General features: G+C 40.8%; 3 protein-coding genes across 3 annotated transcripts; 1 reads left to right on the top strand and 2 right to left on the bottom strand.

Annotated features, from left to right (window-relative positions):
- Nucleotides 1–27,015: 27,015 nt before the first annotated feature.
- Nucleotides 27,016–40,366, bottom strand: zbtb25 (zinc finger and BTB domain containing 25). Its single transcript, XM_051919779.1, has 3 exons — nt 40,223–40,366; nt 31,405–31,591; nt 27,016–28,564 (listed from the first exon to the last, which is right to left on the bottom strand). Exons 2-3 carry the CDS (start codon nt 31,575–31,577, stop codon nt 27,421–27,423), a joined length of 1,317 nt encoding a protein of 438 aa, XP_051775739.1. The 5' UTR covers nt 31,578–31,591; nt 40,223–40,366; the 3' UTR covers nt 27,016–27,420.
- Nucleotides 40,367–48,687: 8,321 nt separating this feature from the next.
- On the top strand, nt 48,688–80,496 carry zbtb1 (zinc finger and BTB domain containing 1). The gene is made up of 2 exons (XM_028821736.2): nt 48,688–49,026; nt 77,608–80,496. Exon 2 carries the CDS (start codon nt 77,632–77,634, stop codon nt 79,705–79,707), a length of 2,076 nt encoding a protein of 691 aa, XP_028677569.1. The 5' UTR covers nt 48,688–49,026; nt 77,608–77,631; the 3' UTR covers nt 79,708–80,496.
- Nucleotides 80,497–91,498: 11,002 nt separating this feature from the next.
- si:dkey-248g15.3 (uncharacterized) lies at nt 91,499–106,381 on the bottom strand. Its single transcript, XM_028821155.2, has 5 exons — nt 106,233–106,381; nt 101,236–101,295; nt 100,422–100,438; nt 97,073–97,093; nt 91,499–91,762 (listed from the first exon to the last, which is right to left on the bottom strand). The coding sequence occupies exons 2-5, from the start codon at nt 101,249–101,251 to the stop codon at nt 91,592–91,594; spliced, it is 225 nt and encodes a 74-aa protein (XP_028676988.1). The 5' UTR covers nt 101,252–101,295; nt 106,233–106,381; the 3' UTR covers nt 91,499–91,591.
- Between the last annotated feature and the right edge of the window lie 37,798 nt (nt 106,382–144,179).

Raw genomic sequence — 144,179 nt, forward strand, 5'->3', positions numbered from 1 at the left:
GGCGGATGGATGGATGAATTATTCCGCTTATTTCTCTGATTTTTTTTCTCCTTTTTAGGGATTTCAGTATATGCGGAATTCATTTTCGTAATTGGTTTTCATATCTAGGGTCACTTTCAGTGTGTTAAAAATATTTTTAGTCTGGGCACACCACCATTTTCTTTTTCTTATGTCTGCATTGCTTGTGGTTGCTATGCACGTTTCTACCATGTGACAAAGGGAGGTCACAACCTGTGATGTCATGCGTGTATTAGTGTAAAGCAGGGATGTCCATCTCCAGTCTTGGTGGGCCGCAGTGGCTGCAGATATTTCATTCTGACCATTTTCTTAATTAGTGAGACGTTTTTATTGCTGATTAACTCGTTTTGCCTTCGTTTTAATTGACGTGACTCGGGCCCCTTAGTTGTTTCTTTTTCCTTAATGAGCAGCCAAACAATAATGAGACACAAAACAGGCCACCACATGAGCAACTAATTTAAAAATAAAGAAAGGTGAAGGTCTTGGTCATGTTGGTCTGCTCAGGTCACCAAAATATCTTGACGGTGGTCTTAGAAAAAACAGAAAATCAGCAGTCTGCTGTGGGAGAATGAGAGCAGCAAGACGTCATGATATTCAGTAACGGCTTTAATTAACAGCAAGAATCGGCTTCTCATTAAGAGACTGGTTGGAGTTTGATGTTCCAATTTAGCTGATCATCTGTCGGCTCGTTTCACTCCTCATTTCTGTTTGGCTGTCATTTAACGAAGAAAAGAATCAATTCAGCGGAATGAATCTTTAAAAACAGGGCTATTGAAATGAAGGGACAAGGAGTTAATTAGCAGTGAAAACTGATTAGGAAAAGGGTGAGAATGAAAACCTGCAGCCACTGCGGCCCACCAGGACCGGCGTTGGACACCCCTGGTGTAAAGGTTGGTTTTTGCCATTGTCAACGTATCTGGATTTGTAGTAGTAGCTTTGTGAGCTGCATTTGATTAAGTGGCAATGGATTCCAGCGCCTCATTTTTGACTGTGATTTTGGTTAACGGACTGGTTTAGGTACACTATAATAGGAATGACACAAGAACTGATACTTCAGTACCCCATGGTGCCTGAAGGGGGCGCTCCAGCTCCCCAACACCTGACACAGACAGACACAGGCACAAGTCTCTGCAAACAAAAGGCTTTTTATTTTGCTGTGGGAAACTCTTCCCAGTCATTTCTCACCACCAAAGCTCGGCACAATCAAGCAGCACACAGCAATGCCCTTTTACTTCTCTCTTCTTCTTCTCTTTCTCTCACTCACTCTCACTCTCTCTCTGCCTCCACTACTCCCAGCAAGCTTCATCTCTTTCCTCCTTGCTCTCTGGTTCCTGGAGCTGAGGCTACTGGCTTCTTTTATCTTGTACCCGGGAGTACTTGTGGTGTCCTGCAAGTGTGGTCTGAAAGTGCTTCTGGGTGAGGGGAAAGCCCAAAAAAAGCAGGGCTCAGCAGTCCCTGCAGTACCCCCTGGTGACACCCACAGATTCCAAGAGGGCTGAGCTGCAGAACTCCATGTCTTATGGTGCCCTGTGGGAATCCATGGCGCTATAGCAACCCAGGGAGGCTGCCATCTAGCGATCCTGTGCACCCTCTCTCCCCCAGTCCTTTCCTTAAGAAGACCTCCCAGCTGGATAAGTCCTCCTGGTTGTCCACCACACTCATCAATATTAAGCGCTAATTGCTTCTATGCAGGACTGTATGCTGGGCTCATTCGCGACTGCAAGTAGACAACTTACTTTGGAAGACATTAATAGTTGTGGAAGAATGTAAGCCACAGTATTGTAATTTAACAAAAGGAGGTCATTAATAGCATTAATGCTGATCCAGTGCTTTAAGTTGTGAATGTTAGTTAAAGCAGTCTACAGTTTTTATAGCTTGGAAATCTTCCCCCCACTCTTGTCATTCAATCAATTAATGCCAACCTGCTTCCTCCATGCCAACAAGAGTTAGGTCATGTCTGGTGACCTTCAGTTTTATTGCTTGCAGGGATCATTAATTGTCTTATCAGTAACTTCCGACCCTTAAACTCCAAAATACAGGGTGGCGCCAACTGGGTGTTGGCGACTTGGCAGTTTTTTGGTACCAATACAACCTCGTTTACAGAACCCCTTGCCATTAGTTACAATGAAGCGGTGGAGTGGTGTGCAACGAGCGCTCGCTGTGAAGGCCTTTTATAAGAATGGTGACAGTGTGACTGCTCTGCAAAGGGCATTACCAGTTAGGACGTCCTGATCGTGTCCCATCTGCTCACACGATTACAACATGGGTGTGTAATTTCAAAGAAACGGGTTCAACCTTAAAAAAAGAAGTCCCGAAGTCGGAGCCACTTCACATACTGCCCAACAATCGATGGCAGCTATTCGGCGACTGTTTGAAAGGCGCGTCATTTCACGCAACGGTGACATTCTATGGCCTCCGCGATCCCCAGATCTCACTGTTTGTGATTTTTTTTGTCTGTGGGGACATCTTAAAAGCCAAGTGTACCGCACGCGTCCTGCAACCATCACTGAACTAAAAAGGAGGACTGAAGAGGAAACCGCTGGCATCCCTCTTGACATGTTAGGTCGAGCAATGCATAATCTCCACAACAGGCTGTCAGAATGTGTGCGGAGAAATGGACAACACCTTCATGAGGTTCTCTTCAAAACATAAAATGAATATTGATTCCCATCATTAACTGCATATCCTGTACAAGACATTTCATCACTGAATGTATTTTGTAATGTGTTTATTTGTACATTGCACGTCAATTGGTGCAATCCCTGCGCCAGCCTATACTTATAAAGATTCAGATTTGGTTACAACTTAAAGAAAATAACTAGTGTGAAACTATTTAATATAACTTTACTTATCCATCCATCCATTTTCCAACCCGCTGAATCCGAACACAGGGTCACGGGGGTCTGCTGGAGCCAATCCCAGCCAACACAGGGCACAAGGCAGGAACCAATCCTGGGCAGGGTGCCAACCCACCGCAGAACTTTACTTATTATAACATTACTTATTGTTAAGCAACCAAATTTATTTTCCTAGCGATAGGATTTAAAGTGAACAGAGCAGAATACAAACCCTGAACAGAGACATAAATAAACACAAAACAAATTGAGCGTATATTCAGCCCCATAGGTGAGTAGAAACTACATATGAAAATGGAATTGCAGTGATGATAACAGAGCATCACATCAACTCATGTTGAAAAGAACACAGCAGAGGTCACGTCTGGAACCGTTTTGTGTTTGAGGCGAGTCGGCATCTGATTGCGGGAATCGTATTCATACTTCCTACTCGTCATGTGACCAAAGTCAAACTGACCAATCAGATTAGTCAGAGGGACTAATGACCAATCAGATTAGTCAGAGGGACTGGACACACACACACACACGCACCTTAGTGTTTTATCATGGTGTAGATATTCTATTACAAAAAAAAGTACAATATTGTTCACTCAAATAATGGAGGTACATTTAATAATAAAAAAAAATGTTTAATGGGATTTTCATTTAAAACAGATATCACAGGTCTACAAAAAAATATTTTTTGTTTGCTATTGGGAAATTCCAACCAGCTCTTTATTAAGATTTTACACTGATTTCAAATGTGAAAATCGGCGTTAAGCTATCAGGTCAGGTTTTTGAAATACACATCATTGACATCTTGACACGTTTGAATATCAATATGCAGCGCATCCAGAAAGTATTCACAGCGCATCACTTTTTCCACATTTTGTTATGTTACAGCCTTATTCCAAAATGGATTAAATTCATTTTTTTCCTCACAATTCTACACACAACACCCCATAATGACAACGTGAAAAAAGTTTACTTGAGGTTTTTGCAAATTTTTTAAAAATAAAAAACTGAGAAATCCCATGTCCATAAGTATTCACAGCCTTTGCTCAATACTTTGTCGATGCACCTTTGGCAGCAATTACAGCCTCAAGTCTTTTTGAATATGATGCCACAAGCTTGGCACACCTATCCTTGGCCAGTTTGGCCCATTCCTCTTTGCAGCACCTCTCAAGCTCCATCAGGTGGGATGGGAAGCGTCGGTGCACAGCCATTTTAAGATCTCTCCAGAGATGTTCAATCGGATTCAAGTCTGGGCTCTGGCTGGGCCACTCAAGGACATTCACAGAGTTGTCCTGAAGCCACTCCTTTGATATCTTGGCTGTGTGCTTAGAGTCGTTGTCCTGCTGAAAGATGAACCGTCGCCCCAGTCTGAGGTCAAGAGCGCTCTGGAGCAGGTTTTCATCCAGGATGTCTCTGTACATTGCTGCAGTCATCTTTCCCTTTATCCTGACTAGTCTCCCAGTCCCTGCCGCTGAAAAACATTCCCACAGCATGATGCTGCCACCACCATGCTTCACTGTAGGGATGGTATTGGCCTGGTGATGAGCGGTGCCTGGTTTCCTCCAAACGTGACGCCTGGCATTCACACCAAAGAGCTCAATCTTTGTCTCATCAGACCAGAGAATTTTCTTTCTCATGGTCTGAGAGTCCTTCAGGTGCCTTTTGGCAAACTCCAGGTGGGCTGCCATGTGCCTTTTACAAAGGAGTGGCTTCCTTCTGGCCACTCTACCATACAGGCCTGATTGGTGGATTGCTGCAGAGATGGTTATCCTTCTGGAAGGTTCTCCTCTCTCCACAGAAGACCTCTGGAGCTCTGACAGAGTGACCATCAGGTTCTTGCTCACCTCCCTGACTAAGGCCCTTCTCCCCCGATCGCTCAGTTTAGATGGCCGGCCAGCTCTAGGACGAGTCCTGATGGTTTCGAACTTCTTCCACTTATGGATGATGGAGGCCACTGTGCTCATTGGGACCTTCAAAGCAGCAGAAATTTTTCTGTAACCTTCCCCAGATTTGTGTCTCGAGACAATCCTGTCTCGGAGGTCTACAGACAATTCCTTTGACTTCATGCTTGGTTTGTGCTCTGACATGAACTGTCAACTGTGGACCTTCTATAGACAGGTGTGTGCCTTTCCAAATCATGTCCAGTCAACTGAATTTACCACAGGTGGACTCCAATGAAGCTGCAGAAACATCTCAAGGATGATCAGGGGAAACTGGATGCACCTGAGCTCAATTTTGAGCTTCATAGCAAAGGCTGTGAATACTTATGTACATGTGCTTTCTCAATTTTTTTATTTTTAATAAATTTGCAAAAAGCTCAAGTAAACTTAGAATCGCCAATCCATCCATCCATCCATCCATTTTCCAACCCGCTGAATCCGAACACAGGGTCACGGGGGTCTGCTGGAGCCAATCCCAGCCAACACAGGGCACAAGGCAGGAACCAGTCCCGGGCAGGGTGCCAACCCACCGCAGGGCACACACAAACACACCCACACACCAAGCACACACTAGGGCCAATTTAGAATCGCCAGTCCAACTAACCTGCAATTGCTGAGCGCTTTGAGTAGTGAGGAAAAGCACTATATAAATGCAAAGAATATTTATTCCACTAATTAAAAATGAATAATTTGGAAATAAAATTAATAATGGCAAGGTAAACAACTCGCAGCTGTTAGTAGCATGTGGCATCCCTAGTAGAATTTATCAAAATGGTTATCCATCTTTACTGTCCCGTCACCCTAGTTGTCCAAGACCTGGAATATCATAACTAAAAAATGGGACGTGCGGGACGAAAACGCTTTTCAGATTTGCAGTCAGCAAGTGAAATTTGTTAAAGAACAGGTGAATGCTTGTTGACCAGTGCATTGTAAGATTTCACTGGTATTGGTACCAAACAAGAATTCTGGCATCACGACATCCCTGCACCGTAGTTTTCACTTTGACCCAAGCCCACCTCCAAATGTTGTGTAGCGTACGGCCAGGGCTCTTGCCCGGCTGGGAAGCATCCCCCGGAACGCTAGGTGGCATGCAGCTGTGCCTCAGACTCCCGCAGGGCTTCATGGGAGTTGGAGTTTGGTGCAGCCCTGTTAGGATCCACAGGCGCTGCCCTTATGGTCAGTTCTTCCACCACATCCGGAAGTGCTGCCGGAAACGAGTAATCAGGCACCTGGAGTATTATAAAAGGAGCCAGCAGCCACTACTCGGAGAGCCAGAGTTGGGAGAAAGGAGACAAAGCTTGACCCGAGGACCGAAGGAGGAGAAGGAAAAGAGTAAAAGAAGGGGTTCATTGTTTGTGCGGTGCTTGTGCTTGGACTGTGTCATACTTGTGGGCAACGGGGAAAAGAAAAAAAAATAAAACTTGTGTGGCGAGAACTTGTGTCCCACGTGTGTCTGTGTCGGGTTCAGCTGGCGGTGCCAGCCTGGTGGACCACACATTGTTTTCCTTGTTTTCTGTCTCCTGGTCCTTTTTAAAACGACTTGGCTCTCCAGTTTGCCAGATGTACAGACGCAGTCCAGTCCAGAGTTGCCCAGGGACCAGAGGACTGTCAAGTAGGCTTTTGTGACTTAATAATAATAATAATAATTCATTACATTTATATTCACATCTCTCTGCCTTAAACTGTCATTCGCTGTCCTAATGCTTTGTGTTTGTCTTGTTAGTATCTGATCAACAGGACTCACTCAAACAAAAACACAAAAAAACAAACCGAGACATCTCCTAACGCCACTTAAAAAGAGCAAAGTGTGCCACGTAGTGGTGACAAACTATCAATCTCACAAGCCTTCATCAGGGAGCATCTGCTCCTGGAAAGTAAAGATGGGACCATCACACTGCCGGGTGACACATTCTCTACGCTTCAGATTCTTAGAAATGCACTTGGACAGATTGCTAGCGCCAGTGTAGTAGAATGTGAGAAACACTTACAGCCTCGGTGACGGCGGAAAGTCTGTTGTGCTTACACAGAACTGAAAAGTGCTAAAAATGCCCAGTTTATTAATAGACAGTTTGACATTATATACAGCACAGAATGGCGGAGATGTGTCTATTTTAACCAGCAAGCAGACGCGTCTTTATGATTTGTATCACATATGTGTACAGGGTGGCATGCATCTCCAACAGGGCGGTTGTGTTCTTTATTCACACACACACATTTGGGACTTTCATTAGTTGTCAGTTATAATCATCAACATTAAAAGAAATAAACATTTGAAATACATCAGTCTGTGTGTAATGAATGAATCTAATATACAAGTTTCACTTTTTGAATGGAATTACTGAAATAAATCAACTTTGTCATAATATGCTAATTTTATGACCAGCACCTGTAGTTATTGTGCAAAAAGTGTTTTGGTACGCTCTCCACATTCAAGAATCAGAAACAGAACATCCAAATAGAACTCACATAAGATAATGCTAAAGCTCCAACAATCAGTGACCCACTGAGGGATCAACTCCCAGCCTGAAATAAATACACGAGGGGGCCGTCCCTCAGCAGTGACATCAGAGTAGCCCCGCCTCTTGGAGTACCAATCACAAAGCCAGTGCCTGAAGTGGGCTGCTACTACTTCCCCATTCTACCCTTATGAATACTGCCAGTTAATTTATGCATACGGGCACTTCACCCCACAACCAACTCTTGTGTCCTTTCCCAGAGTTCCTGCAGTCCCAAGTGGAAATCTCCAACCCCACCTCCCATGAATTCCTCTCTCTGAATTTTTTCTATATATCAGCATGCACTTTCAGACCTACAAGGGGGATATCAGTTTCAATAGCCATCAGACACCACACACCAACCAGAGGGTGCTGCCAGCCAGTTGGCGTAGCCAGCTTGCTGAAGGGGCCCCAAGTGCAGTGCCCTGAGGTGGGCCCCTACTGTCTAGCATAACTCTTATACTAGTTCCTAGGGGCCGGCTGGGCAGTGGTGTCACGCTGGTGACAAACAAACCAGCTCTCTAAATTCATCCATCCATCCATCCATTTTCCAACCCGCTGAATCCGAACACAGGGTCACGGGGGTCTGCTGGAGCCAATCCCAGCCAACACAGGGCACAAGGCAGGAGCCAATCCCAGGCAGGGTGGCAACCCACCGCAGGACACACACAAACACACCCACACACCAAGCACACACTAGGGCCAATTTAGAACCGCCAATCCACCTAACTTGCATGTCTTTGGACTGTGGGAGGAAACCCATGCAGACACGGGGAGAACATGCAAACTCCACGCAGGGAGGACCATGGAAGCGAACCCGGGTCTCCTAACTGCAAGGCAGCAGCATTACCACTGTGCCACCGTGCCACCCAGCTCTCTAAATGAAATTTGAAATAACTTTTTAAATCGCTTTATCACAGCTGCTGTAAGTTAACAAAAATAAAATAAATTGTGATGTGGGAGATGTGGGTAGTATTACTGGTACATAAATATATGTAAAATGTGGACCTGCTTACTTTTCTAAGACAACTTCCAAGACAACTTTGAAAAGTGAAAGAGGGCAGCACAGTGGCACAGTGGGTAGCGCTGCTGCCTCGCAATAAGGAGACCTGGGTTTGCTTCCCGGGTCCTCCCTGCATGGAGTTTGTATGTTCTCCCCGTGTCTGCATGGGTTTCCTCCCACAGTCCAAAGACATGCAAGTTAGGTGCATTGGAGATCCCTAGTGTGGGTGTGTTTGTGTGTGCCCTGCGGTGGGCTGGCGCCCTGCCCAGGGTTTGTTTCCTGCCTTGTGCCCTGTGCTGGCTGGGATTGGCTCCAGCAGACCCCTGTGACCCTGTGTTTGGATTCAGCGGGTTGGAAAATGGATGGATGGACTCCCGGGTCCCGGGTCCTCCCTGCGTGGAGTTTGCATGTTCTCTCCGTGTCTGCCTGGGTTTCCTCCCACAGCCCAAAGACATGCAGGTTAGGTGCCTTGGCGGTCCTAAATTGTGTGGGTGTGTGTGTGTGTGTGCCCTGTGGTGGGTTGGCGCCCTGCCCAGGGTTTGTTTCCTGCCTTGCGCCCTGTGCTGGCTGGGATTGGCTCCAGCAGACCCCTGTGACCCTGTGGTTAGGATATAGCGGGTTGGAAGATGACTGACTGACTTTGTGAAAGAAGATGATTAAAATATAATGTAAGCTGGAAAGTAGAAACATTTCTGTGCTATAGAATGAAGCCATTTCATTTTGTAACAAATTCAAACAACAACACTGGCTGACAGGATACTACTACACAATCGACCTGTTTTACACAAGTTCTGAGTAAATGGACATCATAAAGTGGTGACGCTCACAAATCCTCACAGTAGTGGCACTAATGCACAGTAAGCCATACTAAGGTACGCAATAAAATGGATTACAGATATGTTAAACTGTTAAAGTTTACAAAAATGAACTGACTGACAAGTCACAAATCATATTACTAAAAATATCACTTCTTCTTTTTCTTCTTCTTCCAGCTGCTCCCGTTAGGGGTTGCCACAGCGGGCACCTTAAAATACTCGCTTGTTCCATAAAAGTCTCAGTAATATTTAACACGTCAAGTTGTCTGACTCACTCGTTTTCGATTGAGGGTACATCCAAGCCACTAAGTTTATCTGGCTACATGGTGAGAACGATTGTTCACACGCAGCAACAGCCACTGGTATAGTCAGCAGTAACGTGTAAGCCTTGCAAACATCACTGGAAGTAGACGACAGCGCACGGTGATCTATCAGCGACAGTTCAGCTACTTTGAAAACAGTTGATTTGGTTGACAGGATCGATTGAAAACATTCATGAAATGACAACAACTGAGCGGAAAACGCCGGTGAAATGTCGGTGCTATAGCGTTCAACGAGAAGATCGGCAGCAACTTACAATTCGTCGTCAGAACTGATGGTCACAAGACATTGAATGTGAAGCCAATGCATCAAGACTGTGAAACTCCTGTTTTAGTTAAGTTATTAAAAATTAAAAAAAACAAAATCTATACGGCCCTGAGTGAGCCCCCCAAAACTTGTAGGCCTTTGTGCTTTGCACAATCCATTGCTATGCCAGTGCCGCAAACTGTTATTTTGTACTTCAATCACTGCACAAAACACAAGGAAACTAAGAAAATATGCAATACGTACCTACTGTCACACACGTGCGCATGGGAGGCAGCGAGAAGGACCAAAAGAAGGTAATTCCACACCAGGCCAGGGGGTGGCGGGGTGTAGTAAACCTTCTTCTTATTACTCTGCAGACCAGACACGGGGAACTCTGCCTGACATTCTGGTTCCGACCTCCAAGAATGTCACTTCCAGTTCCGGGCCTCAATGACGTCACTTCCACCGACCTGCCTTAAAGGCAAGACAACCTCCACTTTGTATTCAGTTCTGTTTTGGACTCAAGCTGTAGACCTCTCGGGCGGCACGGTGGCGAGAGGTTGGGATACCTGGGGAACTGGGTTCGCTTCCCGGGTCCTCCCTGCATGGAGTTTGCATGTTCTCCCCGTGTCTGCGTGGGTATCCTCTCACAGTCCAAAGACATGCAGGTTAGGTGCGTTGGCAATTGGTGATTCTCAAATGGCCCTAGTGTGTGTTTGGGTGTGTTTGTGTGCGTCCTGCGGTGGGTTGGCGCCCTGCCCAGGATTGGTTCCTGCCTTGTGCGCTGTGTTGGCTGGGATTGGCTCCAGCAGACCCCCGTGACCCTGTGTTCGGATTCAGCGGGTTGGAACATGGATGAATGGATGGCTGGATGTTCACCTCTCTCTGTTGCCAGATCTCCATTACTGCAGCCTTATTCAAGTATATGGGTGGCTGCCCCAAAACTCTTTTGGTGTCAAGGTCTATTCATTTTACAATACGTACATACTAGAAAATAAATATAACAACATTTACATACTAAAAAATTATTCAAAAATAACAATAAAAAGGAAGATGTACATACTGTATATACTCGCATATAAGTCAGGTCTTGAAACCCGAAAAATAGATCATAAATTCAGACCGCGACTTATACGCCGTTCAAAAATGCGACACTTACATTTTCTTTTATATCTTCTTGCTTCCTCTAATCTCGCACCAGCTTCTCAGACACATTGAATTTTGTTTCAGCAGCACAGTTACCAATTTCTTTCGCCACTTCAACGACTTTTAATTTAAAACCAGCTTCATATTCTCTTCTGATTGAACGCTCCATCGTAGATAAGGGATGCTCCTACGATAAAGGAGTATGAGGGTGTGAGATACACAAAACACAAAACAGTGAAAACGTCACTCCAGAATAGTTCGGGTATTACTGTGTGGTCACGTGGGCACAATACATAGAAAAAAAGGGTGTGTGCTTCGAGGTTACTCTCTCAGGTGGGCGTTAACATATCGTAATCCCTTGGTCCAATAGCGTGAGTTTTCCACATTCGACTTATATGACCGACATTATAAAATACCAGAAATTATACGATAAAATCAAGCCCCAACTTATCCGTGGGAGAACTTAAACGCGAGTATAGACGGTATATCAGGAAACAAACTGCTGACTTGAACATCACACTGGTCTTTTTCTAGTGTACAGTATGGACCAGTTTCAGATCCACAAGTGTGAGCAGCCCAGAGACTCCATTGTCCTATCTCTTGCTTACATCAGGTGTGCCGGTCTGAATTTTCCACTTGCGAATTTAGTCAGCAAGAAATGTTTCCATTAAGGCTTGTACTTTGATAAAAGATCATGGCAACACGTAACCACCAAAGAATTTTGAACAGGAGGTTTAACTTTGAGACACATTCAGGTTAGGGGTTTTTGAATGAAGTTAACTTATAGATAGACACCAGACCAGGGGTTAAAAGTAGCAAAGTTCAGTGCATTTCTGTTTCAAAGGTGAAGATTACAGTCAAGAGGGGAAATTATTATTATTACAATTTACAATACAATTTATTTTTGTATAGCCCAAAATCACACAAGACGGCTAACCGTCACCACTTGCCACTGTGCTAAATGTGTGACCTGGGATGTGATGTGATGCCATACAATACAATACAATACAATTTATTTTTGTATAGTAGCCCAAAATCACACAAGAAGTGCCGCAACGGGCTTTAACAGGCCCTGCCTCTTGACAGCCCCCCCAGCCTTGACTCTCTAAGAAGACAAGAAAAAAATCCTAGTAGGGAAAAATGGAAGAAACCTTGGGAAAGGAAGTTCGATGAGAGACCCCTATCCAGGTAGGTTGGGCGTGCAGTGGGTGTCAAAAAGAAGGGGGTCAATACAATATACTGTAATACACAAAACAGAACAAATCCTCAATACAGTATAAAAATAAAAATTTTACAAGTATGGACCAGAATTTAACAGTAGATGATATCCCATAATATGATTTGGATTTGTTCAGAGTCCTGGAGACCTCGGCCATCAAGCTGCCACCCCCTATTGGCCATTCCACAGCTGAGACAGCGCTGGGCCAGCCAATCCGATGAAAGGACCCCTCTACCCAATGATTCCTGCCATCCTCCATCAGAGATGACTTTACCTTAGGCAGGCAAAACAACTTCGGTGGGCCGTGGCACCAAGTGCCACATGTGAGTACCGAGAAGAGAAACAGAATAGGTGAGGGTTAGTAACAAATTCTAACTATCATGTTACTTATGGGGCAGCATGGTGGCGCAGTGGGTAGCGCTGCTGCCTCGCAGTTGGGAGACCTGGGTTCGCTTCCCGGGTCCTCCCTGCGTGGAGTTTGCATGTTCTCCTCGTGTCCGCGTGGGTTTCCTCCGGGCGCTCCGGTTTCCTCCCACAGTCCAAAGACATGCAGGTTAGGTGGATTGGCGATTCTAAATTGGCCCTAGTGTGTGCTTGGTGTGTGGATGTGTTTGTGTGTGTCCTGCGGTGGGTTGGCACCCTGCCCGGGATTGGTTCCTGCCTTGTGCCCTGTGTTGGCTGGGATTGGCTCCAGCAGACCCCCGTGACCCTGTGTTCGGATTCAGCGGGTTGGGAAATGGATGGATGGATGGATGTTACTTATGTTTTAGTGTTAATGACTAACAACAGAGATGCAGTCTGTACAGTTAATCAGCAGCTCTAGTCAGGGTGTGCTAAACTGAAGTTGTGAGTTTTGAAAGCTGAGACTGAAGGGGCATCTCTTATAGTAGCGGGCAGACCATCCCACAGTTTAGGGGCCCTGTAACTAAAAGCTCGACCTCCCACTGTTATTTTATTAATCCTTGGAATTATAAGCAGACCAGCATCTTGAGATCTTAATGTGCGCTCTGGTTTGTAAGTCATGATAAGTTCAGACAAGTAAGCCTGACTTCGGCTATTTAATGCTTTTATTATATTTATATGTTAAAAGGAGGATTTTGAAATCTGCCCTAAACTTAACCGGGAGCCAGTGTAAGGATTTAAGAACTGGAGTTATGTGTTCGTATTTTCTTGTTCTTGTAATAATTCTTGCAGCAGCATTTTGGATTACTGGAGGCTGAATAAAGAACAGTTTGAACATCCAGTGAACACCGCATTACAGTAGTCAGTCCTACTAGAAAAAAATGCATGAATTAATTTCTCAGATTATTATTAATTATTATTATTATTACACAGGGCACTGCATGGCAAGGGGTTTCCTTAATGCTCAGAAATAAAAATTGTGTCTTATCTACATATATTCAGTGACACAGGATGATTTTATCTTATACGAGTTGAGACATAATAATAACCGGACTGGGCTTGGGGCTTTCCTGGAAAACTGTCTGGAGGTCGGCCGGATGTGAAGACCTATATCCCCTCCTACATGCGCTCTCAAACCGCCGACTGGCTTGGTACAGTATATCCTGTGAAGAGCCCCATCAGTATTTGCACAACAATCGCTACACGGGTTGCCGTGATAATGTCGGGTGAAAAAAAAATCGAACAATGAATCAATATCAGATTTCTCACAAATTTTCTCTTTTTCCGTAAAGCAGACAAAAACATTCCTGTCCTCAATCCTCCTCCCTATTCGCTCAGTTTTGCTCCCTGTGATTTTTACTTGTTCCTAAAAATCAAAAGTGACCTGAAGGGAACACGTTTTTTTTGAATGGTTGAAGTGAAGACAAACACGGCAAGCCTGTTGAAAAGCCTCAAACAAGAAGTCTCCCAGCACTGTTTCAATCAATGGAAGATACGCATGGAGTGGTGGAGATCGGGAGGGGAGGATAGAGAAGGTGATAATGTTTAGAATGCTGGAATTCACCAAGAAATATTATTTATTTTACCAATCCAGTTATTTTAGTGTCTCATTTCGTATATAAACGTCTATGGGTGGACGTGTGTGTCTGTCTGTCTGTCTGTTCGACTCGGAAGTGCGAGAGTACAACATGAAGCTCAAAGAAAGCAACTCTGTCGCCAAAGTGGAACTGCCGAGAAAAGAGAAACTCACTTAGTTGCTAATACACAAGCAGGGCGAGCACATCGGCAAAATGAAACCTCTGAGGAGAGAGAAACTCGCTTAGCCACTGATAGACAACATGTCGGCAAAACGAAGCCACTGAGAAACGAGAACCTCACTTAGACGTTAATGTACAACCGATGCGATTGATTGATTGATTGAAGTGCCAGAATCCATGGTTTCGAGAAGCCCAGGCTTTATTACACAGCTAGTCTAATATAAAGACAATTGTTAGCAACCTTTTAATATTCCCTAAGAAAAATGCCAGTAATGCAGAAAAGCAGGCAATGGGAGAAAGAAACTATTTCTTATGGCTCTGAATATTTTCCATTTTTAAAGCAAATAAAAAACAATTCACATGCAGCGTGCCCTAATGCTTAAGGCTTTCGACTTAATTTCGACTTAAATCCCACGATTGCTACTGTGGGACCCTGAGCAGGTCACTTCAACTGCTCATCCTCTAACTGGGAAAAACAACAAAAGGAGTGTGAGCAGCTGTATTTCTCAAATGTTGTAAGTTGCCTTGGATAAAAACGTCAGCTAAATAATACGTAATAATAAAAATAAATGTTTCTGATTATAAGTTAAATAGGTATAAACACAAATAACTGTCATGCAAAGAGAATACATTAGAAAAAATGGCTTGGTTAAGCAGACTGTATTATATTTGATTTGCCTTATGCTACCATAAAGGATGTTCTGCAAACCAAATATAATTTAAAAGCCATTTTCAGCAAATAGAAAACATTCTTCTGTCATCCTCTGAGTTGCCAAGCCTAAAAAGTGACAAGAGATTACACACCCGCGTCATCTTAATTCACTTACTTTGATATTTATTTATATACTGCAGCTGATGCCTTTCTAACGCTGCTTCCTTATCACGAGTGCACACTGCAATGTCTCCATAGCTCTCCACCCAAATAACACAAACTCTGAAGCACCACAGCCACATTATGGTGCTCGGGTGGTTAGATCTTCGACTATACGGCTTCATTGTCTTTGGTTTCTAATCCTGGTCTGGTCACTATCCAAGTTTCTTCCACATTGCACCACTCTGTCACAACTTGTGCCATCTTTTCATAAAAACACTACTCTTCTTAGGTCACCTGTGCTGATTAGGTTGATTTTTAAGTCTACATTGGTGGGTGTATGTCATGCAGTGGCTCACTCAAGTGTGGTGGACGGCCGGAGTCCTTGTCCTTGTCCTGCTGGGAACCCCTGACCATGGAAGGACTTGTGGAGAGGGTATTTCCAGGACAGTTTCTCCCCCGGGCTGATAGAGGGCAGCCCCCTTGGTTTCCAGCGGGAGCTCAACCCTGTTGGAACCCGTGACCACCGCCCTGGGGGGGCGGGTGCATGAACATTTCCAGGACCTTATTTGGCCACACTTCTGCCACGCCCGGAAGCTCGTTTGGCACCTGGAGTCCTTCTGGGTGCCCTTTACAAAGGGGCCAGTCCCCACCATTCTTGGGCCAGAGTCGGGAGGAAGAGGACAAAGCCTGAGGAGGAGTGGAGGTGGATGGACTGGCGGCAAGAGGAATGATTGTGTTTTGCCCTGTGCATTGTGCTGTGGGGAGCAGGGTGAAACGCCCCCCATTTGTAAATAAACGTGTGTGTGTGTGGCAAACTGGTGTCCTGCCTGTCTGTGTCCGGGTTGGCTTTCACACTAGATAGACCCCATCTTCAAGGGACCTTAAAATGGAATCAAGCGGCACATGTTAAAAGCACACCAGTGCCTTTTACTGCTTGGGAAACTCTTCCCCAAAGCGTTTCCCAAAACCACAGCCACAAGTACAGAATAATACAGCACACAATGACTCTTCTTTCATTTCTCTTCCAGTCTTTGCCCACTCCGCTCCTCCCAGCAAGCTTCATCCACCTTCCACCCAACTCTGGCTCACCTCTGTGAGGCTGGCAAGTCCAACCCGGAAGTGCTTCTGTTCTTCTGCCCATGTGGTCTGTAAGCACTTCCAGGTTTGGCAGAAATCCCATGCCATGCAGCTCCTCAGTCTTTGCAGCGCCCCCTGGCGGCATCCACGATGCCCAACAGGGCTGAAGTAAAACACTCCAAATCCCATGATGCCCTGTGGGAATCCGAGGCACCGCTGCAGCCCTGGGGAGCTGCCATCTAGCATTCTGGGGATGGGCAGTGCCCTAAAGAAACCACCTTCCCCCATCCGTCCATCTCTTGGGCATCTCAGCTGGAGCTCACAGGATAAAGAGAAGCAATTTCATGATTTTTTTTGTTAGCTTAATTACTAGTGTGATACTTTATTGTTATGCTTTTTAAATTATTCATTTATTTCTTTATATTTAATTCAACTATAGCTGTAATGTATAACCAAATACAGTAAATCTATTTCTTGAATCATTATACTGGCTTTCATTTAAATGTGTTTAAGACCAATTTTTAAATAATTTTCTAATATAAATTCATAAAAAGCTTAGTTTCTATCGAGTTTACACAACTTCCTAATGCCTGTACTCAACATCAATGTTGAGAGTCACATTGTCTTAAAAATGCCAAATTTAATACCACCACTTGAGGTGGCACAGCAACAACAGAGACAAGTCCTTTAAACTCTGAACAGAGATTTCCGCTTGGCGCTGATCACAGACACTTTAACACAACTGGTCACATTACTTTTTATAATTATAGCAGCTCTTGAGGCCGAGAGAACAAAGAATTGAACGTTCTACTTCTCGTCTTGATGTCATATGGTAGCACTTACTGTGACTATCATTTGATATACAGATACTTAAAAAACCTACTTTGTATAAAAATATCAGTACTCATGAATACGATTTCACTTTCAATTCATTCTTTCCAGTTCAGTGTCACCGATGGACAGAGCCTACCCTGGCGACTTCGGGTTCAGGGCAGCAGCGAATCCTAGTCAAGTATGCCAGTCCATCAGTAGGCAAACTCACAAGCGCAGCCACACTCACTCATACGCTGTTGATTTGCAGCTTCCAATAAAGCTAACATAGAAAGTTTTATTTAAAAGCCTGGTCAATTTACATATTTTGTATGTAGTAAATACAACTTTGACAGCAAACAGACTAAATTTTGAAAATTTAAATGTACAGTTTTGATAGACTAAAAAAATATAAAAGAGCAAAGGTGGCATTTGCAGGTTTGGCTACCCTACTAAGTCAGCATTAACACTCCCCTCGGCACAAATCACAGCTTGACGATGCTTTCTGGAGCTAGCTAGTTCTTGAATTCTTGATTTTGACATTTGTCCCAGTTCTTCTTTGCAGATCACTCCCAGAACTGAGATATTCTTGGGCCATCTTCCATGCAGAGAACTTTTAAGATCTACCCACAGGTTTTCAAAGGTGTTCAAGTCTGAGAACAGCAAGGGTCATCTCCGGTCCTGTTCAGCCTACATACATCGGACTTCCAATACAACTCGGAGTCCTGCCACGTGCAAACGTTCGCTGACGACACTGCTATGGTGGGCTGCATCAGGAGTGGGCAGGAGGAGGAGTATAAGAACCTCATCAAGGACTTTGTTAAATGGTGCAACTCAAACCACCTACACCTGAACACCAGCAAAACCAAAGAGCTGGTGGTGGATTTTAGGAGGCCCAGGCCCCTCATGGACCCCATGATCATCAGAGGGGACTGTAAACAGAGGGTGCAGACCTATAAATACCTGGGAGTGCAGCTGGATGATAAACTGGACTGCCAATACTGATGATCTGTGTAAGAAAGGACAGGCCGACTATACTTCCTTAGAAGGCTGCCGTCCTTCAACATCTGCAATAAGATGCTGCAGATGTTCTATCAGACGGTTGTGGCGAGCGCCCTCTTCTACGCGGTGGTGTGCTGGGGAGGCAGCATTAAGAAGAGGGACGCCTCAGGCCTGGACAAACTGGTGAGGAAGGCAGGCTCTATTGTAGGCACGGAGCTGGACAGTTTGACATCTGTGGCGGAGCGACGGGCGCTCAGCAGGCTCCTGTCAATCATGGAGAATCCACTGCATCCACTGAACAGGATCATCTCCAGACAGAGGAGCAGCTTCAGCGACAGACTGCTGTCACCGTCCTGCTCCACTGACAGACTGAGGAGATCGTTCCTCCACCACACTATACGACTCTTCAATTCCACCCGGGGGGGTAAACGTTAACATTATACAAAGTTATTGACTGTTATACCTGCCTTGCACTCTCCACCTTGCACTTTTTAACTTGCACTGCGTTTTTATCACTCTTTAATTTAATATTGTTTTTTTTATCAGTATGCTGCTGCTGGAGTATGTGAATTTCCCCTTGGGGATTAATAAAGTATCTATCTGTCTGTCTATCTATCATAATTTTCTGCATGACAAAAGACTTGTACACGTATTTATCCATTCAGTATTTTGAACTTTTATCAATAGTACAACCTTAACAATACATTTCCAAAGTCAAAATAAACTATTTTCTGTAGATATTTAACTGAACACGACAAACTCCAAAGTAAGTGTTTGCCTAAGTATTCAAGCCTTACATATTAATACTTTGTTGAGAACCGTTTTGCTGCAATAACAGCCTTCATTCTTTTGGGTATGTAAGTGTATCCCAGTTCTGCACATTATGATTCTTTCCCATTCTTATTGGCAGAACTGATCAAGATCCTCTAGGTTGGTGTCATGGTGTCCCTAGACAGCAGTTTTCAAACAGTGCCACAGATTCTCAACAGTGTTAAGATCAGGGTTTTGACTTGGCCATTCAACAACATTCACCTTTCAGTTTCAAAGCCATTCCAGAGTCGCTTTGGCCTCACACTGAGGGTCCTTGTCATGTTGAAAGATGAATCTTCTCCTGAGCTGCAGGTTCAGAGCAGACTGGCACACGTTCTCCTGCAATATTGTGTTGTATTTGTGTCCATCCATTGTCCTTTCGACTCTGACAAGATCCCCAGTCCCAACACATGAAAAGCATCTCCATAGTGTGATGTTGCCGCCATCACATTTCACCGCAGGTATGGTGTTTCTTGAAGCATGGCCAGTGTTTGTTTTACGCCACACTTATTTACTTTGAAATATGGCCACAAAGTTCTAGTTTGGTCTCATTTGACCATAAAACCTTCTCCCACATCTTAACTGGGTCTTTCTTATGCTTTGTAGCAAATGCAATAGGTGCTTCTATGTGGATCTTCTTAAGGAATGTCAGCACTGCAGACGTCTGAGAGTGACGGTTGGATTTTTTGTGGCCTCTCTCACCAGTCGACATCTCACTCTGATGTTTAGTTTGGAGGGACGGCCTGTTCTAGTAAGAGTCGGGGTGCTGTGAGGAACCTTCTACTATCTGATGATGGATCCAACAGTTGTGCAATGGGATACTCAAACTCTTTGATGTTTTTTGCAGCCACTTCCTGCCACCTTGTGCATTTCTATTAATTTGTTTCTCTCACCAGCTGACTGCTCCTTTGTCTTCATTTTTCAACAAAGACAATGGCCTTACAAAGGGGGTGTTTTATATCCAGAGAGATATAAAGGACTCACAAGTACAACCTCATTATGTTTAAATATGATTGTTAAATGACCGTCACCTTTGTGTTGTGTCACACACATGTGCTTAGGGGACAGTCAAAAGGCTCAATCGCACATGAAAGAACAAAGGATGGGGGACTGGAACGAGGCACTAATGCTTTTCTCTCCTTCATTCTGCAGAAAAACAACCGAATGAAACAAATCCTACCAGTCAACACATCCCATCTATACAAAATAATAATAATAATAATTCATTACATTTATATAGCGCTTTTCTCAGTACTCAAAGCGCTAAGACTTCTCGTCCAGCTCCGTGGAGTCACCACACTCCCGGACTTCTCCCTGATGACTTTTTTACTTCCGCACCTTCGCTTCTGACGTCATCTCCGGCCACCATGATCAACGTCAGCTCCACTATTCTCCACGTGTCCTCCCTGTTAATTGCACTTCTTTTACTCTCTGTATAAAAGAGCAAAGAACGAACTTTATTTTGTTGTATGTTTTGATTAATTTTGACCTTGATTTTGAACTGGACCCTACAACCAGTATACAGGGAGACTCCCCAACCCTTTACCTGTGTCTCTGTGCTCTTATTTTATCACAGTTGTTTGTGATTAATTTGTCATTTGTGTAAATCTGGATCTTCCAAAACTTTGGAATTTGTCTTCTTCAGTTAAATATCTACAGAAAATGGTTTACATTGACTTTGCAAATGTATTGTTGCATCATAAGAGTTCACATTAAAAATACTGAATGGATAAATATATGTACAAATCTTTTGTCATGCAGAAAACTATGATGACTTTCAAGGGGATTAAATACTTTTGCACACCACTATATTATAATACTTTCATCCTTTATGTAGTTTTTAAATAGATAAACCTATGTTTATGTTCACAGTGTCGTGGATTACTCAAATGCTGAATATAAACACACTACCGCCATATTCAGACCCATCCACTTATTCTCCAACCCATTTATACATTTCTGGGTTTTGGGGAATCCACGCACATCTCAGAAGCTTTAGGCAAAACGTGAACATTGCATGCAAAACTCTAAATCTAGAATTCACAAATAAACAGTCTGTAAGCAAAGATCTTCTAACAATATTGTTATTTCCCTCTTGAATGATAGCTATGAGTTGCATAGACAAGGCAATCTGTTATCTAAAACATTCATTTGCAACAAACCCCATTTTTCTCCATCTCTTTGTTAAAGTTTCAGTGGTGGGTTTACGGAGCACCAGCCAGTTCACACGTCATTCTGCTCCTAAAAGATGGAAGGAACAAAAGCACATGCTATAAGAGTCTAGGAGATTTATTTGCACAATTGAAAAGTTCTAATGTGAAATAACATTAAAATGTCCACTGCACTTCTTAAAAGAAAACTATTTAAGGCAACCAAAACAGTGAATCCAAACGTTTTGAACCATAAACTAACCGAGTATAGTAGAGACTTATGGAATTGGTATTGTGTGTTAGCAAATGTCCTCGATAGCTGCAGTTTTAGAGACTGCAGACTGTCACTCTCATATGACAAACAATGCGCCAAGCCCTAATCAATGAGGGTCTTAATAACAGATTTATTACATTTGTAGCAGCACAATTAGTTATCATTTTGTGGTGATAAAGAAATTATAATACACTTCTCCTGAATCTGCTGTCTTGAAAAGCAAGTATGCGAAGTGAGACGTCATTTACCACTTTGATGAACAAAAGTAACAATCTGACGACACCAAATCAGTGACTCAGAATGCTTAAAATATATACGTTTCGGAAATAAATAAATATGGGCTTATTACAAATAACTCAAACACTTTCAAACATTTACTGTGAAAAAACTAAGAAATATTTAAAATACTGCACGTGCAAATAAAGACAACTACTATAATAAGGCCTAAAGGTATTTAATCTATTAACTCTTAACTTCATCTTTGTTTCTAGTATACTTTTGCAATTTAATGTTGCTATAGCTGAAGATACAAGTTATTTTTAATCCATGTTAGAGAGCTCACCTGACAGAACACTCATAGTACCCTCAGTAATCGTCTGTTAAGTTTACGTATTTGTCTGCTCAGTTAAAGGGAGACCCCCTTAGCCCAAAAAGCTACTAGAAGGTTCTCTTACCAAACAGCTTCCTTAGCCACCGTCAATATCTGCTGCACCTTTTTAGTTAATGTGCCATCAAATCTGAAAGCGTTCAGAGACCCTCCATACAAGCATTAACCATCCACCCATTTTCCAACCCGCTTAATCCGAACACAGGGTCACGGGGGTCTGCTGGAGCCAATCCCAGCCAACACAGGGCACAAGGCAGGAACCAATCCTGGGCAGGGTGCCAACCCACCGCAGGACACACACAAAACACACCCACACACCAAGCACACACTAGGGCCAATTTAGAATCGCCAATCCACCTAACCTGCATGTCTTTGGACTGTGGGAGGAAACCAGAGCGCCCGGAGGAAACCCACGCAGACACGGGGAGAACATGCAAACTCCACGCAGGGAGGACCCAGGAAGCGAACCCAGGTCCCCAGGTCTCCCAACTGCGAGGCAGCAGCGCTACCCACTGCGCCACCCCAAGCATTAACCAAATATGTGAAATTGGTATTTGTTCAGTTTGTATTACAACACCTGAAGCAAAATATTGTAGCAAGGTGTTAGTAGCAGTTTATTACAAATATTTTGGAAAGGAAAAAGGAATGAAAATCGCTCAGGGCAGTCTGAAAATAACAATGACAAACTGAAAACCCCGAATAGAGCAAAGAAATGCATAATCATAATTCTGCAAGCTTTTGCTCCTTACTTTTGATCCTGTGTTGGCTACAAAATGTTGTGAAATTTGTCAGTAGTGTATAGTCCGTAAACAAATTGATTACAGTGATCCCTTGCTATATCGCACTTCGCCTTTCGCGGCTTCACTCTATCGCAGATTTTATATGTAAGCATATCTATATATATAAAAATGGAATGGGTGGGTCGTCGGGTGGGCCTTTTTTTCATTCCGTCGTTTTTTCGACGTTTTGAAAATGTAGAATGATTATTTGATTTTTTTGTTTTTATTTGATCGTGTCTATGTAGCCGCCGTCGTAATAAAGTATCGCTAAAATCGTCATTTATCGTAATTTATTTTTGACGTATAACGTCGCCGTCGTCGAGGTCAGTGATACCAGTGCAAAAAATCTGCTTACGGTTGAAAGACACGCCCTACTCACTGGACAGTTAAAAACACCAATCAAACTAACGATGACATCAAGTATTACCCAATCAAAAGTAGGAAAGGAGGCATCTTCATAAAATGCGTGTGGGATGATTTGCATGAGACGCTGCTTTAAAAAAAAAATGATAAAAAAAATACGGGATAAATCCCGTCCAGTATTGATTCAAAACGGGACGCGCAATTTCATTCTCAAACGCGGCACGATTCCGTATTTTAAAGGACGGGTGGCAACCCTACAGTGCCAGGTAACCACCCATACAATCACATTGTGATTCAGACTAGGAATGCAATGAATGTAATTACCCCGATCTACATACAAGGCGAAAGTCTTGCAACATTCAAAGATGATGGTTTGGGATAAGTACACCATACAACATAAAAGAGCTTATGAAGCCTTGAACCGAAAAAAGCAACATCTCAGAGATCGTAAAAAAAAAAATAGGAGGTAATGTCGTTTTACTCGCTGTAGATTTTAGTCAAACATTACCAGTTATTTCACGAGGGAGACCAGCACATCAACTCAACGCGTGTTTAAAATCCATGCTTCTCCCACGCTCGGTTATATGTCGCGTGTTCTCGGGTAGGTGCACCAAAAAATGTATACATTTAAGCATGTAATGGGCAAACAAAAAATGAGGTATACCCGAAGGCACAGCAGTAGTACTTAATGTAACTTTACTTCTTAAATGTTAATGTTTTACTGTTTAATAATTTATACGCTTCTTATATGTTGTTCAAATTCTTTTATCAAAATACCACTGACAGCGCAATGCACGATAACATCGAGTGAATACACCATACGCATCCGCCCACGGCTGCCCTGCTGTGCGCAGATAGGACTTGATTGTACAATAAAATAAAATAAAGATAAAAAGACTAAAACAATCATCACCCATAAAGCGGATAGTAGACGTGACGTACTATATGTGTACCACATTTCAAGTGTATAGGTGCAACGGTTTGCGAGCTACAGGTCATTTAAAATCCTGGACAGACACACAAATTGCCACGGTAGCAAATTACAGAAGAAGATTTTACTGTTTAATAATTTATATTTATATGAAATGTGCTTCTTATATATTACTTCATATTCTCATATGATAATGATGTTAATGTTTATATTGATTTCTGTGTTATTAAAACTGCATGTATGTGTGTATATGTATATATATATATATATATATACTAGCAAAATACCCGCGCTTCGCAGCGGAGAAGTAGTGTGTTAAAGAGGTTATGAAAAAAAAAAGGAAACATTTTAAAAATAACGTAACATGATTGTCAATGAAAGCCCGTTTCACTCAGTAAGTCTTATGTGTGTGTTTATGTATGTGTGTGTATATATATGTACATGTGTATATGTAGATATGTATATATATGTATATGTATATAAATGTTTATGTGTGTGTATATTATATATATAATATATATATATATATATATATATATATATATATATATATATATATATATATATATATATATATATATAAAAGACAGCAACAGTTATAACAATGACAACACAATTACATTGACAATCATGTTACGTTATTTTTAAAATGTTTCCTTTTTTTTTCATAACCTCTTTAACACACTACTTCTCCGCTGCGAAGCGCGGGTATTTTGCTATATATATATACGAGCTGTATATACCCGGCGTTGCCCGGGGCAGAAGTAACCTAATCGGTCAAACACTTACATATATACCAAAGTAAACCTAATCGGTCAAACAGTTACATATATAAAAAAAGCGAACCTAATCGGATAAACAGCTTCATATATACAGAAGCGAACCTAATCGGACAAACAGCTAATCTATATACATAAGCAAACCTAATTGGTCAAACAGTTACATAAATACAAAAGCAAACCTAATCGATGAAACAGCTTCATATATACAGAAGCGAACCTAATTGGTCAAACAGTTATGCATGTGCAGAATAATTTTACAAAGATTATGCGTGTTAACAATCATTAAAAAGAAAAGATTGAGGAACTCTTCTTCTATATGTAATGAAGCTGGATGAAGCTGACTTGACGAAGACGTAGGTGGCATAGATTGGTTTTTCTAAAACAGAAGAAAAAAATGAGTATCTATTATTATTTTAAATTAGAATGAAAATGAGAACCTTGATTAGAGATAGATTATCCGTATTAAAATATGTGCATGAATAAACTTTTGCTAACTCTCTAGCAAAAGTTTATTCATACAAATTGGCATGGGATGGCTTTGTGAAAAAGTAAAAATTAGATAAAAATAAATTGAGAATGCGTACTTCGATTTGACTGAGATTATCTGTAATGATGAAAAAAAAGTTTAGTATGTTTTTTTTTCCATACGGGAAGGATGTAAAACCTTACATAGGCACCCTTCAGCCCGTACTGAAGGGTACTGTCAGATTCTTACTGACTAAAAAACACCCTTTTTATTCCACAGCTACCCCAAAAACCACTATTAGGCATTACTTTGGGGTGGCAGTAGTTTAGTTATGAAACAGCTGGGTCCTGAAAAAAATCTGTCTTATTAGTGGCTTCATCACATATAGAAGAACAGTTCCTCAATCTTTTCTTTTTAATGATTGTTAACACGCATAATGTTTGTAAAATCATTCTGCACATGCATAACTGTTTGACCAATTAGGTTCGCTTCTGTATATATGAAGCTGTTTGACCGATTAGGTTTACTTTGGTATATATGTAAGTGTTTGACCGATTAGGTTACTTCTGCCCCGGGCAACGCCGGGTATATACAGCTCGTTTAAATATATATCGCGGATTTTTTGCTGGTTCACGGATTTCTGAGGATAATGGGTCTTTTAATTTCTGGTACATGCTTCCTCAGTTGGTTTGCCCAGTTGATTTCATACAAGGGACGCTATTGGCAGATGGCTGAGAAGCTACCCAACTTACTTTTCTCTGTCTCTCTTGCGCTGACTTTCTCTGATCCTGACGTAGGGGGTGTGAGCAGGGGGGCTGTTCGCACACCTAGACGATACGAACGCTCGTCTAAAAATGCTGAAAGATTATCTTCACGTTGCTACCTTCTGTGTGCAGCTGCTTCCTGAAGCGACATGCTGCACGGTACTTCGCATACTTAAAAGCTCAAAGGGCACGTATTGATTTTTGACTGTTTGTTTTCCTCTGTCTCTCTCTCTCTCTCCCTGCTCCTGACGGAGGCGGTGTGAGCTGCCGCCTTCAACAGCTTTGTGCCGCGGTGCTTCGCATACTTAAAAGCCAAACAGATTTGTTTGCTTTCCTCTCTGTTTCCTTTGAAGAGGAAGATATGTTTGCATTCTTTTAATTGTGAGACAGAACTGTCATCTCTGTCTTGTCATGGAGCACAGCTTAAACTTTTGAAAAAGAGACAAATGTTTGTTTGCAGTGTTTGAATAACGTTCCTGTCTCTCTACAACCTCCTGTGTTTCTGCGCAAATCTGTGAACCAAGCATGACAATATAAAAATAACCATATACACATATGGTTTCTACTTCGCGGATTTTCTTATTTCGCGGGTGGCTCTGGAACGCAACCCCCGCGATGGAGGAGGGATTACTGTAATGACAACTTTCTTCCTTCATCACCTAGAAAACTACAAAAAAGTTTGGCACACATGATTTTTCAGAGAATTCATAAATATAAAGAGAATTCATAAGTAAAACATATTCATAATGCATACATATTGTAACCGATTGCTTCAGGCAATGTAAGAGTTAAATATTAAAAGGCTTATGCCTGCACTTTTTCTTCTCTTAATCTGGGATGCCACCAATATTTACACACCAAAGGTTAAGAATGTGACCGGTAATTAAGAGGTGGTCACTCCTTTGGCCAGATCGTGAAAATGCCTCTCAAGTCAAGATAATGGTGTTGATGGGTAGAAAGCAATTATTTCCATCAGAAAATTGTTAATGCCCACTAAGCACAAGAAAATGCTGGTGGTAGAATCAACAAGACAGGAATGGAGGAGTTGGGTACCAGGAGTCAGATAATGATGAAAAATGTGCAAAGTGAGGTAATCTTGTGTCAAGAAGCATAATAAATACAAGGCTCCACCAGACTAACAACGTTCACTTCATTGAACTGAGTCGGCTTTGTGCTCTATGCAATAAAGTCTAATTCTGATTGCTCATCCGGAAACTCTGCAGGTTTTCTCCCAAACGAGAATGAGGTTTTCTCCACGACACTTTTAACAATGAAACAAAAAATAATGTTAACAACAACTGAAGAACAAGGAACATCCTGTACAAATCAGATTTCAAGAACACTGCAGAACATACAGAATCTTTGCTCCACAGATGCAAAGAAGATGGGTGCACACACCTTATGAAAATTGTGTCTTTATAAAAAGCAAATAGTTTCATAGAATACAGCTTAGAAACATGAAAAAGAAACAGTCAGAGAAAAGAAGCCAAAAGAGTCTATAGAAAAGTCAGGAAACAATTGGTCGTAAGTATTTCATTTTAATAGTGGGACTAAAAAGGGGTATATGGCATGGGTCTGCTTCATTCTACAACAACAGTGTCAATGCTTTCTTGTGAAATCTCAGAGTCCAAAGAGTAGCAAGAGCTGAGGTTGTCCTGGGAGTCCCTAGCTGCTTCTTCTACTGTGCACTCACCTTGATTTTCACAAAACTGCTGAGATGCTTGGAGCAATTGAGTGCAAAACCGGTTGTACCTGTGATAGCGGGAATGTTTACCGGTGTGAGTGTACATGTGCTCCTGCAACTGGCTCTTTTGAGAAAAACGAACACTACAAATTGCACATGCAATCTTGCGCTTCCTGGAGTAAGGGCTGCTGCTTTTAAGTTCTGCGCCCAGCTCCTCATTCGGCAGTGATAGGGTCTGACTTTGCTGCATGGAGTCCTCCAAGCTACCACAGCTCGGCTGATCTAATAGGTAGGTGCTCTTGTTGACGAGGAACTGCTGCAGAGGGCGATCTTCCATGCTTTGCAAGTCCTCGGCCATTTTCTGAACTTCTCCGAGATTGTTGTTTTCCAGGATTGCAGCAGGTACCCCAAAGGGAAGGGAGCCAGTTGCATGTGTGTAGAGATGCTCCCGTAAACTGTCCCTTGAGCTACACCGCTCTCCACAATAATGACAGTACAGTGCCTTCAGTGTATCCTGATAAACAGCTGAGGCTCGACTCTCTTGGCTTTGAGGGGAGGTGGTCTGAGATTCTGCAGCCAGATCTGGATCCACCTTCTCCTGTTTTATGGTGACCAAGAGATTTTCCTCTTTTGATTTAACCAACGATGGGCCATGTGGGTTTGGCACCTGGGAGTCAGAAGTAGGTGTATCTAGCCCTGTTGTAAGTGACTGTTGAACAGGCCAGTGATTAACCTGTGTGCTAGATCGCTCTTCGAGTCCTCTCGACAGATTTTCCTTTAACCCTATGTTCTCTTTGGTGGCCATTTGTGATGATATCTGAATGCCATAAAGATTAGACATTTTTACTGTATCCAAATTCGCATCTTGACTATTCTCGTTTGTATTTCTGTAAAGTTGGTAAGCATGAAGAAATTTTATTCCTTCCTGTAAGCGACTCTGGTCAACCTGCTGCTTCGGTCCAATTCCTGTGTACATGATGTGTAGTAAGTAACTGAAGATGTCCGGTTGAATGTCGGTAGGCTGAATTTTAATGCACTCACTGTTAAAATATAAAAGATACCATTTAAATGGCATTAGCTAGAGACTAAAACAATAATTCATAAATTTTCAGTTAATGCAAGAGAAGAAGAACTCTCAAACAAATTACAATAAGTGGTCATTTAAAACAAAATTCGGACTCACATATTAAAACAAAGGAGAAAGAAAATCTTATATTATTGCAATTTCAGCAACAGGACTATTTCAGGTCTTTAAGGGCAAGGAGAAAAAGTAATAACAGTCTGATATAAAAATAAAATGCGCATTTATTGGTGTGGGCTCATGGGGAACCACAAAGCCACCTCCCACACATCAAATTGTAGAAAACGTTGGGAGGTCAAAGCCAATAATGTGTATTAAAAGCACTTATTTGTTATTCAAAAATTCAAGTTCTCTGACACATGTCCAAAACAAGTATGCTTTACTTTCCAAATAAAAATATTGCATCTATGTTATATAAATATTTCATTAAAGTGCCCATAAACAGAATATGCTAATCTCCTAACAAAAAACACTCGTTTGTATTGAGCCCTGCAGAGGATTAGTTCCCCGTTGGGTTGGTACTTGCCTTGTACTTGATGTTGCTGGTGCAGGATTCGGACTACTGCGACCCTGAACTGTATTAAGCAGGTTTGGTAATGTATAGTTGGACATTTGCATTTCAAAACTCAATAACCGTGCTGGATAGATGGACAGACAAACAGACACCTCAACAGTCAGAAACATCTTTATTGATCCCCAAAAGGAAATTCAGCATAACACAAAGTCACAGGAAAAACAGTTTCTATACTGAAGTAAATATAGAAATACCAGTTCTGCAATTCCATCATTTTCTGTGACATTCTTATCACCTCTTTTAATCCTAGCTATTCAACTTCTTTTCTTGCAGGTATTTGCAATTCCTTTTTATTATTTTTCAAAGCTCAACTTCTGATATGTTGAGTTAACAGAACTGCATCAATCACTGCCTTCAGAAATCTCAATAACTTTATATACTGCACATACCCAATGTGCCTAAATCATTAGGGAGTACAACCCGCTGCTTGTAGAATACAATTGTGGTCTCAAACACTCACACATAAACTGAAATATTCTAACCCTACAGCCATTTATTAGCACTAAAAAATATGCTAGAAAACGTCTACATAAAGGAATGAACATTTGAAAGTCTAGATGAAAGTTTGAGAAAGCTACTTATGTTGTATTACTAAATCATAATATAGCATCTTCTTAAATAATACGCTACTGTGGCTGTCCATTTGTCTGCCCAGGATTTTAAATCACCTCGCAAACCCTTTGACCTTTTGACCTGAAATTTGGTACACATATACTATGTGACGTCTACTATCCACTGTCGGGTGATGATTGACCTCCAAGGTTATTCCTCTTTTAATTTTCATTTTATTTTATTGTAGAATCTACTCTCGGAAGCGGGCAGGAGGGAGGCCGTGCAGCGCATGTGTATGGGCGGCGTTCTCATCCCTACCACCTTTGCCGTCACTTCCCTTACCTCTTCATATCTTAAATCATTCTTGAGGCAGATTGAAGACTTAAGTGTCAGCTTAAGTAAAAAATTAAGGAAAATGTACTAAGTAATTGCAACACAAACACGGACTTAATCAGTTTTAACGTGAAAAGATGCTGACGTAAGAATGAAGAAGCGGGCCGCTAGGGTGGAGAAAAGAAGAGCTGCTCAGGAAGCAGCAAGCGTATCAACCTCTGAGCAAACAAATGCTAAATGTACAGAGAAAGAGTCTGACGACTATGAATGCTCAAGTCAGGTGTATTCACTGCACGTTATCTTGCAGTGCACCGTTACTGGTAATATATAAAATCCAACGTCTGTCTGTCTGCCTGCTTTTCACGAGAGAACTACTTAACGGATTTAAATAGTTTTTTTTTCTATAATCTGCTTGAACATTCCGGTTGATCTTGCGACTTCTCTCATCACGCTAAGAATCATAGTTCGCTTGCTGGAGAGATATATTCATGCTAATCCGAGACAGAGGTTGTGGGCTGAGGGGATGGGGAAGTGTGACGTTAGGAGTGGGGAGCCAGGCAGGACCATCCTCACTGAGTCAGTCTACCTCTGCTTTTTGGTGTACTCTGCCTCTGCTTAGCTAGCGATACCTGTTTGTTTATTGATTTTTAAAGTTTGTCCTGTTTCGCCACTACTCGGGTGAAGCCGCAGGGAAAGGCTAGTATAACATAAAAAGGACACACACAAAAAATATTTAACTAAAACAAATGAGTACTGCATGTAAGCAGTGGTAACCTATTTAGTTTGAACAACTGGATGCATACAGAATTGTTTGAAATTCAGTGTAATATTGATTTTGGTATATCCCTGCAAAGAACATTTAGGGTAGTTGATTCTTGTATGCATTTCTGGACCACTTTGTCATAAGAATGTTATTACATAAAGCCGTATTTTTACATTTTCTCAAATACCTTTAGCACTATTCAGACATATGACATAGCAACTGGAATAAAGCAATTAAACAAATTAACTGTTTTATAAACCACAAAAGCTTCAAACCCAATTACATTCTACCACCAATCAACACATCATACAGAAAGAATTGTTACATTTTGTTGAAGGCCAGTAATGTTTATTCTCACAAGTTAACCAGTTTTCTGGCATTGACACTCCAGGGACCCACTGACCTGAAATTTTTAATAATCAAATTGAAATTTTCATCACCATTAAACATTACAATGAGCCAACAACATGCATTTCTCAAATAGTAATGACTCAGATGGATGGATACTGTATGATCATTGTTTGTAGCCAATTTCTTTCTAGCACAAAGAACAATTATCATACACAGTTTCTCTAACCTTGACTGGTGGATGAAGATCATCTTAAAGTAGTTGGAGAAAGCAGCCAACACCGCCCGATGAGCTTTAAAGTAAACATTTCCGATTGCCACAGTGCAGTCACACAAGAAGCCAAACTCTCTCTGTATGTTGAGCTGCTGCAAAAGTACAAGACTGTGACTGGACATGTCCATGGTGCCAAGGTCTCCTGCAGTAAAGTAAGAAAAATTCAACATCGACATCATTTTAATTTGGCACTCTAGGCAAGGAAAACAGGCTTTCCAAATCAGCAACAGAAATTACAGAAAACTGTACTAATGTTGAGAATCTTTTCCCCATCTGATTCATATATTGACTCATTAAAAATGTGTATTCTAGTCAACTTAAGTGATTTATGCACATGTCCCCTAAAGCCTTAAACCTCTATGATCTGTAGTGTTCTGATTATTTCATAATTTAGGCCATCATATAAATCTGATTCCCAGAATCAAAATAACCAGATAAGAATATAAAAGTATCAATAACAATATCTTTCTTGCACAAAAAACAGTCCTAACACTCAGGAGGGTCTCCTGAACTTACTGCACTTAACAAAGTTGAACTTCATAAAGCAAGTCTTCAGATTAATCATTTATATGCACCCTTGATCTAATCTCACCTAGCTGCTTTTACTTTCAAATACTTGACAGTATACTATACATTGTATACTATTGGACAGAACTGGGTATTTTTACAAGTATCTTGAATATTGTTTTTGTCAAACCTCTTCTTAAGAAAAATAATTTTAACTGCCAAGTGTCAGGCAATTTTACACCTACTTCCAATTGACCCTTTTATGTGAAATTCAAGAAAAAGTCATTTGAAACAGTTAATTACTTGAATAACAAATCTATTTAAAAAATCTGTTTATCTATTCTGACTCATTAAAAATTGAATCTAATCTATTATTATTATTGTGTTGAAGCCTTTATCCAGGGTGAGATACAACACTTGAGGTACATTTCTTTTGCTTTTCTAGTTGGTGCACAGGCACACAAACTGACTTGCTCGAGGTTCCCCAGTGCCAGCAGCAGGATGTGAATCCACACCCTCAGTGCCTGAAGTCCAAACTTCAAAGCCTTAGTCAATCCTGCCTGCCTTACTGTACCAGAAGACGGCTGCTTTTGACACTCAGATTACAATATTCTTATTCACCAATCAGCTGGCCTCTCTGGCAATTCCTTAAGAGGTTTTCTATCACATATAACTGGGACACCATCATTTGTAAGTTTAGATGACGGTCAATCAGAGTATACAGTATGATACAGAGTGTGATGTGCTACAAGTATCAGTCCTTAGCAACAAGAGCGGTGTTTAGGGTTGGCAAGTGGGGCGACTGCCCCAGGCCCCACGCCTAAGGGGGTCCTACTTTTGAGGTCCACGTGTCCCATTCAAGCGGATTTGTTAAGTTATATTCTCCAGTATATATATATACTTGAGATTCTTCTAAGAGGAAACCTTTAAAAATCTCTCTTCATGGTCAAATTCCGTATATGTACGTCTTTGAAAACATTCCACAGTCCGAATATTAATGCACAAAATCACGTATTGCTAATGATAACTGGCTGAGATATCACTATGACATCCTGCATATCAAGACTCAGCGTATACTTGCAATTTGGGTACTTTTCTAGAAGAGGCCCTGCTAATTTCCGCATGACACCGCATCGCATTTCGCACTGTCGTGGTATCGTCATGAATTATGAATTGCACTTTTTTAATAGGTTATATTGTTATATTTTGATAAAGTCAGCGTATTATCATGCAAAAATTTTGCTGAATACTGTAATGAGAAAATCCAGTGTATGTTAACAGTATTTTTATTAAATTCACATGCAAGTTTGTACAGTCCATACATACCGATAACATGATGTAACCGGCCCCGAGTGAGGTTGGTCAGCCCTAGGGCCCGCACACCCCTAAGGCCGCCTCTGCTTGGCAAATTGCTGTTCTGGTTAAACCTGCTCTCCTTTAGTAAATTCATAAAATATAAGGTTAATTTCCATAATTGTGCAGTCACATGGAATTCCCCAGAAGCTCCTATTCCCATAACTGAAGGTCAGTCTGCCATCATGAAGCAGATGAATAGTAATTTTCCTAAAATTACCACAGAAAAAACAGAAATTCAGCAGTTTGTCTATAATGAAACAAATAGGAATCTAAAGAGAATTCTTGGTCATCCACTGTAGCATTAGAAATAAAGTCAGAAGTAAGAATGTTTATGACAGCTTTGATACTAAGTGAAACTTCAAATCCCACATTATGATGAGAGTTTTTCCATTTAACATAAAAGGTGTCATTTTGCTTGATTTTTCATTACATACATTTAACAAGTAAAAACCTGAATTCAGCCCTGTCACTACTAGATGCTGAGACATTCACACACACTGTTTTTAGCCATCTGCTACAATGTACTTTTCACAGAATTGCCAAAGAAAGACATAAAGCTTCTCCAAAATGTAGAGCAAGAATTTTAATTAAAAATTTGAGCAGATGAGAGGATAACACCAGTTTTATCCACACATCAATGGTTTCCAGCACCTAGTAGGACTGATTTTAAAATACTCTGACTGCACCTTTGTGTATTTCGGACTGCCCGCCTCAATAATCCAGACTGTCCTCTGTGATCTTCAAGAGGCGGCCTTCTCGATATACATAGATTGAGTATAAAACGACTAGAGAGGCAACTTCTGCTTTTATGCAGTACAAATTTGGAATGCATCACACAACAGATAAACGCCAAGCATACACTACTGAACATTTGAAAAAGATGCTTAAGACATATTTTTTCAGATTGGCTTCTACATAATTATTAGCTCTTGTTTAAAAAAATGTTAAGAATACTATTTACATACTGCAATTATACTAGCGCAGAGTTTGCTTAGCACTGTTGGCTTGGTTGTTCATTCAAAGTATATTCAAATGTGTCACAGAATTTGTGATGGTTAGCGCTGTCTTTTGTTAAGAACTCCTTCTCTTTTCTTATTTCTCGGAATCCTTCTGGTCTACTAGGAGTCAACGCACGGTTGTCAAAGTTTTCCAGCAATCCTAGGTAACGTGCCAATGGCATAAAGGACAACACCACTACTGCAACTCCAGCATCATCAGATCTCCACAATTTGATTACTGATAATGACTTGGATAATTCACACGTAGAACACCCTGGCAGAGATGGGTGGACGAATGACCAAGTTTGACAAAGCCTTGTAGTTTTGAACCACTACAGACCGTGGCGCTACTGATGTCAATTTTCTTGAGAAATTTGTCTCCCTCTACTTTTCCTCTACACCACCAAAACTTTTTAAAAGAAAATAAATGAATGACTGCATCATATCATACATTTGTCAGATACATATACTGTAGGTAACAGTTTTTAAAAATATTTCAGTTCCTCTGTATGTTTTATTTATTTTAGATTTATTATTATTGTGTGTTCAGTAGTTTTCATTTTACAAGTATCTATTTACATTTTTATAAATTAATCTTAAGACATTTGGTAATGTATTTTCATGTGTAAAGTGCTCTGACACGCATTCATTGCATGAAATGTTTCATATAAATAAATCTACTATTATTTTTATTATTATTACTACCACCATATGGGTTACCCAGCATTGTCTGAGTGAGAAAGCAGAAGCCCAAAAAGTGATTACAAACGATATATTACTAAACACTATTACTCTTAAACTTGTTGCATTAATACATAGCTATTATTATTATCTGTGCATACAATATGCTTGCTTCTTCTTCAAAGAACCCCAAATTACAAGAAATAATTCTAGAAACAATATGGCCCCACCGAGGTCCATGCTAAAAGCAGTGATGGAAATAATTGATTATGATGGCTGGGAAGTGGATCATGGATTTCATGGCTGAAAGATAAGCATGTTAATGATCACACCGCCATCCAAACCAGCATAACTCTGTTTCTGTATCGATAAATCACACTGTAGTACTTCTTGCCACTCATTCCAACTGAGCTGCACCAACATACCACCACAAGAACAAGGCCATAAGTGACATGCTGGCATCCTGACAAATGCTGATGAGGTCCTGTGCAGCAAATTTCAAGCCTGTGACTTAAAAAACAAAGCCACGCTTAAAGAATAAACTAACAAGAAGAGATTGTCCTTTACACACTGCAAAAACCAAGCTAAAAACTTGAAATGGGAAATGTTTTGCTTGTATTTAGCAAAAAAATAATAATCTACCAAAGGGGTAAGCAAAATTTACTTGACAGGATTTTTAAAGCAAGCTAAATAATTGTAAATACACATTTTTCGACAAGTCAATATTTCTTACATTAAGGAAGACTAGACTTAATGTCATAATTTAAATACTTTGCACTTGGCTTAGATTTCATTTTTTGCAGTGCAGATGTATAGATTTTTTATGGATAGGATGGCAGTACCTCTGTAATTGCTCAGAATCCCATTCTAAAAGCAGTTACCATACAGTAAATATTTCGTGTTAGAATTTCTTTGTACTCTGTACACATGACAACCACAACAACCCTATAAATACAGGTAGTTAAACCTGCACACCTAACTGCAATGGAGCACTGTTTTTAATTATCTTGGTAATTAATTGATATTATTTAGTTTAACTTGCTGCATTTCTATAGCAGTTATTTGAGTCTTTCTCATCAACTTTACTACAAATTAAGATGTAAATATATTAAATAACATAACTCCCCCTTGAGGCTACGAGTGACAGGATGGCAGATCTTGAACTGGATAAAGATAGTTCATAAAAAATTGATTGATTCAGAAATGTACTGTCTTTGAAGTTAGAGGTGGATAGTTTTAATTCTGACATCCATAAACTTTTTAAATGGTGTAATCTTGTCTACATGCGAGTGTTCCCATCTTCTAGCCTAAAAATGTCCAATAATGTCCAGAAATAAGGGTTTCATAACTTTTGATACTACAAAATCTTACTATTATCTAGGGAAAGGTTGCGCTTTTTTCCATTGTTGCTAAGATAGGCTTTAGCTGTCCATGGGCCTCAATTATAATATGTGATTTAAACAAACTATTATACAAAAATAAAAACTCTTCAATACAGTTTGCACAGTATTTTCAATTACTGTAGTGAGCTCTGGAAAACTGTGAAAACTATGAAATCTAAGAAATGTCTTATCAGTTAATTCCAGATCTTAAGATAGTTTAAACTTTTTCTTGGTTGAGGTCATATACAGTGGTGTGACAAACTATTTGCCCCCTTCCTGATTTCTTATTCTTTTGCATGTTTGTCACACAAAATGTTTCTGATCATCAAACACATTTAACCATTAGTCAAATATAACACAAGTAAACACAAAATGCAGTTTTTAAATGATGGTGTTTATTATTTAGGGAGAAAAAAAATCCAAACCTACATGGCCCTGTGTGAAAAAGTAATTGCCCCCTTGTTAAAAAATAACCTAACTGTGGTGTATCACACCTGAGTTCAATTTCCGTAGCCACCCCCAGGCCTGATTACTGCCACACCTGTTTCAATCAAGAAATCACTTAAATAGGAGCTGCCTGACACAGAGAAGTAGACCAAAAGCACCTCAAAAGCTAGACATCATGCCAAGATCCAAAGAAATTCAGGAACAAATGAGAACAGAAGTAATTGAGATCTATCAGTCTGGTAAAGGTTATAAAGCCATTTCTAAAGCTTTGGGACTCCAGCGAACCACAGTGAGAGCCATTATCCACAAATGGCAAAAACATGGAACAGTGGTGAACCTTCCCAGGAGTGGCCGGCCGACCAAAATTACCCCAAGAGCGCAGAGACGACTCATCCGAGAGGTCACAAAAGACCCCAGGACAACGTCTAAAGAACTGCAGGCCTCACTTGCCTCAATTAAGGTCAGTGTTCACGACTCCACCATAAGAAAGAGACTGGGCAAAAACGGCCTGCATGGCAGATTTCCAAGACGCAAACCACTGTTAAGCAAAAGAACATTAGGGCTTGTCTCAATTTTGCTAAGAAACATCTCAATGATTGCCAAGACTTTTGGGAAAATACCTTGTGGACTGATGAGACAAAAGTTGAACTTTTTGGAAGGCAAATGTCCCGTTACATCTGGCGTAAAAGGAACACAGCATTTCAGAAAAAGAACATCATACCAACAGTAAAATATGGTGGTGGTAGTGTGATGGTCTGGGGTTGTTTTGCTGCTTCAGGACCTGGAAGGCTTGCTGTGATAGATGGAACCATGAATTCTACTGTCTACCAAAAAATCCTGAAGGAGAATGTCCGGCCATCTGTTCGTCAACTCAAGCTGAAGCGATCTTGGGTGCTGCAACAGGACAATGACCCAAAACACACCAGCAAATCCACCTCTGAATGGCTGAAGAAAAACAAAATGAAGACTTTGGAGTGGCCTAGTCAAAGCCCTGACCTGAATCCAATTGAGATGCTATGGCATGACCTTAAAAAGGCGGTTCATGCTAGAAAACCCTCAAATAAAGCTGAATTACAACAATTTTGCAAAGATGAGTGGGCCAAAATTCCTCCAGAGCGCTGTAACAGACTCATTGCAAGTTATCGCAAACGCTTGATTGCAGTTATTGCTGCTAAGGGTGGCCCAACCAGTTATTAGGTTCAGGGGGCAATTACTTTTTCACACAGGGCCATGTAGGTTTGGATTTTTTTTTCTCCCTAAATAATAAAAACCACCATTTACAAACTGCATTTTGTGTTTATTTGTGTTATATTTGACTAATGGTTAAATGTGTTTGATGATCAGAAACATTTTGTGTGACAAACATGCAAAAGAATAAGAAATCAGGAAGGGGGCAAATAGTTTTTCACACCACTGTACAGTAAAGCTTGAGCCTCTTATAGTAAATTAGGACACAACAAGAGAACCAGCCCTTGGTAAGACACCAATGCACAGCATGACAAACTCATACTGACACATAAAAACACATTTGCACAAAATCAATTCAGAGTCTTTACTTTATTTTTGGAATGTGCCCTTGAAATGTTGGTGGAAACTGATGCTTATATACTAGGTGGAAAAGGCTCATTCTAAACTAGAATAGGATGCCTCAAAGCTTCAAAATTAAAAATAATAATAAAAATAATATTACTACTACTACTAATAATAACTTAACATTTTCAAATTGCTGAATCCAATTCATCAATTCACAGGAGGCCAGGTACAAAACAGGGACCAGTTCTGGATGGGGTTGCCAGTACATCAGTGGGCTTGCACACAAGCACACTTAGGCTGCAAAGGGTTAATCTAGAGAGTCACCAATTAAAATAACATGCATGTGATGTTTTTATTGCGAATAATATGGGGCGGGATGAACAAACGGTGTACACTCCTCCATATTCCTATGTCTTCTAACTACCAACTAAAGCACTGTTTGTCTCTCTCTCTGTACAATTGTTTGCCTTCCTATCCTGTCTCACCTCATCGAGGGAAAGTTAAAGCTGGGATGAAACGGCTATTCCAGAGAAAATTTTAGATATATTTTCCTACATTACTGGGCCCCCTGTAAAGTTCTATAATGAGCTCCTTCTATCAACCCCAGGTGTACCTACAGCCCTGTGATACTTTTCTTTATTAAAGAGTAAGCTGGATTTTGAAACTGCCGTTCAGCCTATCCTCTGCTTCACTGAGATGTTTGAGAAAGGCCTATTTTCCAGAGTATCTTTTACATATCAGTATTTCTCATGTCAAAAGTACCATAATATAGAATTATATAAACCAATAACACAAAACTCACTGCAGGTTAATAGTGTAAACATGAATATAAGAATCAGGCAATTGAACCATTTTACAGTAAATGCACAAGTCATACTGAACATGATGGGTCTGCCTATACTAAAACGTGAAGTACGAGTACAAACAGAATAAACCACTTACTTAATTGTAACACTGTCAGTGATCAGAAACGAAGCTGTAACCTTTCAGATTCAGTCCAACTTACTCCCTAGGCCACAATACCTGCCAGTAAATGTCTTCTCTTCACTTTTACATCTACCTGTACTGACAGAATGTGCTCTATCCTTTATAGATTTATTGTGTGCATTGATAAAATCTAAACATTATACGACAATGGCATGAAAAATTAAATAGATTTAACTATATATGATACCAAATCAGCATATTCGATTTCCAAAGGGAAGCAACACAGGGCATAATTCTTGCAAAAAAAAAAAATGTGTGGAAGGAAAACAAAAACAGCAACAGAAGCATCAAAGGCTGACAAAATCCACACAAGTTAACGGCTCGATTTCCTAGAATAAACTGGCCGGAAGTGGCCGGCAGCTCGTTTGCATTATCTGAGGCCGCTGCACGCTGATTGGTTGCACCTGCCATTACAAAGCATCCTCTTATTCTGCACAACGCCGTCAATATAAAAATTTCAACTTGTAATAAATAGAGGATTGGCATCTTCCTGGCATAATGCACATATATAATATGCGGAAATTATAAGGTGATGAGGCGCTGCTAGACTGCGGTAGCGTGTCATGAACGTTACAGCGTGCGCCGCCAACTTCTCTCTCATAGAAATTGCATCTGCAATTAGAATGGAAACAGCGGTGCAACGCTCTTTAATTAACGTGCACCCCATCTCAAAAGTGCTTGAGCGGCTGTGATTATCCCGACTCATTATTAACAGCAGAAATATTTCCTTAAGTGCAACAAGCCCAACTAATTAGTAAGCATACAAAAAAACGTTATGCATTTGTTCTAAACCTTCACGTAAACAAATGCTGATATTTTTTGATCTGATTTATAAAGTCGCGCAATAAAAATATACCCATGCTTTGAGAGAACAGCACAAACCAGTGGTTATCGATTTTCCGCGCAAAAAGGTGCAATTCTTACCCCCCGCCGTGCCGTTGACAATACGGAATTGATGCGCGTGTGTGCGCCTGATCTGCGGCGCGACTCTCGCGCGGCCCTCTACCGCTCGGCGTGGCAGGCGCTCCCGCGCTCTTGATCCGGGTCAGTTTGCGCATGTGCGACAGTCGCGCGCGCGTCACTCAGCCTGTGAGCTTTAGCTCTGAAGTTCACCAGGGGAACTAAAAGTAAGACAAAATAACACATTTAACGTGGCCTCAATTCATTGTCTATGTGACGAAGATTATACGGTAATCCAGCCTTTCTTATTTTATTTCATTTCCACTGTATTTTGTTCTCAGTCCATCCTATTTCTCGTTGCAACTAGCACTACAGACATTTTACTTTTATTCTACTGCCGAGCATGTTATCTTCATAATGTGCTTAATTATAATCACGTTAGCCTTTTGAAAAACCCTTGTGATGACGTGTGCGATTAATGTTAAAAGTTTTAGCGAGTCAGGGTGCGAAACTGAATTGCATTAAGAAACGTAAGGAGTGCCTATTAATTCTAAATTGTGCAAGTGCACCCAGAATTAGACTGACATCCCCCTGCAATGTGCCATGTGCGTGCAATGCCTTAGCTCTGTACCCCCAATGAATGTATGTGAGTGAGGCACAGCATTAGAATGACATCCCATCTTAATATCTGTATGTGCTCTCTGCATTAGATGTATACCCCAAATGAGTACGTGACTGGGCACAGCCATGGATAGATATCCCACCCTTGGTTTGTTCAAGCATTGTGCCTGATGCTGCTGGGCTAATGAGGCCTTCAGCCCTCTGCCACCTTACAATGAAAGAATGAAGTTAATGAAATGGATGGATAAAACATTTCATTGTTACAGTGTGTAAGTCTTTCAGGCAGGTGGAAATGCTACCTCACACTCACTCCAAGAATACATTAACTGTATTTTGGATTTGGAATGTTACAATATATATTTGTCAGCAATCATTTTACCATGTCAGAAAGGATTTTGTAGTCCCAGCGGCGCTATTATTAAAACTGTGCATAAATGGAATGGAATCCTGGCAAATGTAAATGTTTATCCGGTCATCTAATTACTCAACCTGCATTATCCAATTGTAGAGTCCTGAAGAGCTGAAGTCTGTTCATCACACCTGAACGCTCAGCAGGAACAGACCCTGGGCAGGGTGCCAGTTCAGCACAATGGTCATTATCCACTACTATGTACAATTCTCAAAACATATTATTATAGTAAATACAGGTGCTCCCATAGATAGACCTTGTGCATTTTGTAAGTTACAATTTCTATCTTCATAATCTCTGGTTTTCTAGAGTCTGGTCTCATTGACTTTTTGGGAAAATGTGGCAAGCTGAATGGCAGAGGTATGAAAATATGAAAATAGTATCTGAATGAAAGAGGTGCAGGCAGGTAAAAGATGTTTATATAATCTATGAAAGATCATAAAGCTTTGCCACAAATATCTCCAAGTAATACCCCCACTTCTTTCTGTATGCCATTTTTAGCCGAAATATCCTGTGTTGCCCAAGTATACTATATTTGTATAATGTGTTAAGGTTAGAAAGCAAATATTGATGTTTTTTTAAAGTACTGACCCTTTTGTTACTGCTGGCTGAAATGCAAGTGTCCCATCTGTCATCTACACTATCTCTCTGATAACTATCAATTTCTCTGACCTCATGTGATCATTCTTGGAATTATTAGCATACCCTGTACTCATCACTGTCATCTTATCATCTTAAGATGTTTGTTCCCTTTCTTAAAAAATAAAAAAATATATATTTTGTTCTGGTATAACAACTTCATGCTATCTTTATATTTTCCTATCCTGCTTCCTCGTTGCAAGGCTCTTTCGATATAAAGGGAGAGTAGAATGGACATGACTTTATTTTTGACATTGTGATATTTAAGTAATCCTTAGGGTGATTCCAAAGACAATATTTTTATTGGGTGCACATACAAATAGGTTCTTACTGCTGCAGACACAAGACCATGGCATATGCAGTTGTCTGTGTGAGATAAAGATGGATGTCATTCATTACCACTGGTGAAAGCATTTTGGTGTGAAAATGTAGTTTTGATTTTGGCCCCCATAAAATATTTTACTGTAATTATCAAGTCAAAAACTGCTAAAACATATAGTTATGGCGTATTATGTTGGCTGTTTAAACATACATTGTTGCTTTGTTTAGTGCACATTATTTATTATTCTTCAGGTTTTGTTTTTATTTACCCGACAACTATATAATAGGAAAAAAGTTAGTTCATTTTCTAAAACACTTAACCATCTTACGGTTACAAAAAGTGTTGCTGGGTAGTGCCTATTTAAGCAGCACTGAGTGCCATACAGAATCCAGATCTGCACTGGGCATAACGCTCACGCACACAGATATTAATAATACTTTTTTTCATTTATATAGCGCTTTTCTCACTACTCAAAGCGCTCATACTCACATCAGGCCAATTTAGTGTCATCAGTTAAACTAACACACATGTCTCTAGGATGGAGGAGGAAAACCCATGCAATCATGAGAATAACATGCAAATTCCACACAGACAGTGCCCAGGCTAGGACTGGAATCCATAACTGCGTCAGTGCTATCCACTGAGCCATCATACCACCCACAGAGTGAAACAGAAGATTTTTAATAAATAAATGGCTATAGAGATACTTTAATTTAGTGTCATTTAAAAGGTGGATCATGCTATGTGCACCTCATTCCATTTTCTTTCTGCACTAGTGATATCCACATCTGTGAAATAAATACAATTAAATGTAAAATCTAATTGGCTTACTATTGGTTATAGCGGAATGCTGACGTGCATGGGCTGTCCAAAATCCCAACAGCTGAAACACAGAAACAGTGACCCAGTGTCTAGTCCAGGGGTTGCCAACTTGGGTCCTGGAGGACCATCATGGCTGCAGGTTTTCATTCTAACCCTTTTTTTAATGAGTGACCTGTTTTTGCTGCTAATTCACTTCTTTTGAATTCATTTTATTGAGTTGCTCTTGAAGACTCAGACCCCTTAATTGTTTCTTTTCCCTTAATTAGCTGCCAAACAATAATGAGATACTAAATGAGCCAAAACAACTGGTGCCCATCATACAATATCTGAAAATAAAGTAAGATGAAGGTCTCAGGAATGCTGGTCTGCTCAGATCCCTAAAACATTTTACCAGTGCTCTTAGAAAAGAGCAAATGAACAATTTCGGAAATGTCTGCTATTGCACAACGAGAGCAGCAACAAGCCATGGAATTAAAGAACGGGTTTAATTCACGACAAGAATCGGCATCTAATTAAGTAACTGGTTGGAGTTTGACGCCCTGACTTAGCTGGTCTTCTGTTGGCTCACTCACTTCACATTTCATTTCTGTTTGGGTGCCATTTAAGGAAAGAAATGAAGCAATTCAGAGGAACGATGAAGAAATTCAGGGGAACAAATCTTAAAAAAGCAATTTACTTACAATGAATTCACAAGAAGTTAATTAGCAGCACAAACAGGGCACTCATTAAAAAAAGGGTTAGAATGAAAACCTGCAGCCATGGTGGTCCTCCAGGACTGGAGTTGGCGACCCCTGGTCGGTCTGGGTGCAAATTGGGAGGCTTTTAGGACAAGCTTCCTTTGCAATTGTGGTGAAATGCAAATCAAACATCTAGGGTCAAAGTTCCCCGACAGTTAAAAGATAGGCAGGACAAAGGTGCAAGGATTTGTCCATAAATGAGAAACTAGGGATGTGCAGAGTTCTTAAACACTTTGCCAGCATCATTATTTGTACTCTGGAGCTTAACAGTTTTCCAGTATATTTTCAGATAATGATTTAAAACTCTATTAATTCTCTTTCTATTATGCCATGGTCCTCTAAACCTCTCAGTCTTTTCACTTTCAATGAATTCTTACTAGGCACACTTCCACTTAAAAGCCTAGCACACTACAGAATACCATAATTATAAAAGCATATGCAATACAAACCCAAGACCTCATCTTGAAGCATAAGAGCAGCCTCATACAGTATATACAGTACCTATAAATACAATTCATCATTATTTGAGAAGAGTTGTGTTGTGACAGAACCTCTTCTGCAGAATAACAGGTACAGTATGTGCTATGAAGAACCAGTTTGTTGCTGAGGGTGTATACAAATAAAATGGATAGTTCTCCTTTTAAGCAAGCCAGCATAGTATTAAGCAGTCAAATAATACTATGACCCCTAATGCAAACCCAAACAAATTATATGAAAATTGCATTTAAAGACACCCTAGCCAGCAGCCATATTTATTCAACCATTTAATGTAATCATTTCCTGAATCTGCCTGACTCACCTTGGGTCAAATGGAAACTGGAACTTAACACATTTAAGTTTTTCATTTAGCCAGCCATATTGTGTATAGTAATTTACATATTGAGCATTAAGACAAAACATCTTAAATAAACAAACAAACAGTTTAACTATGCAACCACAGAATTACAAGTCCTGCCACATATAAAATATATATGTCCAGTTCCTTTTCCTACTTGGTGGCGCAGTGGTAGCGCTGCTGCCTTGCAGTAAGGAGACCAGAGTTTGCATCCCGGGTCCTCCCTGTGTGGAGTTTGCATGTTCTCCCCGCGTTTGTTTGGGTTTCCTCCCACAGTCCAAAGATATGCAGGTTAGATGAACTGGTGATCCTAAATTAGCCTTAAGTGTGGCAGAGGTCTGTGTGTGTGTGTCTTTGCCCTGTGATGGACTGGTGCCCTGTCCAGGGTTTGTTCCTGCCTTGCACCCTATGCTAACTGGGGTAGGCTATCCAGCAGACTCCCCATGATCCTGTTCAGGACTAATCGGGTTAGAAAATAACTTGACTCTTCCTACTTTTTCCCAATACTGTGTCATTTATAAAAACATAAAATAATTATTTAAAATTGTCAGCCCACTTAATATGGACATCTATGAGATGGAGGAATAAACTTGGCTATACAAAGAAAACCCAAGGAGGATTCAGGTAGTGTTCAAGTTCAAGTGTACTGTCATGTGTACACAGTACACAGTGACAATAACACAATACCAACACGAATAATTATATCATTTTTCACTATCTATTTACCATTGTTGAAATTGCTCATCATTTACACATATTACAAAAGTACAAACTAATTTAAAAAAGTAAAACACAAGGAATAATATAATCAGGCCACAAAGAAGGAAAAAAAAACTCACAACAGACGGCACCTGCTTCTTCAGTTGCTATATACAGTAAATAAAACATTGATTACAAATTTGAACACTGATGAAGAGCAGTATACACTATATAGCACTATGTTTTATAAATGCAGTATATACAACATCTCTTAATTAACCTTATTGCTATTCGGTTATAAACTGTGCAGTTAAAATGAGCCTCACATTTTGTTATTATACACAGGCAATAATAGTTTACCACAGTGTAAAACTCAACTACCATATGAAAAGACTGGTATTTTACATTCAAAATTTTGAGCCTCTATGAAAGACAATCTAATATTATGTTATTAATATACAAAGGCCTTTTTATATATTAATACCATATATTTTCATGCTACAGTGTTTTTTGTTGCCCAGCCGCTATTTAAATGTTTGATATTATTTATCCATCCATCCATTTTCCTCACCCACTTATTCAGGGCAGGATCACAGAGAAACTTTAGCTTCTCCCAATAAGCATCAGATGCAAAGTAGGAACAATGATTGAATGTTTTAAAGACTTAGCACTGAATGTTCCATAAATTCTGGCTTCATGGGAATACACTGTAGATATTTGAGCAAACAGATTAAAAATACAATAGCTTTTCACGAAAACTGCTACACAGACCTCGAGCGAAGGTGGAAATGATTTTTGCTTGCCAGTGGCCTTAGCCAAAGACAGACATCTTCACGATTTCACTACTGTCATCCTAATAAACCTTGATACAGACAGCTTTCTGTTGATCTAATGCACGAAAAATTCAAGGAAGCTGAGAAAATTATGAACTAACCAGGAACAGATTGGCTGAGAACCCCAGCTGAAAATAAAAGTAGTGTTCATATAATTGCATGTTTAATTATCTATAATCTAGGGGAGTTTAATTGAATAAATATTCCGTAAGCACACAGTTATAGAACACACTGGCAGTTTATTAGGATGTATTATGGTATATTTCAGTTTCCCTACAGTTTGTACATCATGCCTCATTTAAAACAGGCTGGTATGTTTCAACTGAGTAAAAGGTCAAGCTCTTGTGAAAGACGCACTATATTACTGTATGCATGTTTTGTTTTGTTTTTGTAATCCTGTGACACTCATCTGGATTAAAGATGTTTAAAAATTGCTATCATTCTACATTCCAAGGCTTTGTTCTTCTGATGCCTTATAAAAATAGTACTTTCTATTGTAGAAAGGTAACCTCTATAAATGTTTTTCCGTTACACGTTATAGCTAAGCTACTAGAAATCAATGCCTTTCTAACAAAGATACCTTAAAAATTTTAAAATATAACCAAGGCATTACAAGTGTTTCTAATAGCTATTACAGCTTGAAATGACTGATTTTTAATGTATTATTTACATATGGCTTCATTCCCCCATTTTCAGCATCATCCCTTCAGTGTCCTAATGGTCAACTCCCTTAGCTTATCCTTAGTTAGGCATATGCTGTATAAGTGCTAAGTAGTTATTAGAGAAACCTTTGTAATTGCATTAGCAGCTTTGAAACCTGTTATTCTGTTCACTTGGGTTGCAAGGTATCAGCATTGCTAAAGTTAAGTTTTTGTCAGCTATTCCATGTAACACATTGCCAAGAAACTGAAGATTTCATACCAAGGCGTCTATCATTGTTTTGAAAAAACAAAAAAGAGGACAAACTGGATCAGAGCAGGACAGAAAAAAAAACACGGGGGGCACAAATGCCCAAGAGGATAAGGACATAAAAGTCAGTAGTTAGAGAAACAAAGGCCTTACAGCTCCACCTATGGCTTCTTCATTAAATACACACCAAATACCAGTGTCATCTGCAACAGCAAAAAGACGATTGCAGGATGCTGGCCTTAGAGGTTTGGCATTTTCTTTGAAACAGTTTCTAAAACTAGCAAATAAAAAGAATACAGCGATTGGACAGAAGATGACTGGAAAAGTGTATTATGTCCAGCATCCCATAATTGTCTTTTCTCTGTTGCAGATGACACTGGTATTTGGTGTGTATTTTAGGAAGAAGCCAACTGAGGACCTGTAAAGCGTTTGTTTCTCAAACCACACACTCTGATGTCCTTCTCCTCTTATGGAGCTGTGTATCTGAGCCTTCCCCTTCTTTTTCTATTCTGGTTAGGCCCAGTATGGTATGTTCTCTTAAGACAATAAACACTCCTTTGTGTGAAATCTTAAGTTTCTCAACAACCTGACAAATGGAGCAGCCTTTTTTCTAAGGGGAAAAAAAACTTCACATTTCTTGAAAAATCTGTTTTCTTTTGGCCATTCCTGAACCCAGAACTCATCTTTAGGAATGCCAGCACCTTGCAGTTCAAGTGAACAGAATAATAATTTTCAATGCTGCTAATGAAATTACAAAGGTTTCTCTAAAAACCAAAAAACATTTTAAGTGCCTAATTAAATATGAGCTAGGAAAGATGACCATTAGGGTACTGAAAGAATGACTGTTGAAAATGGTGTTACGTGAATAGTAAATTAAAAATCAGGCATTTCAAGCAATAATAGCCATTAACAATAGCCATTTGTAACCCTGTGATGCTCAGCTGTACAGTATGAAGGATTTTTTAAGAATGTAATGTTTTCAACATTCCAAGACAGTTGTTCAGATACTTAGTAAAAAATTGCATTTTCTATTGAAGAAAGGGTACATCCATAAACGTTTTTCAGTAACACTATGCAGCTATATAGCCATTTTACAAAATAGTCTTTGGCTAAACTTATTTCTGTTCTTTGGTAAGGTGTACATTTTATTTTGAGCCTAACATATGCCATATTATATTTCTTGTCATTAGGTATTTTATTAGTTTATAAAACTGCATTTAACTTTGAAAGTTTAAATATAAAACATTTAAATCTTATTTTATATTGATTGAAAGTTAAAAATTTAAACCCCGTGAAAGTAAATATACAATTACTTTATATGCATAGGCACTACTTAAACAGTCCGTTTGATGACATACGGGCAACATATTTCGATTAAAAGTTCAAACACGTGAGAGCGATGCTATACATCGCCTATGCCGTCTTCGAGTTTAAGAGTCCGATGCCATCTTTACATGCCAACTGCAGCCTGTCGCACATGTCTGCTTGTGAGCTTTCTCAACACGCTTCCACGCCGGCACAGCACAGCGCCGCACGGCTTCGCTTGTGCTGTGCTCCTCTGGCGTGACTCCCCGTGAGTCGTGCCGGTCACACGCACCCAGCGCAGTGCGGGGAGGGCGCTGTCAGGCACTCACTCCCTCCCTCGCGTTGAACCCTTGGCAGAAGGCGGCTTCTTCGCACGCGCAGGCGGGGGTCTTCTCTGCTGGGCCGTGCAGGAGGGGGCAGATTTGCGTGAGCGGGGCTGGATCCGGCCCAGCCAGCCTCAGTGCGGTGATGTGAGCCGAAAGCGGCTGTGCGGAAGTTCTTTCATCCGTGTGCTGCAGGAGGGGTTAGTCTTTCTGCGATTATTGTTGCCGCAACTTTGCGCCTAAGGGGGCTAAACAGAATTAAAAATAAAGTCCCGCGGAAGAGACGCAGAGCGGGATATCTTCTGCGTTCACCTTAGCAACCATTCCACCGGGTAAGTGTGCCAAGCAGCCTGGGCGATTTGTCTGGTATTCGATGCCATCGCGGCCTCGTCTTTTTTTCTTTTTTTTATGTAACGAGAATGCGGGAAGTAACGCGCGGGGGTGGCAGTGCGTGAGGCACGACTCGGTCCGCAGCGCGCGAGCCCGCCAGTCAACGCATGTCTCTTCTACCATCAGGATTCACATTTAAACCGTTAGCCCAACGGCACGCCTGTGGAAGCGAAGCGTGAGATACTTGAGAAAATGATACGGACATCATAACTCAACGAGAAGGCGCGCGCTAGCTGCACTTTTAATGACTTTTTTTTTCGGTTGCGGTATGATTGACAGCTCTCTTGCCCGCACGAGTCCATCTTGAAGAGGCGGGCCAATGAAAACGCGCGTGGGCGGGACAAAGAGGCAGTCTTTAAAAAAAAAAAAGCCCCTTTGTAAACTCGTATTTAAAGTTCATCAGTAAACTTTTAGCAGGGTTGTCACTGTAAGGAATTCGTGCGGCCGCACCCTCTTGTCACCGCTTTTGTCTGCGTTTTAACATTGTTGCTAGCCGAAGACCCTGTCGGACAACAGCTGCGGTGGGCAGACCCTTTGGCACCTACATTTACTGAAAGTCATTCGCGAACAAAAAAAAAAAAAAGGCGTGCGCCTTCTTTGTGAGGGCGGCTGCGCTCAGCTTCGCTGCCGTCGTGCTAAATAATTAAAGGCTCAAGCTGCAGTGCGAGCACGCCTTCATTCGGTCACCGCAGGGCGGGGCGCGTCCAAAAATAGCTAGCTCTGGCATGTGCGTGTGTTTGGGGGAGGGCAGAATGCGAGAAGCACGTTGGGACCGCCATCCCCTTGCTTGCCCTGCGCCGCGCGTTTGCCCACCCGATTGAAGGCATGCGTGTACGAAGGGGTGGGGCCAAGCCAAGGCCTCGTGCGTTCCCGCCCAGTGACGTCACGGCAACTGTCGCTGTTGTTAGAGGACCGCAGAAGCTTCACAGAGTTAACCAAGTCATCATTTTAGAATTATTTAAGGTAACTCTTTGCTGGACAGCATCTGCGTAATAAATAATAAAAAAGAAAGTTTTCACACTTTAATAAATGTTGAATACTATTTTTCTCCATTATATTATTTTTAGATTCTAAAGGTAAAGGATTTTTTTTTTAATTTCAATTTGATTGTATGCATTTGAACTTTTAAGATAGCATTTATATATATATATATATAAATAGGTAACTCATCTGGATGCTTCTTAATAGAAAAATACATTCAGCTATAATTCTTTTAAATTGCAGAATGTTTTTGAGTTAATAACATTTTAGATGGATCTTTGTTTCTTCAAGGGGGAAATGTGGCATTTTACAGAAGCTCTTTAAATAAATACATACATACTGTAAATAGGCAGATAAATAAATATACAAAAGTACACATACACTTTGGTCTGAACTAACACCAGAATGACTATAAAGTAGGAAAATTAAAATGAAAGAAAAGTTCTGACTTGGCAATCCCAGTCCCAGTGAGGCGCTATATTGGTGTTGGTATAAAGGACCCCCTTAGTATTTCTTGATACACATCTGCTCAGTGATTGATTGGCTAAAAGCTAGTCAATCATTTTCTTACCCACTTAGTCCTGAACAAGGTCACGGGGTCTGCTGGTGCCTATCCCAGCCAGCATAGGGTGAAAGTACTGTACTCAGTGTTAGTGTGTTGGAGAGAGGATGTGCAGCATTGTTCATAATGGCACTCATTTTTGTTTATTTACCTTCACTATGACCTCCAGGGGTCCAGAGTGCATCCTGTAAGTGAGCTTGCCCTTCTAATTAGCTTGTTAATTCAGTGGGCCTCTCTTGAAGTGATGTTACCAGCCCAGCACATCTCAGCTTAGAAAATTATAAGTAAGCCCGCGATTCGCTAGTGAATCGGAAATCCAAGAATGGCAATCAGTTTCTGTTCCGTCCATATCATGGAGGGTGGGTGCGTCAGGGGAAATGTCATTTAATTACATAAGCATATCCGTAGTAAAGCGGTCTCGTTTTGTGGAGACGTGATTCCGTTGCCTTTGCTGACACCGACTGTTGGCAGAGTGGAGCACAGCAAGTTCAGTTTACAGGCTGTGGTGTTCATGTGCGAGCCACTGAGTCTGGGAAGCCGCTGGGTTAGAGTCTGTGACCGTGTTTTGGGAAGTCGCTGCGTTTGACTCTGGGGCGGTTCGTGTATTGTTTTTTTCCATCTGGTGTCGTATCTGTGTTTTCTGTGGCTGGACTGTTAATAATGTATTACTGTAATACTGTAATGTGATTCAAATATGCTGTGTAGTCTGGACCTTTGTGGATTCCGTACTGTAATACTGTAATGTGATTCAAACATGCTGTGTAGTCTGGATGTCTGGGGATTCCATACTGTAATACTGTAATGTGATTCACATATGCGCTTAATCGTTTCGTTTTTGTTTTCTCCGTGGCTGTGTTGTTAGCTATGGGCTCGGATTTGTATTTCCGTCAGTTGAGCTGTTTCGTTTTTGAGCCGTGACTCCTTTGCCTGGGAGCTGTTTCGTGCGCTTCATTTGTCTAGCGGGTGTGTTTTCTGTGGCTGTGTCATTAGCTATGGGCGGGCTCATTGCAGAGCTGCAGTGCGCGTGCGCTTCGATGCGCCCTGCGTCCATAACCTTCGGTTAGTAATATGGATACTGGCCATCACAGGGTTGTAGAAGATGTGAAGGATGTCACTACACACATTAAAGGAATACAGTCTCCAAAGGAAAAAGAGCCTGCTTTGCCTCTTCTTATATAATATATTTGAGTTCCAAGACCCGTCCAGCCTGTTAATAATGTGGACCCCTAAGTACTTGTTGGAATGGACCACATCCACTCCTTGAACAGTAACCAGACATAGAGGCTCTTTGGTGTAGCAAACGTCAATAACTAGTTGCTTGGTTTTGCTGGTTTTGCACATCAGACCAACAAACATGAACTTTTTAGCACTTTATGTGTAGTAAATGAAACAACCAATTTTAGATACTCTTCCTACCAACTTACAAGGCTGTAGATTACAGAATCCACACAACCTGTCATTACTGGTGATATTGGTTTACTTACTGGGAATATTTATTTAAGTTTGTGGCTTTTTTTTAACTGGATATGCCTTCCTAGTTGCGTGTGAGATGCTCCATAATCATTAATGATCATATTGTGCCTGAAAACTCACCTTTTCTCTTCCATATTTGTAGACTAGCATAATTAGCAATTACACTGATCTGGAAAAAAACCACACTGTTCAAAAATTGTAGATTTTTTTTTTATAGATTTAAGGGTGCAGAAGAGAAAAAATATTTAATTATGTAGACATGAAAAAATATAGAAATTACAAATGTAATTATTGTGACCTGTACGGGGCGTAGTAGATCCTCAAACACTAAACACAACTAGACCACACACAACAAGCTCCGGCCTTTTTCTGTTCTTACCTTCTCCTTTTCCTTCCTTTCCTCCAACTTTCCTCAGGTGAGTGCCACCCTATTCCTGTCTAGACTGCAGCTTTTATTAACCTGGATCCAGGAGTACTTCTGGTACCACAACATTGCACCCAGGAAGGACTTTCATGTCAGGCAGAACCTCCATGAAATAGGGGGATTCCTCTCCTGGCTGCACCCTCCTGAACTACAAGTCCCATGCAACCCCTGTGTGTATCTAAACTGGAAGCATGCTAGAGGAGCCTTGACACCTATCATTCTGAGCAACGAACTGTTCTTAGCTGGCAGCCTACCCCAGTTCATCTCTCCCCAACTGGGAAAGAGAATAGGAATTATCCTTGCTGGGGTATGCATCCATACATGCTGCTTTTCCACAACAGCCTTCCTGCCAAGTAAGAAATGACTCCATCCCAGTCGGGATGTCAGTCCATCCATTATCGCTATCACATTGTTTTAAATATAATTAATGCTTACAAAAAGTAGACACTTGGTAATTTTTTCCTCCTTTTATACTGGCCATACACTGTGTGATATTTAGAAATGGTGGCCTAGCCACTACTCATACTGCAGGATAGAGTTGCTAATAGTACAGTATATAAGCTCAAACTGCACAAACTATTTCAGTCCAATTTACATGCCATAATAGGTACTCAGAATATACATGTACATAGCTTCAAAAGACAGTTTTTAATCATTGGCATTTTGCAATAAAGCTTTACTCTTTAAAAAGAAACAATAGGCACAGGTATCTCAAAATTTCAACAAAGAAAACAGCTGCGTTGCTAGCTCTTGATGTACTGTGCTCTGAAAGTACAAAGCGAAGAAGAAGGTGTAACTAAACTCGCGGAGGGTTGGGAATGTACAGACAATATTGTCAGTTTATCTTACAGAATGAGATAGAGGTATGTAATTTACTGTTGTCTGTGTTTATTTTGACATATTTTCCCTTGATTTAACCTTCTGTTCCACAGTTTAAAACTACAAATCAATTAGTTCAGACGCAATTAAAGCACACATTGCAGATTTTTATTTAAGGGTATTTGCTGCAATTGGCTCCAGCAGACCCCCGTGACCCTGTGTTTGGATTCAGCGGGTTGGAAAATGGATGGATGGATGGATGGTATTTGCTGCATTTCGGTCACACCATTTAGAAATCACAATACTATTTATACAATACCTCAAACGCCCTCTCCCCCCCAAATTTCAGGGTGCCATAATGTTTGGGACACAGCAATTGCAAGTCCATTAAAGCTGTCATATTTAGTACTTTGGTGCATATCCCTTGCATGCAATGTTGTAATGCAATACAGTGTTGTAATTTCTACATGGAATGAACAAAATGCATGCAAATTTTCCTAAATGAAAATCTGCCATGTGCACTTTAATCACATCTGAATTGTTTGATTTGTAATTTTAAACTGTGCAGCAGTGGGGAAAATCAAGGAAAAATGCGTCTTTGTCCCAAATATTATGGAGGGCACGGTATGTAATTGCTAAACTCCAAGAATGTGCATTAGAAAGAAGAAAATAAACAATAAATACATGACACCGTAAATATTAATACATATAATGGCAGCAGTAGTATGCATTATAGTGTAAAAATATATTTATAATAATAATAAATATAAGCATGCATTCACATGTCATATGAGAATTGACAGTACGATATTATTTAAAATGCAATTAGCCTACAGAAAGAAGCTCCCCCCTCAGTCTCTCTGAACTGGTCCACAGACAGTGGTTGCATTTCTCTAACAGCAGCACAGAGCAGAGGCCATTGTTGGAATGGCAGGCATATCTGATAATTTTCCTTGTCCTGATCCGTCATCACTTGGTGTAGATGTTTTGGAAGTTAGAAGGAGTGCACACCCAGTGATACATTCACCCAAGCACATCAGTCTCTGCACAGCCTTGTTGTCCTGCTGCGTGCTGTTTCCAAACCAGACAGAACTTCCTCTTTTTCAGGATATCTTCAATGGTGGATATGTAGAAAAACCTTAATACTGAGGGCTAGTGAGAAATTTTTGAAATGGAAATGATGTTGTATTGCCTTTTTTTGCAATTAATGGATAAATTGTAATTTAGTTCCTTGTGAAGAAGTTAATGTTGTTTGTTTTGTTTGTTTTAACTAGCACCCTTCACTCAATTTTTGACCCTTGTAATCCAATTCAGTCATGTGGCACAGGAGCGTATTCTGGCAACGTCTACTGCAAGACGGGTTCTATTGTAGGGCATGCACATGCATACATTCACCGGCCTAATCTACATGTTTTTATGTTATTGGAGGAAATCTTTAATATTCAACAACAACAACATTTATTTATATAGCACATTTTCATACAAAAAGTAGCTCAAAGTGCTTTACATAATGAAGAAAAGAAAAATAAAAGACAAATAAGAAATTAAAATAAGACAACATTAGTTAACATAGAAAGGAGTAAGGTCCGATGGCCAGGGTGGACAGAAAAAACAAAAAAAACCTCCAGAAGGCTGGAGAAAAAAATAAAATCTGTAGGGGTTCCAGGCCACGAGACCGCCCAGTCCCCTCTGGGCATTCTACCTAACATAAATGAAATAGTCCTCTTTGTAGTTCGGGTTTTCACAGAGTCACTTGATGCTGATGGTCATACACACTTCTGGCTTTTAATCCATCCATCATTGTTGGATCATCATGGTGCTTTGGGTAGATGGTGGTGGCACATGCCACCATTCAAGGAATTCAAGGAAAATTATGTTCATATCATGGAGAACATGCAAACTCCACACACAGAAACTAGGCCAGGGTTCAGACCCTGTCTTTTCTGGCAGCGAGTCAGCACTGCAGTGTTAGCAACTGTAACACCACGGCGCCCAAGCAATTTAAATTGAGTAAGCAAAAGCTGCTTGCCTAGTAAGATGCACTTGTTTGCAACTTGCCAATAAATGTCATGATCCGCGTCTTTCTTGGCAAATGAGATACAAGCATTTTAAGTTCTTCTTGGTTAGCAGATTTTTCTGCTTTGCTACAATCTATATTTGCCTACTGTTTTTCTGATTGAGTTATTTAAAATACCTCAACCTTTGCTAAAGTCACTCCTTTTTGACTTTTTTTTTTTTTAAAGATTCCCTACTCTCCTAAGTGTCTTTCCTACCTGTAGATTAGGGGTCTCCACATCATTCAGTGAACTCCCAGAGAATTAGAAATAGCTTTGTAGCCGTTTCCAGGTTGATAGATATCAAGAACTTTTTATTTTTTCCTGAACTTTTCAGAAATTTCCTTTTATTGTGGCATTATGTGGTTGCTGATTGTTTATATTGGCAACATGACACTAATGGTAGGGTCAAAATAAGGGAGGTTTATACTGAGAAGGGCTTCCTGTAATCAATCCTTGCTGTTTTCAGTCAGCTGACTGTAATTATCCCTTTAATTGAGTTGATTTAACTAGGAAGCATTTTACTTTTTCACACAGTGCCAATTGCTATTGTATAACTTTGTTCATTAGAGAAATTAAACAAGTTGTACACATGTGTTTCTTTTGCACTTAGTTGCTCTTTATCTACGGTTAGATTTTGGCTGAAGGCCTGGAAACATTCTGTGTCAAATATTTGAAATAACAGAAGAAATCAGTGAGAGCTAAATATTTTTTCACAGCATTGCATTTATTACATCACATAAACTGAATGATCATTATGAAACATTAACAGTACGATTCATATGATTATTATTTTGCAAACGGAAATATTATTGCTTTTCCCAGGTTGAATATATACTGCCTTGAATAACAGAATGAAACTCATAATTGCAGTATTTTTAAGGCAGCCCAAGACAACCTTGCAGACGTCAGCAATATGTGGATATGTCTTTCTTTTGTTATAAACTAGCTGTCTCCCATGGCTCAGCCCACATAGTAGTCAAACAGGACAGTGAGGTGGGCCTTGCCCTGCTTCCCACTCCTGACGTCATGTTTCCCCCTCTCCTTGGCCTGCAGCCTTTGTCTCGGATTAGCTTTTAATATATCGCTCCTGCAAGCGAACTATGATTCTTAGTGTGATGAGAGAAGTCGCAAAATCAACCGGAATTTTCAAGAAAATTATAGAAAAAAACAGATCTAAATCCGTGAAGTAGTTCTCTCGTTCACTATCTAAGTACAGTAATCCCTCCTCCATCGCGGGGGTTGCGTTCCAGAGCCACCCGCAAAATAAGAAAATCCACGAAGTAGAAACCATATGTTTATATGGTTATTTTTATATTGTCATGCTTGGGTCACAGATTTGCGCAGAAACACAGGAGGTTGTAGAGAGACAGGAACGTTATTCAAACACTGCAAACAAACATTTGTCTCTTTTTCAAAAGTTTAAACTGTGCTCCATGACAAGACAGAGATGACAGTTTTGTCTCACAATTAAAAGAATGCAAACATATCTTCCTCTTCAAAGGAGTGCCCGTCAGGAGCAGATAATGTCACATAGATAGAGAAAAGCAAACAAATCAATAGGGCTGTTTGGCTTTTAAGTATGCGAAGCACCGCGGCACAAAGCTGTTGAAGGCGGCAGCTCACACCCCCTCCGTCAGGAGCAGGGAGAGAGAGAGAGAGAGAGAGACAGAGAAAAACAAGCAGTCAAAAATCAATAAGTAATCCTGTTACAGTATCTGCATTTACAATTTACATGCTCCTAACCTTGCATCACCCATTGAGATCTTTTCTGTTTACTTTGGCAGATAGATGCAGCATATCTGTGAGCCTGCTATTGCCCCATACAGACGCGGAGATCACACTTTGGGATGCTCTTTGGCATGTTGTCCCATTGATGGAGGTCCCAAGAGAGTTTACAAACCTCACATTTTCTTGAATGAGTGCTGCATTAATAGGAATGTTTCTTGAACAAGCATCACTAAACCACATAAAAACGGCTTTTTCAACGTCTTCAAATGCAGCAGTTCACATACGTTTGTAACCCGAAATTTTTCTACTTTTTTTGGTCTTGTCTTTCAAGAAAGTTGACAGTGTTGATGGCGAAATTCCGAATTCACTGGCAACGTCTTTTTTCTTTTTGCAGCAATCGAGAGCTTTGTTTTTTTTTTCTAATATGAACTGTTATTGTTTTTCCGTGTCTGCCGTTTCTATAGAAGGGTGACAATGAGTTAAATTCCAATGGATGTTTTTCAAATGTTGATGAGTGATAAGCAAAACGTATCACTGAAAACCACAGGAAACAAAAAAGGCAAAAAAAAAAAAAAATAGTACAAGGAAAGTTCGAAGAAAGAAAAAAAATGACAGTGTTTCTGTTTGGGGATCGTTGTGCACAACTGAGCTGCGGCCACCGAACTAACTGCTCTGTGGATGATTCATTCAGGCATTTCAAGGTCTTTTGTGCACTTCGTTATAATGAAAGTATCTGCTGAATGTACTTCATAGTAACGAGATTTCTATAGACTCGTGTCATATGGGGAAGCTGTTGGGACCATAAAAAATTTTGTTGTAAACATATTCATTATAATGGAATTTTACCTGTATATATATATATATATATATATATATAGATTTAAAAGCTTGGTGAGCTACAGTAAGTGTAAAAAAAAGTTACAGTGTTGATCTACTCTTGGAATTTAAACTTGAACTATCAGGTATTAAATATTAAAAGAAAACATGGCCTAGGCATTGGGGTTTTACATTTTTTATAGGAGAGAGTTAGTTGGATAAGCAATATTTCTGTTACTTTATTAGTTATTATGTATTTAAGAAGTGAGGACCAAACCGTTTTTCCAATGTCTTCTTAAATATTTCAGTAAGACGGCACAGAGATTTCATTCACAAGGTGCTTCGCAAAGTACTTCATTGTAAATATTTTGGTCATAGTTAAGGGCGACTTACTTGGCAACACTGGGTACAAATCCGTGGAATTCTTTTGAGAATAATCCAGTAACCCCAGAGGTAAAACGGCCACTAAAGCTAGGAATGAACCTGGAAACCAGAAGTTATGAGGTGACATTGGACAACACTGCTGCATTTGAAAATAAAAATACATATTTTATAGCCAGCCTTTTGATATTGACCATACAGGTGTGAGTGGAAAGGAGCAAACAGCTTTTGTTACATGCGTATTGTCGTTACTGCTGGATTGTAGTGACATTCTATAAATGAGACAAATAAGAAGCAGCACTGGGGCATATTGCATATATCACAGTTAATTCACAGAGACTTGAACTCACTTTCCTGTTTATTGTTGTCTTCGTGGAATGTGTACGCTCTCCAACTCTGCTGGAGTATTTTCCAGATTCCCAGTTTACATATATGTAGGTTAAATGATGATATTAAATATCTTGATGTGCGTGAGTGTAGTTGTTAACATGAGGGTGCCCTGTAATGGACTGGTGTCCCGCCTACAATTTGTTCAGGATAAAGTCGATCCTGGTGAGGTTTCATGGAATAGTCAGGTTGATAAAGTGGTTGGTGCAAACTGTAACCAAGAAAGCAAGTTTTTAAAATTAAAACAAAATACATAAATAATGCAAAGGGACTATGTGGTCCTAAAAACTTGGAGATCAATATAATTAATCATTTTTTATACCAGGTTTTCTTGTTCAGGATGTTTAAATGGCAGTAATCAGCATTCACAAAATACTAGGGCTTTTTTTTCTAAAAAATCTTAATGAACTGGCATTGAAACAAGGTGAAAATTGAATGCCATCAATAGTTAAAAGCAGAAATTGGCCACCATTATTCAGTTGATATTTGTGCCACTGCTACCCTCAATATTCATTGTCATTGTTATGCCCATTACATTTTACTATTAAAATTTTGTAATTTGAGTGTTGAGAAAATATCTTTTGGTGGTTAAAAGCTGTCTATTATTTAATTAATCATCATCCTCTTTAATATAATCCCTGTGTGCGTCCATGTGTCCGTGTGTATGTGTCTTTTGGTGAAGTGCGCATGCGTGGGGCACTCTTTAATAAAGGACATCATTGCTGGGGAGAGTTCTGATTGGGTACTTGTGGCCGCGCACATAAAATCTGTTGGTGGGGAGACGCCACACATACAATAATCAGCTGCACACCAGCACAGATTAAAATACTTGCTGGGGAACTGCACAGTACTTGCTGGAGAGACGCCACAGCCACGATTATCAGCTGCACGCCACACATTACATCAGTTACTGGGAAGACTCTGCTGATTGCCCACTGTTGTGACAGAAAATTAAACGCATATTATGGACAAGACGGAAGTACAGGGAAGGGCGGAATGAGTGACAGAGTCACCGGCCTCTAGCAGATGCTTCAAAGGCCGCCTGACACGTCACACAAGACAGAGAGGGAGGGACCTTTAAAATATTGCGCGGCTGATCCAAACGGATTTCGGTAAATGAGGTAACAACTAAAACATAAGGCACGAAAAATCCAATCGAGTACTGAGACGCGGAGACCAGCTTCCCCAAAGAGGTGGGATCAGTGTTTGTTATTGTGCAAGTGTTCACTCTGAGGATGTCAGATTTGCGATTAAGAAGCTTGGCTCAGTAAAGTGTAAAGTGTCAGTCGCTGAAGGGGTTTTCCTAAATATACGAATTTTCATGATATTACAATAGGATGACTTTTAAAAGTAGATTTATTTTCGCGCACATAAAGTCCATTGCTGGGGAGACGCCACACATACAATAATCAGCTGCACGCCAGCACAGATTAAAATACTTGCTGGGGAACTGCACAGTACTTGCTGGAGAGATGCCACAGCAAACTAAAATAAAGAGAGGCAGGATAGGAGATCTTCAAACAGACACAACACATCAATCCACAGCCACAGAGGAGAGGATAAATGTAATATTAATTATACTTACTGTATTGTCATATACGTTTCTATTTTATTTTTATTATTATTTTACTTTAGGCTTCTTGCAAAAATATTTTTGACAAAAAAAAAATTAAGAAAAGAAACAGAATGAGTTCAAGGTCCCTTGCCATTCAATATAGACTGTTCCTACTAATGTTTATGCACTACTGTTCTAGCGCCCGTTATTGTAACGGGCTTAATGTCTAGTATTATATAAAATGATATTGTAGAAAAAACACACTTGTCACTTCAAATGTTATCCTGTGTTTATATAAAGACAGTAATTGTTTCTTCATGGGATAATTGGATTTTTGTCTTAACTCAAAATCAAAATCCTCTGGATATTTTCCAGAAATGTATGTGCTTATTTTACTGTTATATATTTCATGCCTAAAATTGCTGTAATAATTCCTTTATTATTTTATATCATTCTTTAGAACCCCTATACCTCTTAGCCTAAGGAGTGATTAAAATCCAAGTATATTCCAGATTTACTCAGGGCTTTAAATGTAGTTGATATTCCAGTGTTTTTACTTTCTCCTATACGAAGTATAAGGAAAGTATTGGAATCGTTGAAATATTCAATGTCAAGATTTTGATGAATCTCAACATTTTAGACCTCCCTGAGTCTGAAAATACCATTTTTGGAATTCTGTCTGTGTGTGTGTGCGTGTGTGTGTGTGTGTAAACACCATAACTTGAGTACTCCTTCAGTTAGGTCAGCCAAATTTTGCATACAAATATTAGGTACGAAACATAGATTTCTATCAACTTTTGAGCTATTTCCGCTATCCAGAAGTGGTACCTTACCTTTTATTCATGCAGCTGCAGAGTTTGATTTATTCAACTTGACTTTTATAATAATTGTTCAATATATTATCAATTTGATTTGATTTGTTGTTGTTTAATGTACATAATATAAAAAATATAATCATTGTCCTGCGGTTTACTCCTCAAGTATCTGAGTATACGAGAAAGTCGAGGGGAGAGCACTCCCGATTTCTTCTTATTGCTGCTGATTGATGCCTTTGAATTACAGTGTTTTATAAAATCCCATGCTGTCACTTCTACTGATGGTACTGAAAAATATGAGTGCTATAAGTAAGTCTTAATGGAGTGAGTGGTTGTTTGAGGTCTTTGTTGTTGCTGACCGCTTTTGAGGCACGAAAAGCAAAGCTTTGTTTACCTGTTCTACTTTTGGTGATTTCACATATTCACAATTTTACAATTAATTTTAGAGTCAATAACCATTTATATGAAAGGTGTGTTGCATTCATGTTTTTGTCAGTAATTACATTTAAATGCTTTTTCAGCAAAATTGCCTGTATGCCTGAATATCTTGTATGATTCCAGATTTGTTCTGCTGGTCACAATATGGTCACTTTTCTGTTATATATACAGTGTTTGGAATTGGAATGTAGCTCTTGTGTGACCCCTTTGAGTGACAGATCAAGAAGAGATCTGTTTACAGTTTTATTGCTATACCTACAATGTACCATATTCATGTTATTGGAACAGTATGACAGCTTTTGAAAACGTTTTTGAAAACAATGTTAAGTATTTTCAGAGGTTCCTTGATGAGTTATGGAACAAGAAACAGGGGAAATCATAAACATTCCAATTTCCTACTATGTCAAATTAACAGATTTAAATCTACTATATTTATCTTATACATTAATGTTAAAAGATACCCAAAGAATTAATTCATCCCTCAATATATAAATCTGCTTAATCTAATTATATAGTCTTGCAACTTCAAGGCCCATTTAGCACCAACCCTGGTGAAGACACTTTTACACGGCGGGACACATTCATAGAAAGTTTCTTACTCTAAGCCAAGCTGGAATCGCCAAATAACCTAACGTACATGCCTATAAAATGTGTTAAACAATACTCTGCTCGTGGCTGGGCGGTGCTGCTATTTTCCGCCCTCCAACATATCTGAATATGTTAACCTATTTAAATAGAAAATTAAAATGACGTATAGAGAAAAATTAAGATAAATTTTGTATAGATGTATTCATATATAGAGAAACAGCAATAATTTTTCACATATAATTATTTATAAGCATCGACTAGACAAGAATATAATATAGACGCACTGATAAGCCGTGTTCTTATTATTAGTTTAATATCAGTACGCTGCAAAAACCAGAACCAGTGCGGTGTACAAGTGATAGATGGAGATGTTTTCTGCGCAGAACAAGAACGCATTTGGATTGATAACGAAACAATCTTGTAAATTAGTTGTTTATCTTCCTAAAAATTATTATCGGTGTAATGTTTAGGTTTATTTTTGTTATTGCTTCATAAATTTCAACTGCTGTGTCTGATGCCATCACAGAAGGACAGTCTGAAAATTATTTTTGAAGCATTTGTGGATAAAAATCAGAGAATTTGACTTTTTTCATTCCTGAGTGATATTTTTCCAAACCCTGCTGCTTACACATGAATTGTACTGAGCCTTTTGGCCAGTAATGCCACCCCCTGAAATGTGACGCCCACCCACCCCTTTCTACGCCACTGCCAAAAATTATAATTTTTTTTATCTGTTGCTTACCCAGCGTTGTTTGTAATGATGGCAGAGAAAAACATTTAACCTCATGCTTTCAGGGAGGACGGAGATAACAAAATTCCTGACATAATGAACTTCAACCGTATCTGCGTGGGTTTCCTCCCACAGTCCAAAGACATGCAGGTTAGGTGCATTGGCGATTCTAAATTGTCCCTAGTGTGTGCTTGGTGTGTTTGTGTGTGCCCTGCGGTGGGCTGGCACCCTGCCCGGGGTTTGTTTCCTGCCTTGCGCCCTGTGTTGGCTGGGATTGGCTCCAGCAGACCCCCGTGACCCCGTAGTTAGGATATAGCGGGTTGGATAATGGATGGATGGATGAACTTCAATAGGTACACATTAAACAGCAAAAAAATACCAAAACACCCATGGAAAAGAAAAATCTCAAATTACTCATGTTGCATAATCCGCATATCAGGTATGCAGTCATGTGCTTATAATGCTCCAAAGACATGGCTAAAGAATTGTTTACGTTTGGAAAATCATCTTGTGAATGAGAGGAGAATGCATTCATCATGGTGGGCGCACTGTAATCAGCACATGCTCCCAACCTCCTCCTCGCCTTGCCCATCATACATTACTCAGGAGCCATGCCCAGTAATAGCCTGTTTTTTGGCTACTATGACGCTTCATGTGATATCAGCATTATAGAGGGTGGTCTGAGAGGGGTGTAAAATTAGAGATTAAAAATATAAACAGACCCAGTGAAAGCAATATTAGTTGGGCAGTATACCTCGTACAGTATGTGTGCATATGCACGGTGCTTAAACAGGCAGACGGGTCAATTGACAGGTGCAGGTTCATAAACTGCAATTGAAAAACCAGGAAGTGTAGCGTCTGTGTCTTAATTGCTAACAGATGAGGGGAGGAGTGGATCTTCAATTTAAAAGCTTCATCAAAAATGAATGCCAACCTGGCCACCTCATTTAATTGAGAGGCAACAAAAAAAAAAAAAGCAATAAACTTTAAAGAAATAAACAGTCGCTCAGGGGCAGGAACGAATAGCCAATCCGGCTTTGTTTCAGTAGGCATGACTGGGGTGCTTTGTCTTGTTGAAGGCTCGCGTCACAAAGTAATAATAATTCATTACATTTTTATAGCACTTTTTTCACAACTCAAAGAGCTTTACGCTGTGAGTGGGGAGCCACTTCAGTCACCACCAATGTGATGCGACGGCAGCCATTTTTGTGCCAGTAGTTTCACCACACATTAGGTTTTAGGTGGCAGAATGGTGAGAGACAGTTAGCCAGTTAGTGACAGGGGATAATTAGGGAGTGACGGATAATTTAGGCAGGATATTGAGATAAACCCTACTGTTTTTGAAAGATGCCCAGAGATCTTTTATGACCACAGAGAGTCAGGACCTCGGTTTTACATCTCCTCTGAAGGATAGCACCATTTTTACAGTAGAACATGTAAAATGTCTCTGTCACTGCACTGGGGCATTGGAATCCACACATTGACCACAGGGTTAGCGCCCCCTCCTGGCCTCACCAACACCTCTTCCAGCAGCAACCCAAGCCTTTTCTGGTTGGTGTTCCAACTGCTGGCTGGGCCTGAACATGCTTATCTTCAGGGGGATTACCTGTTCTGTAGTGCAGGTGGTATGGCCGCTGGCCAACTGAGATGCCTCCTTCTGGGGATGGCTCCTGCTTGGTATGGGTGGGACGTTTTGGAGTGACGGGAGTGTGGTCAGTCTTCTCTAAGCTGCGAAAGAAGAGACAACAACAACAGCACCCTCTCTCATCTCCGTGTGTTATTGTATACCTGATCAGAGCCAGCAACAACAACAACATTTATTTCTATAGCACATTTTCATACAAACACCTTTATAATGCACTGGTGAGGCCTCATCTTGGGTACTGTGTGCAGTTTTGGTCCCCAGGCTACAAAAAGGACAAAGCAGTGCTAGAAAAGGTCCAGAGAAGAGCAACTAGGCTGATTCCAGGGCTACAGGGGTTGAATTATGAGGAAAGATTAAAAGAGCTGAGCCTTTACAGTTTAAACAAAAGAAGATTAAGAGGTGACCTGATTGAAGTGTTTAAAAGTATGAAGGGAAATAATACAGTGGATTGAGATGGTTATTTTAAAATTAGTTCATCAAGAACACGGGGACACAGTTGGAAACTTGTTAAGGGTAAATTTCGCACAAACATTAGGAAGTTTTTCTTTGCACAAAGAACAATAGACACTTGGAATAAGTGACCAAGTAGTGTGGTCGACAGTAAGACATTAGGAACTTTCAAAACTCAACGATGTTTTTTTGGAAGAAATAAGTGGATAGGACTGGCGAGCTTTGTTGGGCTGAATGGCCTGTTCTCGTCTAGAGTGTTCTAATGTTCTAAATGATGGAGCTCAAAGTGCTTTACAGGATGAAAAAAGACAAAACATAAAAATAAAATTAGGCAAAACTAATTAACATAGAATAAAAGTAAGGGCCGATGGCCAGGGAGGACAGAAAAAAAACAAACAAAATCTACAGGGGCTCCAAGGCCACAAGACCACCCAGCCACCACTAGGCATTCTACTTAACATAAATGAACTCAATCAGTCCTTATGGTTTTCAGGCTTCCTAAGGAAGAACTTGATGATGATGGTCATGTGGACATCTGGCCTTCAATCCATCAAGATAGGAACAGCATGGTGCTTTGATAGGGTGGTGGTGGCGCAGATCGCCACCACACAGAAAACCGGAAAAAAAAAACAGCAAGGTGATCTTCAGTCACACATGTGTGACACCAGCAATCTGCTTGCATTTTTCTTTCTTACTTTTTGACACTAAAATGGCACACTTACCCCAAAGCCAGATAAGTCCAATATATCACAATACGTTTTTATTGATTTAAAATCATTGGAAGGATGATTATAGAATGTAATCACAAAATACCAATTGAATTGACACAAAATAAATATTATAGTCTGAGTGATAGCCCGTGTTATTTGTTGCAATTGATCACCTGCCTTTAAAGAGGCCAATCTCTTCTGCAACTCATGCATTATTCTTCATTATTCATTTTTTTCTCAAAGCAGCGTCTAGCTAAACCAGTGGTCTCTGGCTTATTCCATTTATTACAGTGTTTAGATGTCTGATTTACTTATTGCAACAAATTCACTAATCGTCAGATTCCTGGGCTGAAGTACTCAACTGTATGTACTGTGGTATGTAATGGGCAAAATCACTAGAGCATGTGAGACATACATGGGTGCAACTGGCACTTATTTGGAACATGACAGGAGAAGGTTCTGTATGAGGGAATAAACAGCAGTGGTGCTTGGAAAGTATGATTTAAAGTCAGTGTACATAACTGAGTACCACCCTTGTTTCTGGAGCCCAGGAATCCAATTCTCCAGAACGGAAGCCAATTTTATTTCCTAAAGATGCAAAATATTGGCAGTGAGTCTCAGTCAGAAGATGGTGGGCCGTTACTCTTTATAGTGCAAAGCATACTGCCTGGGTGTAGGTCGTGGACTCTTATCTATAGTGTAGGGCTCTTGTTTAAGGGTGGCACCTATAAAAAGTCGCTGGGGACTTAGCATGGAGTTATTTAACTAAAACAAAAACAAAAAAAAAAACTATGGTAAAGGTTATTCCCACGCTGAAAGAAAGAATGCTTCACATTCAACATTTCTGTTTTGTAGCCTTAATCAGCTGAAATGTCACATCGCTAACCTAGTTTCCTTTTTCAGTGTGGGAATAACCTTTGCTTTATTTTCCTTTTGAAGGTGCTTTTCACTCAGCCCATTTAAAAAAAAAAAAAATTTACATGAAACTTGTCTCTTGAACTTGCTTGGCATTTCTAGAATACGACATACCGGAGAGCAGCATAGCGGTGCATTCCGCCCAGACATGCAAGTGAGATTTTCACTGTTACTGCTACAGTACTGCTGTTTGATATATTAAAGAGACTTCACCAAAGAACTACACTGGTTATACCAGATCCTGCTTAATTAAATTAAGATAATTGTTTGTATTTTAGTTTTGCTGCCAGGACTCTTAATTTCTATGTTTTCAGTATAAGTGTTGTATTTTTCTCATTACGCATCAGTTTGTGAGTATCATTTACAAGTCTCAAAAGTACACATTTAACATTATGGTTAATTCATTTGGTTCATCTTATAGTTTTCTGAGGCTGTTTTTTCCATCATGTTAGAGCTGGAGAATTTCCAGTGGGCATAAGTCAGGACACAGTTGTACACTCACATTCTTTCTCTTTTTCATACCAAGCCAGTTTAGAATGACCTTTTTTTCCTTTTGAAGATGCACACTGAAACACCTTTTCACTAATTCCATCCATTTTCTTAAACCGCTTATTCAGTACAGGGTAGTGGGAAACCTGGAGCCTATCCCAGAAGTCACAGGGCACCAGGCAGGAACAGCTCCTGGACAGGGCGCCAGACCATTGCAGGGTGAACACACACACACACACACACACACATATTGGCCAATTTAATATTATGCATTCACATAACCTGCAAGTCTTTGGACTGTGGGAGGAAAATGGAGCAAATGGAGAAAACTCGTTTGGATATGGGAAGAATATGGGAACTCCATGCTGGCAGCACCCAGACACAACCCCCAGTCTTCTGATTGTGAAGCAGCAGCGCTAGCACGGTGCCACTGTGCTGCTCAAAACTTTATATGAAAAATTGTAAAGTACAATATACTGGAGAGTGGAGATATGTTGGGTGTTGTGCAGAGTTGTAAGCAAGATTATCCCTGTACTCTGTACAGTACATATGTAGTAATACTAATAGATAGATAGATGTGAAAGGCACTATATAATAGATAGCTAGATAGATGTTAAAGGCACTATATAATAGATAGATGTGAAAGGCACTATATAAAAGATAGATGTAAAAGGCACTATATAATAGATAGGTAGATGTGAAAGGCACTATATAAGAGATAGATAGATAGATGTGAAAGGCACTATATAAGAGATAGATATAGATAGATAGATATAAAGGCACTATAAAAGAGATAGATAGATGTAAAAGGCACTATATAATAGGTAGATGTGAAAGGCACTATATAAAAGATAGATAGATAGATGTGAAAGGTACTATATAAGAGAGATAGATAGATGTGAAAGGCACTATATAAAAGGTAGATAGATGTAAAAGGCACTATATAATAGGTAGATAGATGTAAAAGACACTATATAATAGATGGATGTAAAAGGCACTATATAAAAGATAGATGTGAAAGGCACTATATAAGAGATAGATGTAAAAGGCACTATATAATAGATAGATAGATGTGAAAGGCACTATATAAAAGATAGATAGATGTAAAAGACACTATATAATAGATAGATAGATGTGAAAGGCACTATATAAGATATAGATAGATAGATAGATAGAACATTATCCCCATAGGGAAATGTGCCTTTTTACAGAAGATCTTTAAATAAATAAATGCATAAATACGTAGATAAATAAATGAATATACATTTACACTATGGTCTGTGCTCACACCAGAATGACTTAAAGGCAAGAAAATTTAAAAGATAGAAAACCTCCAACTTGGCTGTCACATTCATATTGAGGGATAATGCAGGCTTATTGGTGTAAATTGGTAATAAAGGAGCTACTGCTACTACTACAAGTGCTGAGTTAAAGAAGAGTGTCTGAAGACTGAAACCACTGATACAAGCTCTAAAACTCAAATGCTGGTTTATTAAATTAATAAATATATTTAGGTTTTAATTTGCTGCCATGCCACTTATTTGTATGCTATCTGTATAAATGCTGCATTTTAATCATTAAACAGGAGCTTATCACTATCAATTATGAATCTCAAACTACATGTTTAACATTCTGGTTAGTTAATTTGATCAATATTTTTAATTTTCCAAGGCAGTGTTTATTCCATTATGTGGGAATTGAAGCATTTCCTGGTAACAGATGGAATAAGTCAGGACACAATTGTGCACACACACACACACACACACTCTCTTTGTCATAACAAACCAGTTTAGAATTGCTGGTAAATGTGCATGTCTTTGGGTTGTGGGAAGAAAAACAAAAACTTTGATGAAAGCTGTATGAATGCAAGCACAGTGTAAACTCCACTTAGGCAGTTCCCGGGATGGATGCTTTTTATGTTACAAAGCAAAATAGTTTTAACAACTTCATGCCATGCTTGTTATGAGCAGTCCCACTTGTGGATCTGATGCCAACGCCTCTTGTTTAACAGCTTCTCCAGGCGCTAAAGGAAGTGTCACGTACCCCGGAAGGCTTCTTTGTTAAGTACGAGGGTGGTGATGTCATTACTCAAGCTGTGACAAGCTCCAGTTAACATTATAATTCCCCACTAAAAATCTTCTTTCTGGCCTTGTTTCAGGGGTGTCCAGGTGGCAGTGTAGTCAGAATTTAAAGGCGTGTGAAATGGTGGTCTGTGTGTTACTTTATGCCACTGTTTCCAGGTCGATGGTTGACCAAGCACCCCTTCAGTTAGCGCATGCAGAACTTCACATTTAGGTAGTCCTGTTGGGGTCACTAAGGTGGGGTTTGTCATTTGTTTATTGAACACGTTGTTCTGCTCCCTTTGCTCATCTCATTGATTTTTTTTTTTTAGTAAAATTTCTTTTCTTCTGAATTTTTGAATGATCCTTTACGTTTTATTGCAATTTATATTGGCAAAGAGACGCTACCCCTGTTACAGTAGCTTTCAAGTGTAAATGTAATATTTGGCTTACAAAACAACTTCTTTAGCACACCAAGTGCATGGCAGCTTTTTGGATGTTTTTTATATGTGCTTATTCATTGTTATTTTTACTTTCACAACTATGCAGTAACACTGTTAGTTTCTTTATATAGTGCAATTCTGTTTGCTTTACATAAAAGTGTCTTGCAAAGAACAGGCCGTTCAGCCATATAGCCTTTTAGAACCTAATTAACTTTGTCTGTCCAGAATTACGTTGGCTTTAAATCTTCAAGTCACAAGCCTGCTAACCTCAACTACACTTCTAGATTGCCAGTTTTTTGTGTGAAGCAAGATTCTGCAACATTTATATAATATTTTTAGTTATGTAGCTTCCATTTGTGTTCGTGTGACCTTGTTAAAAATGTTTTTTAACATAACCTCTGGTATCTACTTATTTCCAATTTACATTTATGTACTAGCACAGTGGCGCAGTGGGTAGCGCTGCTGCCTCGCAGTTGGGAGACCTGGGGACCTGGGTTCGCTTCCCGGGTCCTCCCTGCGTGGAGTTTGCATGTTCTCCCCGTGTCTGCGTGGGTTTCCTCCGGGCGCTCCGGTTTCCTCCCACAGTCCAAAGACATGCAGGTTAGGTGGATTGGCGATTCTAAAATTGGCCCTAGTGTGTGCTTGGTGTGTGGGTGTGTTTGTGTGTGTCCTGCGGTGGGTTGGCACCCTGCCCGGGATTGGTTCCTGCCTTGTGCCCTGTGTTGGCTGGGATTGGCTCCAGCAGACCCCCGTGACCCTGTGTTCGGATTCAGCGGGTTCGAAAATGGATGGATGGATGGATTTATGCACTGCTAGCTGTACCCCACGACTCTGCCTGCATAGTAGTGAAACCGGACAAACTTTAAAAATCAATAAAAAAAATTAATAATTTGTATTAAGAAGAGTTTATATTGATAGCTTTCGTATCCGAGGGCCTCTTGCAATATTTTTGATTTTGCTATCAGGGGCAAGAATGTAGCTGTGATCTCTTTGCCAAAAATGTAAAAAGTTGCCAAGGTATCTCTGGCCAAGCGGAAGGTAGGTACGCTCCATCGTCAAACGTTGCCACTGTATCTGATGGTGTTCATCTCTGACGGGAGAGCATCCCCTGCATGGGGAGATTCATGGGAAATTCACATTCTTCAGCAGCAGCATACTGATACAATAAATAATATTAAATTAAAGAATGATAATAATGCGGTGAAAAACAGACAATAACTTTGTATAATGTTAAATGTTAACGTTTACCCCCCCGGATGGAATTAAAGAGTCGCATAGTTTGGGGGAGGAACGATCTCCTCAATCTGTCAGTGGAGCAGGACATTGACAGTAGTCTGTCTCTGAAGCTGCTCCTCTGTCTGGAGATGATCCTGTTTAGTGGATGCAGTGGATTCTCCATAATTGATAGAAGCCTGCTGAGCGCCCTTCGCTCTGCCACAGATGTCAAACTGTCCAGCTCCGTGCCAACAATAGAGCCTGCCTTCCTCACCAGTTTGTCCAGGCGTGAGACGTCTTTCCTCTTAATGCTGCCTCCCCAGCACACCACCGCATAGAAGAGGGTGCTCGCCACAACTGTCTGATAGAACATCTGCAGCATCTTATTGCAGATGTTGAAGGACGCCAGCCTTCTAAAGAAGTATAGTCTGCTCTGTCCTTTCTTGCACAGCGCATCAGTATTGGCAGTCCAGTCTAATTTATCATCCAGCTGCACTCCCAGATATTTAAAGGTCTGCACCATCTGCACACAGTCACCTTTGATGATCACGGGGTCCATGAGGGGTCTGGGCCTCCTAAAATCCACCACCAGCTCCTTGGTTTTGCTGGTGTTCAGTTGTAGGTGGTTTGAGTCGCACCATTTAACAAAGTCATTGATTAGGTCCCTATACTCCTCCTCCAGCCCACTCCTGATGCAGCCCACGATAGCAGTGTCATCAGTGAACGTTTGCACGTGGCAGGACTCCGAGTTGTATTGGAAGTCCGATGTATATAAGCTGAACAGGACCGGAGAAAGTACAGTCCCCTGTGGCGCTCCTGTGTTGCTGACCACAATGTCAGACCTGCAGTTCCCAAGACGCACATACTGAGGTCTGTCTTTAAGATAGTCCACGATCCATGCCACTAGGCATGAATCTAATCCCATCTCTGTCAGCTTGTCCCTAAGGAGCAGAGGTTGGATTGTGTTGAAGGCGCTAGAGAAGTCTAGAAACATAATTCTTACAGCACTTAACAATCTGTAGATGATAATGTCTGCTGAATAAACAGGTATCACTAGCTAAGGAGAGGCAAGGTGCACTCCAACACGTGGCGAGAGGTAGCGCGACTTGAACGGAGGCTGGCGCGTCAGTGAGGAGGGCCCCACCCGGCTCCCTACTCCCGCCCTCCCCCTCTCCTCGGCCCGCAGCCACTCTCTTGGATTCGCGCAAATAAATCGGTGCCACAACCGAACTATAATACTTAGCGCAATGAGAGGAGTCGCAAAATCAACCGGAAGGTTCAAGCAAATTATAGAAAAAAACCCGATCTAAAGCCGTTAAGTAGTTCTCTTGTGAAAAGCGGTCAGACATTCAAACAGACAGACAGACACTGGATTTTATATATAAAGAGATGCTTGTATCAGCTGTTCTTTTCAGCTTAGTTTGCAGTGAGAAGTCAAGCAAAATGACGCCTTTTATTGGCTAACTAAAAAGATGTCTGAAGGAGGGGCCTGAGTTGCCTCGAAAGCTTGCATATTGTAATCTTTCTAGTTAGCCAATAAAAGGCGTCATTTTGCTTGACTTCTCTGTACATTCATAACGGCTAACACAGTACAACACCCTAATATCTTCGTTTGCCTACTGAAATCCTCAATATTTCCTCCTAGCTGATTTCCTTCTTTCATAGATTACATCTTGTAGTTTTCCTTTGACATTTCTCCTACGACATACTGTACCATGGAGACTAAAATTTGGCCTCACAAGTTTGTCATTTGCTTAAGTACATCATCTCTTAATTTCAGCACCAGTTCTGAAGTTTATAGATATTAGCCTTTACTTAACCTTTTTCATTGCTTTTCTACACTGTTGGGTTTTGAGTGAGGCCAACAGGACTTCCGAGTTCTTTTCACAAGTTGTATTGTCTTAACTTCAAACCCAAATTGTGTAATTTAAGTAATGTTTCACCCTCCTATGCGAAAGATTTCACATTTATGTATATTAAACTTCACTTGCCACATATAAGCTCAAATCTGAAGTTTGTCCAGGTTAATTTTTAGCAAATTTGCCAGCAATAAATAATCTGAGGATCCACCTAACTTTGTGTCATTTGCAGCCAGTTTGTATGAACAACTGTAGATTTGCATATGAGCATGTCCTTTGATAATCCCTGCACGTAATCTCCTTTTTTCTGCTTTTTCCCTGTTGTTCATTTTAAATTTGGGTGAAGCCTTTTGAGCATTGGAAGGGAGCTGTAGGAAATTAAGGGGAAGGAGCTGGAAATTAAAGGGAAGGGCATTTAAAATTGAAGCCAGGAAGCACTTCTTTATGCAAAGTGTTGTGGGTCTCTGGAACAAACGACATAGATGTAGTTGAAGCAGAAACCTTGACAACCGTTAAGAAGAATCTGGATAAGTCATTGGGACAGTTTAGCTGTTAGCTAAACATACGGACTTGATGGACTGAATGGTCTTCTCTCGTTTGTCGAATGTCTTTATGTTCTGTAAAAATAAAATGTATTATTATTGTTAGTGGTACAACTTTGGATAACATTCCACTATTTGTTAACTTAACAATTTTGAAGTACCTTCCAAAACGTGAATGTCAAGGGATTGTGTATTTAATGGCTAATAACTACATTGAGAACTCAGTGGTAAATGTTATCTGCCTCCTGAAAATTATATCCTGTTTAATCATAATCTTCTTATATAATACACTACCGTGGCTGTCCGTTTGTCTGTCCAGGATTTTAAATCACCTGTAGCTCACAATCCGTTTAAACTATTGACCTGAAATTTGGTACAGTGGAACCGCGTGTCACGACCATAATTCGTTCCAAAACTCTGATCGCAACCCAATTTGGTTGTGACCCGAAGTAATTTCCTCCATAGGATTGAATGTAAATACAATTAATCCGTTCTGGACCGTACAAGCTGTATGTCAATATATTTTTTTTTAAGATTTTTAAGCACAGAAATAGTTAATTATACCATAGAATGCAGTGTAATAGTAAACTAAATGTGTACAGTAATCCCTCCTCCATCGCGGGGGTTGCGTTCCAGAGCCACCCGCGAAATAAGAAAATCCGCGAAGTAGAAACCATATGTTTATATGGTTATTTTTATATTGTCATGCTTGGGTCACAGATTTGCACAGAAACACAGGAGGTTGTAGAGAGACAGGAACGTTATTCAAACACTGCAAACAAACATTTGTCTCTTTTTCAAAAGTTTAAACTGTGGTCCATGACAAGACAGAGATGACAGTTCCGTCTCACAATTAAAAGAATGCAAACATATCTTCCTCTTCAAAGGAGTGCGCGTCAGGAGCAGAGCATGTCAGAGAGATAGAGAAAAGCAAACAAATCAATAGGGCTGTTTGGCTTTTAAGTATGCGAAGCACCGTGCAGCATGTCGCTTCAGGAAGCAGCTGCACAGAAGGTAGCAACGTGAAGATAATCTTTAAGCATTTTTAGACTAGCGTCCGTATCGTCTAGGTGTGCGAACAGCCCCCCTGCTCAATCCCCCTACGTCAGGATCAGAGAAAGTCAGCGCAAGAGAGAGAGAGAGAAAAGTAAGTTGGGTAGCTTCTCAGCCATCTGCCAATAGCGTCCCTTGTATGAAATCAACTGGGCAAACCAACTGAGGAAGCATGTACCAGAAATTAAAAGACCCATTATCCGCAGAAATCCGCGAACCAGCAAAAAGTCTGCGATATATATTTAAATATGCTTACATATAAAATCCGCGATGGAGTGAAGCTGCGAAAGGCGAAGCGCGATATAGCGAGGGATTACTGTACTTACTTCTTCTGGTCACTCCAACTCCTTGATCGCGCAGCTGGAGCGACCACTTCCTTCTGCCCCACCGAGTGTCGGCCAAAACACCCCTGCTTGGGCTCTCTCGCGCTCTCTCTCTCCCTCTCTCGCTCGCTAGCTGCACAGAGAATGCACAAGGAGAGACTGAACACGTGCGGAACTCTTCGGCGCATATAAACCAGAAAGGACACTGGCTTGTTCGTCACCCAAGTGTGTGGTCGTGAACAGATGCAAATGTTTGGCAAACTTTTTGGTCGTAACCCGATTTGTAGGTGGTCCGAGATGTTTGTGACCCGAGGTTCCACTGTATACGTATACTATGTGACATCTACTATCCGCTTTCGGGGTGATAATTGACCTCCAAGGTTATTCCTCTTTTTATTTTTATTTTATTTTGTTGTAGAATCAACTCTTGGCAGCGGCCAGCATTCCCTACCACCTTCGCTGTCACTTCCCCTACTTCTTCATATCTTAAATCATTCTTGAGGCAGATTGAAGACTTAAGTGCCAACTTAAAACATACTAAGTAATTGCAACACAAACACTGATTTAATCATTTTTAATGCGAAAAGATGCCGACGAAAGAAGAGAAGAAGCAGCCACTAGGGTGGAGAAAAGAAGAGCAGCTCAGGAAGCAGCAAGCGCATCAACCTCTGAGCAAACGAATGCTAAATGTACAGAGAAAGAGGAGGAAAACTAGGAACGCTCAAGTCAGGTGTATCGTGCAGTGCGCCGTTACTAGTAGCACATAATTCTGTTTTCTTTCTTCAGAATTGTTTCTTGCCTTTGGATAGGCTCCAGCTAGCACTGTCCTGGACTGGATTAGGCCGGTCAGCTAGCACGGTCCTGGATTAGGCCGGTTTTGCAGTGAATGGGATGATGCATCACTCTCCATGTTCACAATTCCATGTGAATTTCCCATTGGGATTAATAAAGTATCTATCTATCTATCTATCTATCTATCTATCTATCTATCTATCTATCTATCTATCTATCTATCTATCTATCTTTTCATTGTTTAACCCTCACAATATCTTCAAGTGCTGACTCAGTGCAGTGTCCTCTGGGTCTTCTTTGACCAATCATGACATGCCTTTTTTAGGGCCCCGGATGGCAGGTTTTTCAATCTATAAACATATTTTAATATTGATTGACCATTTTAACCTGTAGTACTGTTGATCTGAAGTTGTGGGAAGGATGACATTTAGATGATTTTTGTGGGTTGTGAACAACAAACCATCCTAAACGCAATGGAAATTCAATTAAATCAATGTTGTGTCAAAACTGACCCAAAAGACATGGCAAGGTTAGAATTTTTTAGAAACTATGCAAAATATGGGATGCTTAACTTCTTTTTGCCGTTGATTAATTTAGGGTAATGTAGGAAAAGTCACAAAGTTTCATACATTCCTGAAGAAGAGACCTGAGTTGCCTCGAAGGCTTGCATATTATAATCTTTTTTAGTTAGCCAATAAAAGGAGTCATTTTGTTGACTTGTCACTACATTCATTATGACTAACACAGCACAACACCCTAGTATCCTGAACAGATGAAATTTAGGGAGCTTTTACTGATTTCAGTTCCAATTCAATCTAAAGGCATTGTAAAAGTTAATATGACCACAATGATCCCTGTAGTTACTGACTCATTATTGGTCAAAACATCAGAAAAATAAGAGTCAACTGTGTACTATTTCCATTGCAGTACATTTTATTTCCCCAATGCCAGCCTTAACACATTTCCTCTCCTTCTTGACCACAGTCTTACTTCTACACAAAATGTCATTTGTATTTCTGAGATTGAATAATATGGCATTGATTACCGGAGTACCATGTGTATAATAATTGCCGTTCTCAATCAGTAATTTACCACACACGTCTCTACCACATCCATGATCCTGTGACGCTGAGTCAGCTTGATTACCCAGTTGTGTGTACATATAGACATCTCTTTGAATTTACCCTTTGATGCCCTGGATTCTTCTCCACAGCTAGTCTCTTACTATTGAGAGACGTTCATGTACAGGGCTGTAGAGTCGATACATAAAACCTTCGACTCCAGTTTCAACTCCTCAATTTATGGCGCCACCGACTCCAACTCGACTATTTGTAATTTAAGACAATACACAGTACTGGTCAAAAGCTTGTGGTCCCCCAGACATTTTCATATTTTTGATAGAAATTGATACCTTTTTATCAAGATACCATTAAATTGATTTAAAAATATAGCCTATGCATTACTAGTGTGTATAATGGCTATTACTGCTTGAAATGACTGATTTTTAAATTTATTATTCACAAACGCCTGCAAAGCCCCATTTTCAGCAGCCATTCCTTCAGTGTCCAAATGGTCAACTCTCTTGGCTTATCCTTAATTAGTCCTGTGTTAACTGGTTATTAGAGAAACCTTTCTAACTGCATTAGCACCGCTGAGACCGGTTATCCTGTTCACTTGTGTTACAAGGGACTGGCTTTCCTAAAGTTCAGTTCCCAGAATGTGCTCCCTGTTGCAGATGACACTGGTGTTTGGCATGTACAGTGAACCCTCGTTTATCATGGTTAATCCGTTCCAGACTCTACCGTGATAAATGAATTTTCGCGAAGTAGGATTCTTTATTTATAAATCGAATATTTTTGCAGTGAGTATAGAAAACCTGTTTACGACCTTCTAAATATGTTTTTTAACATTATTAGAGCCCTCTAGACATGAAATAACACCCTTTAGTCACCATTACACTCGTATTACCCAATATATTAGACAAAATAAGAGAAAATAAGACATATTAGACGTTACAAATATCATATTATCCCCAATGGATATGTGAGAGATTCGTGTGTTTTGTTTGATGAAGATGTGGTTTTGTAGGTCTGACTGACTTGTAAAATGCTGATTATTATAAATGCACGTGAAACTAATAGAAATGATGTTAAAAAAGTGGATAAGTGAATGGATAAATGGCAGGATATTGAACCCCTTATATTTTATAGTGGCTACGACTACGCATTTTCTTATTGGTTTTTCTGTGTTTGTTTTTTCTTTCCGCCCAATAGGAGAAGACCTGCTCCCTTCACATCATGCCCAGGCCAAACCACAGTGAACATGTCCTTCAGCAGCTGAATAACCAGCGAGAATGGGGCTTTCTTTGTGACTGCTGCATAGCCATTGGGGACATCTACTTCCGTGCTCATAAAGCAGTTCTGGCTGCGTGCAGTTCCTATTTCCGAATGATGTTTATCAAAGATCAGCAAGTCATGGCCCGTCTCAACCTGAGCAACTTGCAGATCAGCGCGGAATGTTTCGACCTCATCTTACAGCTGATGTACCTTGGGAGAATTGTGGTGGGGCCTTACGAGTTTGAGGAACTGAAGGCTGCCATGACTTACTTGCAGCTCTATTATATTCCTGAATCCCTTGAGGATCTTAAAGACATCACGGGGGTGAATCTAGATGTATCTTCATGTGTGGGCCCTGCCAACAGTAAAATGCTGTTCGGCGTCCGCATGTATGAGCATCAGAGACGGAGCAGCGGAGAAGCAGAACATGTGCAGCCAGCCATGAGCTCGACATCTACAGTGCAAAGCAGCAGCTGCAGCAGCAACGGTAGCAGAGCAATGGAAGAGATAACCCTTCCCCTGGTGACTCCCTTGTTGGATGGCATGAATGACCAGCCGTGTGACCTGCGTAAAAAGCCTTCTGGGAAAAGCTCAACCTTCAAAGAGCGCCCCAGATTTGGACGAACTTACACCTGCGATGACTGCGGCTTTGTTTTCAGCTGTGAGAAGCTGTTGATTGAGCACATCCTAACCTGCACCAACAGAAAGGCATTTCCAACGGCCAAGCTGGGGACAAGTGGGGATAACGACTTCAGCAAGACTGAGAGCTCTGCTTCAGAGTCTTCAGAAGAGCAGAGCATTGTTTATAAAATGGACGCGGTCTGGCCGGAGCAGAAACCGGATGGCGAAAATCTAAGCGGTGAAACGGTTATTAAAGCAGTCCGACTGGTAGGAGATGGCACCCAACCTTTGGTGCGAAGCGGCCTCCTGGTTAAAAGTGAACCAGAGGAAGCGTCTGCCCTGGATTTGGGAGATATTAAAGTGGTTCAGGTTACTGACAACTGCATGGGTGGCTGCATTCAGAACGATGGGTACAATGTCGAGGCGAAGGATTGTCATTTGTACGTAAAAGAGAAGGAAGTCGGTCGTTCCGTGAAGGACGACAGAAGCGGCGACCTCTTTGAAGTTCAGTTATCGAACAAGGAAAATAAGGCAAGTTTAATGCAAAAGCCGTCTGTAAAGGAAGAAACTGCGGATATAGCCTGCATCACTTGCGAGGTGTGTGGCGTATCCCTTCTGGAGGAAGACCAGTCCTCCCATTACATAGCCTGTCACATGGGCCACATTTGTGCCTGTGGGAAGTGTGGCCAGATATTAATCAAAGGCAGGCAGTTGCAAGAGCACGCCCAAAACTGTGGCGAAACACAGGATCTTGAGGCCGATGTCTTGGTCGAAGAGCCCATTTGCGAAGATAAGCCCTCGTTGGATGACACCGACATGTTTGACAGTGACATCATCAGCTCCTGCCAGATATACAAGGATGGACAATTCGTCTTCCGCTGTCCGCATTGTGGCCAACATTTTGAAAACGAGAAGTCGATTGTAGACCATATCTCCAAGTGCACGGAGCAGGAGCTGCTGAGGAACTCCTTAGTGGAAGAGAGTGAGCGGGACCACCGGAGAAAGCACTTCTGCAGTATCTGCGGTAAGGGCTTTTACCAGCGATGCCACCTTCGAGAACATTATACCGTCCACACAAGAGAGAAACAGTTCACCTGCCAGACTTGCGGAAAGCAGTTCTTGCGGGAACGCCAACTGCGGCTGCACAACGACATGCATAAGGGGATGGCCCGGTACTTGTGCCCTGTCTGCGACCAAGGGACGTTCCTCAAGCATGATCACGTGCGTCACATGATCTCGCACCTGTCGGCTGGGGAAACGATTTGTCAAGTGTGCTTCCAGATCTTTCCTAACAACGACCAACTGGAGCAGCACATGGATGTGCATCTGTACATCTGCGGAGTGTGTGGGGAGAAATTCCGCTTGAGGAAAGACATGAGGAGTCATTACAATACTAAGCACACCAAAAAATTCTGACCTCGTTGTGCCGCGAGGAACATTTGGAAACATTAAATGTGAAAGAGAAACAAAAAAACAACAAAACTGGATGTGTTTTGCACATTCGTGGTAATCAAGAATATCTTTTTTGTTGTATTTTAACATATGACATCTTGTGCCGAAAGCTTTAAACGGTTGCAACAAAGTGAACTTCTGCCCTGCGACTATTGTGGTTTTTAATAAGTAAACTGAGTGGTAGTCCCCTGAGGCTTGGCCTTTAATTCTTCTTGCGTTGTTGTGTTCAAGTGGCAGCTTGGATTGTGCTGGTTTTGGTGATGGCACCCTCAGCGTCACCGCATCATCTGGTGTTTGCTAGGAGGGCCCCCCCCCCCCCCCCGAGTGCCGAAATGTTACTTTAAAAAGTGTCACAAGCTGTCATTCCTTGGAATGGCGCATGTCGGTGCCGTCCCATTATAATTCCCAGCCACGGTGCCATGTTTAAAATGACTGTGCAGTTTCAACGGCCAACGCTGCTCCACTGCTGACTCACCTCAGTGTCTTAGCACCTCTAGGGGGCGCTCCTGCTCAGTGCCACCTTCTGTAGAAAAGCCAACGTCAGTGTCGGTGTGTCCTTCTGTGGGTTCTTGCTGATGTTTGCTGTCATCTGAGGAACTCCGAGTTGACTTTGCCAGCCCTGTCCTTTTATTTTATTTTATTTTATTTGTTTGCTGTCTGCTTCTCTTTTCAACATTTATGTGCCCTTTCTTGGTATCAAAATGAAATGTTCTTAATAAAAATCCAAAAGAGCGTTAGGTGTGAAGCATTTCTTAAAGTAGCCAGTGCCCACCTATGTATTCGTGCTGCCCCCCCTGCCCAATCGCACCATTTAACAAGGACCCTGACGGGCAAGCAAACTGAACTAAACACGAGCTCAAAGGGGGTGCGCCGCCTTCAGGTTATGTAGGAGGTCGTCGAGGGGTCTCTGATGTCGAGTTGTGTGCGGGCAGGTGACTAATAGAGCGTGGTGCAGATCTTGCGACCACAAGGGGGCGCCAGAGAGCCCCAGACACAGTATACCCATCCATCTGTTATCCAACCCGCTATATCCTAACTACAGGGTCCTATGAAGGCTATAAACATTTCCATAACAAAGCTGTAAAGTACTTTGGTTTACAAAGTTAATGAGAAATAATATAGCCCATCATACATGAAAAGGTAGAAAGGTACTAAAATATCCATCCATCCATTCATAATCCAACCCGCTATATCCTAACTACAGGGTCACGGGGGTCTGCTGGAGCCAATCCCAGCCAACATAGGGCACAAGGCAGGAACAAACTCCCGGGCAGGGCGCCAGCCCACCGCAGGACACACACGGGACAATTTAGGACCGCCAAGGCACCTAACCTGCATGTCTTTGGACTGTGGGAGGAAACCCACACAGACACGGGGAGAACATGCAAACTCCACGCAGGGAGGACCCGGGAAGCTAACTGCGCTACCCACTGCGCCACCATGCCACACCACACATTATGTGAATGAAGGACATTTATTCCACAGAGCACCTTTACAGGTCCCTTCACAGCAATGTGCCACAATTATACAATAAATGAATACAATAAGGCCTCCTCCACCGAGTGTTGCCTGTTGACTCATCCGGGCTTCCTGCCGATACTTTCGGGAGGCACGTCTGGGCCATAATGAAAGTAGGGAGTCCCTTCCCCAACATCACCCTCTATTAGAATGCTGGGACCCCGACAGCAATGCACTTCCTGACTCCATATCCCAAGCACCCCTGCGGGTGGTGGCTCTGAGGTTAGGGATCTGCACTGGTAATCAGAAGGTTGCTGGTTCGAATCCCATAAAATGCCAAGAGGGACTCTACTCTGTTGGGCCCTTAACCTGCAATTGCTAAGCGCTTTGAGTAGTGAGAAAACCGCAATATAAATGTAAAGAAATACAGAGCATCCAGAAAGTATTCCCAGCGCATCACTTGTTCCACATTTTGTTATGTTACAGCCTTATTCCAAAATGGATTAAATTCATTTTTTTGCCTCAGAATTCTACACACAACACCCCATAATGACAATGTGAAAAAAGTTTACTTGAGGTTTTTGCAAATTTATTAAAAATAAAAAAATTGAGAAAGCACATGTACATAAGTATTCACAGCCTTTGCCATGAAGCTCAAAATTGAGCTCAGGTGCCTCCTGTTTCCCCTGATCATCCTTGAGATGTTTCTGCAGCTTCATTGGAGTCCACCTTGTGGTAAATTCAGTTGACTGGACATGATTTGGAAAGGCACACACCTGTCTATAGAAGGTCCCACAGTTGACAGTTCATGTCAGAGCACAAACCAAGCATGAAGTCAAAGGAATTATCTGTAGACCTCTGAGACAGGATTGTCTCGAGGCACAAATCTGGGGAAGGTTACAGAAAAATTTCTGCTGCTTTGAAGGTCCCAATGAGCACAGTGGCCTCCATCATCCGTAGGTGGAAGAAGTTCGAAACCACCAGGACTCTTCCTAGAGCTGGCCGGCCATCTAAACTGAGCAATCGGGGGAGAAGGGCCTTAGTCAGGGAGGTGACCAAGAACCCGATGGTCACTCTGTCAGAGCTCCAGAGGTCCTCTGTGGAGAGAGGAGAACCTTCCAGAAGGACAACCATCTCTGCAGCAATCCACCAATCAGGCCTGTATGGTAGAGTGGCCAGACGGAAGCCACTCAATAGTAAAAGGCACATGGCAGCCCGCCTGGAGTTTGCCAAAAGACACCTGAAGGACTCTCAGACCATGAGAAAGAAAATTCTCTGGGCTGATGAGACAAAGATTGAACTCTTTGGTGTGAATGCCAGGCGTCACGTTTGGAGGAAACCAGGCACCGCTCATCACCAGGCCAATACCATCCCTACAGTGAAGCATGGTGGTGGCAGCATCATGCTGTGGAGATGTTTTTCAGCAGCAGGGACTGGGAGACTAGTCAGGATAAAGGGAAAGATGACTGCAGCAATGTACAGAGACATCCTGGATGAAAACCTGCTCCAGAGCGCTCTTGACCTCAGACTGGGGCGACGGTTCATCTTTCAGCAGGACAACGACCCTAAGCACACAGCCAAGATATCAAAGGAGTGGCTTCAGGACAACTCTGAATGTCCTTGAGTGGCCCAGCCAGAGCCCAGACTTGAATCTGATTGAACATCTCTGGAGAGATCTTAAAATGGCTGTGCACCGACGCTTCTCATCCAACCTGATGGAGCTTGAGAGGTGCTGCAAAGAGGAATGGGTGAAACTGGCCAAGGATAGGTGTGCCAAGCTTGTGGCATCATATTCAAAAAGACTTGAGGATGGAATTGCTGCCAAAGGGGCATCGACAAAGTATTGAGCAAAGGCTGTGAATACTTATGGACATGGGATTTCTCAGTTTTTTTATTTTTAATAAATTTGCAAAAACCTCAAGTAAACTTTTTTCACGTTGTCATTATGGGGTGTTGTGTGCAGAATTCTGAGGAAAAAAATGAATTTAATCCATTTTGGAATAAGGCTGTAACATAACAAAATGTGGAAAGAGTGATGCGCTGGGAATACTTTCTGGATGCACTGTATTATTATTATCTGGGTTCCCATGTGCAGGTTTTGGGGAATCGAATTGCTCTCAAGTTCTGGCTTATGCTTGTCCATCCATTATTTTATACCAGCTGGGCGCAACGTTACCTGTTTGTCCAGCCGGCCACCCCATCTGTTGTTCCTCTCGGTCCTCCATGGCCGGGATGCCCTTTCTTATCCTACAGTCTTTAACCTTAGCACCTTGATGTTCTCATTACACTGGACGACAGTTTTTGTTTTTCAGTACTTCCTTCTTGGTGATTATGATAGACATCTGCAAGCTGGACACAAATAGAATTTAAAATTGACTGTGTCACCTAAGAGTTTGGAGAAGCCTGAACTGAAGTTTTATTGAGTTTAGTGTGTTTAATCGCTTAATGATGCTGACACGTTGCATTAGTTCAGCTGAGCCAGAAATGTTTTGCTTCTAATTTTTGCTGGTGTTCAGCATCTGCTGCTTCTCATTGCAGTGTCCAACAATAGTTGGTCAGCATTCATGGATTCCACTTTCCCTGGTTATGCTTTTCCATTGTTGTGATGTTCAGGTGACACTTTCACCACCGTGTTCATCACTGGCTGCACCGAGAGTAGCAGGGAGGAAGTCCAAGCGCGAGTGCAAGAAGTGAATCTTTATTGACGTATCAAAATTTGTGCTTTTGTATGTGTGGTGTGGTGGACGGCCGGGATGGCCCTTCACGATATATTCAGGGGGAGCAGCCCTGGACGGTGCAGTAGATAGATAGATAGATAGATACTTTATTAATCCCAATGGGAAATTCACATTAACCCTAACCCTAACCCTAATTCACATCCACAGTACCCCCCCCCAGACGCTGGATGGCCACCCCCCCCTGGCTTGCAGCGGTGCCTCAGTCTCTCACAGGGCTTCATGGGAGATGGAGTTCTCCACAGCCCTGTTGGGGTCTGGGGTGGCCAACAGGGGGTGCTGCATGGGTGCCTGAGTCCAGCTGGAGACGAATCTTCAGCCCCACCCGGAAGTGCAACCGGAAATGGGTGATCAGGCACTTGGAGCGCTTCTGGGTGGGCCATAAAAGGAGCCAGCAGCCAGCACTCAGGGGCCACAGTCGGGAGGAGGAGGAAGACAAAGCTGAGAGAGAGAGAAAGAAAGAAAGAAAGAAACAAAAGTGTTGTAGTGTTTAGTGCGTGGGACTGTGTTGTGTCCGGGGGGGATTACGGGGATTACGCCAGCTGAAGAAAATAAAAGTTTGTTTTATTTTTATACGTGCCTCCCGTGTCCAATCTGTGTCAGGTCGGGCGCAATATAGCGCCTCTGTTACAGCTTATAGCTTTGTTGTCAACCAGCTGGGCTTGGTTTGGTCTTCTGTAGTTGCCAGGTAATGTTCTTTCTTAGCCCAATATGTACGTTACCTGTCTATGTGTGTCTAAAGAATGCTGATGAGATCCTTCACCTTCTCAAAAACATCCTTTTGAATGCCGTCCGTGCAACTCCTTTGGCTCCACTAGAAGATCTTCAAACCGCATTCCATTGGAGACGTGTGGACCAACGAAAATGCCTTCTTTATTCTTGGTGTCAGTTTTTTCGTGAAAACGTCTGACTCAGATATTGAAATCCTTCACCTTCCTTGGTCATCACTTTCACAAAACGATTCATCAGTCCGAGTTTTGTAGGAGGAGGCAAAAATCTCTTTGTTGGGTGGACATCAGTGATGTGTGGTGAGGTGAGGCACAGTCTCCTTCAGAGTCAGATTTATAAATATACTAGCCGACCCGCGGCGTAGCATATGCTGATGGGTGAACACTTCCTGAAAGACACAGTTGTCCAAATGGGGTGGGTTTGAGGATACGACTGTAAGTGAATGCAAAGTTGGAACTCTGGAGAGAGGGCAGGGAAGCGGGCCCGAGAGGTTTCGGGTCCTAACCGTCCAACGACGGGTCGGCACAACCGGTAACGATCCTTCCGCAGGTTCACCTACGGAACCCGTGTTAGGACATTTACATCCTCTAGATAGGCAAGTTCGATCGTCTGACGCCCATTCCGCCCCCACCATTCTAGTCTGCCGATTTCTTAAGTCCCGTAAGCTGATATACTTCAGCAGGTTCTCCACAAGCTCAGTATAATTCTGTGCTCTGTGACTGTCAAGATGTCACTGAAGACGCATTTCTGACATTCTCATCTCAACTTTTTTTCCACCAAATCTAAGCGATGTCAGAGATGCGTATGGGGAAAGATTTCATCAAGATATGAAGGTGATGGAAAACCGATATCAGGGAAAATTCACTCCGAGCCTGATGGGTGACTACTGTTGGTTCTTGTTAAGAGAGACGAATGTGCAGGACAAGCGCAAAAATGAGGGCCTCCGACATTGTTGGGCACGCGGACCTCACTTTTATATTGAGGTAAATTGACATAAATATACTTTAACGTGTCTCTGGTGTCGTCTTCTGGTTTGTTTTCAGTATAAACACATCAAAATAATTTGGGTGGGACACAGTCCAAATATCGTGTTGATAAATTAATATTCAAAGTGTCAAAACATCGATGTGTATTTCAAAAACCTGACCTGCTAACTTAATTCCGATTTCATATACTGTATGACACCAGTATAAAAAACTTAATAAAGAGCTGCTCTGAAGTTCCCAGAAGCAAACAAAAACATTTTTTTGTAGACCAGTGAATTGGACAAGTGGTTTATGTGCCGCACTTATGGAGCAGCCAGCCTTTTTATGTAATTAGAGTTTTTATAGGACGGCAAATGAAACAACAGGACTTTGTGTGTCTGAGCTGCGTTTCTGGTAGAAGGTCCACTTTATAATTGTATTCTTATAACTCGGATCCTGGAGGTCCACACTGGCAGCAGTGCCACTGTCTTAATTTGTGACCCATTTCTGCTGTTAATTGACTTCTTTTCCCGTCATTTAATTGCATTGTGTGTTTTTTAATACTTAGTTAACTAAATTGCGTTTTTGTTTTCTTTAAAATTGCAGCCAAACAAAAACGAGATGTACAGACGACCAGCGAAGTCCAGGCATCAAACTCCAACTCGGTTTGTTAATGAGAAGCCCATTCTTGCTGTTATTTAAACTCGTTATTTAATTCCATGCCTTGTTGATGCTCTCATTCTGCCATACCAGACATTTCCAAAACTGTTGATTTTCTTTTTTCTAAGAACACCGTCAAATGTTTTGGTGACCTGAGCACATCGATATTACTGAGGTATTATAGGACCCCCCCCCCCCCCCCATGATTTCAGGTTTTTATTCCAGCCAATTCCACAATCAGTAAGTCGTTTTAATTTTTATTGATCTCAGTGTTTGATTTGCTGTCTTTTTCATTTCTTCTCTTATTTTGCCTTCAGAGAGGTGCAGCCAGGTAAGATTTATAGGAAGTTAAGAAATATTTGTATTTCTTGCCATATGTTTAACTTCTTAAACTCTGTTTTGCTGTTTTCTTTTAATCTGCATTACTCTGTGTAGTTGTATCTGAATGCTGACAATTAATGACAAGCAGAGCAGGCAACCAGGCAGAAGAAACTGCTATTTCAATGTGAGACCACAAGGGGGCACCCAAACCCAAGACACAGAATAAACTAAAGGCTCTTTATTCTCACAAGATAGATAGATAGATAGATAGATAGATAGATAGATAGATAGATAGATAGATATGAAAAGCATTATATAATAGATAGATAGATGGATAGATATAATAAAACTGTAAGATAGATAGATAGATAGATAGATAGATAGATAGATAGATAGATAGATAGATAGATAGATAGATAGATATGAAAGGCACTATATAATAGATAGATAGATATAATAACACTGTAAGATAGATAGATAGATAGATATGAAAAGCATTATATAATGATATGAAAAGCACTATATGATAGATAGATAGATATAATAGCACTGTATGATTGATAGATAGATAGATAGATGTGAAAAGCATTATATAATAGATAGATAGATGGATAGATATAATAGCACTGTATGATAGATAGATAGATAGATAGATAGATAGATATGAAAGGCACTATATAATAGATAGATATAATAACACTGTAAGATAGATAGATAGATATGAAAAGCATTATATAATAGATAGATAGATGTATAGATATAATAGCACTGTATGATAGATAGATAGATATGAAAGGCACTATATAATAGATAGATATGAAAGGCACTATATAATAGATAGATATAATAGCACTGTGTGATTGACAGATAGATAGATAGATAGATATGAAAGGCACTATATAATAGATATGAAAGGCACTATATAATAGATAGATAGATAGATAGATATAATAGCACTGTATGATAGATAGATAGACAGATCTTTATTGTCATTGTCACTTTTACAAAGGAACAACAAAATTGAAGGTGCAGTCGACTCGGTGGGAGGCATAAGAGTTAAAAAGACAAGAAGAGAGAAAATAACAACAAACCGAATAGTAATAAAAATACTTAACAAGATATACGAATTGCACTGGCTGACTTTAGGTGTATATTGCACTTTGGGAGAATGATATGGCGCAGTTTTATTTGAGTTCAGGTCCAGGATTGCTTTTGGATTAAAGCTGTTATTAAGGCGGTGTCTCCTGGTTTTCGTTGCTCTGTATTTCTTTCCCGATGGCAAAAGCTGGAAGAGACAATGACCGGGATGTGATGAATCCTGTGAAATGCGGCGTCGGGAGGTGTAGATTTGTTCTCTCCGCTGTCCTGACGGCCCTGTGGAGCGCTTTCCTTTCTGAGGAAGTGCAGCTGCCGTCCCGCACACACAGACATTTCTTCTTTCCAGTAATCAGCCACAATAAGTATACACAATGACAATAATACCCAATTCTTCCTGCTCTCTACCTCCACTGAGTGTTGCCTGCTGCCTCCCGACTCTGACCCTTTGAGGTGAGGTGGCAGACTCCTTATTAGTGGGACCCAGCAATGCTTCTGGTCTCACCCTGTGCCCCTTGGGAAGCACTTCTGGGCCACAGAAAAGTAGGAAGGTCCTCCCGCGAAAGTGCTTTCTATTGATCCCCAGGGATCCCGACAAGGCTGCAATTCCAGACTTCAAGTCCCAAGCACCCCTGTGGGTGTACCGACTGGATTACTGCCACCCAGTGTATGGGGGATGAAGCCAGTCCTGATCCTCGTCTCTTCTCAGTCCCGGCCGGGTACAAATTTATTTCCTTGCCCCACCGGCCAATCCTTTGCATCATCGTGCCGACTTCCCATAATGAAATATCTATGATCTGGCCGGGGTGCCCATTCTTCTCCCACTTGTGTGCTAATTAATAAATAATAGTTGTGATAATTGCCCGGACACCACCAGTTGGAGACCACATCTTTATCCAGAATACCAGAACACACACAAGTCAGTCCCACACAACTCCCACAATGCTTCTAGCCCCAGTCTCCCTTCTCCTGGGCCTTCTCTCTCCTTGTCCCTGGGCCACCTGCACTCTCTCTCCAGGAGCTTCGTCCTGCTCCTGCTCCCGTCTCCAGCTCATTGATTGGACGGAGGCGGCCCCTCTTATCCTCACCCGGATGAGCTCCAGCTGCTCTCCATGACGTCACGTCCTGGTGTGGCGGAAGCATCAGGAGAGCACCCGGAAGCACTCTGGGTGACCCTGGAAGGATTGTCCTCCATTTGTGTGGTGGAAGTAAATAAGTCCCGGGCTCCATGAGGTTCGGGGCGCCCCCTGGCGGTGACCAGAGGCCCCAACGGTCTTGAGCCTCCCTGCTCTCCTTCCGTGGGCCTCTTCTACCCCAGGGTGGTTGCCCCCTCATGGCCTGGAGGACAAATATACCACCACCTAGTCCTTCCAGGCGTCCCGGCCGGGTCTGACCCCCAGCCATGTACGACATACTGTAGTTTAAAAGCACTGAACATTAAAAACTAACAGAACTATTAAAACCAAAATGCATGAATTCTTACCCATCTGACACACACATTCTTGCTCCATCCAGTAAATGTTCACAATTCCCAGTTTGTAATTTCTGGACTGGGATAACAACTTCCTTAACTTTGGCAGGAGTCCAATTAGAAGACAGACCTCCAGCACTAAACTTGAGGACCTCTGACTTAGACCTTCACCTTCCTTTATATTCAGATATTGTACGATGGACACAGATTAGCTGATCGTGTGTTGGCTCCCTTTATATCTCATTTGTGTTAGACTGTTAATTTAACGACAAAAGCAACAATGAGGGCGGGTAGTGGGTGGCGCCGCTGCCTCGCAGTTAGGAGACCTGAGGTTCGCTTCCCGGGTCCTCCCTGTGTGGAGTTTGCATGTTCTCCCCGTGTCTGCGTGGGTTTCCTCTCACAGTCCAAAGACATGCAGGTCAGGTACATTGGCGATCCCCAGTGTGTGTGCCCTGCGGTGGGCTGGCACTCTGCCAGGGGTTTGTTTCCTACCTTGTGCCCTGTGTTGGCTGGGATTGGCTCCAGCAGACCCCTGTGACCCTGTAGTTAGGATATAGCAGGTTGGATAATGGATGGAAGCAACAATGAAAGGCTCTGAGTCTTAAACAGCAAGTCAATTAAAATGAAAAGTTAACCTCTTTGGCATTTTACCGCAAGCGTCTCTCTCTTGAGCGGGTAAAAACGGTTAACCCAGAATGTCTCTCGGCTTCAGCTGTTATGACCCAAATGATGCTCAGGACAACATTCTGCTGCCATCTAGGGGATAAAATAACATCCATCCATTTTCCATCCCGCTGAATCTGAACACAGGGTCACGGGGGTCTGCTGGAGCCAATCCCAGCCAACACAGGGCACAAGGCAGGAACCAATCCTGAGCACATCCGGGTGATGATAAAAGGGGCCGCCTCCCTCCATTCAGGGGCTGGCGTCGGGTGAGGAGAAGGACAGAGCTCGGGTGGAGAGGAGAAGAGGCAGCCTGAAGAGAGGAAGAGGCATCGTGTGAGGGCCTGGACTTTTGGGGAGTTTGTGTGCACCGTGTAAATAATATTATGTATAATAAACGTGTGTGGGTTGAACCATCGCTGTCCGCCTGTCTGTGTCCGGGCTGTTTAAGACACTTCATCCTTTTAATTTTTACAGCCATGCCAGCCTGACGGACTGTGCCAGTGTCAGACTGTAACCTACAGCAGGATTCAAATTCAGGACACTACATCCATGAGATGGCAGCACTAACCACAGTGTCGCCCAGTTCAACAGACCCCACTTTGCTGAATTCTTCTAGGTGGGACATTCCATTCCTGTAGCGCTTATTAAGGGTGCGTGTTAACAGACAGTAACACCATGACTTTCTAATCGCCATCGGCTCCATCACAGCCACTGGCATCATTGGGTCTGGGGGGCTGTGTGTCTCGAGTGTCACCAGCGGTACCTTTCATTGTCCTGCCAGGATGAGTATGGCCACCGGCCGGACTCATCAACGACAAACTCGGAGCAGAGGGCAGACTCTGTGCGTCTGTGTACTTGTGAGAATAAAAGGTGGGCTGACAGATCCCAGAGTTGTGTGTCAGAGACATCCAAAATAAAGTGAAGGCAGTCAGGAGGCCACTTTCAATCCAACCTTTCAGTAACTCCATCTCAGTGTGAAGAAATCAGTTGAAATTGTATGCAAAACTGACCAGTTACTCAGGCCCATCCGAGACCCTATGACCCCCAGTGAAGAACAACAGTGGATGCCAATTTCGGGTGGCCAGTCAGTTTAGCATCCCAGCCAGGTTTCGCCTCCTTTGCCTACCAACCTGGGATGAGTGTGGCTGAGTGGCCAAGGAACTGGAATGCAAAGTGTGAGCTCACAGATTCAGACCCCACTTCTGAATCACTGTGGGAGACATCAGCTGGTAGAAGCCCACATAATGAAAAATGGAAAGGCACTATATAATAAGAAAGTTTATTGCTGTGTTTAAGGTGCCATTGCTTGACTTTGCTTACTTTTTAAGTTACTGCTAATAAATGAATGCTTCTGTGCTGAGCCCTTTGCGTAGTTCTTCCTTCTCAGTGAAATTCATCCTTTGTCTTTGTCTCCCTTAACATAGAAGTCCTCCAAATGTAAAGACTAGCAATTGAAGGAATGCATGGACTTGGTGCGCTTTAAGTGTGTGAAGACGCTCTACACTGTAAATGTAAAATGAATAATAACACATTAGAGTTTCCGTTTGATTGATTTGATGTGTAACTTGTGCAAGAATTTTACATGTCCTCCTGACCTCCCCAGGTCTCTTATAAGGAAGTGTGACCAGTTGAAATAAAGACAGGACGCTCACAAATATACAAAAGTACTGCTTGTGTATTGTAGATAATATTGATATACACTTTGGGGGTCTTTTGTTGGTTTTCTTCCAGTTGGACGCTCAGATCACTCACTTTTTGCCTTTGCCACACTCTTTGCCAGCATGCTCTCCTCCTTTACCATGGCACTTGCCTTCTCCTTCCTTGTGCTCTCCATGCTTGTGCTCCCCATGCTTGTGGTCATCATGCTTGTGCTCCCCATGGCAATGGCCTTCACCGTGTCCGTGTCCTTTTCCCTTTCCCTGTGAGGGGGTAAGAAGAACAAAGGAGTCGGTCACTTTCTCAATATTTGTACTGAAAGGAAGGCAAACGAAATGAGGAAGAGGAGAGAAATCTAGCAGACCAGGCTATGTGATGTGATGAGGAACTATTTGAAACTTTACACAATATATTCAGACAATAACAGAGAAATATTTGATATTAAAGGAATATTGCACCCCAGAAATTATATTTTTTATTTATTACATACCCCATGTAGTTTGCAGTGATGGCAGGGAAAAAATTTAAAACTCATTTTCTCATGCAGAAAGGAAATAACAGATTTTGGTAGAAGAGACATCCATGGCAACCAATGATGGACAACAACAAACTTTATCAAAATGGCCATGAAAGAATCTCACATTACTTGTGTTGCATATTCCACACGTCAAGTCGTCCAGTATTATGCTTGCAACGTACTAAACACATGCATTTTTACTACATAAACATCCATCCACCCATTATCCAATCCGCTATATCCTAACTACAGCCAACACAGGGTGCAAGGCGCCAACCTACCGCAGGGTGCACATGTACACCCACACACCAAGCACACACACTAGGGATAATTTAGGATCACCTAACCTGCATGTCTTAGGACTGTGGGAGGAAACCCACGCAGACACGGGGAGAACACGCAAACTCCACGCAGGGAGCGAACCCGGGTCTCCTAACTGCGAGGCAGCAGCGCTACCCACTGCGCCACCGTGCTGCCCTACTACATAAACAACTTCCTGAAAATTAAAATGTGCTCAGGAGAATTTGGATTGAACCCCCCCCTCTCCCCCCAATTTACTGGGAAGGAGTCCAGCTCAGTAACAGCTTTAAGAGCTAAAATTGCACTTCAAGGGACATCAACAAAAGGTGCACACTGAGAGACGAGTTCAACTAAAGATTAAAAGTTACAGAAGATCAGCTGAAGAAAATACGTGTATATCTGAGATGCTTTTACCAGCAGAAGGTGGTTTGACCCATGACATTTCACAGACCAAGTCAAGTTGGGGAGCATGCACTGGTACAGTGTGTTGCCACACAATGAAACAGCACGGGATCCCAGTTGGCAACCCCCCAGGCAGACACGCAGTCCAGTCCCACCCTTCGGAAATGACCCTCTTATCTGCCACAGCCTGGTGTTACGTGGGCGACCCTTTGGCCCAGTCCAGCCACTCGGGTCCCCAACAATGAGGATCTTACAAGCTGGACCACCCTCGGGGAAACACACCACATGGCCGTAGTGACGTAACTGACGCTCTCTCACAATGCAGGTCATGTGCCTCATTCGGGACTCCATGAGCAACACAAAGTCAAACCAGCAGTACCCAAGGATTCTCAGAAGAGACACAAGGAGTCCAGTCTTCATCTCAGGTCACTGGATAGCGTCCATGTCTCATAACCATATAGCAAGAATGGAAGCACCAGGACTCTAAAGACTTGGACCTTCGTCCTTTTGCCACACACTCTGTAGGTGGATACACCTTTTATTGGTCTGGTCACTCTGATGGCTGTCATACTCTTGTTGTAGCGGATTGGCTTCTTCCGATGGTGTCTGATGTCACTCCTTTTCACTGACCACTGCTAAATAATCCTAAGGTACTCCAGTTGTGCATACAAATATAAAGTAACGACGGGAGGCAGATTTACAATTCAAATGTTCAGGCGTTCTGAGTGTGGCTTGTTGCATTTTCATTCATGAAAATGTTTCCTGGAAATGGTTTACATGACAAATTTTTTTAAAAAGTACCTGCGTACTGTACACGTATTGGAAGACTTGATGTGTGGCTTATGCGACACAAGTGACATGAGATTTTTTTTAAAGGATGTTTTTGATGCTGTTTGCTTTTGTCCATTTTTGGTCAACATAGGTCTGTTCTACCAGAAACTTTGCTATGAAAACGTGAGTTTAAAATATTTTCTTGGTTATCACTACAAACTACATGGTGTAAGTAACATAAAAACAAATTTACATTTTTGGGTGGAGGGTTCCTTTAAGGGCGGCACGGTGGCGCAGTGGTAGCGCTGTTGCCTCGCAGTTAGGAGACCCGGGTTCGCTTCCTGGGTCCTCCCTGCGTGGAGTTTGTATGTTCTCCCCGTGTCTGCGTGGGTTTCCTCCGGGCGCTCCGGTTTCCTCCCACAGTCCAAAGACATGCAAGTTAGGTGAATTGGCGATTCTAAATTGGCCCTAGTGTGTGCTTGGTGTATGGGTGTGTTTGTGTGTGGTCTGCGGTGGGTTGGCACCCTGCCCGGGATTCGTTCCTGCCTTGTGCCCTGTGTTGGCTGGGATTGGCTCCAGCAGACCCCCGTGACCCTGTGTTCGGATTCAGCGGGTTGGATAATGGATGGATGGATGGGTTCCTTTAATTTAATTGAGAATATTACCCCCTGGACATTTGTGTTAGACACCTTCTGCTGTTATGGTAAACATCTCTCGTGTCCTCCACTCTTTTCTGCCTTGCCCTGAACAGGACCACCCATATTTCAACTTACTGAGATCTTGGGCTCAAAGCTGCCCACGGTGATCCTCAGGAGGGGGTACACTGGCTAGTGACCTCTGCTCCTTATTTTTTCCTCTAAGATACAGTAGTCAGTAGAATGAATGTTTATATAGCGCCCTTCGCAGTAGCCTACTGCATAGTAATGCTGTGTGGTGGACTGACTCCAGTCTTGTGCCAGTGCAGCAGCAAAAGTGCGCAGAGAAAAATGTGTGGTGACAAAAGGGCACAGAAATAAAGTGCCATAACAGATGTGCTCAGTGATGTTTACACATTTAAGGAATGGTAAACAGTCCTCAATAATCATTTCTCTATGACATAATCAGCAGATATACCAATCATCCTCAACATTAAAACCACCTGACTAATATTGTGTACGTCCCCCTCATGCTGCCCAAACAGATTTGACATATCAAGACATGGACCCCACAAGACCGCTGAATGTGTCCCATAGTATTTCATACCAAGACACTAGCAGCAGATCGTTTAATTACTGTATGATGTACTGTATGAGGTGGGGCCTCCATGGACCAGACTTGTTGTTCCAGCACATCCCACAGATGCTTGATAGTACTGAGATCTGGGGAATTTGGAGACCAAGTCAATACCATGACCATCAGGGACTACCATTGTAATTTTGTGAATTTTCCCTTGGGATTAATAAAGTATCTATCTATCTATCTATCTATCTATCTATCTATCTATCTATCTATCTATCTATCTATCTATCTATCTATCTATCTATCTATCTATCTATCTATCTATCTATCATTGCCATGAAGGGCTGTACATGGTGTGCAACAATCTTTAGGCGGATGGTATGTGCCAAAGTAACATCCATATGAATGCCAGGATCTAATGTTTTCCAGCACAATATTATCCTGACCATCACATTGCCACCTTCGACTTTCCGTCTTCCCATAATGCATCACGCCGCCATCTCTTCCCCAAGTAAACAACGCACAAGCACACAATCATCCGCACGTTCTAAAGGAAAACAGGATTCATCAAACCAGGCTACCTTCTTCCATTGCTCAATGGTCCAATTCGGCTGCTCACGTACAATTTGTAGGTATTTTCGGAGGTGATCAAGGGTCAGCGACCCGGGCACTCTGACCGGTTGGTGGTTACACAGCAAACTGTAATGCTCTGTGTGTTCTGACACCTTTCTTTCATAGCCTGCATTAAGTTTTTCAGCAGTTTCTTCTACATGAGCTCTTCTACGAGATCATACCAGACAGATCAGTTTTCGCTACCCACATGCATTACTGAGCCTTTAGCATGAATAACCCTTGCGACGGTTCACTGATTGTCCCTTCTTGGACCAGTTTTGGTAGGTACTAACCACTGTGTACCAAGAAACACTATACAAGACCTGATGTTTTTGTCGATTTTTCCTGCTTCTGACAAATCACCTTCAAGAACTGTTTAGTTGGTGCCTAATACATCCCACCCTTTGACAGGTGCCACTGTTACAAGATAATCAATGTTACCTGTCAGTGCTATTAATGTTGGGGCTGATCAGTGTTAATTTAATTTCAATTATGATATATAAGCCTCTTGTGAGTTGTGATTTTACCATTAAAAAGACAGTCTTTATAACTGAAAAGATACAATTTTTATATAAAAAGTAAACTACATATCTCTCTATTATATAAAAAAAATCGTGGGTCGAGACGTGATTTTCTCGGAGACACTTTAACATCCCATGAGACAAGGAGGACAGCTGCTGTACAGGCTTTTAAATGATCGACGCGCAGCGCAATACGCAGATCACGCAGCACAGCACCAGCAGCAGCAGCAAGCCAGCAGCTGATCGAGCATAGAGGAGGTAAAAATAAATGTATTTGTTTCCCATTGTATCACCGATTAAGAGGGGGTTTCGGAGGAGCGACCGCATCTCCTTAGCGTGTGTTCTGCCCCCCTCTTCACAACGCGAGAGGCAGAGACGTCAAGTGGCTGGCTCGTAGCGCGCCCCGGGGGGGTGGGCAAGCGAAGTGAGCAGGTGGCAAAGACCCCTAGTCCATAGAGAAAACAAAAAGCTGTGTAAATAAAAAGCTAAATATAATGTACACATTATGTGGAATCCATTGAAAAAGTCTAATATGTCAGGACTAACTGGAGCAGGCGGCCATTAAGTTGGGCATATCCTGATTTGGACACCTCTAGCTCTGGGGTACAGTATTCACAAGCTTGTCACAAGCAGCAGTTTTCCTAAGTGTCCACTAAATTAAATTTCACAGCGGCTGTCTGAAATGGAAAGAGCAAACTAGTTTCAGCTCTGCTTGAAAGATGGCTCTACTTGCATCCTGGCAGACATAAATTGTGAATACCTGACTGAAAAGGTGATTCGATAACCTTGAATGTGAGCTCAATTGTCACTGCACACTTTTGCCCCAAGCACTTTTGTTGTGCCACTTGCCCTATGCCTGATGCTGCAGGCAGGGGCACTGGCTCCCTGGGACTCCACGGCCTTGAGTAAACCATTTGGATGTTAATGTTGACCGATCACACACAGCAGGTCTGCATTACATGTTGGGAAGTACCAAAATAAGAGTCGTCAACCTGTGTGAATACAAACACATGAAGCACAAGATATCCAGACATGGCACACTCAGCCTACACTAAATAAAATTAATTATAACTTTCAACTTATTTTTGTATAGCGCACTTCACTGAGTGCAGGCACAGAGCAGAAGCTGTTCTACGCTCTCCTTCAGCCTCAAGTGTCACTCAATCAAGATTTGTATATAAAATGATTTATGTGTGCCCACATTAAAAGACAACAACAAAACAACTTCTTACCCCACATCCATGTTCACCGGCCTGGGAGAAAAGGAAAAAGAAAAAGATTAGCTCAAATAATTGGAAACCATTTTGAGATATTGTTTGGCTTATATTTCACTTCCAGTTTCTAATTTCATGTTCTACTTTAAATTTAAATAATTGAAAATTATACAGAGCAACCATTAACAGCATCACAGATAGTAATGGAGTGCAATCCAGCTGCTTAAATAAAAGTTTTATTAAACTGATGCTTATATACAAACTGACCCACAAACCAAAAGTCCAGAGAACAGCTGGGCCCAAAGCTCAACAGGCTGAACAACTTGGAGTCACGCAGGTGTCAGAAGTTGGGGCTGAACTGATAACACTGGATTTCATATATAGCGCCTTTCCATAGTGCTCACCATTTCAAAGAGATTCACAGCTATACCACAATTGTATCTGTATTAATACATTTGGGCTATTGGCAGGTGACTTCAATTATTCTGCGTCACAAGAGGCAGGGATTAAAATTGCGGCTTTAGGATTTAATGAAGTGCATTTTCATTTTCAGTCAGTGAGTCATTATCCAACCTGCTATATCCTAACACAGGGTCATGGGGGTCTGCTGGAGCCAATCCCAGCCAGCACCAGGCACAAGGCAGGAACAAAACCCGGGCAGGGTGCCAGCCCACCACAGGGCACACACACACACTCACACACCAATCACACACTAGGGACAATTTAGGATCGCCAATGCACCTAACCTGCATGTCTTTGGACTGTGGGAGGAAATCCACACAGACACGGGGAGAACATGCAAACCATTTTCATTGTTTATAGTACAAATGAGCAAGATGCTATTGGCTGTCAGAAAAAGGGTCAGGCACGAATGTGCTGGAAGATCGGCAACTCTGTCAGTAAATATGATTTTCAGCCATGTAATTTGACATGGTGCAGCAGCGAGATCAGCAACTGTGATCGGCAAATCTGACATGTCCCATGACAAAAAGTCGCATGGTGTGACATTGGCTTTATTTTACTGTTTCAAATTCAGCTTGGAAGATGTCACTTTAATGTGTACAGTTTCTATTCAGTATTTTCCTCGTTTACACATCATAGAGACACTGCCATCGGTGAACAGGTCCTCAAGTGGCTATTTAAATGAGCACAAAGTTGCACGCGTGTCTGCATCTTGTGCCAGAAGGTGCTACCTGTACAAGAAGCAATGCGGCAGTCTGAGCAAACCTTAGTAACATGTCACACACGCCACAGTGACAAAATATTTAATGAACAAAAATATTTCTTTAATGAAGTTAATGAAAAAAGTATAAAGTGATTCAACTTTCCATTAACCCATCCATTTTCAAAACCAACTTGTCAAGAGCAGGGGAGCTCATTGGGTGCAAGGCAGGAGTGATCCCTGGACAGGGCGAGAGCCCATTGTAGGGTAAAAACACACACACACACACACTAGGGCCAATTTAGCATTGCCAGTCCACCTCTGCATGTCCTTCAAAACACTTAACACCTGATGCCTACATTTTCTAACGTATAAAAATAAGAATGTGTTTACTGTATTTTGTACAATAAGCAGATAGAAAATAAAAAGTTTTTTGTGTTTTCAAAATCATTAACGAAGCTTGTGTAGTTTTTCAGAATTTAAGAATAAGGGGGATGTGCAGGACTGCAGTAACTACAGGGGGATAAAATTGATAAGCCACAGCATGAAGTTATGGGATAGAGTAGTGGAAGTTCAGTTAAGAAGTGAGGTGATGATTAGTGAGCAGCAGTATGGTTTCATGCCAAGAAAGAGCACCACAGATGTGATGTTTCCTCTGAGGGAGTTGATGGTGAAGTATAGAGAAGGCCAGAAGGAGCTGCATTGCGTCTTTGTGGACCTGGAGAAAGCATATGACAGGGTGACTGAGAGGAGCTGTGGTATTGTATGAGGAAGTCGGGAGTGGCAGAGAAGTACGTAAGAGTTGTACAGGATATGTACGAGGGAAGTGTGACCGTAGTGAGGTCTGCAGTAGAAGTGATGGAGGTGGGATTACATCAGGGATCGGGTCTGAGCCCTTTCTTATTTACAATGGTGATGGACAGGTTGACAGATGAGATTAGACAGGAGTCCCCATGGACTGTGATGTTTGCTGATGACATTGTGATCTGTAGCGATAGCAGGGAGCAGGTTGAGGAGACCCTGGAGAGGTGGAGATCTGCTCTAGAGAGGAGATAAATGAAGGTCTGTAGGAACAAGACAGAATACATGTGTGTAAATGAGAGGAAGGTCAGTGGAATGGTGAGGATGAGGGGAGTAGAGTTGGCGAAGGTGGATGAGTTTAAATATTTGGGATCAACAGTACAGAGTAACGGGGATTGTGGAAGAGAGGTGAAGAAGAGAGTGTAGGCAGGGTGGAGTGGCTGGAGAAGAGTGTCAGGAGTGATTTGTGACAGACGGGTATCAGCAAGAGTGAAAGGGAAAGTTTACAGGATGATAGTGAGACCAGCTATGTTATATGAGGTTGGAGACAGTGGCACTGACCAGAAAGCAGGAGACAGAGCTGGAGGTGACAGAGTTAAAGATGCTAAGATTTGCATTGGGTGTGACGAGGATGGACAGGATTAGAAATGAGGACATTAGAGGGTCAGCTCAAGTTGGACGGTTGGGAGACAAAGTCAGAGAGGCGAGATTGCGTTGGTTTGGACATGTGGAGAGGAGAGATGCTGGGTATATTGGGAGAAGGATGCTAAGGATAGAGCTGCCAGGGAAGAGGAAAAGAGGAAGGCCTGAGACAAGGTTTATGGATGTGGTGAGAGAAGACATGCAGGTGATGGGTGTAACAGAACAAGATGAAGAGGACAGAAAGATATGGAAGAAGATGATCCACGGTGGCAACCCCTAATGGGAGCAGCCGAAAGAAAAAGCAGAAGAAGCAGAAGAAGAAGAAGAAGAAGAAGAAGAAGTGCACTTTTACAGAATATCAAAATTTTAAACATGTTATTGTAAGTGAGATTTAAGTTTATACTACGAGCAATTTGTGATGATTTCAGATGTGATGTAAATATGTAGCAGTATGGTTATGACTCTAAAAAAACCCACCTATTTTTTATTGTTCATCTGCACCCAGGGCAAGCATTATGAAGCACTATGAAGTGTTAACGGTAGTTATCTTAAAAGCACAAAGTGGCAAGAATAAAATGAGCACTTGGAGGACTCCAATATCTGTGGCCATAATGTAAACAATCAATGCAGGGGGTCTTTTCTACAACAGAGCTGACCCCAGAGCCCAAAACTGACATTCTTTGTCCCGACGTGTTCATCCCACAGCTGTATGTGCAACAGGAAGGTGAAGTGAAAGAAAACAACAAATAAATGCAATCTCACCTTTCCGGCATCTTTGACTGCAAACAAAGAAGAAAAATAGTGGCGATTAGTTGTGCATTTTATCAGATGGCAGAATATCAATCACACTGACAAACCCATCCCTTAGCAAACACACTCAGCCCAGTTCAGAGTTGTGGGGTCTGTGTGAAGTGGGCCAGTACTCCATGTTGGTTGCACTATCTAGAGTGCACTAGAGATCTGAACTCTTTACCGTTGTACCTCTCAGTTATGCCATTGAGAGTACAGTACCAGGGTTTTTTCCATTCATACTGGAAGTGTTTTTAGTTATGATATGTAGTGCCAACACTTCTCAGAACCTCTCATTACAATAAAACCTGGGAGTTGCCATGAGGGGAGACCAAAGACGTTTAAGCAACATATATCTGTCCATCAATGGTAATCTGACGAAACAGAAACACCTTGAGTACTGACACTGTTATCCTCACTTCAACTACTGGTCTGGAGTCTTCCCCAGCAGCCTTAGGTGCAAGGCCACCACAGGCCTCACACACACCCACATGCACACTCATGGAAAGGGACATTTCCTTTAAAGTCTCCATTTCATGTAACGTTTCCGCACACTGGCAGTGACGGAGAAGGAAATGTGAGGCCACCTCCACTGATAGAAGCACACATATAAAAATAAATCAAATGACCTAATATTGGTAGTCACAGGTTATCATTGTCATCGGTGACAATGACTATCTTCTATGTTGTCATCTATCAGACATGCTGATTTTGGAAAAACATTTCTTTAGAGAGGGTTGGTGCGGGGTGTTGACAGCATATAAAGCTGCGCTGATTCAATTCCTACCTGGTTTGTCACTCATGGTTCTCCTTCTTCTGCTTGGATCTCCTTCTGCTTGGAAAAGAACTGAAAAATAAGAACAGAAAAAGACAGAAGTAAGGGATTGCAAGCCGAATGAACAATACATGACTGGGAGTGCAAAACTGAAATGCCGCAGGCGATTGAGTTGGCGTAAATGGCTGGCAAATGTCAGCTGATGGAAAACAAGAAACAAGAGGCTTCATTAAAGATTTTATATCTTCCACAAATAAATGGACGCATTGTCTCTTTACAAACAGCATGAGAAGCCGAGGAGCATCTCAGTTATTGCACGTTTCATTTATTCGTTCCATTTTCTATTACAACCAGTTGTGAAATGGTGACCCACGGTGATCATGCAGAGTCCAACTAGACTCTGTGGCTGTGATTTTGAGGGCTGACCACAGCACCTTATTTTAGCTGTTGATTCTTAATCTGTTTTCACATTTTGTTAATATGGAGAAAATAATGCTTAAGAGACTGGGTTAGCTCCACTGCCTATCAACTTCAGGGATTGGGGTTCAAATACTGATTATGTGGAGCTAGAATATGTTAACTGATAATTCTAAACTGACATGCACTTGAGGGTGGCCCATTATGGTCTGGTGTCCCATCTGAGATATGGCTGGAGGTGCTTTTGTGTTTTTCTAATGAGCATTTTACCCCTCACATTATTTTTAGTAAAAGGCAAATTCATACAGTGGAATATTTTGGAGAAACTTAAACAAATAAATATATATTGTGAAATGTGACAATAAATAAAACAATGATATATTAATATAAATGAAATGTGTCATGGGGCAGCACGGTGGCGCAGTGGTAGCACTGCTGCTTTGCAGTAAGGAGACCTGAGGTTCACTTCCCGGGTCCTCCCTGCATGGAGTTTGCATGTTCTCCCCGTGTCTGTGTGGATTTCCTCCCACAGTCCAAAGACATGCAGGTTAGGTGCATTGGCCATCCTAAATTGTCCCTGGTGTGTGTGGGCTGGCACCTGCCCGGGATTTGTTCCTGCTTTGCACCCAGTGCTGGCTGGAAAATGACTGACTGAAATGTTTTTGTGGCTTATATCATTATGTACTCATTGAATTATTTTTTCATCCTGAAATATGCAATGAAATGAAAACCCGTCAGAGTTGAAAGGGTGGGCCCGAATGAATACGGCATTTCAATTGGTGAATTGTCTTAGCAGCGAACGTGGACAATATATATATTACCAGTAATATATGGCGCACTGCACACTTGACTTTATCACTCCTAGTATTCCTCTTCTTTCTCTGTACATTTATCATTCGTTTGCTCAGAGGTTGCTGTGCTTGTTCCTTCCTGAGCAGATCTTCTTTACTCCACCCTAGCGGCCCGCTTCTTCTCTTCTTTTGTCAGCATCTTTTCGCGTTAAAACTGATTAAGTCATTGTTTGTGTTGCAATTGCTTAGTACGTTTTCTTTAATTTTTCACTTAAGCTGGCACTTAAGTCTTTAATCTGCCTTAAGAATGATTTAAGATATGAAGAGGTAAGGGAAGTGACGGCAAAGGTGGTAGGGATGAGAACGGCACCCATACACATGAGCCACACCACCACCCTACTGGCCGCTGCCGAGAGTTGATTCTACAACAAAATGAAAAGAGGAATAACCTTGGAGGTCAATCATCACCCCGAAAGCAGAGAGTAGATGTCACGTAGTATATGTGTACCAAATTTCAGGTCAATAGTTCAAACGCTTTGCGAGCTACAGGTGATATCAAATCCTGGACGGACAAATGGACAGCCACAGTAGCGTATTATACATAAAGATATTTGAAAATGTGTCCTATGTATTCCTTCATAAAGTTAAAGCCCTCCTCACAGGCAGGCTGATCCTGTTATGGGTATTTAAGTAACAGCCTCCATGATCACAGTCAGGCTATCATGTGGCTTACCGAGATTAGACTCTAAGCGAGAACCCACCGCAGTTGTGCACATGCATGGTATCACCAGGCTTAACCAGGTACTTCCACAAATCTTGTTTAATCTCTGGTTTTGCTGAGAATTAACGAGCAGCCGCCTCCAGGCGGGAACATCGGGGAGGTGTCATGTTTTTGCAGATGGAATAGGCATCAGGTTTTACTGCTTTCTCCGCCAGGTGTGACTGGTGCTGCTGTAGGGTATTTCAAGGTGATGGAAGCTGTTTGGACTTGCAGGCTCGTATTTATGAATTTCCTGTGCGGCACACCTAGCCACGATCACGCCCTGTGGAGTCTGTCCTCATTATCTACCTCTAGAATGTCAACACAAATTACAAAGCAAAGCTCATAAAACCAATCGGCCCACGCCCCGTTTAAAATGGTGTTGCCCTAGTTCTGCTGCAAAAGAATTTTATATAGCACTTTTTACAGAGATAAAGATTACAAGTGTTACTTTTTTAATGCACCCTCCACGCAACAAATTCCCTTTTATTAGATTTGAGAAAGGCGCTTTATAATTACATTATTGGATTTCTTTAACCCTTCATTTAATATTGGAGATTTTGCTGTGGCATTACATTCGCTTTCTTATAATCTTAGTTGTACTTTATATAACATTGTGTTTAATTTCTTGATAGTATCGTCTGCAGCCTCACAGCTATCTTCATCTTGATTTCTTTCCTTATGCCGTTGATACTAAACGCTCTCACAGAGCCTCCTCCTTATCCAGCCTTTATTTCATAATGCCTTATGACGCCTTATCTTTGTATGCCCTTACATTTAGCGCTGTGCCTTTCACAACAAGCCTCACCTTAAAAGGCTTTCATTGCTTTGCATCTTTGATTACATGCAAGGGGCTCGACTATGGCACAGTGAACAATTCATTTAAGCTTTTGTGCATTTTGTGTGGCATTTGAATGTTCTCCCTGTGCCCAAAGAGTTATTTCTTTGTTACTGTATTCCATTCATTTCCCCAATATGATTGAATGTCCTATAATCTACAAGTGCCCTGTCCAGATTGGGTTCCTACCTTTTTTCCATTGTACTTAACCAGAAACAAGTGGATGTGCAAATGGATGGACTGATGCATTTTATGCAGTGTGTGTCACATCATGTTCTACGAATTATGGCTTCAATTAAAATCTTCCATTCATTTTCTTAAATGATTGAGCAGTGAGAGCTCATCGTGGCAACTCTAGGACCAAACCTTGCATGGGATGGCAGCACGCTCACGCATACTCATTCATTCTGGGCAAAATCATCATCCCTACGTGTGCATCTATGGAAGGAAACTGGCGGAGCCTCAGAAAGACACAAAGAGAACAAGCAGACTCAACACAGATTGTGAGACCTACTTAAGCACCGTGTAGAAGCCCCACATGGAAATGTTCATTGGCCTCATGCATTTTTCTGTTGGTAATGAATGATGTGTCAAAGTCTGCATTGGGCACAAGGCAGGAAAAAAAAATCTTCACAATATGCTAGCCTGTGCCAGGGCACTGTCACTCAGAGACCCACAAATCAATCCTAAAGGAGTCATTTAGAGTTGGAAATCAAACTTCAGCCTGCACATATTTAGCATACCAGAGTACTGTGAGAAACAAAACACATACACACTGGAGGAGAACATTCAAACTCCACACAGGTAGTGACCAGGTCAGCACCAACCCCCGGCGCCTCTTGTCCTAAAGACGGCTATATGTCTGTTTTCTGAAGTTGGAGGGTTGTAAAGAGACAAAGCCAGTTAACTCTGGACAGTTTGAAATGCTAACTCACACCAATAAGAATTTGAATTACCAAATAACTCATTGGGCACATTTTTGGGAACCACGAGGGATATGAAAAGCTCACGGAGAAGGTGAGAACTTGAATACGTCATGTAGATAGTGACTGGGCAAAGAATCATTCATTCATCATTCATTACATTTATATAGCGCTTTTCTCAGTACTCAAAGCGCTATGCACACAGGGAGGAACCAGGAAGCGAACCCACAATCTTCCACAGTCTCCTTACTGCAAGGCAGCAGCACTACCACTGTGCCACCTGTGAATCAAACCCAGAAGTGTGAGGCAGCACCACGAACTACGGCACACTTGCCCCAATAGCAACCATCCATCCATTTTGTGAGCCTAATTTTCATCTGCAGTTTTGTGCTTAGCTGGCGCTCATTCAAGCAGCAATGAGGGTCAGGCAGGAACCAACCCTGGATGGGAGGCCGCTCCTTTGCAAGATGTCCACACTTTATATTTAGACAATTTAGGGCCACCAGTTAACTTTATGCAGATTTCTGGAATGTAGTGAAAGTCCCCAGAAGCATGGGGAGAGTAGGTAAACTCCATATAGACGCCATCTGGGCCAGGGTTCAAAACAAAGGAGTTACAGCTGTGATTCAGCAACACTAACAGCTGTGCCACCGCATGTAACTGGTAACTTGAGATTTTCATTAATTTTGTACACATCAAAAATTAAATAGACAATATAGACCATGTAGTGCCTTTCAATTTAATTGTTATTATAAACTCCAAAGCAGATTCGGTCATTATTTACATATATATATATATATATATATACATATATATATATATATATATATATATATATATATATATATATATATATATATATATATATATTGCCTTTCATCCAAATAGCTCCAATTACACAAAGCACTTTGTGCCATACCTATTTACAAATGCTGCATTTTATGTCGAGCAAAGAACATTAAATGTTGTTTCTGATAAAGTGCCTTTCACATTTATTATTAATCATAAAAATCTGCTGTCAGGCTGCTTTTAATATTGGCCATAATTGCATCTTCCAAAACTAAATGCCCTGATTAGGTGGAGCAGAAAATCTCCGACAGGTCACTAATCAGACATCCCCACAATGCAGCGGCAGCTGCATGTTGTCACAATCTTACTAATAATTTCAGTTTTCAAGGACTGCAGCATGCAATGTCATGTGTGTTTGCCTTTTCAGGGCTCCCATTAATCACAAAAGCAGTAAGGCTGCCACCCTGACCATCCCAGGACGCTGAACTTACCTTTGTAATGTCACTCAAAGCCTCTTTGCCGTTCCCAGTCAGTTGTCTCCAGTATTTATAGAGCCTGAGCTAGGAGATGGAATGCGGTTTAAACAGGCTTCCTGTTGAGTCACGAGTCACGTGTCACAGGCATGGGAGGGAACGGCTATTAAACCAAAAACAGTGTCCTTAGAATTAAAGACGTCTAAAAAAAAAAAGAAAGAAAAGAAAACAGCAAGAAAAAAAAGACAAACGCACGCACGGAGTCTGCCAACTGCCACTGCTAGCAATGAGCATTGTGGAGAGGCTTTGCAAGGCAGGGTGTGCTAAGGCTGCTTTCTTTACAGATTTGCCCCAAGGGGTCATCAGATGCTGGTCAGAAGACATGTCAGCCAGGCAGATGAAACAGGACTCAGGCTGATGGCCCAGGTAAGTAGCTGGCGGCCTATCTGTCAAAATGAGCTGCCCAAGGTGACTGGGTTCAAGATTGAAATGGGGGAATTACAACAATGAAGGTGTGAAAAGAAAAAAATAAATGGGTTGTAATGTGTCTAAATGTGCAGTCCCACATGGGGAAGGGTAGAACCTGAAAACGTCATGCAGACAGTGACTGGGCAAAGAAGTAAACACGGCTCCCTGGAGGTGTGGACTTGCCCCAGTAACGGCCATTTAAGGTAGAGAGTTGCAATCGAATAAGGAGAAACAGTATGGGTATGCCTGTCCTCACCAAAACCAAAGGGGGAAATAAGACTTCCTGCCAGCCTGATAAGTGAAACAAAATTACACCTTTTATGGCCTAACTGAGCAGATTACAAAATGCAAACTTTCGAGGCAGCTCAGGCACCTTCTTCAGCCAAAATGTAAAAAAGAAACTGGAATTACCTGTACACTGAATGCAAATTCAATGTATTCTGTTACACTGACTCCAAGATGAAGCACCAACCACTGACGCTAAATTTTTTTTAAACCACTACTACCAGACTATATACTGTATACCCCGAAATGCATCACGTCCTCATGACACACCTGAAAGGTGAAGGTGGTCTTGCCTTGCTTGAAATTTTCCACCTTTAAGGAATTAACATCCAATTCCTTTGACTAATGCACAGACCAGTTCTTTTAGATCACTTCTGAAAGCAAACCCATAATAAGACCCGTAAGGGGGGTGTAATTAATAAACTTCACCATTCTTATAAATTCCACATGCAAAATGCAGCTGCTGTTATACTGCAAATAAATATGGTGATTAGACACAAGACTATTGGGCACCAACACTCAGGGTGAGGGGCTTAGGGGCAGAGCCCTTCAGTTTCACCGCCAATGATGCAAGGACTGATTGATAACTCATTTTTGTCAGTTTGTCAAAAAGCTTGAGAGGAACAATTGTTTTAATGGCAGACCTCAAGCCAATGAAAAGGAGGAGGCTTCCTGAACAGCCGATTGTAATTACTCCAATAGATGACAGCCTACTGAATTGCAAAGGTGTGGGGGACCTGCAGACACATCAGTAATTATTGAAGGGTGCCTTGCTGCGTGCCTACATGGCGAACATTGAAGTGACCATTCATTTGGGGTGCATACATTAATTATTGTGGGTTCAAGTGCTCTTGGGGTGTAGCCCGGTATATTCTTGTTTGCATCTATTTTTTTAAAAGGCGTTTTCATTCTCCTGACATTTTAGCATGACAGAATTAGGCCATTTCTGACATGAATCTGTCTGCCCGATTATTAAAAAGAAGAATGTCCCTCAGCACACAATTGGTAAACAAGATCAGGTTGTTCCTGCAAATCTGCTTTCTTTCAATAATAATAATGCATATTTGTGTGAGGAGTGCTGCAACGGATGCCAGTTTACATTTACTTGTGAATGACATAAAACATTGGCGTGCACATGAAGGGGGTCATCAGCAAATGATATTGGGATACTTCCCCAGAGGTATCTCATGACAGGGCTGTCTGAAGCGGTGTGAACCTTTGAGCTGAGTGATGAAGTTGTAAAGTGTGCCTGGTTATTCATGAACATGGTGTTACTTTTTACAAATATGAATAACTGCCATTTCTTGTATAATTTTCCATGACAGACATCAATTCATCTATCACTTGGTATTTTCAAGGAGCAGATGACTACCCTGGCTGCAGTCCTGGATGGTGAGCCAGTCTACCATGGGGTAACATTCACACTGGGACAATTCAGAGTCATCAAGAAACCTCATCTTTGTGTCTTTGGGAAGCAGGTGGAAACACAGTATACCCCGAGAAAACCAACCCAGACACAGGGAGAACGTGCAAACTCCACAAAGCTCTCATTTACCTGGAGCTTGAGGTAACAATGCTAACATACATGCCAGCAAACCAATCAAAAGGGGAATAAATGAATAAACTGGCCAGTTTTTGATTTTATACATAATAATAACTTGATGTATCATGTGCATCCTCACAGATTTATGTTTAACTCTTCAGCTTTTGTCCACACTGTTTGTAGTTCAAAGTGAGGATGAGCCGTCCTGCTTGACCTTCATCAAAACAGATGATGGGTCTGAGTCAGCCTCCGGTGAGTTTTATTTCCTTGAATTCATAACTTCATTTGTTTACCTTTTTTTTATGGCCACAGGAAGATGGTGTGTCAAATAGACACAAGGAAGGCACCAACTATGTGGAGCTGCAAATCGCTCAGCTCAGCAAATGGAGTAAACACAGAGCCACCACTCAACAACTCTGTGAACAGTTGGAATAAACCGGTGAAACTAGATGGAAGCACCATTAGGTGGGCACGTCAGATTTTCTTACTGTTCTTCAATTGCTTAAAAACTGTTGAAAACTTTTAAAAATGAACTATGGTAGAAAGATTTTTTTCCAAACTACTTACATTTAATACAGTTTTCCAAAAATAAAGTCATACTCCCATAAACGGCAAGATGTATATTAGCAGCAGACCCAAAATGGTTGGAAACATTGACAAATAAGTAAGGTAAGGAAGTTCTAGTCACTGATTACCACATGCTAGTAAATATTTCACTTTACTCTGCACATGTGACAATACTCATGAAAAAGTAGGATGTTAATAATAATAATAATTCATTTAATTTATAAGGCACTAAACATTTGTAGTAAACCTCAAAGTGCTACATAAAACAATTTAAACAAAGACACAACAAGATAAAAACAAAGATAAAACAATAATTAGAGGCAATTTTGTTAATATGCTTTCCTAAATAGAAAAGTCTTTAGCTGTTTTTTTTAAAACAGCCCACAATCTGCTGTGTTCACAAGTTCTCTGGTAGAATATTCCAGATCCGTGGAGCAGCAACTGCAAAGACTCGGTCACCTATTGTATGAAGTTTGGTCGCAGGGGGGCGAAGGCGGTAGGTATTTGCAAGACAATGGTTTCTTGTAGTGGATTGTAATATAAGAAGTTCCTTAAGATATTAGGGAGCCAATGAAGTGACTGAAGGATTGGTGAAATATGTTCATATTTCTGCACCCTCATTACGATCTTTGCAGCACTATTTTAGACTTGTTGGAGCTTTTGAAGGCTCTTGCTGGGGATCCCAATGACGAGTGCATTACAATAGTCCAGCCTGGAGGAGACAAAGGCATGAACCAGCTTTTTAGCATCACAAAGGGAAAGGCAGGGACGGAGTTTGGCTATGTTTCGAAGATGAAGGAATGCAGTTTTACAGAGGTGATGGACATGTGTATCAAATGACAAATGGGAGTCTAATTTGACACCCAATTTAATAACAGAAGAGGAGAAAGTAATGGTATGACCAGAAAAGGAAATACAATTTATGGAGAAACGAAGTTGACGGGGGGGTGCCAATTAAAAGAGCTTCAGTTTTGGTGCTGTTCAGCTTAAGAAAAGTTCTTGGACATCCAAGCCTCAATCTCATCCAAGCAAGAGGAAAGAGTTGATGGAGGTGTAAAAGAAGTCGAATCCAGTCTCACATAGAGCTGCGTAGCATGTTCTGAAACATGCAGAATCCAAATAGTCCAAATGAAATCTATAGACCCTTTAATCTTTAATTACTTTTGAGCACACTGGAATGGAGAGAAACACACCCACATAATAGGCAATAGACCTTCAATCTTCAAAAACTTATTTTTTAATAGGTAGACTTTTAAGATCACTCTTGGTTAAAACAATTACATTCAATAACACAGGAATATCCACAGTTTTCTTCAAAACAAATCATATAAATCCTTTTAAAAACTCAAAGGTGACATTTTGACACTATTACAATCCGTTTTCCAATATTACAGACAAAGAAAGAGAACTTTCAACTGAAGAGAACTTTCAACTGGAAGTTCTTATTAACTAACTTTTGTTCAAAATTAAAAGGATTCAAGAATTTTGGGATGGTCATAAATATGACAAATTTGATCATTTGAACAATTTTGATGAGAACAGTCCAACAAAGCCTGACAATCCTATGTACGTAATTTTTATATACGTAATTACACCGGATTAGGTTTTGAAGGTCCTTAAGCTTCAACTGTCTACCACACTACTTGGTCACATATTCCATGTGTCTATGGTTCTCTGTGTGAAGAACTTTGTAATGTTTGTGCAAAACTTAAGTTTCTATCTATGTTCCCATGTTCTTGTTGAAAAAGTTAGGTTAAAAGTTATTATTGTTCTATGTACAGAACGGATCAAAATGCAACATGTGACCGCTGTCTAGCTGGAATACGCTAATTCATTTCATAATTATTCTCTCTATTTGCTTAAACTCTAAAGGTTCAACCCCTTCAGTCTGTCCTCATAGCTCATACCTCTCAGTCCTTTAATCAGCCTATTCACTCCCCTCTGGACTTTCTCTTGTGCTGTTATGTCTTTTATTGCAATATGGAGACCGAAACTGTAGACAGAACTCCAGGTGAGGACTCACTAGTGTGTCATATACATACGTATAACCTCCCAACACTTATATAAGTGATATATTTATTTATTATTATTATTATATAACCAAACATGCTATTAGCTGTCTTAATGGCTCCTATACACTGTTTAGATGTAGATAGTGTCACACACGTGTGCATGGGAGGCAACTAAAGGGCCTGAATAAGAGTAATTCCATGCCAGACCAGAGGGTGGCAGAGTGCACTAACTCTTTGTCTCACTTCTCTGTAGACCACTTACAGGAAATTCTGCCTGGCCCCGATGAAGTCACTTCCATCGCCGGCCCCAATGATGCAACTCCCAGCTCCGGTGCCATGGATAACGTCACTTCCAGGTCTCGGGTCTATGACATCACCTCCGGCCCCATTGATGACATCACTTCTGGAACCCCTCAATGACACTACTTCCGGTTCTGGCACTACTGATGACTTCACTTCCACCATTCTCCCTTAAATCCGCCATCTCTGTAACAAGCAAATCAGTTCTGTTCTGGACTCCAACCTGTACACTTCTGTACAATTATTCATTTAAATTTGCAGCCAGGAAATAATATACAGGTGGCTGCCCCAAGTCTTTCTCATAAGGTATACATTCATGTTTCAAACCTCTCACTCAAATCAAACATTATACTTCCGATGCATAAAACTTTATATTTATCCATCTATCCATTTTCCAACCTGCTGAATCTGAACACAGGGTCACGGGGGTCTGCTGGAGCCAATCCCAGCCAACACAGGGCACAAGGCAGGAACCAATCCTGGGCAGGGTGCCAACCTACCGCAGGACACACACAAACACACCAAGCGCCACCTAACCAGCATGTCTTTGGACTGTGGAAGGAAACCGGAGCGCCCAGAGGAAATCCACGCAGACACGGGGAGAACATGCAAACTCCATGCAGGGAGGGCCTGGGAAGCAAACCCAGATCCCCAGGTCTCACAACTGCAAGGCAGCAGCTCTACCCACTGCGCCACCAACTTTATATTTAGATACAGTAAATTTAATTTCACACAAACTTGCCCAAGTCTGAATTCTATCCAGGTCCATCTATAATGAACAGGCTGATTTTATATCATTATGATTGGGATTCCTTCACAAGTTATGCATGTAACAAAAACATAGACACAAACACACACACACAGAGGGATGGACAGAGATACACACACAGAGGTTTCCCTGAAAAATTCCAAATTACAGTAAGGGTACATAAAATACTCTGCAAATTTGGAATCAAATCCTTTTGGATAAAAGTTCTTTCTCCTATATCATGTACAGGGAAGGCATATTTGGTAAACTGCACGTTTTTAATAAATTATTTTGTTCAAAATGGGAAATCCAGTATGCTCAGATTGTGATAAGAATTTTAAATTTGAGCTGCGATCAGTCAATCCGTTACCAATTTATCCAAGACACTGACACACACATATAAACACACTCACTGGCAGAAATTAAGACAAAAAAGGCCAAATAGAGTCCAGTCATGTCTACAAACTGTAAATCTAGCAAATATGTGAACTAGACAATTTGTCACCTTTAAAAAAAAGTATGGAAAGCCATTAAAAAAACAATTCTAGGTTTAACATACAGAGTAAGGATTTTTAAGAACTTTGAACAACAGAAGCTCATTTCCATTTGATCTGGGAGGGAAACAATGGCACCCACAGTAGGAACGATCCGTGTGAATTGATTGCTTTCTTATGCTGAAGAGTCTGAAGGGATGGATACAGTCAATAGATCTAACAGTTTTGGAGAAGCCCTTCAAAGTATGAATGCAAATCAACTAAAGGCACTGTGGAGTTCAGATGACACTGTGAAGGACAGCCAGGTCCCATGCCCGGCAGGGACGCCCCTGCTGCATCTGTTCCGGGGGAGCCACCATGGGCAGCTCAGTACCTCCCCCGGGACGCTTGGTGGCAGCCTCCCTGGTGGACGATGATTCCCCAGCCTGGCGCAAGGCTCCATGGGAGATGGAGTCCTCCGCAGCCTGGTTGGGGGCTTGGATGGCCGCGAGGGGGAGCTGCATGGACTTTCCAGCCCAGCTGGTCGACTCGTCAGCCCCACCCGGAAGGTCAATTAGGGCCAGGTAATCAAGCACCTGGAACGCTTCCGGGTGGGGTATAAAAAAGGCCAGCCACCACCACTCGAGAGAGCCAGAGTTGGGAGGAAGGAGGACGAAGCTTGTGGTGGAGTGGTGGGAGAGAAGAAGCGTGGTTTGTTTTGCTAATTGGGAGTGTATTTGGGACTGTGTTGGGCCTGTGGGACACGGGGAAGGCGTGCTCCACGCCTGAAGAAAAATAAAAAAGTATTTATTTAAGTACGTGCCTCTGCCTGAGTCTGTGCCGGGTCGGGCGCTATATAGCGCCTTTTACAACACCTATATGAACATTAATGTCAGGTTCAAGGCCAACCAAAGCTTCAGAAGAGAGCAGCAGAATTCTGTACTCATTCCCAAAAGCCACAAAAAGCCAGAGAATGTCACTAGTGTCACAGTGTCCTACCTGGTTACACCTTGCCTGATGAAGGGGCCTTAGCTGCCTCGAAAGCTTGCATTTGTAATCTATTTAGTTAGCCAATAAAAGGTGTCATTTCACCCTACTTTTTCCTGTATGCAGACATCGAGGAAGATTACTCTAAAACTGGAAATTCTTCATTACAGTATGTATAATGTCTCGCCTTGTTAAAAACAGATTTCTTGTTTAACCAGTTAGACCAGTTAAGATTGTCTGCAGCCAAAATGTGGTGTTTTGAGTTTCATTTCAATGGGTGTGAGTGCCTAGGATAATGTCTCTCCAGTTCTTAAGTCTCTGTGGCTAACAGCTTGGAACAAGCTACCACCTTCTGCTTGAAAATTTTAAAGCTGTGAACACTCTTACTCCTCTTTATATTACTCGTCTCATTAATTGATATACACGCAAGTACGTTCTATGATAACAGGACACTATCTTATGCTCAAGCTATGCACTTTTTAAATCTCTTTAATCTCTGACATGGTCATGGGGTGCTACAACCATAAGAGGTGCCGTTTACGACTTAATTCATTCTTCACAGTGCCTACACTATATACTGAAACACATACACTGTATAATGCAATGCTTACAGCCTGTACTGAAATGCATACACTATATAATGAAAATTTGTCCCATATTTTATATATTAATACTAGGGCTGGGAATTGATTAAAACAAATTAATTAATTAATCACATAAATGTATGTAATTAATTGTGATTAATCGTTGTGATAAGTGTATATGTTTACTATGTCATTGTGCTCTGTACAAATATTTTATAAATCTACGTTTCTTTCTACTCACATGCACAGCTAATACAAAGCCAGATTTAGCACAGGGGCTCATCATTTAGAACTGCTAGGCAAGCATTAGAAGACAAGACAGGGACAACTGCAAAATGGGCATTGTATACTATTTTTGTGTGTCAAAGTCAGCATGAAACTGTATCCTCTCTTTGCCTTGTTTGGAATGGCATGATTTACCGAAGTGGGGGCCTGCACATGAAGAAAGAGTATAAAGCCTTGGAACATTGCCTGGCACACCTTTGAAGCCGACGGACGGATGTGAGATAATGTCGTCTGATCCGGAAAATCCTTCCAATGCAGCGACGAAAATGGCAGACTCTATACATCGGGACCCCACTCCCAAACTGAGTTCTTGTCATGGCTTCCTTTGTCTGTTATGCAGCGTAAACCGTCATTAAAGAAAGCTAAGTTATTTCTCCTATGTGATTTCTTACCGCCGTAAGGGAGGGGTATCGCTTTTTTAATATCATTATCAGTATAGTTTTGGGTTATGTAACATGCCACAATTACAAAAGAACTTATTCCAACAAGGGAGGTAGCTTCCCCTGCTGGATACAATCGCATCGAACATAGGGTTGCCAGACGTCCATTATATAAGGGACATGTCCCATATTTGATAATTTTGTCCCCTGTCCCGTACTGACCTTTCACGGACACCTAAATGTCCCGTATTTAGTTCATTTTCAAATTTCGTAATAAAAATATATTTTTACTACCTTCTTACGGTACTTAGTTGTAACTTTATAAGTAATTATACTTTCTTTTCTCAGAGTCTCTTGATGAAAATAACCCAAATATAATGAGGAAACTCATGTTTGCTGCCTGTTTGCAACTTCTTCAGTTGCTATGGTTGGCTGAGGACAGCGACGCTTACTGTTTTGCTCTCCAGCTGTGCTGCTGTGCAGTTCTGTATTGCCACATACAGGGTCAACAGAGTGTGTTGTTACTACTTGCCACGGCCCACTTTTTTTCTAACTTAAGAACTAATCCATCCATCCATCCCAAGATGCCAAAACGTAAGTGTAAATTTCGTGATGAATATTCCAGTGAATGGACATTTATCAAACAAGGCACAAAGCTGTTTTGAAGCAAACTGTGGTGTATGTAATTGCACTTTCAGTAAATAATTTTCAAATGATTTTACTTTGTTTTCCTCATAATACATTAAAATCCTTGCTTTATGTTTTTAACTTATGTGTCTACTTTAATATAATATATTGGTCTGGGTATGTATAAATTTATATATATAGTAATATTGAGAGAGATTTTAAGAGTGTCCCATATTTCTATTTTTCTAATCTGGCAACCCTAATCGAACATTAAAACGTAATTATAAAATTAAGACATACTGTAAATCACGAAGTATATATACACTGAATCACAGGTTTAATTTAGAATCAACACAAAGGAATTAAAAAAAATAATGGCATGGTTTAAACTTAAACAATGTCCTTAAACCTGAATTTTTAACAAAATCCTACTTGAGCAAATACTACCTAAATTTGAATGCCTTCCTGAAAGGCAAGTTGAAAAGGAGGCAAGAAGAAAATGAGGCCAATGTATTAATTATCAAATTGGAACAGCATACAGACGTGTCAAAGTAAAAATTAAACAATTAAAATGACTGTTGACTTTGAATGCACAACTGAAGACTGATTTGATTGAAAGAATAAGTATCTCTTAAAAGGGCATACATTAAAACCTGTGTAAAAACTCCACAAATACTATCCTCAATTGTACATCACCATCAATGACTTGATAATTATACTCTACACAAGAGTTTCTCAACTGGTGCGCTATGGAAATAGCAGCGTAATGCCCCTGGGTCCTGATTTGAAAGAGACACGCTCCTCAGGTGGTCGAGACCTGTCTGGAAAAGCCGACATAAAAGGAGCCCTGTGATCGTCATTTTGGAGACGGTTTAGCACATGTATAGATGTAACTCTTTTGTGGTTGGTAGAATCGTGTTGTGCCTTGGAATTTTTTGGGTTACAAAAAGTGTGCCACCACAATGCTTGGAAAGCACTGCCCTACCTACACCTTTGCCCCGGCATGCTAAAAAGATCTCCATAGTTGCTATCTTGCAACATTCCTGCAAGAAAATCCCCACCAGTACTACGTACTTACATGTGGCTTATCGTTGTGAACTGCATAATACGAAATTTTAAACCTTTAAATAAAAATTTTATTTCATATAAATATGGTACTGGATGTGTATGTAATTCTTTAGGTACACACTTAACTTATTTGTATTATTATTTCGTATGGTTAAAAGAAAAATACATGAAAATGCTGCCCTGAGCAAAGCACTGCCCGTGGCATCTGCCTTGTTGCGGGCCCTGGATGCGACAATATTTTTTAACACATTACCCACACATCACAAAAATGAACACGTTTTCTTTCACCACTTTTAATAATAAACATTTATTGACCTGACTGTAACAGACTTGTGATGTACTAGTTTTGTTTATAATGTGTGTTTTATCTATTGTTCGGTGTCCTTGTGTGTTTAGAAAGGCAGCTACAAATAAATAAAATGTATTATTATAATTATAAATGACTTGACCTGACTTGGCTGAAAGAATTGAAACTCAATGTTTTAAGTTGCTTTGCTCGTTGTTTAAAAGAAAATCTTAAGAAATAAAGGGACTATGCTTTTTGTGTAAGTATTCCGTTTCGACACTTTATTATCTTGTTGGGCCACAGCGTTATATACCCTAAAAGACTTCCTTCCTAGATTTATCCACTCTTCAGAGTGATTTTGCCCCATTCCTCCATGCATGTTTTCCGTTTTTTTTTTTCATCTGATGCTTATACAACACAATTTTTAAATAGTTACCAATCACTCTAATAAACACGTCTTTGTGGGCTGAAAACTGGACTACCTCGAGGAAAACATCTTTAGAAATGGATGGTACATTTCAAAGTCATGTAGACAGTGGGGTTTTGTTATGCTATATTGACCCTGGGGTATGAGTGTGCTCGTATTCACCATGCAATGAGCTGGCGTCTCGTTCAGGATTTGTTCCTGCCTGGCACACGATGCTTGCTGGGATGGGCGTAACCCTGAATGGATGGCATATTTAAAAATGTATAACAAAGATTTTTTAAAGTTCTGAACACTCCGTGGTCTAAGTTTATAACTAGTTTTAATTTCACAAACACGTTTATCGTGTGGTGATTGGTTATGTGGAGAATGAAAAAGGAAGGATAGGAACATCATGGTACGTTGGTACGTCAGACAAAGACAGCACGCATGCAATAATGAAAGTCCGCACAGAAGAACATCCATTGAATTCTGTGTTCGTGTCTTCGACCACCAGATCACGAACCCAAAATTTACACAATATTTCAGTTAAACCTGTGCGATACCCATTCATACATCCAGTTTTCTGGAGCCTCGTCACACCTGCCATAAACTTCTCTACACTGAACGTACACCAGAGTGCATGTTTAATACCTGCTTTAATGCATTTCATCATGAAAATGATATCAAGTATTTATCTTAGCATTCTAATGTTCAGAGAGCAGGAATATCATGAAGTGAATGTATTCTGTGTGGCGATCGCTGCCCTGCGCCTCCTCAATGCAAGAGGAAGTCAGTTTAAGAAGCACGTAGTGATTAATAACTGGGTCGGGGAACACAACACAAAGCATTTAATGTGCTACATAATTTATGACGGGGTTTGAGAAAATCTAGTAAATTAAATATTTATTTTAAGATGAAGTTTAATTTACGACATTCTACTTTAATGACAAAATAAACTACAAGAATAAAGTGGAAACGTCGACTTTAATGTCGACATAAATGACGAGAATAAAGTGGAAATGTTGACTTTAATCATGACGTAAATGGTGAGAATAAAGTGGAAATGTCGAGAATTAAGTCAACATGTCGACTTTAATCTCGACGTAAATGTCGAGAATAAAGTGGAAATGTCGAGAATTAAGTCAACATGTTGACTTTAATCTCGACATTTAGTTTTTTTTTTCTCTTCTTCACTATGTCTGTATTTTTTTTTTCCACCATGACCCTAATACGCTTCCGTAAATTTAGGACATTCTACTTTAATGACAAAATAAACTACGAGACTAAAGTGGAAATGTCGACTTTAATCGCGACATAAATGGCGAGAATAAAGTGGAAATGTCGAGAATAAAGTCAACATGTCGACTTTAATCTCGACATTTAGTGGTTTTTTTTTCTTCACTGTGTTCGTATTTTTTTTCACCGTGGCCCTAATACGCTCCCATACCTTTTACTCGAAGGATATGAAGAATTTCAAGATTTAATATGCACAAGGGGTAACACTGCCAAAGCAGCCCAAACCAGAAAAGACGGCTGGCAAAAAGTGGCCGACAAATTAAACGCCTAAGTAGTGTGCATTGTACTTCCTGAATGCAGCGTTTCATTTCCTATGTGTCAGATTAATTATTATTTAATACGTCATAATTCCAGATCAAGCGTGAGCACAAGGAGAACATGGGAACAGGTTAAAGTGAAGTACACAAATATATTTCAAACTGGTAAATATTGGTATATAACTATTTAGAGAATTGATGACATAAATAATCATATATAGTATAAAAAGCATTAATTTTAAAGCTAATAAGAAGGCAGACAAGCAAAAAACAGGTGGAGGTCCACGTGGTCCAGACCTAACCCCTGCAGAAGAGTTGGCTTTCCAGCAAAATGCCCATCGCTCTGTTTTTGAGGGGATTCCAGGGGGAAGCTCCTCCTTAGAACCAGTGGCAGGATACAGTGGTCACTTCATTTCAGGTAAAGGATGGTCATTGCATATATTTGTCCTCAATGTGTGCCATAGGTATGTTCCATATATCCCTCTTTTTTTGTTGGGTCAGTTGCAGGGAATGTCATATCCTTAGAACCTGTGTCTGACCAACGAGATATTGAAGAAGGTCAAATATTTGATGAAGACACTGTGTCTGATTATTCGGATCTGTGTACAATCCAGTGCCCCAATCACATTTAGAAATCCTGGGTAATGAGAATGTTAGGCTGATTGTGAGATTCTTTATGGAACTGTGGGTGTTTTTGCCTGTTTATTACCTACCTGCAATGGCATGAAACGCCTCTTTTATTGTCTGCACATGCAGGTGTCCAGGAAACACTATAAAAACCTGAAGGAAATATTTCAGAGCCAAACAGACTTTACGAATTGCCTGGCAAACTGCACTTTTAGATAGATTTTCCGCATCGCCTACAGTATATAAAAAAAGTGCCGCTTGCAAAAAACCTCAAAGCAATGCATACTGTCTGTGTGGTTGTGAGAGCCCGATTTCGCCTAGTTTGACCTTGAATATAAGGTGCTAATAAATCTTTGAGGTACAATATTCCCCCTTGGCTAAAGCGGTATCTTTCAAAAAGAATTTCCTCCGGGAGCAATAAAGGATCTTGCCGATCGCGCAAAACCCTCTCTATATGGAATTCTCTTCTTATAATTCTGTGCACCAATATCAATTGGTCGCTCATTCGTGAATGGCAAAGCCATGACTGAATGAATTCCATGAACGGACACTGATTAAGTGTGTGAGTTAATCCTTGTTTACATAGAACAAACCTGCTCCGAGCAGGTTTGAGGATTTGGATGTGCTGCTATGACAACATATCCAGCAAGAGTTTCGAAAAACCGACAAATCCAGGATTATGCCAAATTGTCAACAATTACATCTGGCTAAACGAGTAATCCACATACGAAAAATACTCCCTGGTGTTCTCATTCTGCTATCAGCAAATATCTTCACAACAGTCAATTCTCTTTTGTCTAAGAGGGCCATCAAAATGTTTTATGCATGTGAGCAGATGAACATTACTGAGACCTTCACCTTTCTTTGTTTTCAGATATTATATGATAGACACAGGTTAGCTGGTCATATGCTGGCTGACTTTGTGTCTCATTATTGTTTGACTGACAATTAAGGAAAAAAGAAAGAGGTCTGTGTCTTAAATACCAAGTCAATTACAAATAAGGTAAAAGAATTGGATCACTAATTAAAAAAATGGTTAGAATGAAAGCCTGCAGCCACTGCGGCCCTACAGGATTGGAGCTGGACACCCCTGGACAACATGGATTCAAACATTTTTGGGGGAAAAAAAAAAAAAGTTTTGTTTCTGAACTCTCTGCATTATTTCTGACTTCGATTTTGTCTTGAAATTATTGGTTGAGGTTACTGACAATTGTTCATCCTGGTTCTAACCCTCATTATGATTAAAACATGCAAGTGGTGCAAAAACAGGACTGGTACAATATGATTAAAGTACACTAAAGACTATCCCAGTACCACTGGATACAAGGCAGGAACCAGTCCTGCAAAACACTACACTTGTGCATACCAGGCCAAATCCATTAAACTAACATTGTTACTCGGATATCTGAGGAAAGCCCAGATGTCTCTGTCTATGCTCTCCAACAACTGCAGGTACACAGTGGAGACCATCCCTGCTGGCTGTATAACATCAGGAACTGCTCAGCTCACAGCCATAAAGTACTAGCACTGCGGAGGGTAGCGACATTGGCACAGCATATTACCAATACCCAGCTCCCTTCATTTCAGAACATACAGTATAGTGCACACACACTGCCTTAGAAACATAAAGAGCCATGTTGCACAGTCACTTTTCTCTTTCTTCTATTCAGGACCTTTAGCACTCGTACTGCCTGATTATGTCTACTCAAAATAATAATATAATATAAATAAAAAAACAATATCCATCCATTCTTCATTTTTGTAACCTGCATATTCAGTTCAAGGTTAGGTGGAGTATCGTTAAAATTCTATACTCTTTCATTTAGTTAAGCAGAGTTAGTCATATAGGTGGCAGCTCTGATTTACAATGCTGACTTGGGTGTAACTTGATTGCAGACATTTTAAGTGACTTCTGTTGTTTCAAGACAAGCTGCTTAAAAAACTAATCAGCATAGATTTAGGAAAAGCAGATCGCATTAACCAATGCGAGAAGGGGTTTTGCTAAGAAGCATAGGGAAAAAGTGCAGAGTCCAGGTGCGCAAAGCTGATAGAGACAGACCTGCACACAGAGACTCAAGGCTGCCATGGCATACAAAGGTGCACCTATTAAATATTGACCTGGTGGGGGAAAATACTTAAGCAATCAATTACATTGTGTTTAATATTTGTTAAATTCAGAAAAGTTTGCAGAGATCTGTTTTCACTTTGAAATTAAGAAATAAGTTTCTGCTGATCAGTGTCAAAAAGCCAAAATTACATGAAAATGTGAAAACTTCCATACGGCTGAATATTTTTTATAGGCACTGTAAACACAACTTCAGTTTAATTTGCAGAAAATACAAATCAGATTACCTAAATTCTCGATACTCCTATTTCTGTGCTCCCGTTTACTGAAACCTTATGAAAAATACCCTGAAAAAACTCAGGTGTAGTTAAAACTGAAAATTTCAGTTTGTATTTGTGTGTTAAATAAATATACGTTTGAATAAAATTGTATAACAAAGAAGAACAATGAGATCTGAAGAGTACTGGAAAGAAAATGTGGAAGGGGTTTACACTAACACAACATTCTCATCATTTAGGCAATGTGCAAAAGAAATAACATTTAGTGTATTTATACAAAACACATAGCTCCAAGTTACAAAAAATAATACTTATAAAGAAAAAATAAATAAATACATACATACATACATATAAATAAATATAAACACAAAGCTAAACAATACAGATATACAAAAAAGTGATAGAAATGGAGAAACCCTAAAGCATGGCTTAAATTACTATTAACTAAAGTCATGGTTATATAACACAAAATGCGATGCTAGGGTCAAATAACCATGGAGGAGAGCAAGAAAAAAGATGTTGAGATACCTGAAAATAAACCTCTAGGGGTTCCAAGGCTAAAAGATCACCAAGATTCCCAGGCATTGTGCCAAATATGAATCTATATATATATATATATATATATATATATATATATATATATATATATAAGCCAAATACCACTGACTCACTTATCATGAAATCTCCCGAACCACGAGGACTTGGGACTTGAAATTTAGAACGTAGGATATCCTTGGCCCATAGGTGCTCACTATGAAACAGTTTTAAAAATTTTGTGGTTCAAGCGCGTTCTGTCTGTCTGTCTGTCCGCTTTTCACGAGAGAACTATTTAATGGATTTAGATCATGCTGTTTTCTATAATTTGCTTGAACTTTCTGGTTGATTTTGTGACTTCTCTCATCATGCTAAGTATAGTTTGTTTGCGGTACCGATGTATGTATGCAAATCCAAGAGAGTGGCTGTGGGCCGAGAGCAGGGATCTTCCTCATTCACTTGACAGCCTCTGTTCGAGTTGGTCTACGTCTCACCACATGCTGAAGTGCACCTTGCCTCCGTTTAGCTAGTGATACATGTTTGTTCAGCAGACATTATCACCTACAGATTGTTAAGGTGTAACGTTTGACGTTTTTGAGAGAGAGATCAGAGCTATGTGTGTTTTAGAGGGTAGCTGCTGATTGGCAGAGATATCACGGCCAGCCATGTGCTTTTTCTCCACACGCAGGGAACGCTCTTCCGTCAGAGCTGAACATGATCAGATACAGTGCCAACGTCTATTGATTTTTAAAGTTTGTCGTGTTTCATTACTATGTGAGCGCAGCCACGGGGTACAGCTAGTATGGTATATATCTAAAATGTCACTCGGTAAGATCAACTCAAAGTGCATATCTGATATCATATCCTGGTGTCAAGTGGAGCACTGCAGAGACTGGTGGTTTGAGACCACCTGCCATTTTGCATATCCAGTATTTATTCTCATGTGAATTCAGTTATTCAGCTGGTAAAACATGCAAATGATGCAAAAACAGGAGTAGATAACTTTGGTGAGTAAACATATAAAGCTCATCAGGATGTGAATGATATTTTAAAACAGAAATTAGAACACTTGTTAAGTGATGTTTAATGCAGATAGACGTAGTGCTTTAGAAGAAGGCTGACGGCCATGCTGCAGTATTTAGACACTTTTATGTGTGATTTTTTTTTGTCTGGTTTGGTTTTTTTATGTGCTTAATTTTTGATGTTAATTTTCACTTCTGGTTTTATTTTAGGATGTACTGCACAATAAATTATAGAGCTGGATAGCTTACTTTTCAAGCAGGCCTAGCATTAGGTTCTGTTATTTTTGGCTTTGATCCTGGTTTTGCTTTCTGGTTTTGTTATTCCGATTATTCTGCCTTCCTGGCTTTGACCTCAACTCACCCCTGACCAAACTGTCATTTCTTGGTTTATTTCATCACAATAATATTGAGCACTTTTGTGCTCATAGCATAACGAGCAATCGTGAGTAACCCCGAGTAGCCAACATGACACATGCCCTATGCAGATCACTCCCAGGGATGTTGTATTTTACCACAGATAGCTTCATTTGCAGCATAGCCATTTCATTTCTGGAAAGACTCGAGGGAATTGCACTTTTAATGAATGTTTTATATTTCTATCTTTAGACTAAGCAGTAATCTTTATTACACTTTCAAAATATATAAAGCAAAAACTGATCAGGCTTTCGATATGGTGACCATAGTACTAGAGTGTTGTACCATGTTAGCCATTATGAATGTAGAGAAAAGTCAAGCAAAATGACACCTTTAATTGGCTAAATAAAAAGATTACAATATGCAAGCTTTTGAGGCAACTCAGGTCCCTTCTTCAGGCAAGCTTGCATATTGTAATCTTTTTAGTTAGCCAATAAAAGGTGTCATTTTGATATGGTGACCAGTAAAATATGAGTTACAAATTGCAAGGACTGTCAGAAATATCCTATAATTCAGAATCAAGTAGAGGGAGCTGTGGAAATATGAAATAAATTATTTTTCGGGTACATTGTTTACCATTCAAGAAACACAATACAATACAATTTATTTTTGTACAGCCCAAAATCACACAAGGAGTGCCGCAATGGGCTTTAGCAGGCCCTGCCTCTTGACAGCCCCCCAGCCTTGACTCTCTAAGAAGACAAGGAAAAACTCCCAAAAGAAACCTTGTAGGGAAAAAATGGAAGAAACCTTGGGAAAGGCAGTTCAAAAAGAGACCCCTTTCAAGGCAGGTTGGGCGTGAAGTTGGTGTCGAAAAGAAGGGGGTCAATACAATACAATACACAGAACAGAACAAATTCTCAATACAGTATAAAAATAAAAATAATATAAGTACAGAGCAGAATTTAACAGTAGATGATATCCCATAATACAATTTGGATTTGTTCAGAGTCCTGAAGACCTTGGCCATCAAGCTGCCTCCCCCTATTGGCCATTCCACAGCTAAGACAGCGCTGAGCCAACCAATCCGATGAAAGGACCCCTCTACCCAACGATTCCTGTGATCCTCCATCAGAGATGACTTTACCTTAGGCAGGCAAAACAACTTGGCAGGTGGGCAGTGGTACCAAGAACAGAAACAGAATAGGTGAGGGTTAGTAACAAATTCTAACTATCATATGACTTATGTTTTAGTGCTAATGACCAACAACAGAGATGCAGTCTGCACAGTTAATCAGCAGCTCTAGTCAGGGTGTGCTAAACTGAAGTAGTGAGTCTTGAAAGATGAGACCGAAGGGGCATCTCTTATAGTAGCAGGCAGACCACTCCACAGTTCAGGGGCCCTGTAACTAAAAGCTCGACCTCCCACTGTTATTTTATTAATTCTTGGAAATAGCCAAAAGAGAATCCAGCATCAGTTTTCAATTAAAACAGTAATAAACTGATGGGTTATCTGGCGTCTTCCGATTGTGTTATATTCTCTAGCTAACACCTTTGGAAACTATGTTTTAGTGACACAAATCACTTGCTAATGTGAACAGTCCTAGTCCTCTTGTTTATTTGTCATTGCATTCAGTACCAGGTTTTATTTTACATTGTCTACTTCTATAGTGAACACTGTGTCTTTATAGTTACAGAGATGCAGTAAAGATGTTTATACATATATTTTTTTTTACAGTTGACAGGCAAAGAGGTAAAGCAACTTTCTCAAACTGCACAGTGAGTCAGTTGTGGACACTGAACCAGCAACACGTAGGAATTCATTACAGAAATGAGCATTTATTACCCAGCCAGCTACACTGCCTGTGAGGTATACCCTTCAGGGCTGGGTGTAGACGTGCTAAAACATTTCAAATACACTTTGCTTATGGATTCAGATAACTTTTGTTAGAATAAATAGGGTTCAATGCAAACTCACTTCAACTATGGAAATTTCAATTCCATTACCAAAGAATAATGGATGCCTTTTCTGTTGCTGTCCACCTGTTGATATGACTTAAGCCCAATCCTGGAATCGCCCACATCATAACATAATATAAGGGGTGCCGAGTGTAGTGTATGAGGATGCTGCACTGTTACGGGTTCACGCAAGTCTGACAACTCACTGATTTACTTCCATCCCCGACTAGGGCCAAGTCATTCACATCTGTGGTGGCATCCACTTTTTTGTCCCATTGCGAACCGTAGGGTGCACATTAGCCAATAATTTCCCTTGCAATGCATTATTTTTAATCATTGCATTTCCCATTATTTCTCATTTTCAATGCATAAGTTTTAAGTCAATGGAACTTAAAGAAACAAGCACAAGTAGGCCAGCTATGCAATAAAAGGAATTCTTGAACATTTATTAGTTCAGGCATGTTGTACCAGAGCAGTATAAAGATTTAATTGTCTGAATCTTAAAGGTCATGTGAACAGCACAAGATGGCAAACTGCTTATTATCCCATGGTAATTCTGTGGGGCGTGCTGCACCGCCCTTCCTGGAGGACATATCTCCAAACTATACTCTTAGCTCTCTTAAGCTGGCACACAACACTCCTTATGACTGGACACTTACATTAAAGATATCCATTATACATTTTGGTGTACAAATTTAGAGTATATTTTGCTTAATAAAAGGTAACTTGGTTAATAAAAAGAACACTGACTTCTTTTAAAAAGTAAACTTTTTTAACTCTACTAGGATGGCATTGCCAGTTTTTGCAGCAGTGGAAATAAGCACAGTTCACTCATGCTCATGCCAATTCAAAATATTCTGAATGTAAGCAGAAATTAGTCTCAAATGTGGTTCTTACGTCACTTGTGACAGAAGGCCAAAGAAAGTAACCTTAGGCACAGTAGCCTTCTTGGGTGTGTTGCTTCTTGCCAAGGTATTGTAAATGAAGTTATCTTTAACCTTTTCTCAGGCTTATTTGGAAAAAAAGAAAAACTCAGCTTGAAATCTTTTGCCAATAAAGCTTTACAAATGTGTGTCAGTTTGTGAGAATATTACTACTATGTCAACATGCACAAATGTTTTGGAAAAGTTAGTCACTTGTAGAGACACAGCCCAAATATTTAAATCATTTTTTTTTCAAAGTTCTATTTAAGAAACAAAAATGGAAAAAATATGGCTCCACAAACATGCGTGATGGCACACTGAATAATCAAGTCGGCACAATGGTTAGATGTTGACTATTTGCATGGAGTTTGTACATTCTCTTACTTTGGCTGTTCCAATTCATCCTAAAGCTGCATACGTTAGATTAACTGCTGACTTCACGTTGCTCCTGTATGACTGAGTGTGGGTGCTTAAATTTACTAAGCATGGGCTTGTGCGTCATCTTGGGTCAGTTCATGCCTTGAACATGACGATGCCAGAATAATGTTATAAGTGGGTTCAGGAAATAGGTGGATGTATGCTTTAGAACATTAGAACACTCTGGACGAGAACAGGCCATTCAGCCCAACAAAGCTCTCCAGTCCTATCCACTTATTTCTTCCAAAAAAACATCAACTTGAGTTTTGAAAGTTCCTAATGTCTTACTGTCTACCACACTACTTGGTCAATTATTCCAAGTGTCTATCACTCTTTGTGTAAAGAAAAACTTGCTAATGTTTGTGCGAAATTTACCCTTAAGTTTCCAGCTGTGTCCCTGAGTTCTTGATGAACTCATTTTAAAATAACAGTCTCAATCCACTGGACTAATTCCCTTCATAATTTTAAACACTTCAATCATGTCACCTCTTAATCTTCTTTTGTTTAAATTGTAAAGGCTCAGCTCTTTTAATCTTTCCTTATTGGAGTGGTGGCTCTGAGGCTAGGGATCTGCACTGGCAATTGGAAGGTTGCCGGTTCGAATCCTGTAAATGCCAATGGGGACTCTGTTGGGCCCTTGAGCAAGGCTCTTAACCTGCAATTGCTGAGTGCTTTGAGTAGTGAGAAAAGCACTATATAAATTCAAATAATTATTATTATTTCCTCATAATTCATCCCCTGTAGCCCCTGAATCAGCCTAGTCGCTCTTCTCTGGACCCTTTCTTGTGTTATGTCTTTTTTGTAGCCTGGAGACCAAAACTGCACACAGGACTCCAGATGAGGCCTCACCAGTGTGTTATAAAGCTTGAGCAGGACCTCCTGTGACTTGTACTGCACACATCAAGGTGCTATATAACCTGACATTCATGTTAGCCTCCTTAATGGCTTCTGAACGCTGTCTGGAAGTTGATAGCATAGAGTCCACTATGACTCCTAAATCCTCCTCATAAATGTATTCTCGATTTTCTGACCACCCATTGTGTATTCAAACCTAACATTTTTACTTCCTATGTGTAATTCCTTACATTTACTGATATTAAATTTCATCTGCCACAAATCTGCCCAAGCCTGTCTGCTGTCCAAGTCCTTCCGTAATGATATAACGGATTCCAAATTACCTGCTAATCCACCTATTTTAGTATCATCTGCTTGTACATACATGGGACAGATATTAAGATTAGGCATGTCTTTGGAGAAAGGAATGGTTTGGAAAAGGACCCCTCCACATATACAAGGCTTACCACCCCTAGCTGCACAGAGTGGCCTTCACTTAATAGTTTTTACTTATAACAAAACTAAGCATGATGGGTTCTTTTTTAGCCTTCTTAATTTTTAGTTTAACTGCAAACTTGTTTCAAGGTCCAAGTTCTCTCTGTCATCCAGTTTCAGAATAATTTAAAACAATAAAAGAGGAACAAGGAAAAATTTTGAAATAGTACTAGATCTTGTTACAATTAATTTAAAAGCATCATCAAAAAAATCTAAAAGAAAGAACAACGTCTTGAAATGCTCACTCTGGTTTGTTGTTGCCTCCTGTTTTAGTTTATTCTAACAGGTTTCACTATGAATGTGATTCTCATATCTTTGGTCATTCAGGTAGTAAATACACACTGTAATGTTATTTTAGGTGTTCTGGTAATAAATGGCTGAAGATGTCCTTGCTTATGAAATATAACAAACTGAAAACATCTAACAGTTTTGTTGCATGATTAGTAGAGCCATTACCTCCTTTATTGTATACCAGGGGTCCCCAACTCCAGTCCTGGAGGGCCCCAGTGGCTGCAGGTTTTCATTCTAACCCTTTTCTTATTTAGTGACCTGTTTTTTCCTGTGAATTAACCTCTTCTGAATTCATTTTAATTGACTTGCTCTTGAAGACGCCGACCCTTAATCTTTTCTTTTTCCTTAATTAGCAGCCAAACAATAATGAGATGCAAAATGAGCCAAAACAACCGGTGTCCATCATACAATATCTGAAAATAAAGAAAGATGAAGGTCACAGGAATGTTGATCTGCTCAGGTCCACAAAACATTTTAACAGTACTCTTTGAAAAGGGAAAAAATCAACAATTTCAGAAATGTCTGCTATTGCACAATGAGAGCAGCAACAAGCCACGGAATTAAAGAACGAGTTTAATAAACAACAAGAATTTGTGCTTAATTAAGCAATTGGTTGGAGTTGGAGGCCCTGACTTAGTTGGTCTTCTGTTGGTTCACTCGCTTCACATTTCATTTCTGTTTGGGTGACATTTAAGGAAAGAAATGAAGCAATTCAGAGGCAAAAATCTTTAAAAACAAGTCAATTAAAATTAATTCAGAAGAAATTACTTAGCAGCAAAAACAGGTCACTAATTAAGAAAAGGGTTAGAATGAAAACCTGCAGCCACTGGGGCCCTCCAGGACCGGAGTTGGGGAACCCCTTTAATAGACAATGGTTAGCAGACCCTGCCTTAATGTTGTCTGCTATAGATAGATAGATAGATAGATAGATAGATAGATAGATAGATAGATAGATAGATAGATAGATAGATAGATAGATAGATAGATAGATACTTCAATGGTGGTGCTGTTATTTTTGTAACAATTTATGTTTTAAAGCTGCATTGCTGCTTTTTCAGATCCATAGATTTCCTTTTATAATCAGCTCAGGCCTAGATTCACAGCTCACCTCACACTTCTAGAAAGATTTTGTTCACAAGCTGGACTTTTTTCTCATCTTAAAGTTCTCACTCAAATATCAATGGGGAACCTGACGAGATCAGACAGGAGTCCCCGTGGACTATGATGTGTGCTAATGACATTGTGATCTGTAGCGATAATAGGGAGCAGATTGAGGAGACCCTGGAGAGGTGGAGATCTGCTCCAGAGAGGAGAGGAATGAAAGTCAGTAAGAACAAGACAGAATACATGTGTGTGAATGAGAGGGAGGTCAGTGGAATGGTGAGGATACAGGGAGTAGAGTTGGCGAAGGTGGATGAGTTTAAATACTTAGGATCAACAGTACAGAGTAATGGGGATTGTGAAAGAGAGGTGAAAAAGAGAGTGCAGGCAGGGTGGAATGGGTGGAGAAGAGTGTCAGGAGTGATTTGTATCAGATGGATACCAGCAATAGTGAAAGGGAAGGTCTACAGGACGGTAGTGAGACCAGCTATGTTATATGGGTTGGAGACGGTGGCACTGACCAGAAAGCTTGAGACAGAGCTGGAGATGGCAGAGTTAAAGATGCTAAGATTTGCATTGGGTGTGACGAGGATGGACAGGATTAGAAATAAGGACATTAGAGGGTCAGGTTGGATGATTGGGAGACAAAGTCAGAGAGGTGAGATTGTGTTGATTTGGACATGTGCAGAGGAGAGATGCTGGGTATACTGGGAGAAGGATGTTAAGGATTGAGCTGCCAGGCAAGAGGAAGGCCTAAGAGAAGGTTTATGGATGTGGTGAGAGAGGACATGAAGGTGGTGGGTGTAACAGAGCAAGATGACGAGGACAGAAAGATATGGAAGAAGATGATCCGCTGTGGCAACCCCTAATGGGAGCAGCCGAAAGAAGAAGAATATTATTATTAGAAAAGGATTTACCATGTCACATTGCTTCCTTTCAAGGTGATCATTCTGAATTCCTGCTTCTTACTTAATTCTCCTGTATTATTTTATATCATTTCTTCACAAATATTACTTCATTTTTATAGTTCTGCCAAAATTAAACATGAATTTCTCTTCAGTTGCGATTACTTGTCTAAATACTCTGGCCATTCCTTTAAAGAAGGGTTTGGCTATAGTCTGGAGCAATCTGCAAACATTTTGCCGATAAGAACTGAAAAGATTTTTCCTATTTAAAGAATTAATCAACTGGTATTGTTTGTCCATTCAATCATTTTTTAAATTTGCCTATCCATTCACAACCCTACTTAATCAAATTATAAATCTGAATTAAAATAAATCTGCAAAGTCTTCATAAACTTTTAACATGAAAAAAAAAGTCACCTAACCATGATCAATGATAAAACTGCCTGCAGTCATGTGCAACTAAAGCCGTGATGTCTTTGCTATGCATCATAAATTCAAAAGATTCTCTTAAGCAGACCATCCATCCATTTTCCAACCTGCTGAATCCGAACACAGGGTCACGGGGGTCTGCTGGAGCCAATCCCAGCCAACACAGGGCACAAGGCAGGAACCAACCCTGGGCAGGGTGCCAACCCACCGCAGGACACACACAAACACACCCACACACCAAGCACACACTAGGGCCAATTTAGAATCGCCAATCCACCCAACTTGCATGTCTTTGGACTGTGGGAGGAAACCGGAGCGCCCGGAGGAAACCCACGCAGACACGGGGAGAACATGCAAACTCCACGCAGGGAGGACCCGGGAAGCGAACCCAGGTCCCCAAGTCTCCCAACTGGGAGGCAGTAGTGCTACCCACTGCGCCACCATTCCGCCCTCTTAAGCAGACCTGAAAACAAAATATGGTTACAAAATGTAGAAAAAGAATGAATAATATTTCTGGCATTTATTTCATCAGAGCTGCTTGTCACAACAGCACTCATTCTAAAGAATGGGTGCTTGCCAGATGTGAACTTTGTAAAGAATCTAGTTTTAGCAGATGTTCAGATCAAGATACCATTCTTATGTTTAAATCACAGTCTCTGCCTGATATTGGGAGATAAACACAGTTTCAAACAATACAAATACTGGCTTAACTCATTTGCTTCAGGCAAAGAAAATCAAAACACGTTTCTAGGTCAACCGTGCAAATGTCTGTACATGTTTTGAGACTCACAGTTCAGTAAGTAAAAAGGATGCCACTGTGGGTCAGACTCATTTATTGGTTTTAACATTCTTCAGGTAAAGTCAGGAGAAGCCCAGTAAGCTGTCACAAAGGGTGGTTGGTTACTAGGAAGGGTACATTTGGACATGTTAGGAAGGCCAGTCTGATGGCAAAATAAAGGCCTAAGTGTAAGACATTCAAATTGGAACATTTTGCCTACTCTGAAAGAAAAATGAAGGGAAGGAACCATTCCCCACAACATGTTGATAATCCAGTGATCGTAATACCCTGCTGACTCATGACTGCACAGCCACGCACAACACCAACCACATCATCAGGTTTGCAGATGATAGGACGGTGCTGGGACTGATAAGCAGGGATGATGAAACAGCATACAGAGATGAGATGGAACCGCTGTCCACATGGTGGGAAGACAACAATCTATCTCTCAATGTCGACAAGACAAAAGAGATAATTGTGGACTTTAGAAAATTACATCCTGCCCACATCCCACTCGGCATCAACAGTTTAGATGTGGAGAATGTTTGGAGTACCAAGTTCTTCGGTGTGCACATAACTGAGGAACTTGCATGGCTGCATAACACCTGATCACTAATCAAGAAAGCCCAGCAGAGACTACACTTCCTGAAGCGGCTGAAGCGAGCAAGTCTTCCCCCTTCCATCTTCACCATGTTCTACTGTGGCACCATTGAGAGCGTTCTGACCAGCTGCATCACGGTCTGGTATGGCAACTACAACATATCTGACCGCAAGCACCTACAAAGGATAGTGAAGACAGCAGACAACATTACTGGGGTGCCTCTCCCTTCACTACAGGACATATTTTACAAACATAGTGTCCGCAAGGCCTGCAGCATTGTGCAAGACTCTTTACACCCCTCACATGGACTTTTCACACTTCTGCCATCCAAGAGAAGATACTGAAACATCAGAGCCAGATCTGCCAGGCTGCAGGATAGTTTTTACCCATAAGCTGTCAGACTCCTTAACACCAGGCTGCCCCCTGGGATCTTCCAAATGGCCTCAACCACCTCTAAAAACAGAACTTTTATACATGTGAGCCACTTTCCTGCAAAGACGAGTGTGCAGGTAGAGAAGAACTGAAAATCTCATACTGACCTTGACGGATTTTGCACACTGCACTTTGACATTCTTTGATATCCTTCTGCTGTGAAACAGTCTGATCTGTCATTGTTTACACATCTTAAACAACTATTATCATACACTTATAATTTAAGTATTATCTATATTTATTTATTATATTACATATTTATTGACTATATTTATGTATGTAGATTGTATAATACCATACATTGCATCAATGTTCATACTGCTTACTACATGTCAATATTGCTGTTACTTGTTTGTCTTGTCTTTGCACAATGTCTTGTCTTGTTTGTGTTTCAATTTTAATTTTAAATTTTAATTTTAATTCTATTTTTAATTTAATTTTAATTTTTTTATTTGCACTTCATGTTGTTATACTGTGGACCCTGAGATTCGCAATTTCGTATATATGTATACTTGTATATGGTTGAGATGACAATAAAGTTTGCTTTGACTTTGACATCATAGAGGCCAGTCTGATTACTCAAGGGCTGGCAGCCATAATGTGATGTAGGACAATACTATATGGCTTTAAAAAAATGCCAAGGTCAACATTTCTGTACTCCTAGGGTATAACTTACACCTAGGAGTACAGATTTTAAATTTTAAGATTTTAAGTTATCTGTAGCTCGCAAACTGAACTATTGACCTGAAATTTGGTACACATATACTATGTGACATCTACAATCCACTTTCGGGGTGATGATTGACCTCCAAGGTTAAAGGTCAACCCAGAAAGGTCAAGGTCAAAAATCAAATGTCTTTGTCGTTCCAGTAAGAAACTCATATTTTCACAAGAAATATGTTGACATGAAGGCTAACCAATGGCTGACACCTCCAGGGAAGGGTGAACAATGCAAGGTGAAGTCTAAGCTTGCAGTTTATTCTCTCCATTGAAAAGAAAAAGTCCCACATATTCCAGAATAGTCTGAATTAGTGTAAGCCGCTATAATTTGGGGCTATTCATAAGAAATGTAATGATTTACTTCATGAGATAGAAGTACATAATAAACAAGAATAGCTGAATCAAATATCTGGAATATTAAAATGTGTGCTTCAATTATAATGTCTAAAGTCTAAATATTCTCTATTGTAGTAGAAATATGTCATGTATCACACTCTGATAGAGGTCCATAGAGGGCTAAAAACTCAAAAATAACTTCATATTATTTATAATTACTGAACTTGAAACAGTGTAAAATGATACCCCACATGCTTATGTTTGAAATCTGTCAGTTTTAACTTTCCAGCTCTTATTAGGCTTGGACCACTGGTGAAGAATCAAATATCAAAAAGGTTACCATACTTGTAATCAGCAACTTCAAAATAAGATAAAACGACACGTCACATGCCTATATTACCGATCCCAATTTTTTCAAAGTTTTGTGAAAATGAGTAATTTTGACCCCTTGTATCCCTTTAGGGGGTGAACCCCTGGCGACAGTTGATGTGTCATGTGCGACGTCAAGTCTTTTTGATCATTTTTGCTTAAGACACCTATCAATTTACTATTTATCAAAAGGGCGTAATTTCCTGCACAAGAGGTGGTCCAAAAATGGGCAAAAAGTGAAGGTCTTTCAGGTCTAGATGGACAAAATTATTTTACGAGTGATGTATGAGAGATTTATTTTTTACTTTTTAGTATACTTTTTAACTTAATATAAGTGTGGTTTTTAAAAAGTATTATTTTATATATATATTATTTTCAACTTTTTAGTCTTGGGTTTGTTTTAGTATAATTTTGTAATCAATATTTGAACACTTTCTTTGATATTTCTATCCGTTACTAGCACCATCTATTGGTGAAATCTTGACCTATTCTTCATATGAAAATTTTATTTCTTAATTAACATGGATTAATTGATCAATTAGTGAAACAGATTATTGATTCATGTATTGTGATCGGAAGTGAGTAAGTGTGCAAAATTACAAGTCATTTGGACAATAGGAAGTGGGTTAAATATCGATTACAATATTTGTACCAGACAACAAATAAAGTAGGTGAAGTTAAAATAAGCGCGGTAATAATAAAATAGAGGAGAACCTCAAAAAGCTTGAGGACTTCAATAATTGGACATCAAGACGAGTCAAACAGTAGATCATATGTGGGGATTTTCTCATGCTGGTGAGTCAGTACTGAAGTGAGTTTAGAGTGGTCTTAAGTAACTCTTTTGAACACAATAAACTTTCAGTGGCCAGTCATATACCCTAATCTATAATAATAAAAGGCAAAGCCCTCACTGACTGACTGACTCACTCACTCACTCATCACTAATTCTCCAACTTCCCGTGTAGGTGGAAGGCTGAAATTTGGCAGGCTCATTCCTTACAGCTTACTTACAAAAGTTAGGCAGGTTTCATTTCGAAATTCAAAGCGTAATGGTCATAACTGGAACATATTTTTTGTCCATACACTGTAATGGAGGAGGCGGAGTCACGTATCGCGTCATCACGCCTCCTACGTAATCACGTGAACTAAAAACAAGGAAGAGATTTACAGCACGAGTCACACGCGGGAACGAAGGTAAATGACGTTAATTTTTGACTGTCTTTTAATACTGTGTAAGCATACATATTAACACATGTGCAATTAAACGTGTGCATTTACGGGGTGATTTCTCAGGCTTAAAAGCTCGCCTTTTATCAAACGCGGGAACAAAGGTAACTGACGTTGTTCACTGTCTTTTAATACTGTGTAACCATACATATTAACACATGTGCAATTAAACGTGTGCATTTACGGGGTGATTTCTCAGGCTTAAAAGCTCGCCTTTTACTAAAAAGGTAAATGCAAAACTATTTTTAATCAGTTTATTGAAACGCTCCCGTTAAGGATTGCAATAACATATTCGCGAGATAAAAGAACGAAGTAGGGGGAAATGGAGGAAGAGCCGCAAACGGCAAAAAATTAATTAAACAATTGAGAACGGAGCGAGTTAAGCATACAAGCATGTTCATAAGGGAAACAAACCACGGTGTAAAACGTAAGTTTAAATTAAGTTTATAGAAACGCTCCCGCTGCGGATTGCAATAACATATTCGCGAGATAAAACTTTAATGAGAAGACACGAGGTATAAACAAACCACACGCCGTGGCGCAACCATTCTATGATCTGCTTCTCGCAACTGAAAGACGGCACATGGCGGATGTTAGCCGACTTGCTGACCGCAACGTTAGGGGCTTCAACTATGGCGCTGACGCCATATCTCAGTGCCAACACTTTGCAGACTGTACTTAAAAGACACGCCCTCCTCACTGGACAGTTAAAAACACCAATCAAACTAACGATGACATCAAGTATTACCCAATCAAAAGTAGGAAAGGAGGCATCTTCATAAAATGCGTGTGGGATGATTTGCATGACACGCTGCTTTAAAAAAAAAATGATAAAAAAAATACGGGATAAATCCCGTCCAGTATTGATTCAAAACGGGACGCGCAATTTCATTCTCAAACGCGGCACGATTCCGTATTTTAAAGGACGGGTGGCAACCCTACAGTGCCAGGTAACCACCCATACAATCAGATTGTGATTCAGACTAGGAATGCAATGAATGTAATTACCCCGATCTACATACAAGGCGAAAGTCTTGCAACATTCAAAGATGATGGTTTGGGATAATTAGTACTTATTAAGTACAACATTGAACATAAAAGAGCTTATGAAGCCTTGAACCGAAAAAAGCAAGATCTCACAGATCGTAAAAAAAAAAAAAGGAGGTAATGTCGTTTTACTCGCTGTAGATTTTACTCAAACATTACCAGTTATTCCACGAGGGAGACCAGCAGATGAACTCAACGCGTGTTTAAAATCCATGCTTCTCCCATGGTCGGTGATATGTCGCGTGTTCTCGGGTACGTACACCAAAAAATGTATACATTTAAGCATGTAATGGCCAAAGAAAAAATGAGGTATACCCGAAGGCACTGCAGTAGTACTCAATGTAACTTTACTTCTTAAATGTTAATGTTTTACTGTTTAATAATTTATACGCTTCTTATATATTGTTCAAATTCTTTTATGAAAATACCTGTGACAGCGCAATGCACGATAACATGGAGTGAATACACCATACGCATCTGCCCACGGCCGCCCTGGTGTGCGCAGATAGGAGTTGATTCTAAAATAAAATAAACATAAAAACAGTAATACATTCATCACCCATAAAGCGGATAGCAGACGTGACGTATTATATGTGTACCACATTTCAAGTCAATACGTGAAACGGTTTGCAAGCTACATGTGATTTAAAATCCTGGACAGACCAACGAAAAGCCACGGTAGCAAATTATTGAAGAAGATTTTACTGTTTAATAATTTATATTTATATGAAATGTGCTTCTTATATATTACTTCATATTCTCATATGATAATGATGTTAATGTTGTTTATATTGATTTCTATGTTATTGTAAGTGCATCTATGTGTGTATATGTATGTATGTATGTGTATATATATATATATAAAAAATATATATATTAAAAATATATGTGTATATGTATATATAATATATCTGTATATGTGTGTATATGTGTGTGTATATGTGTATATGTATATATATATGACAGCAACACTCATAACAATGACAACACAATTACATTGACAATCATGTTACGTTATTTTTAAAATGTTTCCTTTACTTTTTCATAACCTCTTTAACACACTACTTCTCCGCTGCGAAGCGCGGGTATTTTGCTAGTTAACTAATAAATGAGACCTCAGTTTATTTTTTGAAAACAAGACCTAGCAGAACATGACTCAAACCAATGAAAATAACATAGAAAGTACAACTGCATGTTTTGAATGTAATTCAAGAAATTCACCATTCAATCCTCACCTGAACAAGACAGCATTACACCCAGAGAAATCTTTCTAAAATGGTACTTTGAATAGGATAAAACAGCAAGTAAAATAAAAAGGTTGAGCACAGGCTGGCATGTTTACTTTAGGATTACAGGATTAAGTTCTTGCCAAGTAATTGTCAAGTTCCGATATGGTCATCATAACGAATATTTGATAATATAGGAATGTGTTTCTTGACCTTTCTGGTGTTGCAACACATTTTTTTCTGCATTTAGTGTCTTCATGACCCCACAGAGGTCCACCTGGATGAATCGAGTGCTGGGAGGGGAGATCAAGCCTGGTCACTGCCATTATAAACGATAGCAACTTGTGACCCACTAGTGGAAGCCTGTGATCCATTTTTCTGGGTTGAGAAACACTGATAGAGGACATCGCTTCCCACTGTGGGGTGGATTAGAGTTCTCCCAGATGATCAAAATAAGTCTTTGTGGACGCGGTGTAGTGTAGGATATTACAACTGAATTTTTATGGTACACTTTCAACCTGCCTACTATTACTCCAAATATCGCTGTTAGGGCAAAAAGAGTGATTTTAAATCCAAGACTATCTGACAATATCTTCTTATATAATACGCTACCGTGGCTGTCCGTTTGTCTGTCCACGATTTTAAATTATCTGTAGCTCGCAAACTGAACTATTGACCTGAAATTTGGTACACATACTGTATACTATGTGACATCTACAATCCGCTTTCGGGGTGATGATTGACCTCCAAGGTTAAAGGTCAACCCAGAAAGGTCAAGGTCAAAAATCAAATAACCTCAGCCTGAAATTTGGTACACATATACTAGATAGATAGATACTTTATTAATCCCAAGGGAAAATTCACATTCCTACTACACTGAAACTCTGCACTACAGCTTTATATTAAAATCAAAGAGAGTCTCCTTTTATTTTATTGTGGAATCAATTCTTGGCAGCGGGCAGCAGGATGGCCATGTGGCGCATGTATATGGGCGCCATTCTCATCCTTACCACCTTTGCTGTCACTTCCCCTAAAATATTCTTGAGGCAGATTGAAGACTTAAGTGCCAGCTTAAGTGAAAAATTAAAGAAAACATACTAAGTAATTGCAACACAAACACTGATTTAATCAGTTTTAACGTGAAAAGATGACGACGAAAGAAGAGAAGAAGCGGGCCAATAGGGTGGAGAAAAGAAGAGCTGCTCAGGAAGCAGCAAGCACATCAATCTCTGAGCCAATGAATGCTAAATGTACAGAGAAAGAGGATGAAAACTATAAAGAGTGCACTCAACATTTATGACAGGCGCAGAGTGAAAGAGAATTGCAAGAGCACATGAGGCTGAGGAAGAGGCTAATCGATGTTGGTAATCAGTGGTCAAACGTGCCAGAATTGCCAAGGCAAATGAAACAGAAGAAACACCATCCAGTGATGACAGAGAGATGCTGATCGCGTAAGAATAGCTAGAACGCTCTCATTCAAGTGGATTCATTGCACATTATCGTGCAGTGTGCCTTTACTGGTCAAAAAATATTTGCCTAAAATGGCTTAAGTGTGGAACATTCACAAAGCATCTGATTTTGCGAAGCAGATGCATGATGAAATTGCTCAAAAAAGAGATCTTGCCCTGGGTATATTTTAGATAATTGGAGGCACAATGACAATCCCAGAAACAGAAACCTTAGTGAGTATGTCCGATTACTTCAGAGGTAGAAAAAGCCAGCAATAGGAGTGACTAAAGAACCAGGAAAAAGAAGGACAGAGAGGGGGAGAGAGAGAAGGAGAGGCTTAATTAAGTCATTGAAGAACTGTGAAAGATGAAGATCCGTAACATTCTTCCTTTAACTGAACAGAGTGTATGGTTCACCAAATCTTTAGTAATCATCTACACTTGTCTAATATGAAGTGGTTCAAGCATTCTATTCTGTTGCAGATGGCATGCTAGGATACTCTGACTAGGCCAAGGTTCCTACTGTACATTCAATTGGCAAAATGGAAAGAACAGCCAGACCACTGCACAAACCCATTCATATTGTAACCTGTTTGCTCCATGCTTGATACTAGCTGTTCCAAGCACAATACAAGAACCAAACCTGGAAGAAATACTGACCTGTCACAGGGCCCAGTCACTCACTCGTACCTGGATAGTTTTGAGGTGAAAATGAGCTTAACATACACACCTTTTAGATACGAGTGCAAACCCAACAACTAGGAGAAAACCCACCAAGACACATGTAGAATATGCAAACTCTATATACCGTGTTTCCCTGAAAATAAGACCTACTCCTAAAATAAGCCCTAGCATGATTTTCAGGCTGCTCTATAATATAAGCCCTACCCCAAAAATAAGCCCTAGTCTAGATCGTCAGCTGAAAAGTAAGGCGCCCAAGGCCAGGTTTATACTTCACGCGATGCGACGCGTGTGCCCTAAACATCCATTAAATTCCGAGGACACCTTGCCACAATATCTCTGAAAAGGATGTTTAATGATTACATTCATCAATTTGGGGATGCGCCCATTCCAGCAAGCATCGGCGCAAGACAGAAACAAAATCCCTGGACAGGGCATCAGCTCATCGCAAGATGAACACAAGCACACACATACACTGGCATCATTTTAGTGGCACCAAATCCCCAAACCTTCATGTCTTTGGATGGAAATGAGCACACTGTGGAAACCCACCAGGAAAACATGCAAACTCCAGGCAGGGATCACAAGGGACGTGACTCCCTGTGAGACAGCAGTGCTACGCTCTGACACTGTGCCACCCCATATGTGTAACTATTAACAGTATTCATTATTTAAACAAAGTTAAAGATTTATCTGTAAAATGTAACATACATATTTTAATGCATTTCATCATGAAAGTGATATCAAGTATAAATCTAAGGATTCTAAATGTGCAGACAGCTGGAATATTATAAATTTAATGTGTTCCGTGTGGTGATGCTTCTTGCCGCTGCCATCAGTTCAGGAGGAAGCCCCAGAAGCAGGTAGCAATTTAACAACTGGGTCGGTTTTAAGATGGTGTTATGATATGACGGTCTGCTTTAATGATAAAGTAAACTACGAGGTTAAAGTGGACATTTTGAGTTTAAAGCCGAAATTTCCACTTTAATCACAAAGTAGACATTTTTATTGTGTCCTTATTTTTTTTCTCTGTGGCTCAAATACGCTGCTGTACATTCTGTTGTTGTTGTGAAGGTGCAAAAAAAAAAAAAAAAAAAGAAGACGACACAGAAGATGGTATGTGAGACTTTTAAAATATATTGTGTCATTAGTTTGGGGAATATGCGATGCTTGAGTATCAAAGCAACATGAATGCATTTGTATGTCGGCATTTTGCTTCACCACATCGAAACATTCATCAAACATCAAAGCAGCCACATCGATCCTGGAGGATCCTAAAAGCGGCTGGGGTAGCAAGAAATTCAGGCTGGAATTCAGGGTTTGAATGTGGGGAGTTATGACGATATTCCAGAAGAAGATGACATAACTGTATTTGGATAAATGTATATTGTTGTACATGAATAAATATAAGATATCCCCTGAACATAAGCCCTAGTGCATCTTTTGGATCAAAATTAATGTAAGACCCTGCCTTATTTTCGGGGAAACACGGTAGACAGTAGTGACTTGGCAACTGAACCCCAAAATTAAGAGTTATGCTAATCAATGCAGTTCTGTACTGCTACTCTGCACATATAGCATCAGACCAAATTTAAAATTATCAGTTTGAACCTCAGCTATCCCATAAAATGGACATGGCTAAGCCTCCATTTAAATGGGGTTATTTTACTCCTAATTCTATAATGTTTGCAAACCCCGTTCCAAAGTTTACAAGGTAACTTATATTTTTCACACTGTGCTTAGACTATGAAAGTATACAAGTACTCTAGGCTTCCATATCCATACATGAATGGTAACGTGAATGATTGAGAGACACTCCTTAACTGAGCTGACTATTGTCAAGCTGTCACACTGTCATTAGTATAAAATTAGGGTATACGATGACAAGTTACACCCTTTCAATATAATGGTTGGTACTTTCCATTCAGCACAGAGACAGTCTCGCAGACAGTCTTTAAAGATTAGGGCGTGTATGCTGCACATTATGGGAAAGTCAGTGTACAGGTTATGGTATTAAAAGCAATGCATGGAATTGCCTCAGTTTTGCAAAACATGTACTGATCTGTAATGGCATGCTCATTCAGATTTACCCTCAGTAATTATAGACAGATATATCAGAGGTACAGTTTCAGACATTAATGATATAAAATACCATGCTGACACACAGACCAGAGTGTTGTTTACTGAGAGACATTTGAAATGATTTGCCTCAAGCTGTATCTTATTGCAACGTCTCAGTGCTCCAAGAATCCGGTGACTTGTAAAACCATTGCATGTGACTACTGCTATAGCTGTTCAAGCTGTTTGTCAGAATGAAGGGGAAATTCCATGATGTTTTCTTTGCAAAAGTGCTTGAATGCAGCCTCACTCATTGCTTCAAGTCAGAACTATACAAAGGCATTATTAATCTATATCACATATCGTCAGTCAGTCATTCTCCAACCCGTTATACCGTAACACAGGGTCATGGGGGTCTGCTGGAGCCAATCCCAGCCAACACAGAGCGCAAGGCAGGAACAAATCCCGGGAAGGGTGCCAGCCCACCGCAGGGCACACACACACACACCAAGCACACACCAGGGACAATTTAGGATCGCCAATGTACCTAACCTGCATGTCTTTGGACTGTGGGAGGAAACCTACGCAGACATGGGGAGAACATGCAAACTCTACGCAGGGAGGACCTGAGAAGCAAACCCATGTCTCTTTACTGTGAGGCAGCAGCGCTACCACTGTGCCACCCATCACATATTGTGCTTTTCATGATAAGCACAATGAGCAAACCCTAGGCATCTCTATCGCCTGGAATAAAGCTATGATTTATCAAAAATATTATTTTTTCATTAATCAAAACACAAAGAAGGGATCATTAAAGGGGCATCTACTTAACAAATAGAGAATAAAAAAGCCCCACTGGACTTAATCATACAGGGTTCTTTTTCCTTACCAGTAACATAGGGAAGTCACTATATTGTTTTAATAATAAAGTGATGCAGCATTCTGGACTTTGTTGTTTAACTTGTACAACAGGAAACTTAGAAGAGTAGGGATTAGTAGTTATTTACCTTTTGAACACTATGTATATCATCTGATAGCATGAATTAGGCTAATACTAATATGACAGTGAGAACTCGTAAAAAGATCTTATGCCGTTGCTATGACCATGCTATGTTTAAACCAACAAATTGTACGTTTTTCTTTGCTTCCACTTGGTATTTGCTGAAATTCTTCTATTCCCCCAGTGCTTTTGCCATTGCCTTTTCACAGAATGCTGAGCTTAAGGGCTATTTATATTGATTTGCATATTCAAAGAGGCGTAATTCTTGGAGGAGATGGGGCGGAACAGCGTGCACGTGCATTACTTTTATTATTTTTTTTTGAGTGAAGAGATCGAGACCAGATCATCTCGAACAGACACTTTGACGACACGCCCTACTTACAAACAATTTTAAACAAGTTCACTGACATCTACCCTAGCAGTTGTTGGAATGCTTTTGCAGACAAACTTCAGGTGCTACCAGTTCTTAAAACAACGACAAGCAGAACACGCAGCTTGCCAGCAGCAGCTGCAGAAACCCAGCAGATTATCCAAGCACTTCTCCTTAGCGTGCGTTCAGCCCTCACCTCACCCCCGTCCTCCTCCTTCAGAATGCGCAGAGCGACAAGCAGAACAGGCATCTTGGTAGAAGCAGCACAAAGCCAGTAGCTGATCTGTCCACTTCTGCTTAGCATGCGTTCAGCTCCCCCACTTCACAAAAGCGAGTGGCAGAGACACGAAGTGGCAAAAGGACAGCTGCTGTACAGGCTTTTAAGTGATTGAAGCAAAGCGCGACAACACACAGCTGGCCAGCAGCAAGACACCAGCTGAACCGATCGCATCTCTTTAGTGTGCGTTCAGACCCCCCCTTCACAACGCGAGCAGTGTTATAAGTGAAAGAGATTTAACCATGCCCGGGGCAGGAAATAAAGGACAAATATTGTTTTTACAAAAGTTTTAAAGTAAAAATAAAAATAATGCATATGTAACAATTCCCATGAAAATAATCTTTTTAAATTGTTTATCCAGTAAACCAAACCCGGGGGTGGTCGATCGAAGCCCCCTAGTAATAATAATAGTATTAATAAATCCGAGATGTAGCGGGAGCGCGATAGCTGAACCGCGATATAGCAGGGGATCACTGTATCCCCAATTTGGAGGAAACTAGTATCTGGAGAAATCCCATGAAGAAATGTGAAGAATCTAAAGATTTCACACACAGACTGACTACACTGGGATTCAAATCTACGACTTTGG

Source organism: Erpetoichthys calabaricus, chromosome 16, assembly GCF_900747795.2.
Source record: "Erpetoichthys calabaricus chromosome 16, fErpCal1.3, whole genome shotgun sequence".
NCBI classification, from domain to species: Eukaryota; Metazoa; Chordata; class Cladistia; order Polypteriformes; family Polypteridae; genus Erpetoichthys; species Erpetoichthys calabaricus.

Excerpts from the sequence above, each read along its gene's own strand:
- zbtb25 (XM_051919779.1), bottom strand. The coding sequence starts at position 31,577 with ATGGACATGTCCAGTCACAGTCTTGTACTTTTGCAGCAGCTCAACATA. Across the intron at positions 28,565-31,404 it reads ATCTTCATCCACCAGTCAAG|TGAGTGCATTAAAATTCAGC; the intron begins GTTAGAGAAACT and ends ATATTTTAACAG.
- si:dkey-248g15.3 (XM_028821155.2), bottom strand. Across the intron at positions 91,763-97,072 it reads CCGGTGAACATGGATGTGGG|GGAAAGGGAAAAGGACACGG; the intron begins GTAAGAAGTTGT and ends ACCCCCTCACAG.
- zbtb1 (XM_028821736.2), top strand. The coding sequence starts at position 77,632 with ATGCCCAGGCCAAACCACAGTGAACATGTCCTTCAGCAGCTGAATAAC.